At 38.3% G+C, this 144179-nt stretch overlaps 3 protein-coding genes across 8 annotated transcripts in view; 1 reads left to right on the top strand and 2 right to left on the bottom strand.

The window, feature by feature from the left end:
* Positions 1–23782, bottom strand: part of Pkhd1l1 (PKHD1 like 1) — a 158587-nt gene extending 134805 nt beyond the window's left edge. Inside the window, exons 1-10 of the mRNA XM_036207672.1 lie at positions 23710–23782; positions 21846–21935; positions 14138–14282; positions 12121–12229; positions 10233–10290; positions 8712–8805; positions 5848–5901; positions 5287–5360; positions 3766–3808; positions 418–488 (exon numbers count right to left, since the gene is read on the bottom strand). Of these exons, the coding sequence (XP_036063565.1) occupies positions 418–488; positions 3766–3808; positions 5287–5360; positions 5848–5901; positions 8712–8805; positions 10233–10290; positions 12121–12229; positions 14138–14282; positions 21846–21935; positions 23710–23782 (811 nt within the window). The remainder of the gene's footprint in view (positions 1–417; positions 489–3765; positions 3809–5286; positions 5361–5847; positions 5902–8711; positions 8806–10232; positions 10291–12120; positions 12230–14137; positions 14283–21845; positions 21936–23709) is intronic.
* A 23748-nt stretch (positions 23783–47530) lies between these two features.
* Eny2 (ENY2 transcription and export complex 2 subunit) lies at positions 47531–57811 on the bottom strand. Of its 5 annotated transcripts, none has more exons than XM_036207771.1 (6): positions 57653–57811; positions 56200–56276; positions 55048–55137; positions 53347–53417; positions 52022–52096; positions 47531–50238 (listed from the first exon to the last, which is right to left on the bottom strand). In XM_036207771.1, the coding sequence occupies exons 1-6, from the start codon at positions 57656–57658 to the stop codon at positions 50162–50164; spliced, it is 396 nt and encodes a 131-aa protein (XP_036063664.1). In that variant the 5' UTR covers positions 57659–57811; the 3' UTR covers positions 47531–50161. The 5 variants fall into 5 exon arrangements, with proteins under 5 accessions (XP_036063664.1, XP_036063665.1, XP_036063666.1 ...); XM_036207772.1 differs by having other exon boundaries at positions 57725–57810; XM_036207773.1 differs by lacking the exon at positions 55048–55137.
* Nudcd1 (NudC domain containing 1) lies at positions 57588–123369 on the top strand. Of its 2 annotated transcripts, none has more exons than XM_036207769.1 (10): positions 57588–58232; positions 70146–70300; positions 85718–85900; positions 86158–86338; positions 93999–94181; positions 96493–96697; positions 99189–99333; positions 102350–102475; positions 116657–116816; positions 121724–123369. In XM_036207769.1, exons 1-10 carry the CDS (start codon positions 58118–58120, stop codon positions 122014–122016), a joined length of 1746 nt encoding a protein of 581 aa, XP_036063662.1. In that variant the 5' UTR covers positions 57588–58117; the 3' UTR covers positions 122017–123369. The 2 variants fall into 2 exon arrangements, with proteins under 2 accessions (XP_036063662.1, XP_036063661.1); XM_036207768.1 differs by having other exon boundaries at positions 96490–96697.
* Positions 123370–144179: the final 20810 nt, after the last annotated feature.

Below are 144179 nucleotides of genomic sequence, written 5' to 3'. Positions count from 1 at the left end.
TGCTTCTGATACTCTCCTGGGAGTAGTTTAACCTGAAGTTACCTCAAAATAATTAAATAAAATTAAACTGTGCTAAGGGATTTTTGTGGACCATACTGAGAGCACAAACCTGAGAATACTTGGCATGTGGTTGAAACAGAGAGATTATTATCCCTTAACTTAACAACTAAAGTTGATGTGGGCGTGTTTCAGCACTCTCCCTGCTAGTGTGAAGAGTTTATTTTTCAACTTCACACTGAGAATAGCTTTGAGGGGTTCTAGCTCCTTGTCATGCCTTCAGTGACATGCTTCATTGTGGGTATTTCTCATTTACTAACAGTACATAAAATAATACACAACTGATTGGCATTACTATAGTTGATTGGGTAAAGTATACAAACACTTCTCTCACACAAATGTGGGGGAAATGTCACATACCTGCATATGTTTGAAACATTGAAATTTTATTGAGAGATGACACAAAATAAGTCATTTTCTCTGGAAAACTCCTGTTGAAAAAAAAAAGCAAAAGTTCTTTGTTTTAAAAATCACATTTACTAAAGGATTTTGTTACTCAATTTGGTTACTACAATGGTAAAATTACATCATAGTCTGCAAGGTAGCAGAGTGGAACCATTTTGAGGAAGACAATAGAATGTTTCACATCCCCATTTGCTTGTTGGTTATGCATGTACATAGATTTTGGAGAACTTACTAAACTGCACATTCCAGATATCTACTGTTTATTATATCCACATATTTTTAAAATAAAGTTCACTTTAGGAAATTTTTTGCAAAAGGATTAAACCAGAACTCTACGGGAAGACTCTGCTTTATACAGGTGAGCTCTTCTGCTTGCCACCCACAACCATCCCTTTGCATAGCGTCTCCCCGGGATCCAAGAACACTGAGTTAAGAGTGCTCAGTTTATAGTGTCATCAGATCTTCACATGTGAGGGAGATAAACATCAAAGAATTAATTTAGTCAAGGATACAAAGCCAGTAAGAAAAAACAGAACCGGAAACTCAGCCCAGGCCCCTTTTATCCAGAGTCCAGGTCCTAACTAGAGACTGCATAGTACTCCCAGCCAGCCCACTCACTTGTGTGATAGTAAAAACAGTGAGAGCAAGATTTTGCTCACAAGGTTTAAATCATCCTTCACAAACACAGAGCTCTAAGAAATGTATATATTTTTGATATACAGTCATAATTCCATAACTAGAAGATTGAAAAGAATCCTGAAAATTAATGCCATTATGATAATTATTTCAATAAAGTCATGATTATAAAAGATTAAGAAATTCAAACAATAATTTAAGAGCCAAATGCAATGATCATAATCATAATACACTGAACTAGTCTCTAGAATATGCAAGTCTTTTGGCTGAGACCAAAGGTTATCAATCTAACCCAGGTTTTACAATCTGCACTTTCAACACTGAAGTGTCTAGGAAAACACTTTGTTAAATTTGTCACTTAAGGAGACCATCTTAATTTGTCTATTTTCATATTATAAACTTTTCAGTTGATTCCCATGATCTGAAGCCATGCCAGCGTCAATAACACTGTGTCTGGCCAGACACTGCATCTTAAAAATGAATGCTGCTTCTGAAGTTAACAGGAAAATTGTCTCCTGAAATAAAATTTGAATGTAATTTATTGTGGATGACACTGAGGTGATTTCCACTAATTTATTGATAATGACTAGGCATTTCTCAATTAAGACAGCCTCATCTGAACCTTATCAGTTTGGAACAGCTGTTGTTTGAACTTGGGGAAACAGAGCATCAAAGGTTGGGCATTCAAAGAAATACAGAATGGATGTCAATATGGCCTTTAATTGTTTCATTTGATATGCAGGGTGCTCTTAAAACTTGTAACATACTAATTTTATAACTTATAAAATGATTTAACACTTATTAGTAATACCATGTAATTTTAAACTGAAGATTTCTATGTGGCAAATGTCATATTTTAAATGCTACCTTATATTCCTAAGACTATTTTATATAGAAACATTGTTTTCTAAATTATATGTCATTAATGCAAAAATATCAGCCATAGTCTCTCTTTCTTTCTTTCTTTCTTTCTTTCTTTCTTTCTTTCTTTCTTTCTTTCTTTCTTTCTCTTCCTTACTTCCTTCCTTTCCCTCGTTATTTTGAGACAAGGTCATGTACTGTAGCCCTGATTTTCTGGTATTCACCATGTAGCCCAGGGTATCCTTGAACTTATGGTAAATCTCTTGTCTCAGGCTCTCAAGCACTGAGACTGCAGGTGCACACCACCATGCCCAGATGGTCATTAGCTTTAAAAAGAATGAAAATGAAATTAGAAGTCAAGACCCCAAAATTAACAGTTGAATGGAGTGTTCTTGTCAACATTATGTGTGAATTTGCAAGCTTTAAAAAATATTTTTTGAAACAGGGTTTCATTTTGTAACCCAGACCATACTAGAATTCATTATGTAGCCCAGATGGGTCTTAAACTTGTGACGATCCTCCTGCCTCAGCTTCTTGAATGCTGACATTACAGGTATGAACTCTCCTGATCAGCCTTTGGTGGGTTTTTGATGGAGTCTGAGCCTGTTGGTGCAGCAGATTGATTTATGTATATTGCACAATTATATTCTGCCTTGATCACTCAAACCATTTACTTTAGAGTAATTACTTCTCAGAGAGATGCATGATGGATTTGGCAATTAATGCTTTTTATATAGACTCAGAAGCAAGAATTCATTTTATCTCATCTTAGAAAGAATGAGATTGAGAACCTAAAATAACTCTATATGGTTCTAGAAATCATTTAAAACTCAGTAGTGGTTGGTTTTGTCACTGTTTTGTAAACTCTTTGGTAAAATTCTACTGCCTAATTCACAAGTTCTTTGGACACAGGTCTGTTCTTACAGAAAATAGCTATTAAGTCACATTGAACTCTAAGTTATCACGTTGAATAATTTTCAAAGATGTTTTCTAACACATTTTTATATCTTTTACCCTGATTGGTGCTTGAATGATACTTATCTTCATGTTTCTCTTCCAGTCCACACTGATCTATAACACAGTATCAGCGTGGGCATCAATATTCATCTCATTTTCTTCAGTGGGAAACAGGGTGAATGATAGCTTGCTTTATAGGTTCTTTGGAAGATGAAACTAGATAACACAGGTAACATGCCTAACACTATGCCTGCCACTGTTTTATTATTATATATACCAAGAGCTTGCAACACAATGAGATATGTACATTCTTATTTTTCAATCAATATTTGAAAGTATTTTTACTGAAATATGGGAATAGAAATTTGGAAATAAACTCTGGTTTTACTCAAAGACAGAGCTCTATGTTATTAGTAGTGGTTCTAAGACACAGTCTTGAAAACTATATCACATTTTCAACATTCTGAGTATGGATATATTAAAGGAAAATATCATGTAATATCATGACATTTTATTTATTCTTACATTAATTCAAACCAAATTTTATTTTTGTTCTGACAAAAGCTACAATTCAAGCAGAAGAGGAAAAGGACATAAAGTAACACCTTTTCTGTCTCATAGCTACATTGTCCCTTTTCACCATTTTTATAAGCTAGATTGACAATAACAGGAAGCATTTTTGTGAGTCACAAGTTATAAGTGAACAGGAATTACAGACTCTTTAAATGTAAATTTTGGTGAAGAAAATGATTAATCCTTTAATCTCTGCATCAATAGAGCAAAGTAAATATATACTTTATTTACCCATTTGAATAAATTATGAAAATTATTATTTACAAAATGGCCTACCTTCCATAATCACTATCTAAGATGAAGCTGACATTGTGATGACCTGGAATTAATTAAAATACACAATCAATTAAATTCTCAATCAGAAGAGAACAATAACTCTACATTAAAAGGCTGATTAAAATTTAGAGAAATGTATTAAAAAATATACTTGACCTATAAAGCCCGAAGTGAAAATTGAATTATTTTTAAAGTATGCACAACATAAATTTTTATAAGCAGTTGTTTTGAGGCTGTAACTGGAAAATCTGACAAAATACGATTGCAAATGATGAATGATAAAAGATGCATAGGTGTACTGCCCTGAAGTCCATTCAAAAGCTATCAAACTGTTTAGAGCTTTGGCCAGCAATAGCAGGTACAGTGAAAACAGAGTGCATATCCTCCTCCTCCTCCTCCTCCTCCTCCTCCTCCTCCTCCTTCTTCTTCTTCTTCTTCTTCTTTTAAAGATTTATTTATTTACCATGTATATAGTATGCTAGTACCAGAAGAAGGCACCAGATCTTATTATAGATGGTTGTGAGCCACCATATGGGTGCTGGGAAGTGAACTCAGGACCTCTTCAGGACCTCTGGAAGAGCAGCCAGTGCTCCTAACCCCTGAGCCATCTCTCCAGCCGCATGTCCTTCTTCTAACACAACATATTATCTCGGGGAGAGTAGAGCCAGTCAAGAGCAATAACACAGAGAACTATCCTTTGTGATAACGTTATCAAAGCAAAGAAAAGGGAGATTTGAGGATGGAAAACAGGGGTCTGAGAAAGAGTTCCTGGCCAACAATTTTATCTGAAATGTTCAGGCTAGAATGTTTACACAGGGCCTGAGACAGAAGGGAGGAAGCTCGCTCAGAAATTATAAACTGTGCAATGGGAGCTGGAGCAAGGCAGGAGAGGGTAATGGGACAAATATGACAAAGTACATTAAATACATGTATAGGACATCACAGTGAAATTCTCATGTATAACTATAAGTGCTAATAAAACAAAGAATTAAAAGATCTATATGTTTGGAGTATACACCATGAGAAAAAAATTCCCAAGGGAGACCTTACCCCATCTGAATGGAGAGAGGAAAAGTGGATTGGTGGGGGCTCGGGGGAGTAAGAAGGGAGGTGGGGGAAGGGACGAGAGAACAGGAGGGAGGGAAAACTGCGGTCGGTATGTAAAATAAAACAGGAAAAAAGAGAATGAAAAGTGAGAGCATCAGAATACAAAAGTAAAGTATATTTTCTCTTTTTGTACTGTTAAAAAAAAAAGCTATTTTTTCCTGCCTTTCTCTTTCTGATCTCCATTAAAAGAAATAAAGAGGGAGGGGGAAAGGGTGCTAAATTAGAGAATAAATACAACAGTGGAATTAGTCATGAATCCTCTGAGGGAGGAATGCAGTACAGAAGAAGAAATATATATATCATGTGCAGATCTTAGGAAGGAACAAAGTTCTGGATTTGAGGGGAAAATGACCTGGGAAGAGGAGGAACTAAACCCGGGAGGGCCAGGCTGGAGAAGAGGACCGTCACACTCACCAATGTAAGTCCCCGTTGTCTTACAAGTCACAGCCCCCGCGTCTCCACTGGGATGATCGAGTTTTAGACCATACCTAGCAAAGCAGATAAGCTCGAATCGAAATTCATACTGATTATTTGATACCATCACTCCCTAAAACATCTCATGACTTCACAGCACAGGTCCAGACGGCAGCTATTGCTGACACTAAAATTTCAGCAAAATGAATCGCTTCTCAGGCTTTATTGAAGATATTTCAGTCAAATTCATTTATCAGTCAAATAGCTTGTGATTAATTTTGGTATCTTTGCGAATGCTATTTTAAGGAATTTAAAATGCTATCAAGTGAAACGATGATTTCATAAAGTTCTTTCTTAGTACAAAAGAACCTAAACAGTCTACTACATTAATTAAATCTAGATGAGAATAAGGAAGAAGCCAGTTACATAAATGAATACAAATTTACTACACACAAGATAATTATTATAACACATATAGATAACCATTATTGTTTACTATTACCACTTAAAATTATTACATTCATATGTATTTTTATTTTGAAAATTATTTTAATTACTTACAAGTCATCAGAATGTGGTATAAGGAGTTCACAGGGCATTCCTCCAATATAAATTCTGTATAAATATTTTGTATTAGAAAAATCAAGTCATATTTAATAAATTATTTACAATTCTATCTTTTACCAAACTCAGTGGCTACCTTCTTTTTTTCCTCAGTCTCTTATTATTTATCATTCACTCCTTAAACATCTATTCATCATCACTGTGTGTTAGTACTTGCTCTTGGCACTGGGACACATCTGTGAAAGTGAGACTTCTCTATGCTTTTGTGACAGACAATTTTCTGGGAAGGATCACTAAATATGACAATCGTGACACTTTTGGTACAAATTAAGCATGAATTAAAATGGGGACTTAGCCACTTAAAGTTTAATAAAGTCATAGAAAAATATTTTTGTAAGTCTAATATGTATGAATTAAATGTCAGAACACTCAATGTCATCACCAAATGCTTTTGGAAGCTCACAGTTGACAATTATTTTGCAATACCAGAATTTATTATTTGTAGTATCACAACACATTACCCAGCTTCTGTGAGCTGAATTCCAAGCTACATATAGATGTGAACTATAAAATTTGATGACTCCTAGTAGAAGAAAATGCTGATATTTTAAATGTACTTTTTCACACAGTCCTTTTTTTTTCATTTTCTTAAATCAAAATTCAATTACATAAATTTCCTTCATTCTCTTTCCTTCATCAGACCCTTCTCTGTCACTATTCCTCCTGCTTCCTTCCAAATTCATAACCACTTTATTGTTGTTACATATATGTATAAGTGCATGAATATATTTCTTTTAACCATTACAATAGATTTCTTAATAAATAAAAAGAAAAATAAATCATTATTCCCATTATGGAGCTCTGTCAAGTCAAATTCTCCTTTTAATCTTCTGTCTTATTCCAACTAAATAATAAATTCAACAGCTAACATGGATTCTTATTAGATGGATTTAGCCATTGTGATCATGCTATAAGATAATAATTATTACCCTCCTATTTTCTTCCATTTTCAGAAGGAGAAACCGAAATAGAGATGTCAAGTAGCTTGTCCACATCTAGCTAGTGAGGGATACAGTGTTTATTCACATATGCTAACTCCCCTGGATAGAAAAAGTATGTGTCTAAAATGGTATCCTGTTTGACCTTAAACATATATATTTTTTAGTATTTTTCTTGTTGAAACTTCTAGGTCAAAACATAATAGGTACAAGTTCTTCAACTCATTTGAGTGTTTTTTATGATTTGTACCTTGACAGTTTGGGAAATTTGGCTGAAAGGACAAGGCCTGCAAGCAGAAGTTCTCCTGACTTTGTTGCTAGTGCACAGGTCCTTTCCAACTCTGGTAGAATAAGTGTCTTGGGAGTCCCAGGGTCTTGATCAACAAGGTGCAGATGAGATCACTGACTGTTTAAGAATTCTCATCCTCTTAGCTGGTGAAAGGTTCCTACACTTGCCTGTAACCTCTCAGATTTCCAGGCTACAAGGGTCAAGTAGGCTGACCTCTGAGGCCCCTTCTGAATGATTTTGTTATTTCATAAAACAGATTTCATTGATTTCCTGGTATGGCACAGAAATAAATTCTAATGGTAGGGAGAGAAATCTCTTCTTTCAATTTTAGTTTTACTTGTTATTGTGTATATGTGTACAATGAGAATCTATGAGGCCCCACACAGGTTGGGACTCGCATGCTTTGGCTCTGAGGCTCACACTCAGACAGAGGGCTGGGTGGCAAACACTTTGACCTGCTGAGCTACTTTGCTGGATTGGAATCCCATTTTGAAGCTTACAGCTTCCATTCCTAGAATCATTATAGGAAAAGATAAGTGAGACAATTCTATCTAATAGTTGTAATACAGCCATTCATAACACTCAATTATATAAAGCAAACACTCTTTACTTACACTAAATTGTGCACATAAAATATTTCCCTTGTAATTATTTTCATATGTATACATATTCACTATCAAGGATTATACAACATTACATACTACCTTGATTTAATTGTGAGTTCTGGTTCACAACATGCCAGATGAATTATTTTGATTTTATTTAGTACACATCTTTACATTGCTCATTTAGAAAACTATATATGTAAAACTGTTTTTCTATAACCTATTTAGTATTTAACAAATCTTTTAACTGCTGTACAAATTGTAAATTGAGTTTATCCATCATCTATCTAATACCAGTATTCAGTAGGAATGAGGCACCCTGGAAACAATAGTATGGCGTCTACACTTCCTTAGGTAGGAAATGGAGACCTTTCTGTCTTTTAAGAAAGGGCTGACATAACCCCACATATGCTATAGGAAAACACTCCCATGCCAGCAAAGCTCTCCAGCCCAAAATGTGACAGTTGTTTTTTGATTAGCCAGTGTTATTATCATCTGGCCCACAGCTGGTAAATAGAGTAACCCAGACTAAAGCTCTGGCTGCTCATGAGCTGTTGACTGTTCCTACTTTCTATACTCCCCCCCATATCAAAAAGCAGTAGAAGGGTGTAGATCTGTGTTAGCAGCTTTGACATCTACTGCTAACCTCCACTGAGCTATGCATTCCAGGCTTCGGGTATGTTCACACGAGTAAAATGTGCTGGATAAGCAGTAAGGTTCTCTACTAATCGAGTTCTACGGCTTTTCCCAATTATTACTTACATCACCTTCACAGAAAAAGGCGTGATCTCAGCCCAGAAAAGAAGGGATCTGCTATATTCTGGTTTTCTTCCTCTGTAACTGAAACCCTGACCAGTTCTATCCAATTGTAGTTGGCTTTTATATCACTAAGACTCTATTGCTTTTAGGATATCATATTTCATCTATGAGTTATAAGATTATTGTAATATTTCCACAGTAACAGATTACCTCAAAATCCTAACATTTCTTCCATTTGAGCTCAATGCAGTATTACTTCCATAGACATCAGTGAAGAGCCTGCCTTGAATTGTTATTAATGTACCTAAAGGCAAAACAAACCAAAATCTTCAAATTGGTTCTGGTTGAGAGTATCTATGTGAACATTTCATTCCAAAACATTATAGATTTTCCCAATAAAACTAGAATCCAGACACATATATTGATTGCTCAACACTATTTTTCAATGATATTTTGAAATAGCTAAAAATACAGTAAAATATGAATGAACATCACTAAAGAGTCATAGATTAATGTGTTATAAAATGAATAACAGGATGAATTTCTTAATAAATATTATTTGAGTCAGTCTTTAACTTACTTGAAAAGAAAAAAGTCACACTTTATTCCAAATGTTAAAAAGTAACTTAAATAAAAACAATATAAAAATGAAATTAAAAAAAATCTACTGAAACCTAGATGGAAGTTTTACCACATATTTATATAATCAAGATGTTATGGTCTTCCCAAGTATAATCAGGAAGAAAAAAGAGATATTAAAATCTATAGCTTGCTGGGCGTTGGTGGCACACGCCTTTAATCCCAGCACTCGGGAGGCAGAGCCAGGTGGATCTCTGTGAGTTTGAGGCCAGCCTGGTCTACAAAGCGAGATCCAGGGAAGGCGCAAAGCTACACAGAGAAACCCTGTCTCAAAAGAAAAAAAAAATCTATAGCTTGAATGAAGAAAACTACTTCACAGAAAGCTATAAAATTTAAAGCAAATTGTAAATTCAAAATATAATTTCACACATATATGACAAATATGAACATTTAATATCATTGCAACAAAGAATTCCTAGTATGAAAAACGTGACTACCACTAAATTCAGGTGGTTCACACCTAGGGTTGCAGTACTTGGAAGACAGAAACAGAACTGCTGTGATTCAGGCCCAGCCTGCTCTACAAAGTTTCAGGCCAGCCAGGGGTACACAGCCAGATCTTGTCTCAAAATTTTTAAAAAGCCAAATAAATAAACAACATTTAAAAGAAGACAATGAAAAATAAACCCTAGATAAATTTGGTGGCATACATCAAAGAAAGGAAAAAGATTTAAAACCATTTTTTAAATCAACCTTTTTGAAATGAACTGTCACTTTGTATCAGCTAATTTCTACCCTCATCTCCTGAGTTCTGGAGTTACAGGTATGTGCAGACATGTCTACCACAAAATTCTTGACAACAATTAGGATTTACATTAGTCCAGACTGAAGAAAAGGGCATTCTCACATATTTCTTCAGGACTAGAAACTGGTAAGATCATGTCATCATAATAAACACTAGCTACTAGCTAAATCTCTAACAAGGAAAAACCATTATTAGCAATGAAGATTCAACCTTTGTAAATCATTTTAAAATTAGTCATTATTTTTGTAATCAGAAAAATTATATTTATGAATTAAATATACTTCTATACACTAAAAAGAAATTAATTGCCACAAACCCCAAGACACTTCAACTGCCACAGAACAGACCTGGAGTCCCAGATACAGGGGTGATGCTCCTTATTGTTGGGGTTCTAAAACTTCTTGCCTGTGAAAAAATATTTATAATCATGTCAATTAGCATTCCTATCTCTATTTTGATCCTAATTTCACAATTCTGTTTTTTTATTATTTGTATTTCAACATTACCCATAGTCTGACTGACAAAATGGTTTTTTCAGATAAAAAATGAAGTTTAGGGCATTTTCTGTTTTTTTTTTCAAAATCTTCTTTATTCTCTAAAAATTGTCTTGCATTTTACAATATCAGTAGTCTAGAATTTTGAAAGTCAATTGTCCCTTTTTAAGCAGTATAAGCCAAATCACAGCAATAGCCCTCTAGTAAAGACTTTCAGGAATGGATAAAATACATTTTTAAGGCCTATTTTTGATTAACCTTCTGAAGAAAAAGAAATAACAAAGTGTATTTCAAAACATAAAAATGAAAAGTAGAAAAATCTCAGCAAGGCTTAGTCACTATGCACTTGGTATTCTTCTAGAGCAGTAATGGTGCAATTGTTAAGAATTACAGGGAGGTCATCAGTGTGACAGAAACTCCAATACCTGTAACCAAAGCCCCCAAAGACATCTCTGTTCCAGTCTGTGAGGACATGAGGATATGCACAGATGGCTACAAGTGGACTGAGGATTGCTAAGTAGCTGGCCTTGAAATAACATGGGCAGCAAAGTGAGAGTTGGTGTAATGACTGTCAGTGCTGGTTTGGGGGCATGAGAGATGAACAGGAGCTAAGGAATGTGGGCAGCATCCAGCAGCAAGAAAAGTCAAGGAAACATGTTCTCCCTCTAGAGTGTAGGGAAAGAATGCTGCCCTCATAGGCACCTTGCCAACTTAGACTCACATCAGACTTCAGTCTACAGAGCTGTAGGATAGGATACTTGTATAGCAAGCCACTGTGAGGATGATTTGTTACAGCATCAAATTAGAAACAAATACCTACTTCTCAGACATGCTCCAGTACATGCATGAAGAAGGGGACAGAGTCAATGGTTCAACTTGATATTTAAGTTCAACCACCTACTAGTCACATGATTACATGTAAGTAATAAAATTCTTCTGTGCATCTATTTTAGAGATAATAATATGAGCATCCAGAAATGAGATTGTTATATAAGTTGAAAGTTAATAATCACTAAGTTAGTAATACTTAGAACACTGCCAGACATACAGTAAATAATACATTGATTACTAGAAACAATTAATTAAATAAATATGATCATTTCTTTTTGCAGAGCAAAATGAGAGATAGCTAATAAAAATACAAACACTAGAATGTGGAAAAAGGTAGTATTGATTAAATAAAGAACAGAGCTGATGGACAAAATTGGACCTCCTAAGTAGCACTGGGACATCTTGGTATTCAATATTAAACAACTTGAAACCTAAGTGGAATTGTAAAGAATGTATAAGACAATATTTGGAGAAACATATTTTCATAAATACCATTATTTTTAGAATAAGCTAAATTTGAGGGGTGAATATGTTCCTTTAGGCTCATTTTGTTAGCATTATATAGAAGGAAGAATAGTTAACATTACTATTTAAAATGGAGGGTGATTCCCTTCACAGAAAGGAGAAAATCAAACCCAGAGCAGAATTTAGAAGGAAGGGGATGAATGACAAACAGAAAAATGAGTTCAGGAAATGAGCAACTAATTCATTGACAAAACTAATGTAAGGAAGCAGAAACAAAGCCATGGTAAAAGAGGTTCAGTTACTAAAGAAATGGAAAATTACATTTCACTACCTGCTAATATATCATTTAGTGTGGAAATGGATAACTATCTACAAAACTAAAAAAAGTCCAGGTTTGTGAGTAATAAATAAACTCAATTATTGACAATGAAAAGCTCCTACATACACTGAAGCTGCATGCCCGGCTGCTAGTGAGCCCTTTGCAAGTGTTATTTTCTGCAATAGGCACTCCATCTACACTGACTCGAACAGTGTAGTTATCTTCTGGCATTGCTCTGGAAAATAAATGAAGAACACATGAGTGTTGATGGTTGTTTTACTGTTTTGGGGGCCCACCACCCAGCTCCCAAATAAATCACACAGAGAATTAATCAATCTTAATTATAAATGTCCGACCTTATCTTCATTTAGTTTCTAGTCAGCTTTTCTTAACTTATCCCATCTACCTTTTGCCTCTTGGATTTCCCATTCTTTTACTTCTGTAAATCTTACTCTTGCCATGTAGCTGGGCGGCTGGTCCCTGGAGTCCTCCCCCTTCTCTGGCCACTTCTTTTCTTTTCCCTTCTTCTGTATATTCTCTCTGCCTACCAGCCCCGCCTATCCTTTCTCCTGCCTTGCTATTGGCCACTCAGATCTTTATTAGACCATCAGGTGTTTTAGACAGGCACAGTTACACAGAATTAAACAAATACAACATAAACAAAACTAACACACCTTAAAATAATATTCTACAGCACATGAGACACACAGTAACTTCTTTCAGCATATAGTAACAATGAGAACTACTGCTCCAGTCTACATCATTGTTGAAATAAAGCCTCAAATCCAAATTGATCTACTACTTTATGGTCCACTTTCATAATATGAAAAGAACTTCATTCTAAACCACCCTATATTACATATTGTAATACCATTCAACAAATGCTTGTTGTGGGTTCACATATGGGTTTGTATTAAGTAAAGTAAATGGTGCCACATACAGCAATAATAATCAAATAATACAAAGTGTGCAACCCTGGTACATTTAGTTACCCTGGCTACACATTTCAAAAGCTGTTAATAAAGTCTCCCTTGAAAGTTTCTACAGCTCATGAACAGGTAGCAAGCCTAATGCAGATGGAATCCTTCCAACATGTGTTTAAGTCAGTATTAGAAGTTTCACTTTAAAATGGTTTAATATTCTCCTAAATTATTAATAACACAGATCAATTTGAGGTGATAGCAAAGAATTTGAAATGTTACCATACAAAATGATCATCTTTAATTATAGTAAATGTATGAATATTTGAATAAGGTCAATTAAACTGAACAGGAAAGTATGATTTGAATATTCTGAGACACATCATTACTAATTACTAATAGCAGCCATTCAATTCTTACAAGAGTCCAGTAATGTTAAAAATGATAATGCCCGATGGAAGCAGATGCAGTGATCCACAACCAAGCACTAGGCTGAACTCCTAGACTTCAACTGAAGAGAGGGAGGAGGGACCACAGGAGCAAGTGAGGTGGAGGTCATGATGGGGAAAACCACAGAGACAGCTGACCCAAGCTGGTGGGTCATGGACTCTGGCCTGTCAGCTGGGGAACGTTCATGGAACTGAACTAGGCCCTCTGAATGGGGGAGTGACAGTTAAGTGGCTAGATCTGTTTGGGGAGCCCCTGGCAGTAGGACCAGGATTTATTCTGGGTATATGAAATGGCTTTTTGGAACATATTCCCTAGGGTGGGATACCTTGCTCAACCCTGACACAGGGCAGGGAGGGCCTTGGTCCTGCCTCAACTTATTATGCCAGACCTTGTTGACTCCCTGAAGAAGATCTTACCCTCTCTGAGGAGTGGATGGGGGTTGGGATGGGGGGAGGTGAGGAGGGTGGAAGAAAGGTAACTGGGATTAGTATGTAAAATGAAAAAAATTAAAAAAAATAAATAAAATGATAGTGCCAATAACAGCGGAATGTGTGCAGAGTATATATTTATGATGTCATCATGTATAAAGAGCATTATGATTGAACGTAATAATGGTATAAACCAATATCAACATCACAAAATCAAATACAATGACTAGTAACCAGAATTATTACCTGTAATAGGCAGAGTGATCAAACTGTTAAAATACCAATATACATAACTGATTTCTGACATGATGAAATTAATGTTATTAAAGGTGTATTTAAACAGACCTAGTATAGCATGTAATTTGAGTTGAATGACTTGAATCTTTTTCCACATCACAAGTAATTGACTGGAAAGAAGAAACTAATTGCACATGGTTTCCCAGTTCAGTATTGTCAGCTCCATAGTTGAACTGATTTGCTTGAGAAAAACCTGTGAAAGTAATAAAACTGTTATTAATGATATTCCATTCCTTGAACTCTAACAGATATAACCCAGTATTGAACCATTATTCATAACATAATAATGAACAATACTGAAGGAAGAAGTTAAAATTATTACATACTTATCCCTATGTCCATACTTGGAGAGCATATATATTGGCCTTGAATGAACCTATTTGTGACTTTTTGTTAAATACACATAGGGTGGAGAGAGGAGAGAGAGATCACACTTTCATTTATATACTCTACAATCCTACATAATGAATCATGTACTATATAGGTTCCAATGTTCTACTTAATTTCACCAGAGAAGTCATTTGAGGCAACAAAGATATGTGGGAACTTCAAGAAAGAAGACAGGCAGAGATTGAGCCAAAGTACACAAAAATCTCTTTTCGAGAATTATGATTAGAAATAAAAGTAAGAAAGAGCAAGAGTATGTAAAGTTAACTCTTTCTAAAGGACTGAGTATTCCTCGTATTACACAAAACTGCTATACCCTATACTTTCTTTCTTTGTTTTCCTTTTATTTTTTAATGAAGAGTATCATACATCCGGGACTGGCTTTGAACTCCTGGTTCTCATTATAGATGCCTCTCATCCTTATCCAGTGCCACAGCTAACAGGGTAACAGCAACCTTCATCTCTCAGTGGTCAGAAGTCTTAAGTGCCTTCTCTGTAATGAATTATATTGCTACAGTTACCCTTTCTTCGTTATCCTTAGATATGGGAGCCAAGGGATATGTCACCCAAATACCATGAATTCCAGATATACTCCTCCCCATCATCATGAAGCAAAACATCATTACTTCTCTGTGATGAGCAGAATGTACTCAAAATGCTTGATGAAATCAAGCTGGCAAGTATTACTGGTAATTTCCAGTCAGTTAACATCAAAACCCATGTTGTTATCCCTAGGAGAAACATTTCCTACCTAGGAACTTGGACAGCAAGTTCAAGTCCAGCATAAACTAAGGTTTCTCTTCTCCTGGCAGACAAGGCATTCAGCGATAGCTTTGGTGAAAAACAATGCCTATTTTTCACCATATGCAGCCTTCCTCCATCACAGTCCTGTTCTTCACAGACCTATTGCATGAGCCTTGAGCTGGCCAATGAAGGAAGCTAGTGTCTTAAGTCATGAAATCAGCCTGCATGTTCCACTCCTCTGTGAGGACACTCTGCCATAAGAGTTAGCTTGAGACGTAGATTTGCCTACTTTGTTCTTGGTGCCATGAGTCCTTTCACCTGCTCATTTCTAAGAATTTCTTGTTCTGATCTTTCAATGCTTTTCCTTTCAGATCTGCATAATCATTAGCTACTACCTTGGATCCATGCACTGATATCACTTAATCTTGAACCACTCTCTTCTACATGTAAAGACACTGTACGATCTTTAGAGCTCAAGCTACCAGGGACATTGGCAGTGGGAAAGGAGACAAGCATTCACAGTGACTTTGCAGCATCTGTGACTGAAATCAGAGGTGATGGCCTTAAGTGACAGAGACATGGGAGACATATAAAGATGGTCATGGGAACTTTTTCGATGGTGGAAGGCCTAAGACTATCTAAAGAAATGCATTTCAGGTAGAGGGAACAGAATGTACCAAGGCAGTAGATGGACCATATTTGTAGAGCCAAGTAATAGAAGCTATGGTTAGAGAAGTCTAAGTATGAAAATGAAGAGAAGAACAAAAACAAGAGAAATGTAGGGATTTGGATAATTTCTGTGTGTAGAGAAACACTCAAGACTTTGATGCAGATGAGTGATCTTCCTAGGGTCACTGCTATTCTGACCATGAACTTCTCAGCAAATGATGGGAAATATTCGGATTAGTAATTCGCTTAAGAGAACATTGAAGGCAATAAGCACAGAAGAGAAAGCTTGCTAATATTTTTCAGAAATTTTACTATAAAAGGAGTCAGAGAACTTGGATTATAGCTGGAGATATCAGGCGGATAGAGCAAGGAGGCTAGTGATGTTCCTTTAACACTGTTTTTAGGTAGGCAAAATGAAAGTATCATCAAGCTGATGAGATAATGAAACTGAACACAGCAAATGGCTGTACAAAATAGTAGATACTTCGTTTAATCTCATTTATTTAGTTTAATATTAAATGGAAATGAAAAGGTATACATAGGATTAATTAAAGATAGACTAAGTAGTTTATGATGCATAAAATATTTTATATTAAATAATATTAACTGAAATAAACCTAAGAAATGAAACCAATGAATAAGATTCATTAGATAATTGATTAATTAAAATACATCTTTAAATGTTCTTCAAATAATGTTAAAGAGGCACTTACTGTTATTCCAGTATAAAAGTAAATCATATATATTTATGAATTATCTAAAATATAATTGTTTTATAAACTTAATTCCTTACAGTTTTGTCCAGATTGCTTAAAATCCAAAATTATCAAATATTTCCTAAACTGGGCGGTGGTGGCACACACCTTTAATCCCAGCACTGAGAGGCAGAGCCAGGAGGATCTCTGTGAGTTCAAGGCCAGCCTGGTCTACAGAGTGAGATCCAAGACAGGCATCAAAACTACATGAAGAAACCCTGTCTCAAAATGAAAACAAAAACCAAAAAAAGAGAATATTTTCCTAAAGATATCAAAGCACTTAACTTTAAAATACCACTATGGCAACATTCTTGACTTATAGTGAGTTTGAAATTACCAAAATTTTGTTTCATGTCATCAATGCCTATTTATAACCTGTTTACATTCATAACGTAATTATCTTCAAACTATGGCTCCAGAACAATAACATAATATCAACGAATAAGAAAAAAAGGTGAACCCTGAAAGGTCAATAAACTTTAATTCCTTTGTATAATACTATTTATAATAATATAAATGACACTGTGACATTAATATTCTGTTATTATACTTATTAATGTTAGGAAAACATAAGTAAATCCAGAAAGGTCTGGTGTGACTTGCTGTTAAATTACTGGATATTTTCATAGCCTACAAAAGTCCACTCGACCACATGTAGGTAAAACTGCCTAGTTTAACATAGGACCAGAAGCAAGACTTCATTGTGACAGATGCCCATCACACCCCAAGCTCCTGGCCTCCAGCTCAGATAAAGCTACCTGGGATGGTGCCTTTTCATGGAAAGAGTCCAGGTTTCAACTGTCAGCTCCTGGGATGGAGTCGCAGTGCTAGTATTTCCTGCCAAGTTGACTTTAAACAAACCTATAAACTCTCTGCTTCTCCTCATCAGAAAAACCCCCATCATCTCTGCTCTTGGACTGCTAAGTAGTGGTGTGTAGTGCTTAACTTGGTACTAGTTCAATAAGATCTCATCTAGGCAATCTTGAATCAGATGCTGTCATCCTAAAACCTCTAACATATAGATCCAGTGTTAATGTCCTTTAAAAAATAACACAGGCCAGGTGGTGATGGCGCACGCCTTTAATCCCAGCACTCGGGAGGCAGAGGCCGGCGGACCTCTCTGAGTTTGAGGCCAGCCTGTGCTACAGAGTGAGATCCAAGACAGGCACCAAAACTACACAGAGAAACCCTGTCTCAAAACAAAACAAAACAAACAAAAAAAACAAACAAAAACAACAACAACAACAGAAAAACACAGGACCCGGCAAGCACTATTTGTTATTTGTTACCAAATTTAACTTCCACCATCCTCTATTTTTCAATTCTTCTATCCTTTCTTTCATGCATAATGAAAGAAGAAACTCAGCAAAGGATAGAGACCTTTTTCCTCAAAACCAAACCTTAATCAGACAACTTTTGCAGCATAGGTTTACAAAACAATACAACTATAAATCTTGCATGTGAAAGACACTTTCACTTAATTTGAAGTTTTAAGAGTAAAAAGGCAGTTAGTAATAAAACAGAGTTGGGAAAAGATACATAAAAAGCCCAAGGCAAGCACTTGTCAACCCAATTTTTTCCTTTTGCCAACTTCTGCTTATCTTTGGGGTTCACATTGAGTTTATAGTATGCAGGAGAGCTTCTGGAAACCAAAGAATGGAAAGTTTTACTTGTGATCTGCTTCAGGATATGACACACATGTTTATTTTTATATTGGGTACATGCTGCATCAATGATATGCTAACACAGGTCTGCACTTTGGCATTCTGAAGACAAGTACAATATCCAATAACAATACTATCAAATGATGATAGCAATTTTACCTTAGAAGTACCTATAATATCAAGCATGAATGTGTGACATTGCCCAAGTAAAACCAGTGAGAAAATATGAAGAAAACTAGCAAGACCTTTAAACATTTTAATTATACATTCCACCTTAAAAACAAAGAACACTAACTGCTCTTCTAAAGGAACTGCGTTTGGGTTACAGCACACACATGGAAGCTTGCAACCATCTGTATCTCCAGTTCCACAGGATCTGATACCCTCTCTGGCTTCCATGAGTACCAGGCATGCCTGTGATCCACAGACACACATGTTGGCAAGGCAAAAGAAAAATTAAATAAAAACAATAAGTAAATAAATAAATAAAAATAAAAATAAAAAAGAAATGCTGAAAAAATAGAGATATGTCTGATATTAAGTTAACCCAAGGAATAAAAAGAGTGCAAACAGATTATTTGGTAAAATTAATTCTAAGTATAATTCTAAATAAGTCATTGGGTAAAAAGCTGACACCTTGGAAGTTGTCCAAAGCACACGATTACAGGAAGGGATGGGTGTACCCTGGAAACAGAAAGGATGAGACTGGATGAAAATTCCTTACATGTTGATTTTTTTCTTTTCCTTTTTTTTTTTTTTTTTTTAAGAAAAGCTGGAGATAGGCATTGCCAGGTACAAAGGCTGGGTCCCGTGATAGCAGCAACCCAGCAGTTACACCCATGCTGTTATCGTGGGGCAGTGTTGTTTAAACTGGCTGTTGTCATGCAGTGTAGGGTGTTTTGGCTTCTCTAGTTTACAAAGCTGGCATGAAAGTGGGATGTCCTTCAATGCTGTAAAACCATGGGGAGAAAAGATACAGAGAAATAAGTGGAAGAATAAAACCAAGTCTGTGAACGCAGAAGAACAAAATAAAAGCTCAATGGATAGAGCACAGACTATGTGACAGGTACCCAAGTTATGTCACCCTGTTTCACAGTCACATGAGCACGGGAAGCTGGGAAATGATACATATTTTACTGATGAGAAAGCCAGCAATCACAGAATTAACTTGCTGCAATGTAAAGTCCAATTAAAAGCCAGTTGGACTGAACCAAAACCCATGTCTTTTCCAAAATGTATAGGGTCTATGACTGAACGCTTTAAAACAGTGTGTGTGCCAGCTGTTGTCATAGATAAACAGAAAGGTAACCAAAATAGCATATATCTCTGCCCTCTCAAAAACAACCTGGCTGCTCTCCCCCACACACTCCCTTTCTCCTTTCAGTGCTTGGAGTGGAATCCAGGGTCTCAGGTATGTTAGTCAAGCAAACCATCACTGAGCTACACAATGCTCAAACCCTAGCATAGCCTTTTGAACAAAATAACCTTCAGAAAACCTCCTTTGTTTTTAAGAGCCAAGAGTCATTTAGATACTGTGAATGAAGTGTTAGTAGTCAGATTTCTAGTGGGTGGAATCACAGAGAACTCAACTTGCAAATCTATACTTTCTCCCATATCTTGTTTTTGCATAATACATTTTATAAAAATAAAGCCAGGTGATGGTGGTGCACACATTTAATCCCAGCACTTGGGAGGCAGAGGCAGCCAAGGCTACACAGAGAAACCCTGTCTTGAAAAAATATCATTATCATTGCTGTATACATCTATATATATATCACAGACATCCAAAAACTAATTTTAAATTTACTTTTTTGTTTAAAACTATATTACTGAAGCATGATTAAAATACAAAAAGCTATACAGACTTATTATACTATATATAATTTAATCAGTTTAGAGATTTAAAATGTACCTATAAAACATCACTACTAGCAATTCTTCAAACATATTCATCATTTTGAAATGTATCTTCCTAAGTCCTTTCACTTATTTTTTAAAAAATTGTAATAATAGCACTTAGCATGCAATCTTCTCCCTTAGCAAACTTTAAGTATGCGAGTCATACCATCATCAATAAGATACTATGATGTACAACAGACCTCTAGGCCATACTCTTTTCTCATAACTAAAACTTTGTGCAATTTGGCCAATACCCATCATTCCACCTGCTTCCAATCCCTGACACCTACCATGCTAAATTATGCTTCTATAAAGTAGCGAAAACAGTATTTAAACTCAGTTAGGAAAGAAAGATGTGTACCAATACTGTTTTAGTTAGCCACAGAGAGTTATTAAAAGGAAAGAGGGAAAAGATGTAAAAGTGAGGATGCAGGTGTCGCCAATTCAAACGGTATCTCACTCACTCTTCTATAAACTCTGCCAAAAGTATATAGATAGTAGGGATCAGAAGGAAAAGAAAAATTTGCCTTAACACCTTACACTTCATTGCTGAGAAGTCTAAGCATGATTGCTTCAAGGGTCACAAAAGGGCAAAGATGACAGCTGAGGAATGGTGGCTTTGAAAACTCCTGAGTAGACCTGTTCTGACTCTGGGTAGCTTAACTAGCTGTGGTGTCTTTACCAGGAGTTCAAGTTTAGAGACAGAAGGAAAAGTTGGGGTATGTTGATTTGAAGCGCTAAAAGTAATAAAATTCATATTAATATATACAATAGTAACTATTTCCTTATGCCAACTGACTCCAAAGGCTTACTTGTTGTCTTAAAGGCCTTAAAGAAGATTTTGTCAATGTTTCTTTTTTTTTCAAGTACTTCTTTCATATTCTTCAAAATCCCTAGGTGTCTGAGTACTATTGCCATTTTTATTACAAAGGCCTGATGGCTGACAAGCATATATTTATTTCATCCTAGGAGGAAGTACACTTTGAATCTATCTACCATCTATGCTTTCACTCTGAGCCCTGGCAAGGAGAAAGCATCATACATAACTCATGCCTTGATGCAGCATGTGATAGGGATTGGGTGGCAGCAGGAGAGGGCCCATGTTTTGCTTTCTGTTATCTTACATCTTTCATTAACATTCTATTTCTCCATCAACATCCGGCCTCTCCACCCCCAGCATGTTACATTCAAACACTGAATAAGCAAGACCACCACACCTGTGAGGAAAAAGGGAAAGAACTGGAATTCAGTTAAAGTAATTCCTTTCTGTTGACCTTAACCATTAAATCCAGATCTTTCAATGTCCAAGAAGTCATTGTAATTAGAGTCCGGATGATCAAATGGACAATAACGTGGGGTTTTTTTTATTATTTTATTTGTTTATTCATTTATTTATTTTTGCTCTCAAGGAGGAAGATTTCAACTACATTGGCCAAGTGCAGAAACTTTATCAGTGGTGTGGTGTGTGTTTTTTGTGTTGAGGATTACTTTAACCATAAAACTCGAAGAGGGGAAGAGTACCCACCTAGAATGTCTGCAGCTCTGAGTTATGTGGAATAATAAAGTGGAACCCCGGCACCACAAAACTAAAAGAGGAAAACACGGGGTTTGCCCGTGGGCAAGCAAAGGCCACCGTACCTTCTCCTTTGATAGTCAGTCTTGTTGCTCCATTTATACTGCCGTATTTAGGCACAACTTCTGTCACTTTGGGAACTGTCTCAGGGCCATCTAAAAGACACACAAAGATGGTAGCAGTGAATCAATCTTCTACATTTCACATTCATATTGTAAGGTGTGAATCAAAGGCGACTGATGCCCGAACAGGGACGTAAGTATTTAAAATAACTTACTAACACTCACTGGCCTAGTGTAAAGAACTTTCTTGGGTTTACAAAGAGGAAGACAAACAACCATTTTCAACATTCATCTCTACCCTATTATAAGACACTCATAAACCCTTAACCGTATGTCATGCTCTGCTAGATTCAGATCCGGAACTCCACACAGCAGCTGACATAGCACAGGCAACACCTGCATCAGGGAATGGACTGCTGGGGAGCACAGAGTGCAGTGATAAGGCGAGACAAAGGGAGATGCTCATTTGAAGATGAGTGTTTCCTGTCGCTTTAGGAATGACAGAGAGTTCCTGACAGCTTTCCAGCGACTCAGTGATGCTGAGGGCTTAGTGTGAAGACCACTAATCCTCTCCTCAAACTGGGTTAGCTTCCTGCAGATATAAAAGTGAACAGTAGTGCCGGCTCCCCGCAAAGTCTAGCTTAGCACAAACTAATAGAAAGAGCGCAGGGTTCTGGGTGCCTTGGAAAAAGCATTTCACGTGTACTTCTGGGACCACCCCAGTTTCCGGAATGGGATTCCTCTGATGCATCGTGAAGGACAAATACAAACTAGTCAGCCTGGATCTAACATGAAGAAACAGAAGGAGTTGCTGGACCAGCAGAGCAAACCTTAGCTGTTTCTCTGGAGAACTGCTCAAAATTTTTTAACATGAGTCAGAAATACTATGCGCAGTGGCAAGAAGTGTTTTATTTTCTGCTTAGAGGGGCAATTTAACTAGAAGCAAAAACAATTTATCGGAGTAAGTAGAAAATATTAAGACACAAAGAACGGTCACAGAAATTATTGCTTGGAATGGATGTTTGAAAAAAAATGTTAAGGAAATTATGATTGCATTATTCCTTGAAGTCTGAAAACATGCAGCATGGACTTGATTTATGGCTGCCATAGCTCGTCAGTGTAAAGGAGGCACCGGTGCCCAGACCCAAGGCCTGTGAGCTTCAGGTTAGCACAGAGCTCGAGTTTGCCATGTGTTGCAATATGTTCCTACTTCCAGTGCCTGCTTCCAGAGAGCCAAGAGAGGATCGGAGGGGAGCTGGATCCTATCTCCAGACGTTGCCGCCTATCTCAAGTTCATCCTCTGCTTATCTCAGCACTCAACTCCAATTTCTTATCACTTTCTCCCCAGCCCTCTCCTGGGGATTGCTTTGAAGACGCTGGGCAGCTTACCCTGTAATTGACTGACACCCGCCACAACAACCCATGCCTTGCCTCCTGGGACTAGTGTTCTCTTCAGTAGAGAAAGAGACCTAAGAAGACCAAGGGGAGGAAGAACTCAGGTGGTGTCTGCTAACTGTCTCTCACCCATCACGCAACAGTTTTTCTGGTCTCTTTTCAACTGTGCCAGTTTGAAGGGAGGTGAAGAACTTCCTTAGTTCAAACCCCAGGGCTGATAACATTTGTAAGAGCGGTTTTTCTTTTCGAGCTAGCCCTACCGGTGTCTGTCTCTGGATGGTACCTCTGTTTCAGTCTCTTTCAGGACTGTCTCTGTACCATGTCAGAAAGCCCCGCGTCAGGCCTTCCTCCCAGGACCCCAGGTTCCCAGGAGTGCCTCTGCCCAGGGCAGATGGCAGGTGGTCCCGGAGCCTCTCTGTGACCCGCGTAGCCTGATGTCTGGATTGGCTCCCCCACCGTCCTGACTGCTTACCCGTGCTGGAATCTGCTGCATATCGAAACAGCCCCAAGAGAAACCAGGCCCCCGAGAGCCACAGGTGTCCCATCGCAAGCCAGTGCTGCGAAGTCTGCACCAGCCGCTGTCTCGCAGCAGCCTCCTGCGCTGAAACTTGGCTCGGACGCTGCTCCTGCGCACCGGACCCGCCCCAGAAGCCAACGAAAACTTGGCCCACAGAGGCCCGCCCCGGCCCGGCCCGCCCCAAGCTTGCCTGCTGTGCCTGCAGGACTTCATAGACACACACACACACACACACACACACACACACACACACACACACACACACACACACACACACACACTTCTCTTTATTTCCCCCACCTTTATTTTCCTTCTTTTAAATTCTAGAGCTACAGATTTTTATTGGCTTGTCTACCTTGCTCATTTATCGTCCGAGATAACGTTAATTATAAGACCACATAATACACAAACCCCACTCATTTTCCTTCACACAGGATAGTGCTATCCCTTCAGCTGACAATGATAAAAACCTTAAGTGATAGCTCCAAGTTTCCCAGACACCGTGTCTATGGCAGAGCAGACACAACTCACAACTGATAACCTCCTTGCTGGTACTGGCCCCACTGTCATAGTAGACTGAGGCAGAGTGACTTGGAGCAGTTTTGCTCCGGGATATGCACCTCCTGGAGTGAGGGATTAGCGGTGTGCCTGGAGCCAGAGTGCTTATTCTATTCAGAGCCTCAGTAGGTAGCTCTCTGCTGAGAGCTTGGTATGGGGTGACAGGGTGACGGGGTGAGGGGATAACAGCCACTGCTGTCCTGTGCATAAGGGTGCCAGGTAGCAGAAGACTGAGAGCCATCAGGACCCACGTCTGGGCTTTGTGGTTCTCACGACTACTGAATGCTCCCCAAGGCAGTTCCAGAATCTTCACTGTCCTTAATATTCTAACCTCGTGATCCTTCGACTGCCCACCCACTCCATCTACTCCACACCTCCTGGTTTTCAAGGTTCTAACAAGATGCTGAAGGGAGCTGGCTATGGACCGAGAACTGAGATGTGGTGGAAGTGTTTGGATAAGTAGAGTAACAGTATCATTCCATTAGGGAGATGTTCATGTTTTAGAATTGCATGCTGAAGCATTTAGGGTCCCAGCATCATGATGCCTAGAATTAGTCTCATGCATTTGACCAAAGAAAATATGTGAAATGAAATGCAAGTAGTGATTAAATAAAAATCTAGAATTTTTAAATAATTTCAGAATTTGGGTATCCACATTTCCATATGCTTTCCAGTTTCGAAAATTGTAATTTTGAAAATCTTCCTAACTAGATCATTTAAAATTCTCAGTTCACATTTCCACTTTTCACTCTTTTGGAAAGAATTACTTTTCTTCCATGACAGCCCCGGCCCCTTGTGCATTCTCAAAACTCTTTCTCCCCCAACTCATTGCTTCAGTTTACCTCTTTTACCTCATTCTAATGTGTGCCTCTTCCTCTTGCCCACTTTTCCTAGAAATAAGCACAATTTTCATTATGGAAAGACTGAAAACAATGTGTGTGCTGAGGGGAATGTGTGTAATACGTGTGTGTGTGTGTGTGTGTGTGTGTGTGTGTGTGTGTGTGTGTGTTCCTGACAGGGTCTTACTAACAGCTCAGGCTAGCCTCAAACTCTGGATCCTCCTGTCTCAGCCCAAAATGGAAAGAATGACAAGCCTGTACCACCACACCCAGTTAGACCTTTATCTTGTTAAAAAAATATATATGGCAAAATCCCAAACTATTTGGTTTACACTTCTCAAAATTACTTCCTACTTTAATAAACTTCTTGTCCAGGGTCACTTATCACAGTATTCACCTACTCCAAGAGGCAATCCATGTTCCAAGCTCTCTCCCGATTACTTGAAGGATGGGGGAGAGGCAGAATTTGAAGGGACACTTGACAGATAAAGCAGCCATCTACTTAATTTTGCAAAAGATAAATAAATATAATTTGAATTCAAGATAATAGCAACCCTCCCTTATAGTGATATTTTATTTGTATTGAAATGTGATTTTATTTGTATGTCAATAAAGTTGCCTTGAGATCAGAGCAAGCCAGAGCAGAAGCCGAGCAGTAGTGGGGCACGCCCTTAATCCCAGCACTTGGGAGGCAGAGCTAGGCGGATCTCTGTGTGTTCAAGGACACAGCCAGCATAGCAGACACACGCCTTTAATTTCAATACCAACCATAGAAGACCTGGAGGTCTGTACAAACAGGCAGTGACGAGGAGGTCATGTGGCTGGGTTACCTTTAACTAAAGAGGACATTGAAAAATTATGGGCAGAAAGTGAACCTTGGCAAAGAGCTTGCAGTAATTTTTTGGGAGAAATTAACAGCAAATATCCTAAAAGCAATAGAATTGATCTTATAAAGAGAGCTGATTGGATCTTGCCTCGAATTGTACGTGAAAAACCCATATCTGGAGTTCGGACATTTTATACAGATGCCAACAAGCAAGGAAAGGCAGGTTACAAATCAGAAAATTTAAGTAAAGTGGTTCAAAGTCCTTATAATTCAGTTCAAAAATCAGAATTGTATGCTATTCTCTTGGTATTAATGGATTTTTCAGAACCTCTCAATATAGTTACTGACTCTCAGTATGCTGAAAGAGTGGTATTACATATTGAGACTGCAGAATTTATCCCTGATGCTTCAGAATTAACTTCACTATTTATTCAATTACAAGATACAATCAGGGAAAGGAGTCATCCTTTATATATAACTCACATCCGATCCCATACTGGTCTGCCAGGCCCTCTAGCACAAGGTAATGATGAGATTGATAAATTATTGATAGGAAATGTGCTGGAGGCCTCAGAATTTCATAAGAAACATCATGTCAATAGTAAAGGTTTAAAAAAGGATTTTTCCATAACCTGGCAACAAGCCAAGGAAATTGTAAAGAAATGTCCTACTTGTTCCTTCTACAATCAGACACCATTACCAGCAGGATGTAACCCAAAGGGTACTCAGAGGAATGAAATCTGGCAGATGGATGTGTTTCACTTTGCAGAATTTGGAAAATTGAAATATGTACACCATACTATTGATACTTATTCAGGATTTCAATGGGCAACTGCTTTGAGTTCTGAAAAAGCTGATTCTGTAATCACTCATTTGCTAGAAGTTATGGCCATCATGGGTATACCTGCACAAATTAAAACTGACAATGCTCCAGCATATGTCTCTATTAAAATGAAACAGTTTTTTGCTTATTATAATATAAAGCATATTACAGGTATACCACATAATCCTACAGGCCAAGCAGTTATAGAAAGATCCAACAGAACTCTAAAGGACATGATAAATAAACAAAAAGGGGTAACAAAAACCCCCAGAAATAGACTGCACAATGCTCTACTAACTTTGAATTTTCTCAATGCTAATGAGAAAGGAACAACAGCTGCAGAGAGACATTGGTTAATAGAAAAAACAACAGAATTAAATCAGCCTATATACTTCAAGGATGTGCTGACCTCAGAATGGAAACCAGGGCATGTGTTACGTTGGGGACGAGGTTTTGCTTTTGTTTCTGCAGGAGAAGATAAGCTGTGGGTACCATCAAAACTGATAAAGGTTCGATTTGAACAAGAGAGACCTCTTAATTAGAAGAGGTGATAGTTCATCAACCAACATGACCATCCAGTTTAAACTCACTTATACCATTAATACATGCCTTTTCATTTAATCAGATGTAACTTGCCAAAAGGGGACCTCCCCAAAATTAGTCTTGGGGAAGGGTTTTTGTTTTTGTCTTTTAGGAGAATGAAGGCTAAGGAATCTGAAGAACACTGGACAAATGAGACAACTGGAAAAAAAGGACAAATCATCTGTCCCAGGAAAAAGAGTAAAATGGCCTATTGGTATATCATCTACAAAATTTCATAAATCTTTCTAAATGTTTGTTTCTGCTCTTCTCTAAAAAATTAATACTCTTAGTCTTCTTGTAGTCCCAGTTGAATTAAAGCTCCAAGCTGATTTTGGAGTTGGAGAATGGCTCTCTCCTCCTTTAAACTCAAGCATGTTGTTAAAAAGAAAATGAAAACTCCCTGTATCATACCAGAAGAAAGAGCCATCTTCTGACATGGGACAGGAGAAAAACCAAATTAATTAAGGGACTATTCTATTACTAATCTCAATTCTTTGACTCTATTCTGATTCTTTAAACTTTTCTTAAAGTATGAATTTTATATCAGAATTCACAAGATATATATATATATATATATATATATATATATATATATATATATATTTTAAACTTTGTTGAGATAATAATGGTCATATGAGTACTAATTAATTTAGAGAAAAGGCTTCGATTAGCTGCCTATACATGTCTTTGTGTTCGAGTCTCTTTTCAGTTTTCTGCAGGAAATCACGGCCAGGCCTAACATCAAATGAAATCTCCAGGAAGAAGATGGGGCCCCACAACGACAATTCCACGTGGAAAATAATATCACTAAGCTGACAAACATCATCTACAGATCAGCTTTGGACTACAAAGTGCTTAGAGCAATTCTGAGATGGCTAGCTGAGATGATCCAGTTTCAAAGACTGCTTGAACAAGGACTTGAGATAAACCCTGAACTTTGGCATTATGGATAACAAAGAATATAGTTATCTTTCCTAGAATTTGTCAATTAACCCAAAATTTTTCTTTTCAGAATAAAGATAACTTCGCCCATACCCAGCAGGAAGCAATTTTAAGAATTCGACGCCCACATTCCCAAAGGGGTGGTGTAGGGTGGGTGGTTTTTTGGTCTTTTTATGGGTATTGGGTCTGGGATAGTTTTCATTGTTTAGGAGGGTTGGTTACAAGTTGTTGTTAAGGGTTAGGTAAAGGGCTAGGCAAAAGGTGCTTGTTAAAAAAAAAAAAAAAAAAAAAAAGACAATTACTAGTTTTAAATATTTTACATTCAATTGGATTGTTTTATATTGTATACAAATTATTATTATTATTGAGATTGAGATTGTTAGAATATACCATATACGTATTTCTAATCTTGTTCGAGATATTGTATTTATACCATTCATTTAACAATGTAATTGTAATTTGCTAATCCTTGAATGTTAGTATTACCAACTATTAGGATATATAGAAATGAAAATTAGTGGTTAGACATTACAATTGAACTTGTAGTCATATTAGGTGTGTTGTCAAGATCAAACAGATATATTTTAGATAGACAGGTCATCTTCAAACCCTTCAGAGATCTACAGAATATGGCATTTAAAATGTTTTAATAACTTAAGAATTTTTCTTTTTTGCTATGACTATGAGACATGACGGCTCCTGGCAGTACCAATCTACTTCAGAGAAAATATGGGCATTGAAGAAACTGCATATGGAACTAACTTTCATTGTTGCAAAAGTCAGCCACTGGACAACGAAGTATCCTTGAATCAACTGCTGACAAACAGGACAGACAGGACATGAAACCAAGGACTACCAATTCTTGCCAAAACAAGTGTGGTTGTGGCTTTAACAAAAGGCATCTTCTGAGGCCAGGACAATATGGCACCATCCCTGAAGTGAGTGACCTTTACAGTCTGTAAAAGGTACCGTGCCCTTTTCTTCGAAGGCAGCTGAACAGGGAGTGGGCCAATGGCTTCTTATATGCAATGGAACAGCAGATGAAACAGTTATTCTTGAGGAATAACTAAGCTCACCTCTCTCAATAGTAGACTGGCGTTTAATAGAGAGATGTGGAGAAGAACAGGATGCCAAGATGAAGCCACATATACACAGCCAAGAAAAATGGACAGCTGAATTGAAAAGACATCAATAATTTCCAGAATTTAAAATCCTGAACCATGACATGACACTAATGGAATTCAGGTGTTTCTGGTACATGGACTGCTCTCACCAAATGTGAGGTCAAACTGTTGACCTTGTATACATCTTAGTTCACAAAAGAGTCTGTCAGATACGCTAAGCCTGTAGGCTGAAGATGATGCCCCAACACTGTGGAGAAACCTCAGGTGACTGTCCAGGCAGCTGGCTGTTTCTGTAAACTCACATTTTTTTTTTTTTGAAGCTGCTTGCATGCACTTCTTGTTTTTATTTTTTATTAGGTAGTATTATTTCCTTCTTGGGTCTCTGAGGGAGTTGAAGATCAGTTAGTTATAGTTATAATTATCTTTGTTAAGGATTTCAGAAAAACTCACTAAGAGCTGTAAGTGTATAAATTTGAAAGACGTTATAAGACAGTTCCGTTAGCTATATAAGTTAGGATAAAAAGTGGATCAGGTACATTCTGGACTTACCAAAATAGGATAGATAATGGAATTATTTTCTCTGAATTTGTCAATTACAAATGGACTAGACATTGTTTAGGTATTTATTGTTTGTATATATGGTATATATAGTTATTGTACTTTTGTATATAGTTTTTCTTATATTAGTTATAACTTTTTCCTTTTTTTCTTTTTATTAAAATAGAAAAGGGGAAATATAGTGATATTTTATTTGTATTGAAATGTGATTTTATTTGTATGTCAATAAAGTTGCCTTGAGATCAGAGCAAGCCAGAGCAGAAGCCGAGCAGTAGTGGGGCACGCCCTTAATCCCAGCACTTGGGAGGCAGAGCTAGGCGGATCTCTGTGTGTTCAAGGACACAGCCAGCATAGCAGACACACGCCTTTAATTTCAATACCAACCATAGAAGACCTGGAGGTCTGTACAAACAGGCAGTGACGAGGAGGTCATGTGGCTGGGTTACAACCAATAAGGGAGGAGAACAGAAAGTCTTTAAATAGACAGGACGCACAGAAGTAGGTCTCTTGCGGAGAGGAGGAACCGCAGAAGCAGTGAAGGGTAAGGTTTTGTGCTTTGGCTCTGACCTCGTGGTTTTTAACTCTGCAACTGGCTCTGTGTTTCTTATTTAACAAGCAGGATACATCTACATTCAACTGGCTCTGTGTTTCTTATTTAACAAGCAGGATACATCTACACTCCCTTTCTCCTCCTCTACATATGTATATCTGATGAAATGCAATGTTTAGGACATAACCTGTATTAAAAATTTTCATATCATATCTGAACTTCAAATTTAACTCTTGTTTGTCTTATTATTTACCAATGTCAACTCCAAACCTAGTAAGATAAATTCCTTGCTGTTGAGGAGCTGAGGCACTTTTAGTATCAAGCTGAGCTTACCAAAATAACATTCATCATCCAGGTCATTCCAAACATCTCACAGTGCAAACTGACCTTCAGATTACTGCTGCAGTTTGTGTAGGCACACCAAATTCTTGCACACGCGAATTCTGACGCGGGCAGTCCTGTTCCCCAGCAGCCTTACCTTTCTCTTCATATCTCTCTCCCACATTCTTTTTGAAAATCAGCATTGCCGCAGGGCCAGCTCACGCTGCACCCCACTCTTCTAGAGAAGCAGAGAGCAAGCAGGAAACTAACAGTAACCAAAATAAAACTTAATATGGGATTTTTTTCATGGAATTGTTTATTTCGATTTCTCTAGATAATTTAGTATTAAAGTTAACCTGAATTAAACTTTAAGAGGTTTACCTAAAATGGGATTTTTTTCTTTTCTTTTCTTTCTTTTTTTTTTTTTTTTTTTTTACAGATACTTTCATATTACCCTTTGTAGAATTAAGCCCAGGACCCCTTTTAGGTTATGTGAACACTTTACCTATGAAATGCATCACCTCCCCCACTTCAGATGCTTCTGTTTTTTTTATTTTTGTTGTTGTTGTTTTTTGTTTTGTTTTTGTTTTTTGGGGGGATTGGTTTTTTGTGTGTTTGTTTTGTTTTTTCAAGGCAGGATTTCTCTGTAGCTTTGGAGCCTGTCCTGGACTAGCTCTGTAGACCAGGCTGGCCTCGAACTCACAGAGATCCACCTGCCTCTGCCTTCCTAGTGCTGGGATTACAGGCGTGCGCCACCACCGCCTGGCAGATGCTTCTGAATTTATAAAACAAAATGGATTTGAGGATAAGGTTATGTGATACTAAAAGAATATTAAAATGGTTTTGGTATTAAAATTCTGAAAATAATGCTGGAAGAAATTATAAAAGATTAGAAAAGCAGTTGAAAAAGTTGGTCCTTGTACACTGAAGCTCTGACTTCTAATGAGGGATCATTGGGTGAGGCAAGGATGCTAACAGTTTACAGTGAAGAGGAAAACAGTACTGCATTCCAGGCACACCAACAGAGTGATTAGAAATGTATTTTTGCTCAATTTATTTATCCTTAATATTTAATGTTTTGAAGATTCTTTTATTTCTCCCCCAAACCCCTGTTGCAGTGGTTGGGGGTGAGGAAGTCAGAACTGAGAATGAATCCAGGGCTCAGCACATGGTAGGTAAGTGTGCTATACACTTTGAACTGATTTTTGTTTGCTTGCTTGTTTTTAATCTGAGAAAACCTTGCTAAGTTGCCAAGGCTGACCTAGAACTCACTTCGTAGCCTAGATAGGCCTTCAAAACTTGTGATGCTCCTGCTTCAGCCTCCTGAATAGCTAGCGTTACAGGCCTCCACCACTAAGGCCAGCTTTTACAATTCTTCTAAAACTTTTTAGACAACATGTCAGCTGTTGTCTAAAAAGTGGCATACAATAATCACTATTTAACATATAATACTGATTACTTAAATCATATTCTATTTTTTAACATCTTAAAATTTACATTTATTTATTTATTTGCACAAACACTCATGTGTAGGCACTGGTGTCTCTGCCACAGTATTTGACAATCAGAAGGCAACTTGCAGTGGTCAGTTCCTCCTTTCCATCTTGGGAGACCCAGGGGTCAAACTCAGAGCATTAGACTTGGTGATAAGTGCCTGGACTCTCTGAAACATCTTTCTGGACCTATTGTGTCCTATTTTATGTTTCTGCTTAACAAAGACTAATTACCTAGTCCATTACAGTTATCCTCTCTACTGAGCCTCGCCTTCATTAACTCTAGCCTTTTTATTCAAGTTAAATTTGGATGTGTGTATATAATTATGTGTGTATGTATATAAATACATATATTTGCATGTATATTGCTACATATGTGCATGATGCATATGAATATGTGATGGCCCATTATTATGGATTCATTTTGTATTTATATACATTATATGTATATGTATATATAATATACAATAATTGGTATCCCAAATAAAAAATCCTGTTACAAGTAGACATATATTTCTATAGTCATTCTATTTGCCTGGCTTGATAAATTGGTTACTCAACAAATAGATCATTTGGCTAATTGACTTTTAAAAAGTTAACATTTTAAAAAGCAAATTAGCCTGTTTTCTTATAATGCTTGCTTTCTTAAAGAGCCAAGCACTATACTTGGCATATATAAATTTTTAATCAGCTTTTGTTGAATGAATGAGCATCTTTAACTGGTTTTCCCTCTTTAAATGGTACTTATTTACATGATAGACAAACTCCATGAGGTAAGATCACACTAGTGAGAATTTTAATCCTGAATTATTAAAATAATTTGAGTGGGTAATGTGGCAATAAATAATTATAACCTCATGAAAATACATGTAACTAAAGGTTTTCTAGGGTCCCAAAATGTGGCTATGTGGTTGATGACTAAAACAGTAATCATCCTTAAAATCTTCAAGCTTTTGTAATTGACAGCTGTCATGGGGTATGAGGAAGAATGAAAGCAAACCCTGATGTCATGGATTTCTATGATGAAGCCTTGCCTAGAGGCTTGTGTCATGGGCACCTGAGGGTTGCAGTCCCCTGTGTCGTTTAGTGCTCTGCAGTTTCCATCCTGAATCCTTCTTCACACTTTGAGTCAGAGGCTCCTTGTTTTCACTTTGCATGCTGTCTCAAAAACTGAAAGCGGTGCTCTGTCCTTGTTAATTGTGTGTTGAGACACAGAGATATTAAAATCATCCCTTGACTATAAAACAGTCAGAAAGTGAAAGGGGTTGGTAAAAATTTGTGTGGAACCCGAGGGAATGGAGCCTCCAACTTGAGTGTTTGACTTAACTTTGAAAACCAGCTGAATGCTGGAGCCTGATTTTATGACTAGACTTAACTGTGATGATGAACAAACAAAGTATGTATGAAACAATAGCTTGCCTTTAAGAAATATTTAGCATCCAGGACAATAAGAATATAGCTATGCCTTTAAACGTCCCATATTTTAGGGGCTATATGCTTGCAATAGACAATAAGTAAGGAAAATGTGTAGAATATTTAACAGTTGTATTCAATACCTGGAAAGAGTTGAAGTCTTACACAGTGTGTCAAAGTGTTAGATGACTGGAATAAGTCAACTGTCATAACTGTCCAAGAAGCTACATAGGCTAAGCAATGTCAGAATACATCTGACTATTAAGACAATTACTGATGTTAAATTCATTTTTTCTTCCTAAAAATTATGGAAAAATAGAAATATTGTAGTTTGGTAAGTCTGTTTTGTATTATATTTGTGTTTTAATGTTACATATCAGCCATGGGTTACCCTGTCCTCCCTCCTCCCGTCTCCACCTTCCCCCCATTCCCTTCCCTCCATTCCCATCTCCTCCAGGACCAAGACTCCCCTGGGGATTCATTTAAACCTGGTGGATTCAGTACAGGCAGGTCCAGTCCCCTCCTTCCAGGCTGACCAAAGTATCCCTGTGTAAGCCCAAGGTTCTAAACAGCCAGCTCATGCACTAAGGACAGGTCTCAGTCCCACAGCCTGTATGCCTTCCAAACAGTTCAAGCTATTCAATTGTCTCACTTATCCAGAGGGCCTGATCCAGCTGGGGGCTCCACAGCCTTTGGTTCATAATTCATGTGCTTCCATTCCTTTGGATATTTGTGCCTGGGCCTCTCCAATCTTCGTCTCAACAATTCACACTCTTACAGTCCCTCCTCTTACTAGACACTTGGATTCCTGGAGCTCCACCTGGGGCCTGGCTGAGGATCTCTGCATCCGCTTCCAGCTATTCTTTTGTACGTACTTTGTTTTGTTCATCATCACAGTTAAGTCTAGAGTTCCAGCACAACTGTTAGGGTGTTTGGCCATCTGATCACCAGACTAGGTCAGATCAGGCTTTCTCTCAACCATTGCCAGCAGTCTACAGAGGATGTATCATTGTGGATTTCTGGGGACCTCTCCAGCACTCTGCCTATTCTTGTTCTCATGTGGTCTTCATTTATCATGGTCTGCTATTCCTTGTTCTCCCTTTCTGTTCTTGATCCAGCTGGGATCTCCTGATCCCCTAAGCTTTCTTTCCCTCAAACCTTGCCCTTCATTACTCCCACTGTCATCCAGGTTGTTCAAGTAGATCTCATCCATTTCTTTGTCATTGGGCAATCCCTGTGTCTTTCCTAGGGTCCCATTTTCTAGGTAGCCTCCCTGGAGTTGTGTAGCAGTCTAGTCATCTTTGTTTTACATCTAGTGTCCTCCTATGAATGAGTACATACCATGTTTGTCTTTCTGAGTCTAGGTTACCTCATTCAGGATGATTTTTTCTAGATCCATCCATTTGCCTGCAAACCTCATGATGTCATTGTTTTTCTCTGTGGAGTAGTACTCCATTGTGTATATGTACCATATTTTCTTTATTCATTCTTCACTTGAAGGGCATCTAGGATGTTTCCAGGTTCTGGCTATTACAAACAAAGCTGATATGAACATAGCTGAGCAAATGCCCTTGTGGTTTGATTGAGCATTCCTTGGGTATATGCCGTAGAGTGGTATAGCTGGGTCTTGGGGGAGATTGATTCCCAATTTTCTAAGGAAGCACCATATTGATTTCCAAAGTGGCTGTACAAGCTTGCATTCCCACCAGCAATGGAGGAGAGTTCCCCTTGCTCCACATCCTCTCCAGCATAAGCTGTCTTCTGTTTTTGATCTTAGCCATTCTGACAGGTGTAAGGTGGTATCTCAGAGTCATTTTGATTTGCATTTCCCAGATAATTAGGGATGTTGAGCAATTCTTTAAATGTCTTTCAGCCATTTGAACTTCCTCTGTTGAGAATTCTCTGTTTAGTTCTATAGCCCATTTCTTAATTGGACTGTTGGGCATTTTGATGTCTAATTTCTTGAGTTCTTTATATATTCTGGATATCAGCCCTCTGTCAGATGTGGGGTTGGTGAAGACCTTTTTCCATTCTGTAGGCTGTTGCTTTGTCTTGTTGACTGTGTCCTTTGCTCTACAAAAGCTTCTCAGTTTCAACAGGTCCCATTGATAGATTATTTCTCTCAGTGTCTGTGCTACTGGTGTTATATTTAGAAAGTGATCTCTGGTGCCAATTCATTCTCAACTACTTCCTACTTACTCTTCTATCAGGTTCAGAGTAACTGGATTTATGTGGAGGTCTTTGATCCACTTGCACTTAAGTTTTGTGCATGGTGACAGATATGGATCTATTTGCAGCCTTCTACACATTGACATCCAGTTATGCCAGCACCATTTGTTGAAGATGCTTTCTTTTTTCCATTGTACATTTTTGGCTTCTTTGTCAAAAATTATATGTTCATAGGTGTGCAGGTTAATGTCAGGGTCTTCAATTCGATTCCATTGATCCACATGTTGGTTTTTATGCCAGTACCAAGCTGTTTTTATTACAGTAGCTCTATAGTAAAGCTTGAGGTTGGGGATTGTGATGCCTCCAGAGGTTGTTTTATTGTACAGGATTCTTTTGGCTATCCTGGGTTTTTTGTTTTTCCATATGAAGTTGAGTATTATTCTTTCCAGATCTGTGAAGAATTGTGTTGGTAATTTGATGGGGATTGCATTGAATCTATAGATTGCTTTTAGTAAGATCGCCATATTTACTATGTTAATCCTGCCTATCCATGAGCATGGGAGATCTTTCCATTTTCTGACACCTTCTTCAATTTCTTTTTTCAGGGACTTAAAGTTCTTGTCATATAGGTCCTTCACATGCTTAGTTAGAGTAACCCCAAAGTATTTTATATCATTTGTGGTTATTGTAAAAGGTGATGTATCTCTGATTTCCTTCTCAGCCTGTTTGTCTATAGGAGGGCTACTGATTTTTTTGAGTTGATCTTGTATCCTGCTATGTTGCTGAAGGTTTTTATAAGCTGTATCAGTTCCTTGGTTGAATTTTTGGGGTCACTCATGTATACTTTCATGTCATCTGCAAATAGGGAAAGCTTGACTTTTTCCTTTCCAATTTGTATCCCCTTAATCTCCTTGTGTTGTCTTACAGCTCTGGCTAGAACTTCAAGTACTATATTGAATAAGTATGGGGAGAGGGGACAGCCTTGCCTTGTTCCTGATTTTAGTGGTATTGCTTTGCGTTTCTCTCCATTTAATTTGATGTTGGCTGTTGGCTTGCTGTAGATTGCCTTTATTATGTTTAGCTATGTTCCCTGTATTCCTGATAGCTCCATTACCTTTATCTTGAAGGGGTGTTGGATTTTGTCAAATGCCTTTTCTGGGTCTAGTGAGGTGATCATGTGATTTTTTTCTTTGAGTTTGTTTATATGGTGTATTACATTGACGGACTTTCATATGTTGAACCACCTTTGCACCCCTGGGATGAAGCCTACTTGATCATGGTGGATAATTGTTTTGATGTGTTCTTGGAGTCTGTTTGCCAGTATTTTATTGAGTATTTTTGCATCAATGTTCATGAGGGAGATCAGCCTGTAGTTCTCTTTCTTTGTTGCATCTTTGTTTGGTTTAGGAATCAGGGTAATTGTAGCCTCATAGAAGGAGTTTGGTAATATTCCTTCTGCTTCTATTGTGTGGAACAATTTAAAGAGTATTGGTATTAAGTCTTCTTTGAAGATCTGGTAGAATTCTGCAGTGAAACCATCAGGCCCAGGGCTTTTTTTGGTTGGGAGACTTTTAATGGCTGATTCTATTTCCTTAGGGGTTATTGGACTATTTAAATGGTTTATCTGGTCTTGATTTAACTTAAGTATGTGGTACCGATCCAGAAAATTATCCATTTCTTTTAGATTTTCCAGTTTTATGGAGTAGAGGTTTTTGAAGTATGACCTGATGATTCTCTGGATTTCCTCATTGTCTGTTGTTATGTCTCCCTGTTCATTTCTGATTTTGTTAATTTGGATGCTCTCTCTCTGTCTTTTGGTTAGTTTGGATAAGGGCTTGTCTATCTTGTTGATCTCAAAGAACCAACTCTTTGTTTCATTAATCCTTTGTATTGTTCTTTTTATTTCTTTATTGATTTCAGCTCTCAATTTGATAATTTCCTGGCATTGTTCCTCCTGGGAGATTTTGCTTCTTCCTGTTCAAGAGCTTTCAGGTGTGCTGTCAAGTCACTAGCATGAGATTTCTCAAACTTCTTTATGTGGGCATTTAGTGCCATGAATTTCCCTCTTAGCACTGCTTTCATAGTGTCCCATAAGTTTGGGTATGTGGTGTATTCATTTTCATTGTTCTCTAAGAAGTCTTTAATTTCTTTCTTTATTTCTTCCTTTACCCATTGGTAATTCAGTTGAGCATTATTCAGTTTCCATGAGATTGTAGGATTTCTGTAGTTTTTTTTTTTTTTTGTTGTTGTTGTTGTTGTTGAAATCTAACTTTAAACCACGGTGGTCCGATAGAACACAGGAGGTTATTCCAATTGTTTTGTATCTGTTGAGATTTGCTTTGTGGCCAAGTATGTGGTCGATTTTAGAGAAGGTTCCATGGGGTGCTGAGAAGAAGCTATATTCTTTTTTGTTTGGGTGGAATGTTCTGTAGATATCGATTAAGTCCATTTGAGCCATAACATCAGTTAAGACCATTATGTCTCTGTTAAGTTTCAATTTGGCCGATCTGTCCCGAGGTGAAAGTGAGGTGTTGAAGTCTCCCACTATTAATGTGTGGGGTTTTGTATGTGATTTAAGCTTTAATAATGTTTCTTTTACATATGTGGGTGCCCTTGTGTTTGGGGCATAAATGTTCAGAATTGAGACTTCATCTTGGTGAATCTTTCCTGCTATGAGTATGTAATGTCTTTTGATTGATTTTAGTTTGAAGTCTATTTTGCTGGATATTAGGATGGCTATACCAGCTTGCTTCTTAAGACCATTTGATTGGAAATTCTTTTCCCAGCCTTTTATTCTTAGCAGGTGTCTGTCTTTCAATTTGAGGTGTGTTTCTTGTATGCAGCAGAAAGATGGATCCTGTTTTCATATGCATTCTGTTAGTCTGTGTCTTTTTATAGGTGAATTAAGTCCATTGATATTAAGGGATATTAATGACCAGTGATTGTTCGTTCCTGTTATTATTTTTATTTTTTGGTGGTAGTGTGTGTGTACTTCTCTTCTTTGGGGTTTACTGCTGTGGTGTTATCTATTGCCTTTGTTTTCATGGGTGTATCTGACTTCCTTGGGTTGGAATTTTCCTTCTAGTGCTTTCTGTAGGGCTGGGTTTGTGGATAGGTATTGTTTAAATCTGGTTTTGTCTTGGAAAGTCTTGTTCACTCCATCTATGATGATTGAAAGTCTTGCTGGATATATTAGTCTAGGCTGGCATCCATGGTCTCTTAGTGTCTGCATTATATCTGTCCAGGTCCTTCTGGCTTTCAAAGTCTCCATCGAGGAAATTGGGTGTTATTCTGATGGGTTTGCCTTTATAAGTTTTATAAGTCACTTGGCCTTTTTCCTTTGCTGCCCTTAATATTCTTTCTTTATTCTGTACGTTTAGTTGTTTAATTATTATATGGCGAGGGGACTTTTTTTTGGGGGGGTCTAGTCTGTTTGGTGTTCTATAGGCTTCTTGTATCTTCATAGGCATTTCCTTCTTTAAGTTGGGAAAGTTTTCTTCTATGATCTTGTTAAATATATTTTCTGTGCCTTTGAGTTGGTATTCTTCTCCTTCCTCTATGCCTATTATTTGTAGGTTTGGTCTTTTCATGGTGTCCCAAATATCTTGGACATTTTGGGTCATGACTTTGTTGGTTTTAGTGTTTTCTTTGACTGATGAATCTATTTCTTCTAATGTATCTTCAACACCAGAGATCCTCTCTTCCATCTCTTGCATTCTGTTGGTTATACTTGCATCTGAAGTTCCTGTTTGTTTACTCAGATTTTCTATTTCCAGCATTCCTTCTGCTAGTGTCTTCTTCATTTTTTCTATTTCCCTCTTCAGGTCCTGGACTGTTTCCCTCATCTGTTTTGTTGCTTTTTCATGATTTTCTTTCAGGGACTTATTGTTTTCTTCTGCTTTAATTGTCCTTTCCTCTAGTTTTTTATAGTGTTCTTCCCATTTTTTGTTTGTCTGTTCCTCCACTTTATTTTTGATTTCTTCTATATAAGGTTGTAGCCTCTTCATGATGTTACTTATAAGGTTGTTTTCTTCTGTTTCTTCCATTCTGTGATGTTCAGGTCTAGCTGTTGGAGAAGGAAGGGCTAGGTTCTGGTGATGCTTTATTGCTCTTTATTTTGTTGTATGTACTTCTGCCTTGATGTCTGCCCATCTCCTTGTGGATTTGTTCTTGGTCTTATCAGTGTACTTGGTCCAGACAGAGCTGACAGATTTCGGGAGCCTCTCTCTGGTCCAGATGGAAGCTCTGGGCCGTATGGGAGCTCTGGTCCAGATGAGAGTGCTGGCCAGATAGGAGCTGGGGGACTGGACTCTGAGTCTCAGGAAGTCCCTGTGGTCTCCTTATCTTGTCCAAATGGGAGTTCTGGGACAGGATGGAAGCTCTGGTCCAGATGGGAGTTCCAGGGTGGATGGTACCTGGGGCCTCTCTGGTCCAGTTGGGAGTTCCAGGGCAGGATGGAATGCTGGACGCTGGTCTCTAAGTCTCAGGAAGTGGCTGGGGTCTCTCTGGTCCAGATGGAAGTTGTGCAGATGGGAGCTGGGTGCTGGTCTCAGAGTCAGGAAGTGGCTGGGGTCTCGGGCAAATGGGTGTGGGGGCAAGGTGTGGAGACTGCAGGGTCTGCCTGCAGTGTTGGAAAATGGGAGCCTTCCTGCAGGGCCCTCCAAATGGCTGGAAACTGGGACCAAGTTGAGCAGGTCCTCCAGGGATATCTGGGCCTAGGGGTGGGACCCATGGGCGGTTGTCTCTCTGACTATAACCCCATGCACTCACCTCTGGTCCAGATCATAGTTTGCTAATTCTATGAAGGATAAACTTTCTTACATTTACTGATTTATCCCCTTCAAATACTTTTTGAACTTTGTGTACTACAAAAGGCGCATTTGTGATTATTATTCCATAAACACTGTATGTTGTCTTTGTTTGTTTTGTGGTGGTGGATATTCAACTCAGGCCCAAGGGCATGGTAGATAAGTACTCTACTCCTGAGCTACCTCTCAATACTTATAGTTTATGTTTTTTTTTAAAATTAACTGCAAGAAAATGATAGCTACAAACCAAACTCAAGATCACACCAAAAAGATTATCCATCACTATCAAGTTAGCTTTATCCCAGAGAGACAGGAGTAGCTCGGCAAATGTAAATCAATAACTATAACTCATCATAAATTGACTCATAGACAGAAATTACATGATCACCTCAGTAGATTCAGAAAAGTCCTTCAACAAAATCTAACACCTCTTCATGATAAAGACCCTGGAGAGATTAGATTCTCCAGAACTTATCTCAACAAAATAAATACTACATGCAACTGGTCTATAAGCACCGTTATGCTAGGTGGGAAAAATTCAAAACATTTCTATTGAAATCAGGAATAAGACAAGGATCTCTACTTTTTCTACTTCTTTTTAATATAGTGCTTGAAGTCTTAGCTAGAGCAGTAAGATAAGAAAGAGAAATTAAAAGGATACAGAAGAAATCAAGGTATCCTTATTTGCAGATGTAATCCAATTTTCATGGTACAGATGGGAGACTGACTACTTGATGGTGGAAGTAGATATAGTGAGTAAGTTTAATAAATAAAGACAGAAATAATGGATTAGAGGGGAGTCAGGGAAAAAAGAAAAGGGATAAATTAAGGATAACTCAAAGGTTTCTAGCTTAAGAACTATGTCATTGGGCTAGGCTTTGAGATTAAAAGCCTTCATACACTTTGAGATCACTCTTTCTACTTCATGCTTGTATTTGAAGATGTGATCTCTCAGCTTCCTGCTCTAGCTACCATGATTGCTGTTTGAGGCCGTCCTTCCCTGACATGGTGCACTCCTATCCCTCTGGAACCATAAGTCAAATAAACTCTTTCATCTATAAGTTGCCTTTGGTAATGGTGCTTTTTATCATAGCCACCAAAAAGTAACTAATACAGAATGATTAATGCAGAAGTTGGTACCAGAGAATGGTCTGCTACTGTGGAGAACCTGAGCATGCTCTTGTTTGGAAGAATGTGGAAGACTTTGGAATTTTAGACGTGAGAAGCCACTGAAGGTGGTAAGCAGAACTTCCACTGTTCTCGTAGGAGTCCTAAAGACAGCAGTGCTGAAAGTAATGTGAGCTGTAGAGACTTAGCTCAAGAGGTTTCGGAGGAAAATTAAGATTGTAATAGTAACTGGGCTAGAGACCACCTGTGTGATACTTTGGAAAAAAATCTGGGTGCCTTCTCTCTGTATCCTGAGAACTTGCCTGGAGCTAAATTAAAAAGCAAAGGACTAATTTCATTGGCAGAGGAAATTTCAAGAGTGCATGATGTTGGAACTGTGGTATGGTAATTATTGGTAACCTCTATGCAAGTCTACAGTGAAAAAAAGCAAGTGGGCCAAAATGAAATACAAAATGCACAGTTTTGAGGGAAAAGGAGCACAAGGTTATTTAATGTCACAGCCAAGGTGTGCGCTAGAAGAGAGGCTGTGATTATTAAGGAGAACAGCACAGCTAAGGAGAGTCTGCTCTGCACTGGAGTTAAGGAAAGGTTGTTCTCAGAGAAAGACCCCACCCAGCTAAGCTTCCAATTTGTGAAGGAGCATAAGCGTTTCTCTTTTCCCAGAAAGGAACTGGAAAAAATGTTGGTGCTGATGTGATTCATGGGGATCAGGGTCTATCCCAAACTGGAGCCATACTTGGCAGTGTTGTCCACATGGAGCTGGCTTTACAGGCATAAAGGATGAAAGAGTAAAGAGGCCATGGATTATTCCTCTGTAGTTTCAGAGCACTGCTGAGGCCAGACAGTGTGGCAGGGGAGTCCCTGCATGAGAGGGAAAGAGACCCTCAGAGGCCATTGTATGAGGCTGTGAAAGTGAAGCCTGGATTGCATTGAAGATCAAAGATGTTAGAGATGTCAGAGCAATAGGGTATCTGTGAGAGCTGCATACAGGAAATGGAATCAGCCCAGAGAGAGAGGTGTGTTGCAGGGAGAAAAGCTGGAAGGGTGGAGCTATCTAAGCCCTTTGGTGATGGCCACAGAGCTATAGGACTTCATCCTAACTGGGTTCTGGTCTTGCTTTGGTCCAGTATTTCTTTACTATGTCCCCATTCTTACCTATCGGGATGGTAATGCATATTCTATGCTATTATATGTTGGAAGTATGTGATTTGCTTATTTATTTTACAGGAGGTTACAATTAAAAGTTTGCCTGAGTCTCAGAAGAGACTTTGGATCACTAAACAGTGTTGAGACTGTGAAAGACTATGGTGACTTGTAAAGTTAGATCAAACAGATTTTGTATTATGATATGGCCACAAACCTATGGAGACCAAGGAGTAGAGTGTGGTAGTTTGAATGAGAAATGCCCTCTATAGACTTGGGCATTTGAACACTTGGTCCCTAGCTGGTGACACTGATGAGGAGATTTAGGAGGTATGGCCTTGTTTGCAAAAGTCTGTCACTGGGGGTGGGCTTTAATATTAGAAGCCTCACACCACTCTCTTCTTTTTGCTTGGGTTTTGAGAATATGAGTTCTCAGCTTCCTGCTCTGGGTGTCATGCCTTCTGCTTGCTGCCATGCTTCCTCACTATGATGTGCTCTTATCCCTCTGGAACAGTAAGTCAAATAAACTCTTCCTTGTATTTAAATTTAAAAAAAAAGGGTTTCCAGCTTAAGCAACTATACCAATGAGTACCATTTCCCAAAAATGAAGAGTTCAAGAAAAATAAATACAGCATGGTACCAGAACAAAAACAGCTATATATATGTCAATGGTATAAAGTAGAGACCTATTCAATTATAACCATTTAATTTTTGATACAGAACAGAAATACACACTAGAGTAAAGGTATCTTTGTTTAGCAAATGATATTGGGAAAACTGTTTATCCATATATAGAAGGAAAACAGAACTTTCTTTCTTTATTCACAAAAATCAACTGAAAACAGATAGACCTCAACAGAAAACTTGAAACTTTGAGACTACTAGAAGAGGAAAAGAGAATACACTAGAAGATGTAGGCTATGTAGTCTACTAAGGAGATAAGGCTTTAATGATCCTAATGTTTACAATGGGAACCATACAAATTACAACCTTAGCAGGTATTCCTTGGCTCTGGCATCTCCAACATTTTGGGGTCTCCAAGGTAATGCAGGCTTCATCTTTACAGTTTCATACAATGGCCTCTCCAGGCCTCCATTAAGAGACATTCCTGACACATGCCTGACCTTACTTGTGGATGAAGGTTCCATAATGCCTTCCTTCTGTCCTTGAAGCTAGAACCATGTGGCTGAAGCTACCAAGTTCTGCTACTTGCTGGGGCTGGAACACAGCACCCTCATTCAATTACGTCTTCATCAGGTTTCTGTTTTCCTGCCTAAGCTTGGTTGTTTGGCAACTTACTCTATAGACCAGGTTGTCCTGAAACTCAGAGATCTGCTATAGGCTGGGCCCTTTCACATTAATCAGCAGTCAGGAAAAAGTCCCACAGACATTCCCAGATATGCCAATCTGTTGGAGGCCATTCCTCAATTGAGGTTTCTTTTTCTTCCCACATGACTTTATTTTCTGTCAGGCTAACAAAAACTACTGAGCACAATTAAGATTTGTTATGCTTTGAATATAAAATGTCTTCCACAGGTCCATGTACTGAATGCTTTGTTTCTATTTTGGGAGGTGGTGAATTCTGAATGGGGAGCCGAGCTGTAGGAGATAGGTTCCTGTCCCCTTTCTGTCTGTCATGAAGTGATGGGCCTTCTGCAGCACAGGCTTCTGCCTTCAGTGTTCTGCCCAAGTGCACAAGATCAAGCGACCTTGAGCAGAATCCTCTGACACCACAAGAGTGCTACATCAAAACCCATGCCAACTGATATTCAGAATTCAGCTGTTTTTAAAACAAACATAGGACTATGAAATATTCTTCAACGAAGTTCAAAGTGCCCACACAAAATAAGTGTGGGGCAGTCATGTTTAAGTTAATAAATGAGACCGTGTGATTAGAAAAAGGAGAAGCAGGCAAGGGTGTTCTACTGATAAAGCACAGACTCATAGCACAAGTGAAGTACTTGCAGCTCTGTAGTTACTGTAAGAATAAAAGGGACAGTGACTTCACGGAAGTCTGTACTAAGGCACTACAAAGGAGCAGAACTGGAGAATAGAAAATGCAGCGGATAAATGTCTTCATTTTCACTAAATATGCGTATATGTCTGTGTGCAAAACCTGCCTTTATGGGTGTGTAAAATATGAAAGGCAAACCTTCTGCATGGAACCATTTTATGAGGACTAGATGTCAGAATATATGTGCTAGTGTCTTTCCATTACTTTGATTTTACATCACCTTTCCTAAGAAGCACACCCATAATCTCATTCTTCATTACACTATGAATGTCCCTAGCAAAACAGGAGGTTTCATATTGATAGGCACTGTCAGGTGGAACTCGTAACTAACTACAGTCCTTAATCATATTAACGGTAGAAACAACACTCCCATGTTGTTAGTATCTTAGTCACAGTGTCAGTATCTCCACCAAACTGAATATGCCTCAAATCATACCATATACATTATTACTTAAATCACCTGAATAGCAACCAAGTTATAGCTCTATGGACATTTATTAATTATCCTATTTTGTGGTGTGGCTCTTACCTTGTCAAAGCCCGAGTTTGATATAAGTAACTGTCTAGAAGGGATACATTTGGAAGGATATGTCCTCAACAATAAAATTAGGCCAAGTGGAAGTCATTTATTATTACTTACTTCTGGTGATTCAGGAACAATATCAAACCTTGCAATAAATATGGCCCTGGCTCCTATATTTAGAATTATGCTAACGCAACATAGCAACATGAGCGTATACCTTACATGCCTTTATTCCTTGATTTCTTTTTGATTACTACTGTCATTGTAAAACACATCATTGAATGTCCACAGGTTTTGGGTATTACATATGGCCTATATTTTTTTTCTCTTTAAAATAGAACAGATAATGAAAAGAAAAACATGAATATTATTCTTTGGGGAACAATGAAAATATTTGTATTTCATTTGTTAAGACTCTTGGGCTTGAGATGCAGCTCAGCAATACGAATTTACTTAGCATGCACGAGGTCCCATGTTTATCCCCTTCACTGTGATAAATAGAAGGGTTAATTAGTTAAAAATCTATTTCCCTTTCTGGTTATAAATCAGTGAAATCAAACTACTTGGGGAATCCTGCATGCTTTATTTGGGAATTGTATATGCTAAGTCAACTTCCTGAATTCCCAAATTGACTACTGAAGACCCCAGCCTGACATCCATACTGTATGGCAGAGGCATATTATTTGTATCAGGACATTCCGATGTTCTCACATTAAGTTTTAATCCAACACTTTCATCTTGAACAAGCTGGTTGGCTTCTAAATTGGAATTGGGCCTGGTAAAATGTGATACAGTTCAATTAGTGAGTCCCAGAGAGGATCAAAGTATGGGTGCCAGGGGCCCCCTTGTGGCTGACAAGTAGAGTAACCAAACATAATTTGAAATCTGGAATCAATAGGAACATACTGAATTTACTTGCCATAAATTTATTTGTATTTTTCTTGCCGTTGATTCAGGTAAAAGATCATTTTAAGAATTCTGTTAAGTACTAAAGACAGAAATGTAAATGTGATACAGTCCAAGCCACAGAGGAGTTAAGAGGCTAAAAAATGGCTAAATTTCAACCCTTTTTTGCTAAGTGCTAGAGTGACATTGATCTTGGGAACTCACTTTGAATCATTTCAAAGTATGTACTTAAAACTGAACTACTCCCCACCCCAAGGACAACATTTGTGTGTGCATTGCACAGCAGCTATACTATCTAGAAACTCGTGACAAATGTGATTTTTTTTTTCAAACACAAGTGTAGTAAAACATGTAATTACACTATATCTAAATTTCTTGGTAACATAAATCCATGTTTTCATTACCCTATCAGTATTTAAGTCTTTATTAATTTCAGCCAGGACATTATATGATTTACTGTCTAAATAGAGAAACCAAGGCAAGAGTCATTCTTATCTGTTAACACATTATCTCATGAGTTCAGAACCTGAATGATCTGATTGTACTTAAGTTTCCTTGGTAGATTCATTCAACCTGTTCAAAGGTTCCTAGTAGAAAATATATAGGATTTTATGAAGTCAAACACAAGCTAGGCTTCTGCAAGGGTCAGACACATGCAGATGCATGTGTGACACATGGACACGGACACACACACACACACACACACACACACACATATGCAGGATCAATTCCAACACTAGCTACTGAGCAGCTGTCACAGTTCTCTTGTGTTGGGTGGAATTTTCTACCAAGTTATGTAAAGTCTTGTATCCAATTACCACTCCCCAGCATCAACCAGTCCCTGGCTTGGCACTGCTTAACCAAATGATACATTTGTAATGCCCAAAGTGATTGTATAAATAATTAAATTGGATCTTCTTTCACCCTATAGAAGAGGATACAGTGATGCTGATACTAACCCAGTGCAAGCATGGAACAACTCTATTACATTTCCAACACTAAGTGTGGAAAGGTTTCAGTGTTTTCCTACTTTACACAAATCAATGAGAGCCAAAATGTTCACAAAGTTGATTTATTTACAAATACCAGTGATTCTAGATTCAATCTACAAGACATTTATAAGATGCCAAAGAAAAAAGTGGTAGGGGAGCCTTAGCATTATTTTAAATCTAAACTTAGTTACGGGCCCCGAAGGTGGCACACACCTGTAATCCCAGCACTTGGGAGGTAGAGGTAGGAGGATCAGGTATTCAAGGCTTACCTAGGCTACATAGCAAGAACAGGGAAAGCCTGGACTACAAGTGACCCTGTCTCAAAACAAATGGCAAAACCCCAAAGTAACATAAAAAACAAAACAGAAACACCTTCAAAAACCAAATCTATGTTCTTAACTTAAATTTCTACAAAGTATTTTCAATTCAGCTCAAGATATTTCCAAAACTTGATCATTTTTAAATCTTTTGGGATATTAAAACAATATCTTTATAAGCCCTTTCCATTTGTTTCTATGTACAGAATTGTGAAGAACTACCCCTTATTTCTAATATTTTCTGTGTACCATGTAAGACTATTTCTTTTTTGATAATGGTTAACAAAATGAACATCCCTATCAATACTTTAGAACATCATGAAACTGAAACAAAACATCACTTTGGGTAAGATTTTGTGTGTATACATATATCAAGACATAGTTTACATAGTTATGTAAATGACTTGACATTTGAACTCATGACTGTAAGTGTGGACCATGAACCACAAATTGAGAAGCCTTTTCTCAATTATACCCTATTAGGGCTTTATCTCATGTTCCTGTAATACACACTCCATTCATTCCCTTACCCATTTATTTACAAATGAGCATCTTTACAATAAAGACATGCTTCCTCCCCTCCAAATGTATCACCAAGCCAGTAAGCCCTGCTCTCAGGGTTCATGTTCAAAACCAGCCTGGGCTATGAGTTTGAGGCTATCTGCCCTATTAAAGGAACAGCCTATCTCAAAAATCCAAAAAGAAATCAGTGATAAGGAACTGAAATCATAGGACTGTCAGAACATTTAGAAACACAAGTTGCACTCTGAAGGTAAAGTAGTAAGATGACTTAGTGGGCTTTGTTTGGAAAAGTACTAAGGGATAGAACAATTTAATATGTTGTGGATTCTACAGATTGGAGAGGTAAGTACATACTAGATTTAGAAAGGTCTAGCTAGTATGCTGAATTTGGATTCCATCCGGTATTGAAACATTTCATGTAGGGGAATAAAATGATCAGACTTGAGTTTTATAAGGCCACATAGGCAATAACAGTAAGGGAGAGATAATGGAGGCACAAAGAAGTCACTGCAATCACTTGGGTTTACGAGGGCCAAAAAGGATAATCCAAGTTTATAGCGGATATTCTCCCAGCGGTCCTCAATCAATCAGCAGCAGTAACACAAACTTAGAGTGTTTCACAAATAATCCTGTCTCTTATCTCTTACCTTCAGAAATAGCATTAACTATCATCTTGAGTCATCTGTAGCTGAGAGACCCCATGAATAAGGAATAAAACAAAGACGGTTACTAGGGGGAAATGCTACTATTTAAAGTATGGTCATTTTAAAGGTGTTTGTGTAATATCCAAGGAAGTAGACTCACTGATGGTTATTCGGGTATTGAGGCTAGAATTAAGTCTGGCTATGAGGAAGTTTAGCATTTATCAATCTGTTGGTATTTGAAGCCATGGTCAAACCCATTTCCCGGGTTTCAAGCCACGGAAAATACATGGTTAATTAGAGGACTCAGAAGAAAGTCCTACAAAACGTTACTTAAAAGTTACATACAGCAAAAAGTACTTGATGAAAACAAACAAAAAAACCCCCAAAACAAAAACACCAACCAACCAAAAAAGCTCCCAAAGAAACATACAAACAAAAACAACCAGAAAAGGTGTGAGGAGTGGGATGCAAAGTTCCAAGCGGAAGGATGGTCAACATTATCACTCTGTGTCAAAGGTCACATTAACAAACAAGAGTCCATTAGCTCTAACAATCCTGATGGTAGAGGAAAGCTAATGGGTAGAGATTATTTTCCATTAAAGTTCTTTCTTGACCTCAGTATATAGGGATGCAATTTAGAGATTCTGCTTTCAAAGTTCAGATGAGTAGAGAATGTGGTGTGCAGCCAGCTTGCAAATGTTCTGTCTTCCACTAGATGGTAAATTCTTTGACGCATAAGGAAGGCACATACAGATAAGACCCAGTCCTAACCCTCAGAATTCTTACAAATAAGAAATTAGACAACCTATGGAACAAGATGGGGCACAACAGTTATCAAATATGATAATTCAAAAAAAGAACATGCCAAATGTAGACAACCCAGAAAGCCTTCTAAGCTGTTAGCACAGAGAACCACACATATAAATACTGGATTATTAAGTAATTGCTGGCATTTTCTCTCAACATATCTAGTCAATCAGTAATAAACTGAGTCCCGTTTATTCCAAAACCGAAAAAAATTTGAAACTCATTCATGAGATATTTATTAAAATAACACATTTAGGGAAAAAAATCAATACAATGTATACATCATTACTGAAAACTGTATACCATCATACAAAAAAGGACTTTATTTTGGGAAATCAATCTCTAATTTATGGCAAGTTTTACTTTCAGAACTAAACCCACAGAACACCACATTCTAGTTCACCCTTAAAGACTGGCATGCTGAGCAAGGAATGTTCTTATTCTTTGTAGGAGCTCCTTCTTTACACTGTCAGGTACCAGGGCTGAAACATAAAAATCAAACAGCAAAGTCAGAGGATTCCAATGACCAAATGTCAATCTGACTTGATATTTTAGTATTCATTACCAATACGGTGATTTCACAGAACTCTCATGGTTGAATTAAAAGACAAAAAGATGATATCAGGACTTAACATCTAAAACCTAAACATAGCACATCAATAAGAAGCAAGCCTAGGGAAATTCTTTTTTTTTTTTAAAGATTTATTTATTTATTATATGTATACATTGTTCTGTCTTCATATATTCCTGCATGACAGAAGAGGATACCAGATCTCATTATAGATGGTTGAGAGCCACCACGTGGTTGCTGGGAATCGAACTCAGGACTTCTGGAAGAACAGCCAGTGCTCTTACCTCTGAGCCGTCTCTCCAGCCCCCGGGAAAATTCTTTAAACTATATGTGTGTGTGTGTGTGTGTGTGTGTGTATACATACATACATACATACATATATATATATATATATACACATACATATACATACATATATATATGTGTGTGTGTGTGTGTGTGTGTGTGTGTCCCCATTTGAAAATGCAAAGGCACACTGACAAATCTGGCTTTAAAAGACTGACAGCAAGCAAGTCACCTCTGAATAGTCTGACTGTAAAGTCATCAATATAGCTGGAGAGAACTTTTGTCTGAGGAGTGGGGGTGAGGAAACTCTTTATGAGCCTTTTTGAGGTAGTGGCCAAATGAATCTATACATGCGTACAAAATACACGAAATTTTTCTTTAAAACAGAGGCCATAAATTGGAAAAAAAGTGGGGGAGGGGCAAGAAGATTAAGCGGGAGAAAAGGGAAAAGGAAAAATGTTGTAATTATAATTTCAAAAATAGGGGGGCAATTTTACTGGATACCAATAGAAAAGCTGTAAGATATGAACACATCCAAGATGGAAATGTTGAAGGAGAAACAGGATAATTTCTTATTTAAATAAACAATGTGTAAGCAATCTTTTTTTTTTTTTTTTTTCCTTCTTTTTCCGGAGCTGAGGACCAAACCCAGGGCCTCTACCACTGAGCTAAATCCCCTACCCCAATGTAAGCAATCTTAACAGATTAAGAAAAAAAAAAAAAAATAGAAAAAGAAATTAGAGAAAACTAGGTTAAAGTATAAACTCATAAAATGAACAAATATTTTTCCTGAGCCATAGTTGAAAAACAAACAAATAAATGTTTTTAAGTTGTAAATAAACTTTAAGAAAAAGGACCATGGTTTATAGTTCCTTCTCAACAGGAAATTTGTATTCTGTCATAATTTTCAGACATTTATTATAGTCAAGTGGTTTTGACTATGGCTATATGTAAAGACATCCTAATCTAGAGGCTTTCACTTCTAAGTCTTAAATATGTATCACTCTGAATTACCAAATTCTTAATTAGACATTCAAGAAGACAGACTTTCATTTATTTTTAATAAGGAAAGAGTAGAACAATGACTCAGGACTGGAGCAAAACTCTGAATTATTAAATATTTAAATGGAATCAGGCCATATCTAATAAAGTTTATAAATCCAAGCTTCAGGTGGCATTTCCCTTTATAAAATGTCATGTCCAAAACAATCTGCTTTAGCAAACATCAACCTAACACTGCATACAGTGTGTGTGCCAATTTCTATCAATTACTCAAGCCTGCTACAACAGGCAGTGAAGCAACTGTACTCTTAAAACTTTTCCTACAGGAAGAACAACTCCATCATTTAGGCAAGGATGTTTTTTCCTACAGAAAGCCTGTATTTCCTGATACAATTTATGTTTCTTACCTCTGCCTTTTGGAGTGATTTCAGCCACCAAGTCATCAACAGTAACGTGTTCTAGTCCTTTTTCTTTAATTACCTCTTATGCAAAAGCAAAAAACAAATCATATCATTTAAAATCATTATCTGTAAGAAAGATTTTCATAGAGGAAGGGTTAAAATCATGTTTTTAGAGTATAGATTGGTCTTTAAATAAAAAGAGGACACTTCTTTTTTCTTTTTTAACAAAAATTTATAGATTCATAAATATATTAATCTCCAGATTATAGACAGTCAATATAGCCTTCCACTAAATAACTTAAGCAAATAGCTGGAATACTTAATATAAGGTGTATTATATATATATAAATTATAATATATTACAGTATTATATATTATAATCAATTAGAACTATGTAGTGTGAAATCTAACTTTTGTAAAAAGCTGGAAATTTGTAACTGAATAGATTTTACTCTAATTATATTAAGTTGAAATGCATCAAGGAAATCAAATTTACTTTTGGAATCTACTGTATAACTTCATAGGCAAGAATTCGGATGTAGAGTTACTTTGCTCTTTTCTCTTTTCTAGCCTGCACCAAAGGAAATGAAGAAGGAACACAGTCAACAGTTACTGGTACGCTGGGAGCTGGTTTACAGCTTTCAATAGCCACAGTAACTCAGGGCCAAAGGTGAGGCAACTAAAGTGTGAAGACCACTCATTTGTGCACAGCAGAGCACAGGTCAGCTTCCCTCTTCATTAACTTGTTAAAATGCCTTCTTATCGTTAATAAAGACATAGTCTGTGGTTTTTACTTGTAGAAAACGTACTAAGGACAACTCATTAAAAATATCTAGAATTTCACTATACCAAAAGTTGAGCCAGAAAAGGGCTCATTTTAAAAGCACGAATAATATCAAGAATAGCTACCCAAAAAACCCTTTTATTGTACATTTTCGACAGTATGCTTAATCCCCTGTCAACACTGTTACAAAACATGTGACCCTATTACTCACACAATTGCTCTACGTCTATCAACCATCAAGGGCTCATTTTATTAAGAGAAAGTACATCAGGATTACAAACATCACTTAAAAACATAGGCAATCATATTTTGGTCTGAGGATCTTTAGTACTTATGCTTTACTTTTGGAAAATACACGGAAAATTCAGGAATTAAGTCTAAAAATATCAGAGAAGAAAACTCTCACCATAAAACTCAATTTCCTATTTGCTTAAAATGATGTTTGAGGATTTACACTGTAAGACAGGAATTATACTTTCTTGTAATGACTCCCATACCAACCCAGTTCAGATCAGCAGCCACAGCTTATCTAAGTGAAACTGATTACCTTTACAGTGTGCCTTCAACTGATCCTTCCAGCCACACTCAATTAATTTAGCTCTCAGCAACTCTTTGAGGCTGTTTAAAGAGGAAATGTTTTCCATTTAATCGAAGCAAGATACTTTAGATAGAAATGTCTGAAGCAATGTACTAGTACAAACTGTTCAACCAAAAACCCGTAGCTTTCTGTCCCCAGACTTTAACTGGGGTCTAATCCTGAGTCATTACTTAGTTTTCTGATGTTACATAAGCCAATTCTCAGCCTCACTTATCTCAGGTTCCAAATCCATTCACTGACTATAGTATTAACCTGCCCTATGTCTCTCCCCATTTCCATACTTCAGCAATTGGCATGTCTACTGAAATTTAATTAATAGGATTTTCTTTTTCTTAATGCTGAAAATGTTGTACCAATTAGTGACACCAACAAAATATTCTGCTATCCTTTTATCACACCCATTTTTGTAAATTCAAAATCCTTAACTGAAATAATTTTTGTTTAAATGTGTCAGGCTTTAAACTAACCAGATTTTCTTTCACTGCAAAGCACCACTCTTTCAATCATATCCCCAGAGATACACTATGTGATATGTCCATCTTGAGGGCTAAGTAGGTCTTTCCATTCTAAGAGCCAGAAGCCAACTTCTTTTTCCCTCCCACTTCCTCTCCTCAAAACGACAATCTCAGTCTCTGGTTTCTTGGGCTAGAACTTGGGAGTATCCTTCATGTCGCTACACACACAAGGAATGAGTAAATTCTGCAGTTTCAGTTTTAAAATGCTTAACTAGAATTCACATGTTTCTCTGCCAAGAGTACCCTAGCTCCAGCTACCATCTTTTCTTGTCTGGACTTACACCTAACTTCCTACACACCTCCCTGCCTCTTCCCCTGATCATAACATTCCCCTCAAAATCTTCCAGTGCCTTTCCAACTTCCTCAGGATAAAATTCAAAGATTCTACTATGGACCAAACAGGCTCTGCCTACGCTTCAGTCATGCTTCAGGCTCTATTTCTTCCCTTCACCCACTTTATTCCTTAGCTGGCATGTGATGAGTAGACAAGTTTATCTTAGACTGTGGCACTCAGAGCTCCCCCACTCTTTCATACGCGTCTGATCGCTTAGAAGAGATGCTTTACTTTTTCTGTCTAAAACACCTCCCTCCCTGCCTGCATCTCCCTTCTTTCTTCTTCCCCTGGCACTCATTACTGTGTGCCACATTACACAGTTACGATGTGCTTCCTGCCATGAAAATGTTAGTCCCATGAAAGTACACTTTACTACTGTATCCTGGGCACCTAACAGACACCACATGAATAAAAAACTGTAGTTCTCTAAACATATTACTACCAAAACTATCTACACATCCCAGCACAGCATCTGTATCTCTTTCTCTATATGGATGTCTGTTTTTCCTTTTCATTTTGAAAAAGTATACAGGTATGTCCTCCTTTCCAAATTTTTGCTTCTTTTCACCTTCACACCCATTACCTTTCTAACTAATTTTTCTACCATTTAAAACTCTTACTAATTCCCATTATCTAAGGATAAAGAAAGCAACATTATGCTTGGGCAAACTCATTTTTCCGCTCTGTAACAGAAAAACAAGCAAACAACACTACTGTGTCACTCTCCCTATGCAAATCTGGACATGGTTCTTGTAATTTGAAATATGACCTGGGCAAGGCTGATCATAACTTGCCTATTACCTAAGAAAGATGGTAATCAAGTGAGGCTCTTTGCTGAGCTGGTGGAATGTAAATTTTGAACTGCTAATCTCTGCCACCTGTGGGTAGGGCCTGTTTGAGAATAAAGACAACAAAGAGGAAAGGAGAGCTGAGAGAGGAAAAGATAAATCTTGCAACAATTTCTAAGTGCCTGGTCTCAATGATGGAAAACCATCTTCAATCTTTTAATTAGATGGGCTTAAATACTTCATTGGCTAGAACAGTTTTGAAATTCAGTATGATTTCAATGGACAAAATTCTTATATAAAATTCTACACTCTTGTATACGGCTCCAGCTACAAGCTTTCACACTTTCTCTACATCCTGCAGTTCCCTGAGCACTTCTCAGGTACAAAGCTCTGACTATATTTCCTGTTCACCATGCCTAGACCATCTTTTCCCTTTGTGACCTAGACAAATACTGATTCTTCTTCTACCGTAGGTGAAATTCTTTTATTATCAAAATTTTACCCAATCACCTCCTGGTAACATGGAAGAGATTCCTCTGTTTCCGAATATTCACATTCCTTTTGTAAATTTGTTTGCTCTGGGAGCCTTTTTATGTTTCTCAGTCCTTTCTTTGTACTTCCAAATCAATCTGTTCTCTACACATTTGCTCCTTAAATTAGGTTTTAAGCATAACATTATACAGTGGGTACACAAAGGTATTTCTGTCATGGAACCTAGATTACACTGAGGATCATAAACTAATGGAATACGTAGTGGATACAAGAGTTACAATTTGGAGATAAGTAACTGAATATTAAATGAGAGGAAGAAGAAAGTACTGCAGAAAATAGTAACAGCACATGCTGCCCAGAGTTAGGAGCACGAGGTAACTAAAGCTAGTTCTATAGTAGAAGCTGGGTAATATTCTCCAGCTGGAGTTATTTGTGTCCCTTTGTCGCGTTAGCTGTGGCATTTACTGCTTTCCTTTGCATATAACTCTTCCAAATCTTGCAATGCTGATTCAAATCATTATAGATGTTAGGAATAAAAACTCTGGTAATCTTTCCTTTTCTGTAATTCTTTCCAGATAGGTTTTTCTTCCCCCTTGACACTAGAAATTCTTCCAATATAATGTAACTACTATGGATGGTAAAACCTAATTTATTAATACAATTTATTACTCACCGTTCTCTTTCTCCAGTTTCTATTAACTTTTGGTTAATCGCTGCTCTCATCTGCGCATCTTTGTTCATCTTGCTAACCTGGACATCAACATGCATTTTGAGATACATAATATTTAGAAAACTGTTTCCTTCTAAGTCCTCTCTAGACAATCATCCTAACAGCACATTGAACATTCTAGCAAGGAGAGGATGAGAATTTCAAGTATGTTACATGGTATCATTATTCTTAGTATTATTTATTGTATCCCAATTCCTATCTGCTATGCTATTCCCTTCCCGTCTATGCTCTTTATTAATGAATTTGGGGAATAACTACTATTTTAACATCATCAAGCACTTACTACCTAATACCTAATACAAGTTTAACTCCCAAACTTGCTCATTTTACAGATGAGAACACTGAGGCACAGGGACAGAAAATGGTGATGGGAGAATTTGAACTCAGGGACTCAGACACCAGGAGCCCCAAACACCTTATTTAATTGGACATTCATAACTGGCCACTGTTCATTTCTGCACCTTAACTGCATTCACATTTTGGGAAAGCCATACAGTATGCACACCAATAAAAGACACTATTATGAAAAATGAAATTAGACTGTGTGCTTTACTCTTCACTAAAATTTACTGAGAATTACAGCTGCCGCCCTAGCTGTGGGGTTCTGTGCCCACAAAGACAGTTATTATTGGAGGGCAGGATAAGGGAAAACAAATCTCCAACTAGTCCTTAATTGCGAAAATTCTCCATTTTCATTAAAAACAACCACTGCCAAAATTGGTGTGGGGGGGAAAAAAAAAGCAAGCAAGGTCTTAACTTGGGCATTTTTGCCATTTAAAGGTTTAAAATAAAACCAGGGCTAAGCTAATGTTTTTCGAGTTAATGTCACTAACTTGAGACTACTTGGTAGTTGCCCAAAACTCGTCTCCATGAAAACTGACGAAGAATTTTCAGAGTTGGATTGGGCAAGGAGCAGGAGAACAGAGGGTTAATCACTAGGTAATGCCTGACTTCTGGAGCTGGAGCTCAACATTCCCAAAATAACCGAAAAGTTTAGTCAGTACCCTACCGAGAAGAGCGAAAGTTCATCTCGCCTTGGTCCCTAAAAAAAAAAACAAAAAAAAAAACCCAAAAAACCAGGGCTGGTGACCTTGGACAAGTCACTTAATTCCTCAAGGCCTCAGTTTTCTCACTGGTAAAACGGGGGCGCTAGGGAATCCCTCCCGGCTCTGACATTGGGGGAAGAGGAAACACGGCGCAGACAGCTGGAGAGGCGGGAGGGAGGAGCCAGAAAACAAAGCGAGGACTGGCTCCAGGCCAACTCCAGAAGCACGCCCTGCCGGAGAGCCCTACAGGCCCGCGAGCGCGGGTCGGGGAAGCTAACGAAAGACAGCACATCGAAAGGAGCCTGGGCTGGGCCCGGGTCCCGGCCCTGAGGACCACGGGCATAGCTCACCACCATCACCGCGGGCGAGGGCCGTCCCTTCCCAGCGACGAAATGACCCTTGCGCTGGCGACCGTTACCTACCACACTCTTCGGCTGCCCGGACTTAGACCCTCAGTAGCTCGGGCACCTAAGCACACAGAAAGCTAGAACACGCATTTCCGGGGCGGGATCTGGCCACCCTGCCTATAATGGGAGAATTCAACTAGCGCGGGCCGCCTTCTGGTCGCTCAGCCCTCTGGGTAGGGAAGTCCAGAGCCCGCGAAACGGGCGCGAGTTCGGCTATCGGCAAACTACAGTTCCCAGCATGCAACAGAGCCAGCTTGCCCATGGACACTACATTTCCCAGAAGAGGTTGGGCGCCGCAGAGTCCTCTGGGATGGGAACCACGCTGCTTCCCACCCTCAGTTCCAGGAGGGAAGCGCGGACCTTTCAACAAGAGCTTTATTGATTCTCTCGCTGGGCTCCCGGAACGCGATGGAGGCAGCCAATTGCTCCCTGCGGGTGAAGAGACCCTTACTGGATCCCCGCTTCGAGGGCTACAAGCTGTCTCTAGAGCCGCTGCCCTGCTACCAGCTGGAGCTTGATGCAGGTGGGAATCGGCGGCGCCCTCTGGCACTCGGTTCCTTCGCGTGTAGGCTGCCATTGGTGCGACCCTCTGTCACTCTGGCCAGCCAGGCGTGGTGGCCTTCCTCCACGCGTCCTGCGGGGCTGCACCTAGAGTGGCCGTCCCTGGAGATCGGTGCCCACGCGGGGTCTGGGGGCACCCCCTTCCCTCCGCGTCTTAGCCGCGCACGGGACGGTGGGCCCTCCCTGGCGTCTGCAGCCCGAGCTCAGGTTCACCGCCCATGCATCTCTGGCCCCTGCGGTGGTGAAGGTTGCCCTCCCTTCCCGAAGCACCTCTTGTAAACGTGTTCGCTGAGAAGCCACACCTCCTTGGAAAATTCCCCAGCTCCTTTTTCTTCTGACGCAGAGCTATTTCTTTGGAGAAATTTTTCCGCATTCAGTTAGCAGTTTCAAGACACACACACACACACACACACACAAGGACACTAATTTATTGAGGGAAAGTGAGTTAGTGCACTTAAGTACTGCTTACTGCTACTACTTACTTTATTTTCTCATCCTTCTTTTTACAACGTTAAGACCTGCAGTTTTATTAACGAAAGCCCCCAGAGATTTTGTTTTTAAATACATGCCTCTGCAAATTCTGATTTTGATCCACGTTTTCCGAGGGTCGCCCTTTGAGAAATAGCGATCCAAAAGTATTAGCAGATGTTTGAGAATCAAGCAAGTGTTAATATTTATTTGTTTATATACAGAAGGACTCTGTAGCCTTGACCGACTGGACACTTGCTTTGAAAACTAGGCTGGCCCTGAACTCACAGATATCCAGCTGACTCTGCCTCCCGAGTGCTAGGATTAATGGCATACGCCCCCATTCCCTCATGCAGCCCAACAAATGCCTGTTTTTTAATTTGTTTATTCAATTTAGAAGGCATTGTGGGTCTGTTTTGTGTTACACTATGGTGATGACATGATTGGTATGAAACAGTAAGTGCCTAACAAATCATAATGCATTTAGGAAGAAGCATCGAATTACAGTATGGGCAAGCAGTAATAGGGATGTGAACAAAGTGTAATGGTATAACTGAGTATGTTTTCTCAACTTGTCTGGAGATCTGGGAAAGCTTCCTGAGGATTTGATAACTAAGTTGGTGGTGAAGGAGAAGCGGTATAAAAGAAGAGCTTCCTTCCTTTTACTCTCTGCCCTGGGTATTTTGATGGTTTTGTCTCCATATCAATAAATGATACTGGTACGTTCAGTTAGCTAATTAGTTGGGAACAAAACATCTAGAGGAACAAAGCCTATTGGCTCAAATCAGAAGGTACTGTTGCTCTCTAATGTACACGTCAGCAGGTCCTCCTCCTCACAGGGCACATTCCTGTGTCTTTGCTCAGTTATGGGTTGGCAGAAGCAGTTCTGGCCATCTTGGTTCAACTTTTCAAGAGGGTTTGCTGACTATTCGCTTGTTTCAGAATGTGTCAGATGGTCTTGACTTGAGTACTGCATGTGGTCATCTTTCAGCAAGCCAACTCAGGTCTTTTGCAGGAGATAGGTTATTTCAGTGTGCTTTCAACAAGTTTCCATGTGTTCTATTGGCTAATGCAAATTAAATGATTAAAATCAAGAGTCACTGTTGGAAGGTCCCAGCAGAGGATATAGATCCAGAATGATGTTTTTCCTTTATTCATTCATCTATTGATGAACATCTAGATTGATTCTGTTTCTTAGCTACTGTGAACAGAGCAGCAATAAACATGGGTGTGTAAGGATCTCTTAGTGGTAGGATATAGAATTCTTTGGGTATATGCCCAGAAATGGTATAGCTGGATAATATGGTAGTTCATTTTAAGTTTTTGAGGAACCTTCATATTGACCTCTACATGGTTATAACTAGTTTAAATGTCCACCTGTGGTGAATAAGGGCTTATCAGTATTTGTTGTCCTCTCATTTCTTATGGCTAGCTATTCTGACTGGGATGACACTGAATCTCAAAGAAGTTTGAGTTTGCTTTTCCTGATTGCTAAGGATGTGATGTGATGTCTGTGTATGTGTGTTTTAATTTTTGTAGGTTTTTTTTTTTTTTTTGTATAGTTATTAACCTATTGACTGAAATGTAGTTGGTAAAGATTTTGTTTCATTCTATAGCCTGTTGTTTCACTCTGTTGATAGTTTCTTTGCTATGCAGAAACATTTTAAACTTATGTAATCCCTGTAGCTACTTCCTATGCTGAAGTCTTGTTCAAAAGTTTCTGTCTATACCTCTGCCTTGAGGTATAGTCCCTTTGATTTCTTGTAGCCGTTTCAATATTTCAGGTTTTCAACTAAGACCTGTGATGGAGTTTGAAATGATTATTATGCAAGATTTTTTATTAGCTATCCTTTTTTTTTTTTTTTTCTCCCAGCTAGTTTGTAAAACCTTTGTGAAAAATTAAGTAGTCCTAGCGGTGTGGGTTGATCTCTGGGCTTCCACAGGTTCCATTGGTCTACATGTCTGTTTTCGTGCTGGGGTCACACTGTCTTTGTCATTATGTCATAGAAGAAAGTCAGATATTTGATACCTTCAGTAGTGTTGCTGCTTAGAATTGCTTTAATTATTTGTGGTCTTGTGCATTTCCATTCGAATTTGGAGGTTATTTCCTCTACTTCTATGAAGATTGCCATGGAATCTTGAAGGGGGTTGCATTAAATCTATAGAAAAACTTTGGTAATATAGCCATTCTTACAGTATTATTTCATCTAGTCCATGATCATGGAAGGTCTTTCCATATCTAATATCATCTTTGATTTATTTTTTAGTATCTTAAAATTTTCATTGTAGAGATCTTTCACTTTCTCAGTAAGGCTTATTTCTAGGTTGGTTGGTTCTTTTTTTCTTTCCTTCTTTCAAAGAATTCATGAATAGAATATTTTGTTTATTTCTTAGCAAGCTCATTATTAGTATATATGAAAGCTGTTAATTTTTGAATGGTGATTTTTTTATCCTACAACTTTACTGAAAGTCTTTATTTGATCTGAGAGTAAGTATAGAATCATGTCAACCTATGAGTAGAGATAAGTTATTTTGCTTTATTTTCTTATTGCTGTACTTCAGACTTCAAACACCATATTAAATAAGATAGAAAGTGTGGTTACTCTTGTCTCATCTTAGTTTTAGAAGAAATGCTTTTTTTTCTCATTTAGTTTATAATGTTGGTTATAGGATTGTTACTTATTATTTTGAGGTATAATCCATCTATTCCTAATTTCTCTAGGACTTTTGTCATGAAGAAACTATGAACTTAGTCTAGATGGCTTCTTATGTTTATTTATATAGTGTATTACATTTGTTGATTATGTGGATATAGAACATTTTTGTAATCTTATAGTCTTCTTAAATCCTCCCTCCCCACCCCCCAGGATATAGTTCAGTTACTTGGAAACATTAACACCATTAGGCCTTGTTTTTGTGGTTAAGCTAGTTTGGAATAGTGCTCAGGGTAGGACAAACTATTAGTACTGAGGCAAGACTTTCCCATGTATTCTACCCAGCAGACCCTAATTAGGACATTTTTCCATTCTACCTGCTGGTCTTAGTCATTTCCCAGCCTTGTGTGAGTGTCCAGTACTGCGTCTAATCCTTGCTGTGGGTCTTACTTAGACCCATTACTTTCATCAACTCATGCAGGTTCTGATGTGCTGAGTGCTTGAGGGAGACCTTGTGTCCATCTCCAGGGTTGTGTCTTGTGCTCTTCTCCTCTTCTCTGCTACTCTGTGCCAGGAACTATGGCCGCTTAGGTTTTCTCAGAATTTTAGTGTAGTGTCTTCAAGTCAAGCACTTTCTTCTATCTCAGGTACCTTGTCCTGTGGTCTGGAAGCTTTTCAAGATTGTGAGATAGGGCATGGTAGGCTGGCCTTCTGTGTGTCTGGTGTCTCAAGGATCTCTATCCTTAGTTGCTTGTATATAGTTTTGGGAAACTATTGCTTCATATAATTTTGTCTGATTTATCTTACTGGTTGCTTTGATGAAAGAGAAATTGGTTTCTGTTACTGCATCTTGGTTGGAAATAAAAATTGTTCAAGATATATTTTAAGTGAAAAAATGATTTCTGTGGAGCATTTGAACAGGTGTAACACATTAATTGCTAACTGATCTTATAATTAAAAAACAAACAAACAAAAAACCAAAACAAAACAAAAAACCCAGAGCCAGAATATGGGGGTAAATGCCAAAAGATCAGAAGAGACAAAGGAACAAGCCACAGACACCTCTTACCTCTAGGACTCCTCAGTTTGAAAAAGCCTCAGCCCATAGGCCTCTAGCCGAATGAGTTTCCTTAGCCAAAAAAGCTTTGGTTCCTGTCTCCTCACACCTTATATACCTTTCTCCGCCCACCATATCACTTTGTTTCTCAGCCTCTCTAGTGCTGGAATTAAAAGCATGTGATTCCCAAGTACTAGGATTAAAGGTGTGTGCCACCACAGCCTGGCTCTGTTTCTCTCCTAGATTGATGTCTCAAACTTACACATTTTATATCTCTTTAGTGAGTTACTTTTCTGAATTTGTTAACAAGGTAATCTATAACTATCTAATCTTCAACTCCCTCAGAGACCTGAGAAGGAAGTAATATTTACAGAGAAAGCAGGAAGTGCAAACAAGTGACTTCCAAAAAATGTGAGAAATGATAGAAACAGCTGACCGCCTGAATAGTCACCCAGGGTTCGAAAACATCAAAAGATAGTTTTGGGTTGGCAATACAAATTAGGATAGAACATGAATTAGTACAACATTTTGGACTCACAAAAATAAGATAAATAGTGGAGTATTTTCTCTGAATTTGTCAATTGTTAATGGACTGGACATTGTTAATGTAATTCTTGACTGTATATATTGTATATATTTATTGTATATAGTTTTTCTTGTATTAGTTATAGCCTTTTATTATTTTAGAAAAAAAAAGGAGAAATGTGGTGATATATTGTATACTCTAATAAACTTTGCCTGACTATCAAAGGACAGAACAAGCCACTAGAATAAACATAGATGCCAGACAGTGGTGGCACACCTTTAATCCTAGCACTCAGGAGGCAGAGATCTGTCTGGATATCTGTGAGTTCAAAGCCCCCTTGGACTACATGATGAGATTGAGTCAGTCTAGGAGAGAAACAGAGCCAGGCTGTGGTGGCACACACCTTCAATCCTAGTACTTGGGAATCACACGCCTTTAATCCAAGCACTAGCTTGAGAAAGGAAGTGATATGGTGGGCAGAGAGAGGTATATAAGATGTGAGGAGACAGGAACTAAAACTTTTTTGGCTAAGGAAGCTCATTCGGTTAGAGGCCTATCAGCTGAGGCTTTTTCAGGCTGGGGAGTCCTAGAGGTAAGAGGTGTCTGTGGCTTGTTCCATTGTCTCTTTGATCTTTTGCCATTTACTCCAATATTCTGGCTGCAGGTTTTTTATTAAAAAGACATTTAGAAATTCGTGTTACAAACAGGAAACAATTGGAAATGGCTAACAAGAATGTGTAGAATGGAAAAAGATACAGCTTTGTAAAATAATTTGAGAGGTGCAGGGAGACTTAGTTATTCAATTACTGTCACAACTTCAAGGAAAAGAGTTATTTTGCTCATGGTCTCAAAGTCAGCCTTGCAAACAATGTTCTTTGTGTCCTGCTCCCCCCCATTGTAAACTAATGCACTTATATACTTATTAGATTGTTTCATACTTTATTGCCCAAGAGTTAAATACAGGGATTTTCATGAGGTTCTGCCTAATAGTATCTTTCAAGAGGTCAAGAAGTAGCAGTGAGTAGCATTTTTAACACCATTAGCACAGGAGTGAGGTCTGCTTTTCTCATCAATATGTGCCCAAAGCCAAGTACAATCAATGCCTGGCCTGTAGTAGATAGTCAACATACAACCAAAGTTGTTTTTATGGGTTAACTGGGGGCAGGAGTTGTAAAGATTTAGGGGAGATCACTTTCTTGGATTCTTTATATGAAAAGAGTAAAATAATGACATTTTTAGTAATACTTCTTTATAGTGCATAATAACATTAAATAATAAAACATTAACTTTTGGCTTCTATGTAAAAGTGGTCTTCATCAGTTTCAAATATCCCAGAGAGATTAGATCCATCCTGGCTCCTCCTCCCTTTCTTGGGATAGGCAGGCCTTTTGGAAGAGTTCTGGTGCTTAAGCTCTGCCATGGACTGAACACTGCTTTCTTCCTTTGGGGTGTTCTGTATCTTCTCTTTGTATTTAAGATGATGGGCATGATAAGTGCGGTTACAACTATTCATTGCTCATTTTGGGCCAGAGAGATAGCTTTTTTCAATGAACTTTTTAACAGTTTTATAAAATAGTCATCATGTTATATACCTAATGTATTTTAATATTTGTATTTTAATGACATGTGAATTATCTTGTAGAAATCTTTTATCAATCAAACTCAGATCTATATATGTTTGTGTTATAATGAAGCTAAAGGTTAAAAACTTTTGTTTAGGGTTACCCAGGGTTCTTTATCCAAATATAATAAGAACATACTTGGCTTTTTATTATCTAATATCATTACTGCTTTGGGCTATTATGTTCATACATGCTTCCTGCATTATTAAGTTTCATCCACACAGTGGTGCTAGAAAACCAACAGTTGGCTACTGTGTTGCTCTTATTTAGCACAGTATATATTTCTAACGGTTCCTTACAAAATAAATAGTTCATTAGACGAAAGGGGACATTCCCACAGCCCCCATCAACGTTCTCATAAATTTAGGATTTTTGCCTGTGAAGTTTGAAATATTTCCAGGCTTTAGTCACCCCTCTTGGATGTGACATGGATGACCACAGTAGTTTGCTAATGGTTTTGCCCCTTCTCTGCTGCAGGCTGTTTTCCACATCTTATTTTTTAATTACTGTCTCAGCAACTCAAATCTGAACTCTCCTCTCCTGTTTAGAAATGATGAATCCTTACTTACAGAGAGTTTAGAAAAGAAGAAATAAAGATAAAGTCAGATTAGATTATAGAAATCTAGCTTCTGCCCTGTTCTCCAGGTATTTTTGGTGCATAGTTCATGTATTTTACAAAGCCAGTGTGGTGCTAGTTCTAATTGTCACCTTGACACAATCTGGAATCACTGCGGAGGAAATCTCAATAAGGAGTAGATTAGCTTGGCCTGTGGGTGTGATTGTGAGAATTAATTGATGTTAATTAATTAATTGTTCAGTTAATTGAGGTGGGAAGGCATACCTTGAATGTGGTGGCACTGTTTAATGGGTTGGGCTCTGGCTTGAGTGACAGGGAAGGGAGAGATGAGTTTAGCACCGAATGTGCCTTCATCCTCTTTCTGTTCTTGACCGTGGATGTGAATAGCTGCTTCAAGTTTCTGCCATGACATCCCTAGCAGTGATGGATGGTGACCTGGAGTCGTCATGACACACAGAAATCCCTTTTCTTCCCGAAGTTGCTTCTGTATAGGTTTTACCACAGCAATAGGAAAGAAAACTAGGACATCCAGTATGAATACTTGTCTTTTTCTTCCAGTTTCTTCCTGCTTTTGCTTAGAAGGTGTATCATTTAAACATGTATTTCTTCAACTAATTCTTCCTTCTGTATTTTGGCTCAGTCTTGGAAAGCTTCTCTTAATCTGAAGTAGATCAATTATCTTTTATATTTCCTGTGGTATTTGTATTTTTTATATATAATGGTTTAATTCTATAAAATTCATTATACAACACATGATTATTTGACCGGTGCCCCTTAGTTTTGTTTGGGGGTGGGGTCATTTATTTATTTTTGAGGCATGGTCTCACTATGTAGCCCTAGCTGGCTTGGAACTTGCTGGCCCCTAAATTACAGAGATCTGTGTGCCTCTGCCTCCCAAATGCTGGGATTAAAGGTGTGTGCCATCACACCTGGCCCATTATCCCTTGGCTTTACAGATCCTAAGTTAGAAGGTAGAGTATGTTCTCTTTGTGTATCACTGGTGTCATTGGTGCTTGTTAAAAGACTAGATAAATAAATAAGTGAATAAATATGTAAGGAGGACTCGGTGCAGGCATTAAAACAGGAAAAGTGGGGCTGGAGAGATGTAGAGGGTTCAGTGCCCAGGATCTAAATCATGACTCATAAGCATCTGTAACCCCAGTCCAAAGGATTGGATGCCCTTTCTGATCTCCAGGTACCAGGCATGCAAGTGGTACACATACATTCCTGCAGACAAACAAATACACAGATGAAAATGAAAATAACAACGTGGTATGATGTCCTGGATGGTTTTTGTTGTCAACTTGACACAATTAAGAGTTACCCAGAAGTGGGGAATCTCAGTTGAGGTAATACCCAGATCAGATTGGCCTTTGGCCCTAATTGTCTTTAGTTTGATTGATGTGGGAAGACCCAGCCCACTTGGACAGTGCCACCTCTAGGCAGATGATATATAAGATAAGTACATGATCATCTCATTAGATGCTGAAAAAGCCATTGACAAAATCTAACACCCCCTTCATGATAAAGGTCTTGTAGAGACCAAGAATACAAGGACTATACCTAAACATAATAAAGGCAATTTACAGCAAGCTGACAGACAACATAAAATTAAATGGAGAGAAACTCAAAGCAATTCCACCAAAATCAGGAACAAGACAAGGCTGTCTATTCTCTCCATATCTATTCAATATAATACCCGGAGTTCTAGCTAGAGTAATAAGACAACAAAAGGAAATCAAAGGGATACAGATAGGAAAGGAAGAAGTCAAACTTTTGTTATTTGCAGATGATATGATATTATACACAAATGACTCCAAAGATTCTACCAGGAAACTCCTATAGCTGGTAAACACCTTCAGTAATATGGCAGGATACAAGATTAACTCAAAAAAATTGGTAGCTGTCCTATATACAAATGATAAATGGGACAAGAAAGAAATCAGAGAAACATCACCCTTTACAATAGACACAAATAATATAAAATACCTTGGGGTAACTCTAACTAAGCAAGTAAAAGACCTGCATGACAAGAACTTTATGCCTTTGAAAAGAGAAATTGAAGAAGATATCAAAAAATGGAAAGATCTCCCATGCTTGTGGATAGGTAGGATTAACACAGTAAAAATAGCAAACTTACCAAAAGCAATCTACAGATTCAATGCAATCCCCATCAAAATTCCAACACAATTTTTCAGAGACCTGGAAATAACAATACTCAACTTCATATGAAAAAACAAAAAACCCAGGATAGCTAAAAGAATCCTGTACAATAAAGCAACTTCTGGAGGCATCACCATCCCTGACGTCAAGCTCTACTATAGAGCCATAGTAATAAAAACAGCTTGGTATTCGCATGAAAACCGACATGTTGGGAAAAGATCTTGACCAACCTCACATCTGATAGAGGGCTAATCTCCAAAATATATAAAGAATTCAAGAAACTAGACATCAAAGTACCAAACAATCCAATTTTAAAGATGGGATACAGAACTAAACAGAGAATTCTCAGCAGAAGAATCTCAAATGGCCGAAAGACATTTAAGGAATTGCTCAACATCTTTAGTCATCAGGAAATGCAAATCAAAATGACTCTGAGATACCATCTTATACCTGTCAGAATGACTAAGATCAAAAACACTGATGACAGCTTATGTTGGAGAGGATGTGGAGCAAGGGGAACTCTCCTCCACTGTTGGTGGGAGGGCAAACTTGTACAGCCACTTTGGAAATTAGTATGAGGTTTCTCAAAAAACTGGGAATCAGTCTACCTCAATACCCAATGATACCACTTTTGGGCATATACCCAAAGGATGCTCAATCATACCACAAGGACACTTACTTAACTATGTTCATAGCAGCATTATTCATAATAGCCAGAACCTGGAAACAACCTCGATGCCCCTCAACCAAAGAATATCTGGATAAAGAAAATGTGGTACATATACAAAATGGAGTATTACTCAGCAGTAAAAAACAATGATATCATGAAATTTGCAGGCAAATTGATGGAACTAGAAAATACCATTCTGAATGAGGTAACCCAGACTCAGAAGGACAAACATGGTATGTACTCACTCATAAGTGAATACTAGATGTAAAGCAAAAGATAACCAGACTACAACCCATAGCTCCAGAGAAGCTATCTAACAAGGAGGACCCTAAGAGGGATTCATGGATCACCTTGGGAAGGGGAAATAGAGAGTTCTCTATGAGTAAACTGGGGATGAGGGGGCAATAGAGTATAGGGGATGGGGGGTGAGAACATAAGGGAACAGGATGGTCGAGCTGGAACAGGGATGGAGTGGGAGAGCAATGAAAGAGATACTATGGTAGCGGGAGACATGGGGATAGGAAGAAACTGGGTGCTAGGGAATGTCCCAGGAATCCACAAGGATGACCCCAACTTAGACTACTAGCAGTGGTGGAGAGGGTCCTGAACTGGCTGACCTTAGTAATCATCAGAGAGCCTTCATCTAGTAACTGATGGAAGCAGATGCAGAGATTTACAGCCAAGCGCCAGGCCTGATCTCCAGGAGTCCAGTCTAAGAGAGAGAAGAGGGATTCGATGAGCAAGGGCCATCAAGATCATGATGGGGAAACCTACAGAGACAACCAAACCAAGCTAGTGGGAACTCAGGAAGTTTAGACCAACAGCTGTGGAGCCTCCTTGGGACTGCACCAGGCCCTCTGTATGAGCGAGACAGTTGTGTAGCTTGATCTCCTTTAGGGGCCTCCTGGCAGTGGTATCAGCATCCATCCCTGGTGCATGTGCTGGCCTTTTGGAGCCCACTATCCATGTTGGGACACCTTGCACTGCCTTGATGCAGGGGCTGGGGCTTGGACCTGCCTCTACTGAATGTACCAGGCTCTGCTGACTCCCCATGGGAGGCTTTATCTTGTAGCTGGAGGGAATGGGGGATGGCGGGGAGTGCTGGGGGGCGGGAGGAGGAAAGAGAGGGGATCTGTGGTTGGTATGTGAAATAAATTAAAAAATTTCTTCATTTAAAAAAAAAGAAAGCTGCTGATCACAAATCAGAGGAAGCAAGCCAGTAAACAACAACAGTACTCCATGGTTTCTACTTCAGTTCCTGCTTGAGTCCCTGTCCTGAATTCCCTCAGTGATGAACTGTGACCTGGATGCCAAAGCTGGAATTAACCCCTTCTTCTCTGAGGTTGTTTTGGTTATGAGGTTTACTACAGCGACAGAAGGGAAATTAAAACCATGGGTAAAGAAGAAAATAATTGCAATGAGAATAGAGTTAAAGTGAGTTTTATATAAAGGTAACATGTAGGTTCAGTGCAGTTTACTTCATATTTCTTGTTACAATGGAAATTAGTTGTAGGGCATGAGTAGTCCTGAGCTGCAAGAGTTCTTAACTGCACAGAAAGACAGGAGTGTGAGGGAGAGACTATATTTGGCTGATGCAGAATGATGTGTTAGTTCAGAGAGCCCTGTTCTATACATAGAAAAACCTATGTATGTCCTGACTATGATATTGTTTTATTCTATATAATTAGGAATGATAGACTATGATGATGAGGTGATTTTTTTGTGTTTACAGGTTGTTTTCTAACTGTGTAATCATATAATAAAGACATTTTTTCTTTATGTATGATAAAGATGAATAATACACTGGAGTAAGATTGTTTTATGAAGCATAAAATGCTTTTATAAACTGGGCTTGTTTGCCCATAGGTTAGAAGTCCTTTGTTTTTAGAATTTCTATTCTTGTAATTCAAAATTGTAGAGGTACATAAAAGAAAAAGATTGTACTATGAAAGTCCTGTGTGTTGTAGCCTCTGTAGCTGGAATTGCCTGATTTCTGTGCCCTGTAGGCACTGTAATGATCTAAGGTGCAAGTTTTGATGATGGTGTGATTTGATGATTTGATGATTTTTATGAACTGTAGATATCAGTTTATGTTAAATATATGTGTGTATATTTATATACATATATTTGTCTTTCAGCTGTAGCAGAAGTAAAACTTCGGGATGACCAGTATACGTTGGAGCACATGCATGCTTTTGGAATGTATAATTATCTGCATTGTGATGCCTGGTATCAAGACAGTGTCTACTACATTGATAACCTTGGGAGAATTATGAACTTAACAGTGATGCTGGTAAGAAAAACATATAGAGTATAAAGACAGCTCATCCTGTTCTGTTTGTTCTTTAATCTCTATGAATCTGATATCCAGTCAGTCAAGGTGAGCATACCTTTGGAATGTGGAAACCTATCATCAAGCTATAAGGCTCCCTTTCTGCTTATGTCAATTGGAGCTTTTACTCTTGTTCTTGTATATTATAATCCTTTGTCCCCAGCCATTTCCACCTGTGTGTGCACCAGGGATGGATCCTGATCCTACTGCAAGGTTAAAGTTAAAGTATATCTCTTATAAACAGTTAGTACTTCATTTGGATAAGAGTTTGTCAATTTTACTGATTTTTCTCAAAAACTCAGTGAATGCTGTGTTTCAGTAACTCTTTTTATTTTGTTTTGGTTGCTATTTTATTTGTTTCTGTTTTACTGATTTCAGCCCTGAGTTTGATTATTTCCTGCTGTCTGCTCCTTTTGGGTATGATTTTTTATTGTCATAGAGTTTTCAGGTGTGCTGTTAAGTTACTAGTATGAGATTTCTCTAATTTTTTTTTAAATGTAGCCACTTAGTGTTATGAATTTGCCTCTTAGAACTGCCTTCATTGTGTCCCATAAGTTTGGATATGTTGTATATTCATTTATCCATATTAACAAAATTAGAAATGAAAAGAGGAATATAGCAACAGGTACCTAGGGACTCCTTATGATTATAAGGACATAGTTTAAAAACCTGTACTCAACCAAATTGGAAAAATCTAAAAAAAATGGATAATACTCTCAATACATACCACTTGCCAAAGGTAAATCAATACCAGATGAGCAATTTAAACAGACCTATAACCCCTAGTGAAATAGAAGCAGTTATTAAAAACTCCCAACCAAAAACAGCCCCAGACCAGATGGTTTTAGCACAGGATTTTTAAGAATTAATGCCAGTACTCTTCACATTATTCCATAACATAGAAATAGAAGGAACATTGTCCATTTCATTTTAGGAGGCCACAGTTATCCTGATACCCAAACTGCAAAAAAAACCCAATGAAGAAAGACAATTACAGACCAGTTTTCCTTGTGAACATAGATACAAAAATACTCAATAAAATACTAGCATACTGAATCCAAGAGCATCAAAAAGATCATTCACCATGATCAAGTATGTTTTATCCCAGAGATACAGGGATGGTTCAACATACATAAATTGATAAACGTACTCCACCAAATAAAGAAACTGAGAAATAAAAACCATATAATCATCTCACTAGATGCAAAAAATACCTTTGACAAAATCCAGCACCCCTAGAAGTCCTGGAGAAATTATGGATACTTGGAGTATACCTCAACATAAGAAAGGCAGTTTACAGCATGCCCACAGTGAACATAAATTTGAATGGAGAGAAACTAAGATGCAATTCCACTAAAATCAGGAACAAGACGATGTTGTCTACACTCTATACATATTCAGTATGTACTTGAAGTGTTTAGGTAAAGCAATTTGACAACTGAGGAGATCAAGAGGATACAAATAGGAAGGCAAAAGGCAAAATATCTTTATTTGTAGATAATATTATACTATACATAAGTGATCCTAAAAATTTCACTGGGAAACCCCTACAGCTGATAAACATTTTCTGCAAAGTAGCTAGATAGAATATTACCTTAAAAAAAAAAATCAGTAGTCCTCCTATATTCAGATGACAAACAGACTGAGAAAGAAATCAACACCTTTCACAATAGCATCAAATAATGTAAACTATCTTGGGGATAACTCTAATGAAGCAAGTCAAAGACTTGTATGATAACAATTTCAAGTCTTTAAAGAAAGAAATTGGATATCGGAAGATGGGAAGATCTCCCATGCTCATGGATCAATAGGATTAATGTAGTAAAAATGGCCATCCTATCAAAAACAATCTCAAGATTTGATACAATCCACATCAAAATTCCAACACAATTCTTCACAGATCTCGAAGTGACAATTTTCAGCTTTATATGGGAATAAAAAAACAAAAACAAAACAAAAAAAACCCAGGATAGCTAAAACAGTCCTGAATAACAAAAGACATGCATGAGGTATCACACCCCCAATTTCAAGTTGTACTACAGAGCTATAGTAATAAAAACAGCATGGTACTGGCACAAAACAGATACAATCAATGGAATTGAATTGAAGATCCAGACATAAATTCACACACATATGGACACCTGATTTTTTTTTTTTTTTTGGTTTTTCGAGACAGGGTTTCTCTGTGTAGCTTTGCACCTTTCCTGGAACTGACTTGGTAGCCCAGAGTGGCCTCGAACTCACAGAGATATGCCTGGCTCTGCCTCATGAGTGCTGGGATTAAAGGCGTGTGCTAGCACCGTCCGACAGGACACCTGATTTTTGATACAGAAGTCAGAAATACACACTAGGAAAAAGGCAGCATCTTCAACAAATGGTGATGATCAAACTGAATGGCTGCATGTAGAAGAATCCAAATGGATCCATGTTTATCATCCTGCACAAAACTCAAGTCTCAGTGGATCAAAGACCTCTACATAAAACCAAATACACTGAATCTCATAGAGGAGAAAGTGAGGAATAACCTTGAACTCACTGGGACAGAAAAAGACTTTCTGAATAGAACACCATTAGCACAGGCACTTATAGCTGAAGTTTTTTTGGTCCTGCCTGGCTCCCATGGCCCCGTGGTCCCAAGTAAACACACAGAGGCATATATTAATTAAAACTGTTCAGCTATTAGCTCAGGCCTGCCATTGACTAGCTCCTACACTTAAACTCAGCCCATTTCTGTTAATCTATAAATTGCCATGTTTTCCGTGTCTTTACCTGTATGTCATTACATGCTGCTCCCTGGAGGATGGGCTGGTGTCTGTTGACTCAGCCTTCCCCTTCCCAGAATTCTCCTTGTCTGCTTATCCTGCCTATACTTCCTTCCTGGCTACTGGCCAATCAGCTTTTTATTTATCAGCCAGTCAGAGCAACACATTCACAGCATACAGACCATCCCATAGCAGGCACTAAGATCAACAATTAATATATGGGACCTCATAAACTGAAAAGCTTCTGCACTGTGAAGGACACTATCCTTTGGAACAAAGTGGCAGCATAAAGAATGGGAAAGGATTTTTACCAACTATTGATAGAGGGCTATGTTGGGTAGTTTTATGTCAACTTAACACAGCTAAAGTCATCAGGGACCCTCAATTAAGAAAATGCCTCCATAGGATCGAGCTATAGGCAAGCATGTAGGGCATTTTCTTAATTAGTGATTGATGGGGATGGCCCTGCCCATTGTGTGTGGTACCATCCCTGGGCTGGTGGACGTGGGTTCTATAAGAAATCAGACTGAGCAAGCCAGTAAGCAACACTTCTTTTAGGCCTCTGCATCAGCTCCTGCCTCCAGGTTCCTGCCCTGCTTGAGTTCCTGTCCTGATTTCCTTTGATGATAAGCTGTGATATGGAAGCATAAGCCAAATGAACCCTTTCCTCCCCCAGTTATGGTGTTTCATCACAGCAATAGTAATTCTAACTAGGGCTAATATTTGAAATATATAAAGAACTCAAAAAACTAGGTATCAAGAAAACAGATAACCCAATTGTAAATAGGATACACAGCTAAATAGAATTCTCAAAAGTGGAAACTCAAATGGCTGAAAAACACTTAAAAAAATGTTCAACATCTTTCATCAGCAGGGAAATGCAAATCAAAACTACTTTGAGATTTTATCTTATACCCATCAGAATGGCCAAGACAGTTCATGCTAGTGAGGACATGGAATAAAAAACATTCATTCATTGCTGGTTAGAGTACAAACTTGTACAGCCACTATGTAAATCAGTGTGTCAGTTCCTCCGAAAGATGGCAATCTATGCACCTCAAGATCCAGCTACACCACTCTTGGTACTCAAAGGATGCTTCATCCTCCCTCACACTTGTTCAACCATGTTCATGCTACTCTGTTCATAATAGCCAAACTGGAAACAACCTAGATGTCCTTCAACAGAATGGATAAAGAAAATAGTACATTTATAAAATGGTGCATTATTCAGCTATTTTTTTTTTAAAGAAATCATTAGTTTTGCAGGTAAATGGATGGAACTAGAAAAAATTCATCCCGAGTGAGGTATGCCACACTGAGAAAGACAAATATGGTATGTATTTGCTTATGTCTAATAGTAGCTGTGAAGACAGTGATAAAACCAAGCTACAATCCATAGAACCACAGAAGTTAGCTACAGAATAATGGACTAAGAGGGACAGATAGATTTCCTTAGGATGGGAACCAGATCAGATAGTTATGTATGGATGGTGGAGGATGGAATGGGAAGATCAAGTGGGGAGGGAAAGGGGCATGAGAGCGGGAATATGGGGAGAGACCATTAAAATTGAGGGACATTTAAAGGGTAGCACAGAAACCTATACAGAAGATGCTTCTTAAAATAGATACCTATATGGAGGTGTTCTAACTAAAATCACCAAATAATGGGGGAGACAAAGCTCCAACTAGCTCTATCTTTTCACCAAATAAAACTTTTAGTACTGGAATTGGGTTACATCTAATTGAGATATTGGCCAAAGGGGCTCTTTGGGAATTCCCAAACAACCCAGACTGTTGTCAAGACTATAGGTTGCTCTCTACAAATTGACAGAAAGTCCCCATTGCTGAAGACAATACCTACACGACTCTTTGAACATGGAGAAGTCGAGCTGGTACCTAATTATCATCTTCACCCCGTGTGCTAACGTTTTTTGTATAGGAAGATACTCTGCACTCTGCCAAAAGAGAAACATAAATATCAGTTCTAGCCACAAATGTTGACCTACAACGATGTTCTGCCTATTACGCTAGTGCAGTGATGACACAAAGCTTGTGGAAGTAGCCACCTAATACCTAATTTGACTTAAAGCCCACTTCATAAAGTTGAACCCATACCTGATACTGCTTGGGTGACCAAGAACCTGAGACTGGTTAGCCATAGCCCAGGGACTTTGGGTAAAACCAAATACTACTGTCCTTAAGAAAATAAATATGTAGCCATAAAATGACTCCTAATGACATTCTCCTATCCTCATAGATCAGTGCCTTGCTTAGCCATCATCAGAGAAGCTTCCTCTTATAGCAGATAGGAATAAACACAGAGATCCACAGCTAGACATTATGCATAGAGACCTGGGAATATAGAGCCCTAAAAGGGATGTCTCCATCAAATCCTCCCCCTCAGTGCTCAGGGAACCCTGTGGAAGAGGAGGCTGAAAGAGTGTAGGAGGTATAGGGCATGGAGGACACAGCCCTAAATCAGCATGATCTCACAGAAAACAAGGCCCACTAAATCACCATAATCAAAGCTCATGATCTCACAGAGACTGAGGCACAGGCCTGTACAGGTCTGCATCGGGTCCTTTTCATATATTTATGGCTTCCTGTTTTATGTTTTTATGGATTCTTGAGTGTGCAAATAAGAGGTCTCTGTTTCTTGTGCTTTCTCTTGGGCTCTTCTGTTTGTCTTTGTTCAATTCTGATGTGTTAGTTTTTGTTTTATATCTCATTTATTTTATTATTATCCCTTAGAAGCCTGTTTGCTTCTGTCTCTCTAATAAGAGACTGAAAGGGAGTAGATCTGGATGGGAGGGGAGGTAGGGAGGAGCTAGAAGAGGAAGCGGAAACTAATCAGGAGATACTTTCTACGAAAAAAATCCATTTTCAATAAAAGGAAAAGTAAATGAATATTTAAATAAATAACTAATAAATAGCTAGCTGTTAGTCTTTTACCCAGTATAACAATCTTAATTAGAAGGTTAGTATATTCACGGTTAATACCTTGAGTTGTATGTTGGCCTCCCTCTAGTTTGTACTCTGACTCCTTGTTCTTCCTGCCTCTAGGAGGAAAGCAAGCCTGAGAAGCTCAGTCCATGTTTTTCAGTGACTAGTTTTAAAAACTTTATATGGGCACATATGTATGAGGGTGTGCTCCTCTCCGCAGACACATGTTCAAACTGGAGTTGGATGTTCGCTTGGTGCTCCTCCACCAGGTTTGGTGGCACACACCTTTAACCTCGGAACTTAGAAGGCAGAGGCTGGCGGATCTGTGAGTTTGAGGATAGCTTGGTGGATACAGTGAGTTCCAGGACAGCCAGGGCTATGCAGAGAGACGCTGATCCAGAAAAGGAAAATGGTGTTGCTCCATCACTTTCCTACCTTTTGAGACAAGACCTCTTGCTAAACCTGAAGCTCCATGTTTTGTCCACACTGAATGGCCAGGAAACACCTACATCTGCTTGTTTCTGTTTCCCAGTCCTGCGATTGGAGGCGCCTCTGTGCCAGGATTTGAGCCTAACTGAGCACAGCTGCTCAGACCCTACCTTTTCCTGCAGTTTTATTTGAAGTTATCTTGTCTTATTTCCAAACATGGTGGCACTATGATTTTATTCTTCAGTGTAGAGATCATGGTACATAGCCTTCATGAATGCTTCTATTTATGTTATAAAAACCACATACAACCACTTTTACTTGTCTCATCTTTTGAGCTATTTGTGTTATATATTTTATTTCATCATATAAACGACTCATGGTAACATATTAAACGGCCACTAAGTAGTATGTTAACTGATCCCTAACTGTTCACTGCTCCTTTTGTCTTCCTCTACATTGCCCCTACTGTTTAATTGGCTGTCTCATTTAAATTCATTTAATAGTTATTTCATGTTAGGGCACAGTGTTTGGTATGTAACTAGAAGAAGCAGTGTTTATGTGATTTTAAAAACACTGAAAACAGCAAAAGTACTTAGTGACGTCTTAACCACATTGTTGCTCTGTCCTCTCCAGGACTTATTTCTTGTGAGATTTCTTCACTTATCTAAAGCAAGGTGTGCATGCACATGTAAGTTCTTAAAAATGCAATTTTGATCATGGAATAGGCTCCCACCCCATCTTGTCTTCCACCTCATCCATGATACTCCATCAGTACTAAACTAGTGCAGTCCTGAAAACCAGCTGTTAGCATCCAGGCTTTTCTCATATGGTCACATCCATTTGGCTCATACTCTTAGTCCTCTGTCCAGCTGCTTCCAGGTTTTCATGTAAGTCTTGGTAAATCATTTCTTCATTTGAGAAGCTCTTTATCTTTTCCTCTGCTGCCCAGGAATAGCCACGCCACCAATGATCAGATGTACATGGACCACGACCTCCTTTATCAGAGGCTAGCAGATTTTCTGTGCAGGGCTAGATATACCAATCTTAATAGGCTCGTCTTCTGTTACAACTGCTTGCTTTTTGCTTTCCTTGGGAAAATAAGAATAATTGGGTAAAAAATACAAGTATGACTGCCTTCCAATAAAACTTTATGTATAAACACAGAGAGTGAGCCAGAAATGGCTGTTGTTAGCATAATTTTGGTTGATTTTCCTTGCTTCTTTACTCCCCTTTTTTCCTCTGTCCCCCTTTTCCTGCTGTAACCTTTCACCCCTGGTATTGCTCCATCCATTTTGTTGTATTGTTTTTCCTACTTTCCACTCCCTTAGAGCCTCTTTTTCTCTAGTCACTTGGACCTCTTCTACTTTTCTGTCTTTACCCATATTTACTCCCATCTGAAAACACATATTTAACACTTGGAGTCTAGGCTCTGTTTATTTACATCTGGGTTATCTTGTTACACAGTATTTTCCAGTTCTATCCATGATTTCATATATGCTATTGTATATGTATTTCACATTTTCATTGTCCATTTGCATTGATGGGCATCTCGCCTGACTCCATTGACTAGAACAGTGTTAACAGTGGCTATGCAAACATCTGGGTTTTGTGTAGATGTCCAGACGTGGTGTAGCTGGCTCACATGTTAGTCCTATGGCTAGTGTTTTGAGAAGACCTTGCACTGGTTTCCATAGTAGCCACACTGCCACCAACAGTGGCTCCAGGGTGGCCCTGTGTTTTCATGTGCTCCATATGATTTTTGGTTTTGGTTTTGCTGTTGTTGTTGTTGGTAGAAGTTCCTGTCCAAATCAGGCATATAGAATAGCAATCAACTATGATGGTATATGAAACTAATCTAGAACATGATTTTATTTTTACATAAAACTTAGTGGATCATCCCACAGAATGCACTGTTTGAATTCCAGGTATAATGGTCATTCCCTTAATTCTAGACTTTGGATTTGCTGGCAGGAAAACTTACCCGGTAAAAGTCACAAGCCTGCATGATCTACAGGTGACATTATATTTCTGAAATAACTACCATATTCTATATACAGTTTTAACTCTTGTCAAATAATTCTTAAAGTTTTTATGTCATAGTCTTTAGAGTACATGATTATCAACTTGAATTGGTGAGTATGGTAAGAAGAGTGAGCCTCTTTAATATAAAGGAAGAAGAGTGGGCAGTTAATGTAGGCGCTATGATTCCTTTGTCTTTCTTACATCCTTTTTCTCTGTAAAAAGATGATTCAGACTACTTAATTCAAACTGCCTCTTTTAGTCTTGGTCCTCTGAATAGTGTCTCCAAGCAACTTGTATTATGTGCTTAGGATCAGCTTGGCCTACTTTTGACATATGTATATGCTTCAAATCTTTCCACTGTTATTCATCAGTGACATCATACTTCTTTGTTCCTTCTTCTCTCAGAATTTTCCTAGTAAAGTAGAGGTAGATTGCTCTTAGGGGAATGTTTTCAATAAAACCTAGTGGTTCTCTTTGAAGGGGAACATTCCATTAGCACACGGTAAAAGGCTCATTTCTAACGCTTTTTATTCTGTTTTACTCATTTTTCACCATTCAATGTTTTTTTAAAACCCACATGAATACATATTCTTAGTTATCTTTAGTTTTTGATATAAATTAATCTCCCAAGTAAAGAAATACTTTTCTTCAAAGATTGATTGAATACTTCTATATAGTTAGTCAAAAATAAGTTGATAGCATGCAGAAGTGAGGAAATGACAGGTGGTTGGATGCAGTGTTCACGTTTCCTGAGTTGATGTCACCTCAACAGAGTTTGGAAGGATGAATTTGAATCTGCCTCATAGGAGCTGGATGTGATGGTGCACACCTGTATTCATGTCACTCAGGACATGGAAACAGAATTATAAGTCAGAGGCAAACTGAGTTATATAACAAAACTATCTCTAAACAAAGGAAAGAAAGAAAAGAATTTGCCTTTTAGATTGAGGTGATGAGTATTCTGGCAACATAGAAACACATTGGGCAAACGAAGTTAAGGCATAATGGCTCCTTATAGGCAGTATGTTGAACTGGGAGGGGTGTATGGACAGGGTCACAGAGCCAAAAGCTTGGTTGTTATCAGTTGTCTTGCTGATGACCAGGATTTGGAGTACCATGTCCAACTTCAATCACAAACACTTGATTAGAAGTCTGAGGTAAAATTTAATTTCACTGAAAATCTACGTAAACATTGTAGCTTGGCTCAAGTATTTTCCTGTGTTGGAAACTTCCACAGGAAACGTAATCAAAAGTTTTCCTGGGTTCTTCTGCAGCTGCTCTCAAATAATCACTCAGAGGCATAATATGAATTATAAGTGCGCCACCATTAGCTCAGACTTATTATTAGATAACTCTTATATTTAAATTAACCCATATTTCTATTTATGCTTTGCCACGTGGCAATACCTTTATTAGCGTGGCCTGTTTATCTCCTGCTCCCTCTGAATCTGGCTGGTGACTCCTGACTCCACCCTTCTTCCCATCATCCTTTGTTTGGTCCCCCGGCCTATACTTCTTGCCCAGCTACTGGCTAATCAGTATTTTATTAAACCAATTCAAGTGACAAATCTTTACAGTTTACACGAGGATTATTCCACAGCACAAACAAGTTACTTATAATTATACCCAAACAGATTATTTGACATGTAATTGGAGCAAATACCAATACTTTTGAAATTCATTTTTTTCTGACCTAATTTGTCTTATCTATGGGCAACTTAGAGAAAGTGGTTATACTTTTTTTAGTTTAGTTAGTGCCTTTTCTCTTTTCTGCAATATTCCTCTTTTTACTCAATCGAGTTTTAAAAAGAGACTATTATTATAATAGTATATATTATAAAAAGCCATGTTTTAGGGGTTTTGTTGCTTTGGTTTTTTGCTCCATTAATTCAGCTTCTTTTTTTGATTTTTCAACTCCATTTCACCTCAGAATCATGTAGAGTAAATGGCTAACATGAGAACTAATTTCAGGATTCCATTTCCAAAGACTCTGAATCAGTGTGTTATGACTGACGGTGGTCAGGAAATTTAAAATTTTATCCAGCACTGTAGGTAATTTTCCTGGGGGCCCCCCTAGTAGTGACTAAATCTTGAAGCCCAATGGAGTACCATACTTACTATTTTTTTCTCATCAGCAATAAAATAAATCAACGAATTCTTTGAACTACTAGGTTGACAGCATGTGACGAATGCAGAGCATTAGACACCAGCTTTTCCCTGTGGCTGGAAGGCTCCTTCCTTCCCTAACTGTTAGGAGCCAGCAGATGGCAGCAACTCAATACAGCTACAGCAGAGGCCTCCCACGCCAACAGGTCTAACTGTAGGCCTGCACTGTTTAAGCTTTGAGGAATGTCAGTGAGGAGAAACAGTGCTTGGGGCATAGAAAAGGCCTGGAGGGAGAAACATTTTATTTGCTGCTACTGTGCAATTTAAGGAAACTTGTTGTTTCTCTGTCTTTAGAATTTCCCGTCATAATAGACTTCGGTTTACTTGACAAGCTGTCTTATGTTCTCCAGTAACAAGTATGGCTTTTCTGTGGTGTCTTCAAATGTAAGCAGTAGTTCTTGGATTTCATTTGTAAACATCTATTTTGTGGCCATGCCATAGAGAAACAAATTAGAACTACTTTTCAGCCCAGATCCTTTGGTGCCAGCAGGCTACTTCTAGGCCTGAAACTTGGCTTATTTCAAACAGTTCAGTTAGGTAATGGGACCTAGTTACTTAAGGCAAAAGAAGAAGATAAAAGAGAGGGGTGAATTTTGAAAATAAAAATGTTTAGTACAGTATTAAATGCTTCATTTTACTTAGACATTAATCAAGCTAAATTGATTATAAACATCTACTCTGAAAGCTTTATAAGAATAGAAATGGAGAAAGCTTAAGAAATGAAGTTAGTTCTTAACAGTGGTGGGTGCTTTTTTTGCTTCCTTTTTAAGGAACAAAATTTTAAAGCCATTCTAATAGCACTGGTGGGTGGCAGTCCTTCTAAGTTCTGCTTTAACCTTGAGTTTCCCTCTAGAGTGTAAGTATTAAAAAACTAAAAACAAAACTTCATTCATTGAAAGCTCTATTTCCAGCTGCCACTACAAGGGTCCCAAAATCTAATTTAGATAAATATATGCTATTTAAGTGCTTATTGACTATTCCTGTATAATGTCATCCATCTGTAATATATGAACATTATGACTTATATTACACCTTATTGGTGTAGGAGTCAGTATAGCCAAAACTATCATATTTGGTTAAAGAAAAACTTAATGTGGTAATTGCAGTGAGAGTGAATGTTTTAGGGGTGGTATTTGGAATTGCATTGAGATTTGAAGTACTTGTTTAGAAAAATGGTTTCTTTTCTAGAAGATAATGATATGGGGTAGAAATACTACCCGTCCACAGGACTGAGCAGGATTGGAATCTTGGCCTGTGGCAGTGGAGTTTCTGTCAGATTTACCATGTGAACCTCTTCTTAAACTGGAGTTAATGATTCATTGCTTTGCTGATGTTTAAATGAGACAGGCAAAATTGGAACTGCTTCATGGTGGAGTCCCTCACTGAGTAGTAACTTTGCCAACACAATTCCAGTCCTGCAAATCAACAGAGAATTATTGCCTCAGAATAATTTTCTAATATCCTTGAATATGGTTGCCTTACTTTTTGTGAGGAAAGGGAAATGGGTGGAACCTGGAACTGGAGATGTCACTTTCATAAGGCATTATTATGAGGATGCTTTTAAACTGAACTGAGTTCTAAGTCGGCAACATTTGGGTTGTTTTGGTTTTATCATTTAATTCAAGTGAGACACTGTGTTTTAAATTAGTTAATTTTGGTTTCACATTTATATACTCGAGCGTCCTAATTAGTCTATTAGATATTGTACCAATTTATCTGATAATTATACTGTTATTAACTTCAGTCATGTGTAGCCATGTATTTAAAAGAAAATGGCCTGAAACACTTACTTGTATATGATTGAACAGTGATTGCCTAGTTTAGCCCTCCTTAACGATGGTTCACTAAAGTAAGTCTGATGGGCCATGGAGTAAACACCTGCTTTGTGAAAGTCTATTTTACTCTGTATTATTGATATTTTAAAATTATCTGTGCTACATACATTATTTGGAATAGGATAAGAATAAACATAGTTGAAGCAAAGGAGGAAAATTTGCCTCCCCCTTATTTCCTTGCCCCCAGTCATGCTCCAATCTTATTTCCCTTCCTGATACTCAGCACTGTTGTGTGTATGTCTGTAACTTACTGTGAGCTGATGCCTCACATTTGTTTCAGCATGTATGAATTCACAGTGAATGTTAAACACATTGTATCATTTTGTCTTTTTCTTTGTTAGTATCTCATTGAATTTATTATTATTTTTTGTCAGCAATACAAATCTATCTTAGGAGATTTAACTGGTATTTGGGATTCCCTAGTGTGGATATTCTATTTCCTTGCTAGCACTTTCTAGGCAAACAGCAGTCACACTGTCGAACAAATTGGATGTATTACTTCTTACAGGAAGGGAGAACATAAGTGAAGGAGAGCATAGAGTATCTGGGAGGATTTAGCATTGGTGATAGTGAGGGATCTGACTCACATTAGGTGATTTGGATGGGCAGGGTTTAAGGGAGTGGGGGATGGGTATGTCAGGTCTCACCTAGGAAAGAAGACTGGAATGGAACTCTGGCTGTCGCTAGTCAGGAAGATGTAGTGTAGTGGCTCACACTCGTGTGCTGTAGGATCAGATTTGTAGTGTTGATGTGTTCCTTTATGCATAGGAATTCTCATAGAGTCATGCTTTGTCTTGTTCCATTGTAGTTGTGATGTTTGTCTGATAGGTGTATTCGGTAGAAGAATGCTGTAAGTATTGGACTATTGTAGGCAAACCAAGACCCATGTGAGGCTCCTAAGCCAGCTCCATGTGTCGGGGCTGCTTTTGCACTCCACCCTAGTTTTTACTGGCTTAAGTGTCTTTTTCTTTATACTTGAGCTTTATATTAATAGAAATACTATATAAATTCCTATAAGCTGAATTATATCAACGAGTATGTAAGACATCAATAAATTTGATTTCTTTTCATTTTTAATAAGCCTGTACTTATTTTGTCTACCAACAGGGCACCTCAGCCAAGGATAGACATTGCAAGTCTAATATTTTTCTCTCTGCTAATGGTAGAGTATTATTTTACCTTTTAAAACATTTTTAACAGACTTTGAGGACTCTTGGGGTTTTAAAAACAAGCTGATTTTTATACAGACATTAGTCCTGTGTTTGTTGTCTTTGTTTCCTATATCTTGCATTTTTGTATGGGCACTCATTGACTACCCGAAAGTTATTAAAACAGTCCTCTATCAGTTATTTAACCTCTCCTCTAAAGCATTCAGATTAATAGCCCATCTGGAATATTGGATATTTTTGTGTATGTGTCAGGTTTGAATTTTTCCCCCAGAAGTGTTCTAGCATGCCAGTGTCATTTGCTGACCAGTCTGCTTGTTTACTGTTAGTGGAAATACCATGTTGTGTTCTAAGTGTAGATAGACATGGACATCAGCCTATGGCAAAATTGCTGTTCACTGACCTCCATCTAACTGATTGGATTATCTGATGTTGTTTGTTTCCTCTAAGACGTCAGGACTGGAGACTAGACTAAGCCAAGTGTTTACTGATGGTGGCTGTACTGCACTGTCATTGAGGCATTTCAGTACGGTCATGATATAACCCTGTTTCACATGGCTAATACTCAGATTTGATGTTTCTACAACAGTTGTTGGTAGCTGTGCTTGCTATTTTATATTTCTTATTTAATTCAACATTACCAAATTTATAAAACATGAGTAAAAAATTAAAGATGACTTCACAGGTAACTAAATTGGTTTGCTTTTTTTCAAAACCTTGTAATTAAAAGAGTATAGATTAGAAGAGTTGTAGAATCAAACAAATACAATGCATAAATTAAGGATTACTTACTTTCCTTCTGTAGGGAACTCTGGCAGTTAAAATTTTTTTAAATGAATATAGTCTGGTGGCTTATGAGCATTTGTTTCCTAAATGGTAACTTTTGAATGTATTTTCTCATAAAACATTTTGGTGATTCTTTATATCATAGCTCTATATTGTAAAGACAGACATAACTGAAAATTTGTTAACAAAAATCTGAGTTGGTAGTATCTAAATGTAACGCTCTTCCCACCACTCCCCAGACAGGGTTTCTTTTTGTAGCCCTAGCTGTCCTGGAACTCACTCTGTAGACCAGGCTGGCCTCAAACTCAGAGATCCTCCAGCCTCTGCCTCCTGAGTTCTGAGTTAAAGGTATGTTGGTTTGTTTTTTGTTTTTTTGTTTTTGTTTTTGTTTTTGTTTTTGTTTTTGTTTTTGCTATAGAACAGTGGTTCCCAACCTGTGGGTCACAACCCTTTTGGGAGTCAAACAATCCTTTCATAGGGGTCGCCTAAGACCATTAAAAAAACAACAACAAAAACAAAACCCACAGGTATTTACATTGCAATTAATAACAGTAGCAAAATTATAGTTATGAAGCAGCAATGAAAATAATTTGGTGGTTGGGGTCACCACAACCTGAGGAACTGTAGTAACAGGTCACAGCATTAGGAAGGTTGAAAAACACTGCTATAGAATAGTATCTACATAGGCATTTGAAAATAGAACATGGTATTTCCAGTTAGTAAATTAACACTACTGATCATTAACCCTACAACTAAGGAAGAAATTAGATTACTGTATTGTACTAGCTTCTCTTGACAGAGCAGTTACAGAACTCAGTCTCTTGAAACAGTTGGCAATGACCATCTCACTCTCTGTGGTCAGGAATTCACAAAGTGGTGTAAGTGACTGTCTCCCTAATGGTTTCTCATGGGAAACCTGACAACCACTAAGGAATGCAATTTCAGCATGGTGCTGTTATTGTTGGGAGCCTCTCAATGAGGGTCTTTCCATTACTCACTATGTGATCTTCACCACAGCTTGACAGCTAGCTGCCTTACAGTGTGTAACCTAAGAAAGAGCAAAGAGGGTGATGTAAAATGTCTGTGATCTCATCCTAGAGGCTGCGTGCCACATGTCCTAGCTACTGTATTTCATTTGTTAAAATCACTACAGTCATACTCAAAGGAAGAGAAATTGACACAGCTTTTGAATACAGAAGAATCAGCAGTACTGGTATGTATGGATCAGGAATAGGAAGGATTTATTTATAGTCCTTGGTTTCATTTTAGGACACTGCCTTAGGAAAACCTCGAGAGGTGTTCCGACTCCCTACAGATTTGACAACCTATGACAATCGTCTTTGTGCTTCTATCCATTTCACATCCCCTACCTGGGTTACCTTGTCAGATGGAACTGGAAGATTATATGTCATTGGAACAGGCAACCGTGGAAATAGTCCTGAAAAATGGGAGGTGAGTTGTTTTTTGTTCCTTGTAAGACTTGTGCAGAGTCCAGAAGGCATGTGTAAATTAGATGGAGGAGCCACGTACATGACTGTGCTGAGTGCTTTGTGAAGCATCCCCCGTTTCCATTTATGGTTCTAGGTGAATGCTTTATTTCTCTACCTCCTGTCCATTCTGTTCGAATGTCCTGTTATTTCTTTGGTGATGATCATATTTCTCGTTTATAAACCATGCATTTAAAATATGTGTGATTTTTCCCCCTATAGATTATGTTTAATGAAGAATTTGGGAGTCCATTTATTATAATTCATAGTATCTCATTGCTGGAAGGTGAAGAACACTCAGTAACTATGCTGCTTCTTCGAATAGAGAAGGAGGAATTGGACATGAAAGGAAGTGGCTTCTATGTTTCTTTAGAGTGGGTCACTGTCAGTAAGAAAAAAGAAGGTAAAGTAAACAAGATTCCGAACCTCTCTAGCTTGCCTTAGCTGGTTGGGGCTTGAAATGGAATATTTACTGCTTGTTTCTTGAGCATTATGATAAATTATGCTTCTAAAAAGACTATGATATGCTTCTACAACCAATTATGCAGTCTGTTTAAAAGAATTACATGAATTTTGGATATATATATATATATATATAATTTAAAACAGTCAAAAGTTTATACCCAAAAATTCATGTATATGAACTTGGATATAAATAGCTGTTGTGAGACATGAATAAACTTCATCCACACTAGGTACAGCACTGACAGCGACCAAAGTCACTACAGTGTATAGCTTAGTGAGCCCTAGCGTTTACGGGGGGCTACATACAGGAGCCCCAGTAGATGTGTTATTTGCAGGACCTGGGTGGTGTACAGGCAGCTACAGCACTGAAGAGCTCACCGGCATTGGTAACAAACTCGCAGAACTGCCTCCCTGTCCCCCAACTCTCAGCGTGCTCCATTACAGCTTAGATAACCTTGGGAGGGCCTTTGAATTTTGTAACTTCGGGGAGTTTCCTGAAAATTGTTTCTTTCACCTGAGTCTTAGGAACCTCTCTTTCTAAATGAGGATGTGTCTCAAATTACAGGAAATAGCCACCTAATAGCAGTAGTAAGTTTTAATCTAACTTAAATACATTGAAATATAAATACAAAAAGGGAAATGGAGTGAATGCCTTTATTTTGTTCAACCTAGTCTTTTGCTTCTATCTTCCATAAAACTTTCTTATCACTTGTATGTCAGACTTCAAGCATGACATTGAAAATTAGTTTTTTGTGTGTTACTGAGGTTCGTAATGGTGAGAGCCTACTCTTTGCCATTGCTTAGTTCTTAGTATTTAACATCTTCCTTTCAGTCACTCTCCACTTTCCTCTAATTGCTAGCTAAGAAGAGAGTTTGCTTGTTCTTCTTTGTGTTTGTTTGTTTGTTTTGTTTTTTTCCATGTTGACATTGTCCCACTGTTCTTCTTATTCACTACAAAAAAACTTACTGCCAATTTACATTTCAGATACAGGCTTTCTGTATCTGAATACTTGCTTTCTAAAAGGAATGACTCTGTTAAGAAATATCTATATTGACATGAAATTGCTTATGCTTAAGCTGAATAAATCTCCTATGTTTGTTTTTCCCAGCATTTATCTCCATCTCTATAGGAAAGCAGTAACTATATTTTAGGAGTTGGAAGAAAAAAAACAAAACAAAACTATAAAGGACCAGTCCGTGTCTCAGCTATTCACCTGTTTTGTTACAGCAAGAAAACAGCAGTGGATAGTTAAGAAGGAATGAGTAAACTGGGTTCTAAAATATTTAGGGACATTGAAACTTGAGTAACAAGAATTGTTATAGGTATTTAAATATTCTTTTGATTGATTCTCTACCATTTGAAAAAAAAAGTAATGCTGCTGCCCGGTGGTGGCACACACCTTTAATCCCAGCACTCGGGAGGCAGAGCCAGGCGGATCTCTGTGAGTTCAAGGCCAGCCTGGGCTACCAAGTGAGTCCCAGGAAAGGCGCAAAGCTACACAGAGAAACCGTGACTCAAAAAACAAACAAACAAACGAACAAAAGGTAATGCTTAACCCTCAAACTGTACAAATACAGGAATAGATTGAGCTTTGGCTCCTGGGCAGTAGTTTGAAGACTGATACTTAAGGAAACAGTAGAAGTGGTTTTCTATTTGTTTGTCCTTTTTTTTTTTTTTTTTTTTTGTATATGATTTAGCTTCTTAGAAGAGAAATCATCATGCATTTTCTTTCTCCCTGTTCAAGAAACTTGGTTCTGTAGTTGCAGGTCAGTCCATGATGTTGTTACTTACCTGATGCCTGTAGATTTCCCAGCAGCTCTGCATCACAGCCCTATTTCTTCATCTCTTGCCTCATTTGAACAGGCACATTTAGAATTACTTTTCTGTTTTCTCCTAGGATTGGTATTTGTGGAACTCAGCAATTCTCTTATTCTTTTTCTGCTCTGTAGTTGGAGTTTTCCTGCCTGGCCCAGTCAGGAGAAATCTCTCTTACCCGCCAGTCCCACAGTTGCTCAGACCCAACCAAGAAAGCACACAGAAACTTACATTGTTTAGAAACTGTATGGCTGTGGCAGGCTTCTTGTTATCTACTTCTTCTATCTTAAATTAACCCATTTCTGTTAGTCTATACTTTGCCACATGGCTTGTGGCTTACCAGTGTCTTTACATGTTGCTTCTCATGGCGGCGGCTGGTGGTGTCTCTCTCCAGTCTTCTACTTTCCAGAATTCTCTTTTCTCTTGTCCCGCCTATACTTTTTGCCTGGCCACTGGCCAATCAGAACTTTATTTACATAGAGCGATATCCACAGCACTTCCCCTTTTCTTTTTTTTTTTTTTTTAGGAAGGTTTTAACTTTTACATAGTACAATTACATATAACAAAACAATTATCAAGCAAGAATTACAGTTACAATATTAAAGAAGATATCCTATCTATCTTATATTTGTGAGTCTAAGGTTTTATATCTAACTTATCTTTTATCATAATTGAGGAAATTATAACTATCTAGTCTTCAACCACATCAAAGACCTCAGAAGGATATAATATTACCTGAGAAACAGGAGAAGGATGCAAGCAACTTTCGGGAGTCTTGCAGGGTAGACAGAGACAGCTGGCAGCCTGAACAGTCACCTAATGTTCCTTTGTAATGTTGGGGCATTTTTCTTCAGCCCACAGGGCTAGAGTCTCTTGGTCACTTCTCTCAGTGTCCTGTAGAATGTCTGGCAGTTTCCTCTGTGAAGCAGGAACCTGAAGGACCATTTTGTCAAGCAAAGTTCAGTGGTCACCTTTCTATGGGTCCTGCATGTCCAGGTGATCGAACAGTCCAGGCAAGAACAGTTTCTTGCCCAAATGGCTATTTTTGCCAAGGTGAAGATAAATTCCATATGAAGTGTCTTCAATGCCCATCCTCCTCTCTGAAGTAAATCGGTGCTGCCAGGAGCAGACATGTCTCACTGTCCAGAAAGTCTAAATTTTAAAAATATTTTAAATGCCATATTCTGAAGGTCTTTGAAGTATTTGAAGATTACCTATCTATCTGAAATATGTCTATGTATATCTAGAAGACTTAACTAACATAGCTACGAGAATGATTATCATAGATGACTAATTATCAATCTATTTTTAATTATCCATTACAATTTTAAATGAGCTATATAAACATAATACCTTAAACAAGAGTAGAAATATACACACAGTATAACAAAATTAACTTAAAGTTTGTATCAATAGACTAAAGTCTATACCAATGTAAAACATTTTAAACAAGTTGTTGCTCTTTAGAAGTAAGTTCCTTAAACTACCCTTTTATCCTATTATATCTATATCATATCCCCTTTTCTTCTTTAGAAAGAGATCGTGTTTATAATCAATCTACTTTAAAGAAAAATATTGGTTTTTTTCTGTCCCATACCAGAGGGCTCTTTTGATTTGGGACAGAAGAATCTCTTAACCTTTTAGCAATATGTCTGGGTTTAGAGAAGGAGTGAGCCAATTCCATCTCCAAAGCCAGCTTGATAATTTTGGGAATGTGGGCGTAGTTTCTCTTACTACTTCATGCTGGAGGGGGGCGCTGTATCTTATGGGGACATAAAGAAAATTTTAAGATTATGGAGTAGTCCATTAGGGTGAACCTCTGAGCCAGTTGCCTTGAAACCATTTTGGATGTTGGAGCATCTGGGCCATGGTGTCATTGGAGACCTTTCAGGTGGTCTTGGCTGATCAAACCTGATGTATCTTAATATGGAACAAATCCATAGCCTCTGGCTTTCTGTGGAAACAAAAGCAGAGACTCCTTTCCAAAGCAACATATCCTTATATCCAAATTTTAAAGTCAAGGTACCTTTAAAATTTACATATTTGTTTAACTCAGCTTTTACGATCAAATCTTTTTTTGTAGTTAAAAATCCCAAAGACAAGACAAACCAGATTCTCTGTGTAATATCTATCTTTGTAAGATTGAAACGCTGTTGTGACTGTTGGCTCCGCCCACCTCAGCTTTCCAACATGGCTGTGGTACAGTTTACCACCAGCTCTGGGTCTGGAGCCATGTGTACCATCAACTATCAGAAGCAGTTCTATCAAAGCAGTGTATAGCCTAGAAATCTTTTTTTTTAACTGGCAAAGGCTAAATCCATCATGCAGCAGAGCAAAGTGTTGCTTGTAGATTTTTCATTCTCGCCACATTGTAGGTCAGACGCAAACGCAAGGAACCCGCCATAGTAGCTCAAACCGGCAGGCTGCCGCTACCTTGAGAAAGACAACTAGGAAGCTGTTTTTAGCTTTAGTTTAGAATCTTTTTTTTCAGGTTTTAGGTGGAAATTCTTGCCCCACGTTGGGCGCCATTTGTAGTTGGAGTTTTCCTGCCTGGCCCAGTCAGGAGAAATCTCTCTTACCCGCCAGTCCCACAGTTGCTCAGACCCAACCAAGAAAGCACACAGAAACTTACATTGTTTAGAAACTGTATGGCTGTGGCAGGCTTCTTGTTATCTACTTCTTCTATCTTAAATTAACCCATTTCTGTTAGTCTATACTTTGCCACATGGCTTGTGGCTTACCAGTGTCTTTACATGTTGCTTCTCATGGCGGCGGCTGGTGGTGTCTCTCTCCAGTCTTCTACTTTCCAGAATTCTCTTTTCTCTTGTCCCGCCTATACCTTTTGCCTGGCCACTGGCCAATCAGAACTTTATTTACATAGAGCGATATCCACAACACTGCTCTTTTTAATATCTTGCCTTCCCCAATTATTACTAATAGAATCGTGTTTTTTTTTTTTTTAATATTTTAACCCCTCTTCCTGTGTGTGTGTGTGTGTGTGTGTGTGTGTGCGCGCGCGTATTCAGGTGCATGTAGAGACCAGATGCAGTCTATCTTGTGTTTTGAGATGGTGTTTCTCACTAGTCTGGAACTCACCAAGTAGGCTAGACTGGTTGGCAGTGAACACAACCTGTTCTGCTTCTCTAGTACTGGGAATACAAGTACATGCCACTGTGCATGGCTTTTTAAACGTGATTCTGGGGACCAAAGTCAAGTTCTCATGTTTGCAGAGTAAACATTTAATGGGCTGAGCTGGGTTTTCAGTCCTTTTGATGCTCAAATCTAACACAACAGAGAAGTATTTTTCTAAACCATGTTGAAGGCAACATAGAATTAATTATATTTTGTTGTCAGTTAAGTTGGAAAATGAAAATGTTTAACATCCCCAAAACACACTAAGAATGTTGCAGTTTCTAAGTTTTATTTATCAAAGTAGAAAATTCAGGCATGGAATCTACTGCTTAACACTTACCATTATTGACTTTCTCACACATATTAGGAAAAAAAATCATCCTTGGTATTTTTAGTTCATTCATGAAATGACAAGCTGGTTCTTAAATAGTTAAGAACTGAATGTGCGGCTATAGGTGAGGATATAGAGTAAAAATAATTACATGTTTTAGAGAAGATTGTATTGTTATATTTAATTCATAACAGTGAGTTGTTTTTTTAACTACCTAGTGTTAAACTTATAAAAATATTAGTAGGATAAAGGTTATTCACCTGAAATGATTTTTTGTTTGCTTGCGTGTGTGCATTTTTCCTTATTATTTTTAAAATTTTTTGTGTAATATATTTTGATCCTGTTTTTTCCCCTCCCCAAGCCTTCCCAGATCCTTCCTACCCAACTTCATGTTCTTTCACTCTCTCTCATAAAACCAAAAGAACCCTAAAACAAAAAACAAGAAAACACAACTAAACAAAAAAGACAAAAAGCACACAAAAAACACCATACTTGGTGTTTTAAATGTAGATTCTGGGAACCAAATTGTTGGTCAACTACTCCTAAGCATGAAATCTGCACTGAGGTGTGCTTGTATACCCAGTGATACTGCATTGGAGAAAACTGATTTTCATTTTACCAGGAGGTATCAAATGCAAATTACTTCCTCGTTAGTAGTGGGACTTGTTGTACACTTTCACTTGTACTTCTTTGTGGTAGAATTTTATCTGGCATGAACTTGTACAATTCTTGTATGTGCTGTCACAGTCTCTGTGAGTTCATAGGTGTATTAGCCCTGTTTGGTCTAGATAACTCTACTTCCTTGAAGTCATCCTCTACCTCTGGCCTTTGCAATCTTTCCACCTCATTTTCTGCATAGATCCTTGTGGTTGTTTGAATGTAATTGGCCCCCATAGCTCATAGGGAATGGCATTATTAGGAGGTGTGGCCTTGTTGGAGGAAATGTGTCACTGTAGGGTCGGATTTGAGGTCCTAAATATACTAAAGCCTCGACCAGTGTCTAAGTTCACTTCCTATTGCATTCTGATCAAGATGGAGGACTCTGAGCTCCTTCTCCAGCACCATGTCTGCCTGTATGCCGCCATGTCCTGCCATGATGATAATGGATGGACTAAAGCTCTGAACTATAAGCCAGCCCCAAAGAAATGTTTTCTTTTATAAGAATTATCATGGTCGCGGGGCAGTGGTGGCACATGTCTTTAATCCCAGTACTCAGGAGGCAGAGCCAGGAGAGAAATCGAAGACAGGCACCAAAACTACACAGAAAAACCTGTCTTGAAAAAAAGCAACAACAAAAAAGAATTACCATGGTCATGGTGTCCCTTTGCAACAATAGAAACCTTAACTAAGACAATCCTTGAGCCATGAAAGGAGAAGTTTGATAAACATCCCATTTAGGGCTAAGTACTCCAACATCACTCACTGTCTGCACACTGTCCAGTTGTGGGTCTCTGTGATAATTCTCTCAATAAGGGTTGAGCAATGAATGGAGTGATCTGGGTCCCAGCCAACTGTGGGGGCTGTGGGGTTCTGGGTAGAGAGTGGTTCTTTTGTGTTTTGAGTACATAGAAAACAATCTGTCTTCATGAAAAAATAAGTTTATTAAAACTTTAAAATTCAGTTAAATTGGTATTTATTGTAAAGGTTAAATTCTGTTATTTCATTATTGATTATAATTAATCATGTAGTTCTATCTTGGTATATAAAAATCAATTGCTCTGAAAATATTTCATTTTTAGAAACCCTCTTTATCAGTAGCTAAAACAAGAGAAAAATAGTTCATTCCACATTTTCCCCTCGATCTCAGCTAGTGTCTCTTTTCAAAAGGTGCCTGTCACATGCCTGCTGGGAAAGTAGTCAGTCCCTTTGAAGGTGTAGACTTTGTTCTTCAGAGGAAACATGTGCAGGCTAGACATGCTTTGTGTGTGTGCCATTCGCTGCAATTAGCCACATGGCTGTTGAGCACTTGGAATGTGACTAAGTAACTGAGGTAGTGAGTTTCAAAATGGACTTAAGTTTAACAGCTGTGTGCAGCAAATGGCTGCTGCACTAGACAAGTTAAAGTGAATTTCATCAGAACCAGTATTTCACAGTAGGGACTTGAGGTGGGTACAACTGTCAGGTGTGTGTGTGTGTGTGTGTGTGTGTGTGTGTGTGTGTGTGTGTGTGAGAGAGAGAGAGAGACAGAGAGACAGAGAGACAGAGTGAGTGTGAGTTGTTATCAGGCTTGGTGGCAGGAGTCCTTACCTTGGTGGCCGTAAGTTGTCGGTTTTTTATTTTTTTAAAATGTAGCTTTTCATAATGCTTATTATCCTGCAGATAATAAAAGGTATGAAATTACCAAGCGTCATGTTCTTCATGGAAAGTCAGTGCCGCATTATGCTGCTATTGAGCCTAATGGAAACGGTGTAATGATTGTATCCTACAAGTCCTTCAAGTTTATTTCAGTTGATCAGGATCTTGAAGAAAGTATGGATGAAGACAGGTCAGAGAAAATCAAAGGTAATTTAACCCGTTGGGGAGCTCATGTGTACTTATGGACATGGATGTCTGCTTTGTCCTCCCAGATGCTGTGGGTCCCACATGAGCACAATAGATGCTTTCTCTTAATTTTATTTCATACCCCCCACCCCATCTTTTTGGAAGATTCTCCCTGAATGATGTGGACTAGTTTACCTTTATAATTTTGTAATTACCTGGTGTTTTAGAAATTGAAGTTGCTTACATGATTCCTTGTTTAATACTTAATAAATAATGTTCATATTAACAATGGATAAGGCAGTACGATAATGTTCTTCTAAAATAAGGTGTAATATCCATATTCTTACTTTCATACTTAGCTGACAGTTCCTGAGGGCAGGATCATTGCATTTCTCAATGTTGAGTGAGTGAATAAAGGTCATGAGGTCATGCCTTGGAATGAAGAAGTCAACAAGGTCTTCTGGAAGAAGCTTATAGTTATAAATAAAGGATATTGTTGTTCCTATCAAAGAATAGCATATTGAACAAAATTATAAAGCATTTGATAGTTGCATATTATTCTTTGCATCTACTTTTTATTTTGAAATGATTAAATTATTTGAAATAAAATTAAGGACTGCAGTGATAACTCAGACATTAAGAGCACTTGCTGATCTTGCTGACCTGGGTGTGGTACCCAGCACCCATATAATGGCTCACAACCATCCTTATCTGCAGTTTCAGGATCTGACATCTTCTGGCCTCTGAGGGCACCAGGCACACATTTACACATGCATACGTACATACAGACAGACATACAAACATGTTTGCAAACACATGTACATATTAAATAGCAATAAATAAAGCTTTAACATACGAGTGTCCTCAGTGTGTTTGTGTACTTTAAAAAAAAATGAATCCTTCAAACCATATTTAAAGATACTGGTATAATCAATATTTAAAACAATATTTAAAAATATTTCCCTAGATTTACAAATGTATGAACCTCTAGATAGAAAAAGAGTTGTGTCTTTAGGCCTTCTCTTCTTTCCCCACTTTGTTTACACACACACACACACACACACACACACACACACACACACACACACACCACACGTGTTGTTAGACTGGGATTTCTCCCAGTAAACTCCCTAACCTTCTTTCATTAGTAAATGTGCTAAAGCCCTTACCAAGTCCATGCTCACATATCAAGTCTGCACACCCTTAGAACTCATTCACCGAGCAGTTGGAAGGAAGGAAGGAAGGAAGGAAGGAAGGAAGGAAGGAAGGAACGAACCAGAGCCTTGATCACTGATATGTCTCTATCCATGTTGGAACCAGCACCCATGACAGTCCCAGCAGAGTACTGTGTGTGTTTATGTCACCGTAGTTCAACTGCTGGTTTTCTTGCTGATGCTTCATGTTACATCTTGAATTCTTTTGCAATTTACTAATTATTATTTGTGATTTTGTTCAGAATAATAAAGGAAAAGAGGCATATTTCAAATTATATATGCTTGATTGGTTAGCATTTTTAACACTTCTGAGAATAGAAACTGGTTTCATTTTCTGTGAACCTCATGAAAAATGGTGTCTGGACTATTTGGTATCATCATAATAAGACAAATAATTATATTTTCTTGTAAAAATGTAAACATAATCTCTAATGGTACAGGATGGCACCTCAAGTTACCCACAGTCAAAAAGGTCTAAAACAGCCTACTGGAGGAGGGCTTTCATAGCATGTGCAAAGCTCCAGGTTTGACCTTCACCATAAGAAAACAGGGGAAAACGTAAATGTTAATATATTCCCTATGATGAGATTAAGAAATTCTGGATTTTCTTCAGTCTATTTTCACTAAAAACACATGTAATTTTACAGGTTCCTCTTATCCTCATTGTCTGTCAGAAGTTATCCTTTATGTGATTATATTGAGTTAACTGATTGATAGTTTCACAATTCAGGGAGATTGGTGAGTGTATGTGTGTGAGTGAGTGAGGGTGTGTGTGTGTGTGTGTGTTGTAAATAAGAGGGAGAAGAAAGGGAGCGGTAAAGAAAGGCAGATAGTGAAGTAACGAAGTAAGGGATTGCTGTCAGTAGTATTTATTTATGAGTGCCCATCCCTGAATGTATTGGGTGAGCCAAATAAAGGAGCCAAATATCATGTGTATTTGTTACAAATCTTTGTGTCAAATTCCTTGAAGTCTTGTGTGTTTATAATTGGTGTATGTGTGAGAGGGATTCTCACTAGGAAATATACTGATTGACTTGGATAGGTGTTTTCTTAGAAGTCTAAGTTTGTTACATTGTATCTCATTTTTATTACATAATGCATTTTCTTATTTCCAGTAGAACCTTTGTATTACTGGCAACAAACTGAGGATGATTTGACAGTAACAGTAAGGCTTCCAGAAAACTGTACTAAGGAAGATATTCAGATACAGTTTTTGCCTGATAACATCAACATTATGCTGAAGGAAATCCAGGTTTTGGAAGGAAAACTCTATTCATCTATTGATCATGAAAGCAGTACATGGACAATTAAGGAGAATGATAGGTATTTTTGTAGTTTTACATTTGAAATTTTTTTTTATTATTTTACTTTTTATTTTTTTCTCTCTATAGTAGTTATATTGAAGATGAATATAATAGTCCACCCATAGTGATGATTTTTTTAGGTAGATTAAAGATGCTGAAACTACATCCAACAGTAATTGTAGTTAAGAGTAATGGCACCACGCACTGACCTGCTTCTCATTACTGCCTGGCGATACAGTGATGGCAAAGCTGGGACCATTTGCCTGTTTTCACTAGTGCTGTCAAGGTTTCGTCTAGAAGCAATTCCACATTTACTTTACTTATGAAATAATATAACCCCGTTCTTCAAAATCTATTTAAAGTGTAAGAAGTCATAGGGTGAGAAGTTTACCTCCAACCAGTCCCCCAGTCATCAGTGCATCCTCCCCTCTGGCTGCTGTTACTAGTTTCCTTCTAGAGGCATTTTCTGTTTATTCTACTAAATGCTTCATTTTGTTTTTAAGGAAAAAAATTCTCTGCTATATTTTATTTATATATATATATGTGTGTGTGTATATATATATATATATATATATATATATATATATATATATATATATATATATCTTGTTTTTCGCATTTGCAAACAGTGAGATTTAGATATTTTTCCATTAAGGATACATGATTATTTTCAGTACTTTCTTATGTCTGTAAAGTTCAGTCTGTTAGGTAGATCATCATTTAAAACACTTAATTTTCTATTGTTGAACATCTAGAATGTTTCCATTCTTTTGCTGTAGTGAATAATCATCTGTTATTTTGCATGTGTAAAATATATATGAAAGATAAATTTGTACCTTTGAAGAATTAATTTTGAGAAACAGATTTTACTTCAGTATAAATTGATCACTTACATTTCTTTTATGTGTTCTGTGTTTGGTACACAAAAAAAGTTAAACCATATAAGAAATGCATGGTAATTGGACTTGGTCTAAAATGTTCCTGCTCTTCAGAACTGAAAAGTTAAGCCCAGTGTGGCGGTGTGTATGACTTGTATCCCAGTACTTGCAAAGCTGAGCATCAGGAATTCAAGGTCAACCTCAGCTATACTTTTAGTCTGAGGTCAGTCTGGGTTACATGAAACCCTATCTCCAGAAGCCAAAATCAACTTTTAAAAATTGAAATTTTATGCTTATCTAAAAATGTTTTACTTTTAAAGTAAGACATAAACAGTTACAAAAATATTTATATAAAAACATATTTTCAATGCATGAAAGTCCTACAAACTCCTAAGATAACCAAGGGACTTAGACTAGTTTTTTACTGTTTTTTGTTTTATTTATTTATTTATTTATTTATTTATTTATTTATTTATTTGAGACAGGGTTTCCTCTGTGTAGCTTTGCGCCTTTGCTGGAACTCACTTTGGAGACCAGGCTGGCCTTGAACTCACAAAGATCCTCCTGCCTCTGCCTCCCGAGTGCTGGGATTAAAGGCATGCGCCACCACCACCCGGCAAGAAACCTACCCCAGTGTGTCCAGACAGAGCTGAAATCAAGATTTTTTTTTTTTTTTTTTTTGAGCTAAGGATTGAACCTAGGGCCTTGCGCTTGCTAGGCAAGTGCTCTACCACTGAGCTAAATCCCCAACCCGCAGAAAATTTTAATGCTTTTATTATTTTATGAATTCATGATAATAACAACCTTGGGAAAGAATAGTTGATAAGTTTCCATGTTCTATTTGATAATTGCAATAATGGGTTATTATAGTACTTGTGGATTTGTTTGCTTGAAGTTGTGTTCCAGGACATGGGTTAGTGTGGTGCACATTTATCAGAGCTGGCTTGTGGAAGAGATTCCTTCCTGTGGAAGCAACACAAGGCCTGCCACTTGACTTGCCTGTCCTGTCCAGAGAAACTTGGGACAACTGCCTCCTCCTCCGTCCCCGTCTGCTCTTACTCCTCAGTTCTTCATTGTCCTGTAGCCTAAGTTCTTGATCTGCGGGTCTCTGGCCGGCCCTGCCTGGTGCATTTGGAGTTGTTCTTTAACAGCTTACATGTATAGAATTAGATAGCAAACAAGTTCTATAGACTATACTAACATTTCTCCTGTATTACAAAGTTTTTTTTTTTTTTAATTCCTACATTTGTTTTCAGTGGTTTAAAAATCCATGTTTTAAAAATTAACATTGGCACTAATTTACCTTGCCCTGCCTTTGATTAAAATTACATGTTAAGGCTCCATTGGATTATAGATTTTTCCATCAAATGTAAAGCCAAAGTGAGTGAAATTTTCGGTAGAATATTCTGTAGATATTTACCCTCCTCCCTCTTACTTTCTCGGCTTCCTTTTCCCTCCTCCTCTCTCTCTGATTTTGATGCGTGCTCTGACTGCATGGCCTCAAGTGGCTGTGAACTCTTGATTCTTTCCTGTTTGAGCCTATTGAGAGCTGAGATACTGGAATGAAATACCACATCTGGTTTCAATGTATCATATTTAATGTAGCATCAGGTTTCTGATTTAACCTTTCAGCTTGGAGATTTCCTTGATTAAGAAGAATGAAAGTGTGACATGGCCAGAGCTGGTGGTTGGAGATAAACAAGGGGAACTTATAAGAGACCCAGCCCAATGTGCTGCAATAGCAGAACGCTTGATGCACCTGACCTCCGACGAGCTGGTAAGTGATTACAGTAGTCAGGCACTGTCCAAGAATCCAGAAGTATCTTAAATGATGGTTATGCATGTCAAGCATTAGTGTGCCTTTCCTAATCTACATGACACAGATAAGTGATTATCAACCTAATTAATCTTCTACTATGGATGGAAGTTCTAATATATCTGTTTTACTCTGAATATATGTAGAAATGTGAAGGCATATTTTACATGGTGTACAATATGTAGAAATATACCTTGACATTCTTTAGAAGAATCAACCAATGTTGACAGAAGCAGAAATTACAATTATGCCAAATTTATGATAAAAACCTAGACTGATTCTATAACTTACTATTGTAAATAATGCTATAATAAATGTGAGTGTCCAGGTGTCTCTGCATTACATACCTAACCAGTATAGAAATCACTATAGAGTTTCTTCACAAAACTAAAAGTAAAACTACCAAGGGTCTGAGCTGTACCATATACCACTCCCAGGTAAGTGTATAAATCCCTCTTTCCCCATGTCATCATGAGCTCACAATCATGACTAGAACAGTCAAAGCATAACCAATATAAAACCTAATTAGTTATTGACTATGTGAGAGTAAGTTAAAAAAAGGATAAGGCGAGGTAAAAATAAAATAAGAGCCACAGTGACCGCGACTCTTACAGTGTTAGTGAATGTCCTGCATTCCCTTCGTTGTCTCGTGGATTTAAAGCTTTGCCCCTTTATAAGTCTGCATTCAGTGTTCTTATCTTTATCTGTTTCATGTCTGTATTTATTGCTGTCCGTGGCCACTGCGTGCCTCCTCCATTTTTCTCAAGTCCAGTCTTGAGTTAAGATTTGTGGAGATGTGGAAGATTACTGTTTGTTCCTACTTCACCATCTTCTAGTACAGGAATTGTTTTAATAGATGAAATATTTCCTTGTAATTACAATGATCTAACAATACTTATTCAGCAGTGGGGTAGAAAATATTACCATTTTAATGACTTGCAATAACCTGTTGAAAATTTGAAAACATTCAGCAATACTTTAGAACATTGGTAATATAATAATTTACCAAAAGTGCCATCAGCATGTGTAATTGTGTGACTTATTGCCATGTTGAATTAAAGTGATAAGGAAGATTCTGAAAAATTATTGACCCTGAAGGGTTAGGTGTATCCTAGGCTAGAAAAGAGAGATTAAAATATTAAAAGTATTAAATGTCTTTATTAAAGAGAAGTATGGCCCAAATAGAGAACACAAGTTTCATCTTTGTCAAGAGTCATTAACAATTTCAAGAATTATTGGAATTCATAGCCAGGATACGAAGTGTGATTTCATAGCTCTTTTTACAATAGCTTCATTCCTTAGGCTCGTTCACATGGCAGATTTTATTATTGCCAGCATTGTTGTGAATATAATAGTTGTGACACTAGAAGAGATTGTAGATAATTAAGCTGAGTGTTTTTGAACTTGATGGTTTCAAAGAAGCATTGATATTTATGAGAAAAGTTATACCCCAAGCAGTGCTTTATGATTTGAACAATAGAGAGATACAATATTGTCATCTATATCTAACATCAATGAACTAGGGAAATGGTAAACAGTAAATTACTATGACAGATAAAAGCTAGGTAATGCTTATATTATAAAATGATTAGGAAAATCATCCTCCATCATGGGAGAGATTATACAATATCACTGTTATGTTTTAGCCATCTGACTGAGTTCCCTTCTTTGGAGGTTTTTAACTATTCAATTTAATACATGAAGTATTAGTTTAAATATCAGTTTCTATTGACTTTCAGTTTTTTACTTTCTAAATTGCTAAATTTATCTTGCCCCTTTGCTTACCTTGTATTTAGTTTGTTCTTTTTCTGCCTTTGAAGGTAGCTTTCACAATTAATTTTAAAATAATTCATATGTACACTTATTTTTGTTGGGGTGAATATTTGTGTATATAAGTTAAATGACTATCTCTAATATCATTTCTCTTTTTATAAGTATTGTTTCATTTACAACTTAAGGATTATGTAATGTGTCCATTCCTGCACCGTTTGTATTGTTGGCATGTATTTTGTTTCTGTCTCCTGTCCCTAACAATGCAGTGTTTTTAGCCTTAGTCAGTTTCTTGAAGAAGAGCAGAAGTGGAAGAAAAGTCTTTCACTTCTGTGCCTGTCTTCATCTCCTCTGGTTTCCTTGGGTCAGTCAGACATCACTGACGTTTTCCCTGCTTGAGGAATTCCCCAGTGTTTCTTTCCGTAGTGTATGTGCTGGGGATTAACTCTCTCAGCTTTGTTGGTAAAAGTATCTTTCTTGTTTAACCTTCCTCAGTTACTTTAGTTAGCAGTATCATCCAGTGGTAGCAGCAGTTTCTATTTTTGTTTTAGACACACTGTATTTTATCTGGCTTAAATAGCTTCTTGAGAAGTCAGTTATTTGTATCTGTGTTCAGTCATGGGAAATATTTGCTCCTGACTGTTTTAGCATTTTCTCTTTATTACAACTTTTCAGCGTCTTATTATCGTGACTTGCTGTAGTCTCTGACTTTTATAACGTAGTGATTTCTGGTGTTTTATAGTGTTCTATTGTTATACTTCGTGCACTGGCTAATTACATAGCTCATGTTTCGTTTTCTATTTTTCATATCCAGAAGCTCATTTGGGTTATTTTTTTTTTCTGTCTTTCATATCTCATCATGTTCAGTTTTCATTTCATCTTTGAGTATATAGAATATATTTATGGTAGCTAAGGTTTTTTGTTGTTGCTAGCAGGTTGACTAATTGGTTAGTCGATTGGTTTTAGTTTCTTGATACTGGACTCCAGTCCAGACTGAACGCAGCCTCTCTGTGTATTCCAGACTGGCTTTGAAGTCATCATGGTCCTTCTGTCTCAAACATTTGAGTCCTGGGTTCATAGGCTTGAGACACTGTGTCCAGCTGACCGAATCTGTCATTTTGACACCATTTTTTTTTAAGGATGGATAAATTACTTCCTATTTAATGTATTATTTGTTATTTATTTATTTGTTTGTTTTTGGCTTAAGAATCCAAATCCAGATAAAGGAAAACCTCCTTGTAATGCTCAGGAATTAGAAGAATGTGATATTTTCTTTGAAGAGAGCTCCAGTTTATGCAGATTTGATGGCAGTACATTAAAAACAACTCATGTGGTAAGTTCTTGATATTGGGAATTCTAAAATGCTGTGGATAATAAGTAGTAATTTGGCAGATAAAATTGAACGAAATATGTTTTGCAAAAATTATTTTATTGATATTTATTGGGTGAAATAAATCTCATCATGCCACAAAGTAGCCTCATTTCCATACTGCCAAATCCAGTAAAATGCTGGCCTGTTGTTTGAATACTATTGTGCATTGATATTTTCCAGGCTTTGTCCTCTGCCTACTTTTTATATACAGTTGTGACTCTGTTTTATATATATATATCTAAAATATATATTAGCTTCCTTCATGTCTGTTTTCTGACACAAACATGAAAAAATAAGCATTTTCTCTTGATATTAGTAACTTAAAACAGTGGCGTGTGTGTGTGTGTGTGTGTGTGTGTGTGTGTGTGTGTGTGCGTGCGTGCGTGTGCGCACACGTACGCGCGCAGGAATGTTTGGAGAGAGGCCAGTAGAGGGGTCAGTCCCCTGAAAGTTGAAGTTACAGCTATTTGCAGAATGCCCAGCTTTTTATGTGGTGCTGCAATGCAAACTCCACGGTTATTCAGCAAGTGCTGTCACTCGAGTGTCCAGCCATCCCTCTAGCATCCTTTAATAATTAACAACAGCAAGTCTTTAGTTAGGTCAAGTATTTTAATATTCAGAATTCTTTAAGGAAGAGTTAGAGAAGTCAAATTAGTCACAGACTAATGCTCTTGGAGACTGGCTTGTACGTCATTCACGTAGCTGTGTTGTCCATCACTGCCCACGTCACTGTGCTTTACCCGCACCTTCTGGGCGGCTGCCAGACATCCGCTTCTTAATCATTGCACTCTGTCAGTTGTTCCCAGTCACACACCATTGCATGCAAAGATGGCGTTTCAGTGACTGTGGCTCAGGTGAGAAAGCGTGGTTGTCATTTATTCATACCATCCAGCTTTTTTAATGTACTGGGGAAAGATCTTGTGAATAGTCCCTTTTAAAAACCTTTGATGCTTGCAGAACCTGTGGTAAGTCTCTTTTATATGTCATATTATGTTTCTTGGTCAGTCTGGCCAGAAATTGATCATCTTAATTTAATAAAATAGCCCAATTTTATTATTATTTTTTGTTTTTGCCAATTTTAATCACGTTGCTCTTTACTTTTTCTGTTTTATTTATCTAATTTAAATTGTCTTTTTAATCTTAGGAGATTAAATAACTGAATTTTAATTCTTGTTGTCACTGATCGATCACTCTAGACTTTCCTGATCTCCAGGTTCTTACGCTCTCCACTGAGAGAATTCAAACAAGACACAGAATGTAGTGTGATGATAGGTAATGTACTGCAAATGAGAGCAGTGTTTTCAAGGCCAGGAGTGGCTGGGCAGGGAGGGACCAAGAGTCCATTACTAAGCAGCGTAGCTTCAAGGAATGAGAGTAGACAGTTGCCAAAGAGACCCTGTGTAGATTCACATTTTAGGAAGGCTTTCTATTAACCCATAGAACCGACAGCTTTTCCTGGGGTAGTTTTTTCCCTGGGGTGGGATAGGGGGGCAGGGGTTATATTTTTGTTGCTTTTCCAGGTAATTGACAGGCCTATTTGGATGGGCGTTTACTGTAAGGGATGGTAATATATGCTTGTTCTTTGTGGTGATATTGTGTTCCCCAATATATTGTGAACACTAATAAACTTATCTGGGGTCAGAGAACATAACAGCCACTAGATACAGAGGCCAGAAAATGGTGGCACACACACTTTTAATCCTAGCATTCCGAAGACAGAGATCCGTCTGAAGCTCTGTGAGTTCAAAGCCACACTGGAAACAGCTAGGTATGGTGTCATACGCCTTTAATCCCAAGAAGTTATAACAGGAAGCAGAACAGTATATAAGGCATAAGGACCAGGAACTAGAGCCTGGTTACTCTTTTAGGCTTTTAGAAGTAGTTAAGCCAAGATTCATTCCAGATGAGGACTGAGAGGCTCCCCGTTTGAGGAAACATCAATCAGCTGAGGAATTAGCAAGGGGAGGTAGCTGTGGCTTGTTCTGCTTCTCTGATCTTCCAGCATTCACCCCAATGCCTGGCTCCAGGCTTGTTTTTATTAATAAGACCTTTTAAGATCCGTTCTCTTTATGAGAACCCCTCTCATACAACTGTAGACTTAGATCGTTGACCCATTTAATGGCCTTCTGGGCAGTTCAGAGTTTCCTGTCTATCTAGTGCCAGAGGTAGGACGTGGATCAGTTTCTTGACCCATAATCAGAGTAGCATTATTGGTTTGGATTTTACAAACTACTGATTATGAAGGAGGGTCATCTTTAATGATTTCCATACATGTCGATTTCTAACTAGCTATCTAACGTTGTTGAAACTTAAATGTCCCTCCAAAACCCACGCTAAAATTTAGTTACTATTGTAAAAGTATGAAGAAGAGGTGGGGGCTGGAGAGATGGCTCAGAGGTTAAGAGCACTGACTGTTCTTCCAGAGGTCGTGAGTTCAATTTCCAGCAACCACATGGTGGCTCACAACTGTCTGTAATGAGATCTGGTGCTCTCTTCCGGTCTGCAGGTGTATATGCAGACAGAACACTGTATACATAATAAATAAATAAATCTTTTTAAAAAAAGAAGAAGAGGAGGTGGGGCAGTTGTCATAGTCCCAGGCCTAAGGTCTGCTGCTAGGGACCAAACAGACCATGCCTGGCCACTTGCCTTAATTCCCAACAGGAGGGAGTTCTGAGCAGTGGTGAAGCTGGAAAGAGGTTTGAATTTGCTTTCTGAATGACAAAATGAAATCAAGGGAGGAGGCCATGACTACTCCTGAAGCCTGGAGAAGATTTTTATTGTAAATATAAAGGGGAAAGAAGGCAGAGGAAGAGTCCAAACTCAACATGGCTGGCAGACTAAAGGAGATCATGAGAGGAGAAGGGAGGAGGGAGAGCAAGAGAGGCGGCCTGAACCAAAAGATCAAGAGACCGGAGTAGCTAAAATGGCTGAGTTCTATAGGAATCAGGCTGAAGCCCTGCCCCCGGGAGGGAGAGGCTTAGGGTAGGGGTGGGGTGAGGAGTGCTGGGAAGAACCCCAGGTACTCAGTGAGACTTGTCCTGGGTTTGAGACCTAGCACTGTCACAGTGGAGAACACGGAGAAGAATTTCAGTGCAGCTGCATCTAAACCGCAGCTGTCTTCCAGGTGTTGACAGTAGTCTGGGATCATAGGGTGTGGGCCAAGGCAGCAGGGCAGAGGTCTGCATGGTTAGCAGTCTTCCTGGCTGGTTATTTTGTCAGGTCTATTCCTAAAAGGCCGTGCTTATAGCAGGGGAGAAGTGAGGGGCAGCTTCAGGGGAATTGCTCACAGGGCTTGTTCTTAGAATTCACCATCAGCTAAAAGAAACTAAATGAAACAGTCAAGTAAAGGAGGGAGCTGAGAGGCAGGAGGGACAAGGTCACCACAGTGTCCCAGAAAGACTTACAGAAGCTGTGGGGGCAGGCAGCTCCTAGGGGGAGGCAAGGAAACTCAACAACATATCAGCCCAGGAGGGCACAAGGAGAGAGAGAGCAGGTAGCTAGGGTGGGCAGACGGCAAGGGACAGGTCACAGACCAAGGAGTGTGTAGGAAGCTTCCTGGCACACTGATGTGGCTTCTGTAGCAAAAATAGACCAAAGCAGGGGGCTCTGTATTGACACTTACTCAGTAAGGGGAGAGACTAGTAGATAGAGCAGGTAGAGGAGAAAACAGCTGAAGAGGTGTGCTAGGAGAGGCTTTTGGCAAAGGGAGGGTTCTAATAGGGAGAGGCGCAAGTGTCTTAGTAAGTAAAATTGCCTGTGTGGTGGGGTCCCAAAGAGCATAGCAGGGACGTGCCCAGAGAAAAGGAAGAGAAAGAAGTTGCCAGGAGACATTGGTTAGCAGTATAGCATCAGGAGTAAACACTAAAGTTGAAGAGGTAGAACAGTGTGTGTGTGTGTGTGTGTGTGTGTGTGTGTGTGTGTGTGTGTGTGTGTGTGAGAGAGAGAGAGAGACAGAGACAGACAGACAGACAGACAGACAGACAGACACACACACACACACACACTTCAGGTCAGCAGCAATGAGTTCTCAAGTCATATGATTTGTACCAAGCACAATGGATTGGCCTTTGTTGAGTGCAAAGCCAGTAAGCACAACCAGGAGACAGAAATAAAGAAAAGCTTATCATTGACAAGTAGTCTACTGCAAAACAAAGAGAGAGACAAGGGGCTTTTTTTTTAAGTGGGAGAAACTTAACACCCATTGTTATCTGTAGAATCAGGTACAAAGCATGCCTGAGCATGCTCATTTTGTGATCATATATCACATGAAAAATGGAAAAGAGAGGGTAGAAATGTCATCTGAACTGAAAGTTCCCTCCAAGTCATCTAAAGAGAGTGAATCAAGGTAGTATAGAGATGGCTTATTCTCTAGAAGGTTCTCTGGAAGATCTTACATGAATGAACCCTAAAAACTCAACTTTAAAGAAATGTTGACAGTCATGTAAAGGGCCCCAGCTTCCCTCTCTCCAACTCACGACTGCCAAACAGCTAACACATGATTAGGAAAAGAGACTGACGACAGAGAACCTTTGCTTTGGTTACTCCTATAGAGAATTCTCACGTATCTGAAAGCCATGTGTGGCAGGCAGCAGGAAACTGCTGGAGTTAGCAAAGTGGCAGCAAGCTTAAACCTTTCCAGTACTCCATAGAATCTGATCCTTTAAATTAGTCTGCAAAAGTAAGTGTACATTTGCATCTCTACCCAGGTAAATTTTTAAAGGTATGCCTTCATGAATAACTCCCCTGCTGATAGTAGTAACAACAGTACACTGTGTGTTTATTCCTTATAGTTAAGTCTAAGATGTTTCCTTCTTAGATTATTGTCACCTTACAGAGTGAATGAAGAAAACAGTGATTTTCATGGTCGGTTTTATACTTAATAGCTAACATTTCCTTCATTTTACATTTTGACTTTTAATTTTGAAAGTAATTTAAACTTTGGGGGAAGTTTTCAATAACAAAATGAATTTGCAAAATTCAGAGTTAGTTTTCTAGAGCTGCCATAACAAAGTGCCAAGAGACTGGATGGCTTAAGTGACAGAAACTTCTCTGCTCATCGTTGAGGTTGAAATCATGGTGTGGATAACTCTGGCTTCATCTAAAGTCTGGCTTTGTAAATGGCCAACTTGGCTTTTGTCTTTACCTGGTGTCTTCTTTTAAGGGACAGTCATTCTGGATTAGAAACTACTCTTTTAAAGGCATTCTCCAACCCCAGGCACATTCTGCAATGCCAGGGTTTGGTAGCCACATCATGTATGGGGGGGTGCAATTCAGTCTGTAACTCAGATCTTAGCAGCTGCAGAGGTTTTACCACATTTATTTTTTTTCTCTGTTCTCCCTTCTTTTTGCTGGCATGTTAAGGAATGTGCTGCAAACATTGTTCCTTTGCCTATGTGATATAGACACTAAAGATCAAGGTATCTTTTACTGTAATCATGAGACAGTTAAGGAAATTTAATATTGATAGAATAGTTTTACTTACTGTAAAACTCATATTCAAATTTTACTAGTTGGTCAGGTATGTACTTTATAGCAGTTTTGATCCTGACTCACAAACTAATCGCCTGCACACACTACATTAGGTTTAGTGTCCTTTAATCTCCTTTACTGTAGAACATCCAGTTATAAAACATCTTTGACACTGGATTTATTTTGTGTAATTCATTCAGTACATTAATATTTTTCTATTAGAATTCTTTGGTGGAATTTAATGACAGTTATGATTTATCACTAAACATCAAATTCAAAACATCAGTTTTGAAAATGGAAAAATTGTCAGTCTTTTTCTTATAAGTAGAAATTATTCTCTTAGAGATTTTTGTGAATATTGAAAGTTTATTTCCATCATTTGCATTTTATATCACTTAGCTAATTATATCATCCTAGCTTCTACTCATGGAAAAAAATACATAGCTAATTTAATAAATGAATGATCAAACAAAATGAAACAGGATTTTATAAAACTTCCATTTTCAATTTAAGATATAAAGGCATGAGCAGTTTCCTGTACAACCTAACGAACAGAAATAGAACAGAAACGTAATACAGTGTGTAGATTACCATATCTGAAATAGTACAACACAGAGAAACTAGGATAGTTGCTTCGTAGTTACTATAAACCGAATTGTTGAGATAATACAGTTTGATCATGGAGAACACAAGTTTAGAAGCACATCAGAATTTAAATTATAGCCACTCTTTGTTTACTTCCTTAAATATCTCTGCTCCTTAGAATTGAATTTCTTCCTTTATGAAGTGGGATCGTATTTTTGCTTCTTTGATACTGAAGATTAAATAAGGTAGAAAATAGAGATCTTCTGAGTATTCCAGAGATTTAATCTGTGTACCAGTTATAAACTGGAAATCCAAATCTTGATCTGGTATCCCAACAAAGACTTTGTTCCTGAATAGATAAATAGCATCTTTTTCTCAGTAGTATTTTTCCAGTTTCATTTGCTAGTAACAGTAACAGGATTCTTTGAATTTCTTCATCCTGCCATTGAATTCAAGCCTGTTTGCTGGGTAAGAAGGATTTCAGCTGAGTACTTGATGAAACGCTCTTCCTGCTTTCAGGAGAATAGTTTACTCTGACTAGTCTTCACTGGATTCAACATTAAATACAGCCATAGTGACAGTGAATACAAAAATAGAGATAATGTGAAATTTTGGACAAAAGATTTATTAAATTTAGGCAATAAGATGTATATATGTTTGGTACAAACAAGGAATGAGCCTCTATAAAGTAAATTGTCTAGATTAATTTTTCACATTTAAATATAAAGCATATATTTAAAGCCCTGCCAATGGTCTCTTCACATCTTTTCTTTTCCCTTTGTTGTTATGTAGAGTCTCCTGGAGAGAGAAAGTCCCCTGTAAACCTCAGTTGCCATACTGTCTATTCCTATATTTGTCTGTAGAGGCATTTGAAGTCATTAGCATTTATTGCCCCTTCAGTCGCTCCTATAGTGTTCTTTTCTGATTGCAGTTGGTTTACCATCATTGTCTTTGTACTTCTAATAAACCATTGATTATTACCTATTGTTGGTGGTATGTCTGCCCACAGCAATCATGTTTTTTTGTCATGCTCCCAGTTTACTTTGTCTACAGTTATAAATTCCATGAGATTTTTCTTTATAACCGAGATACAGAGTTTTCTGTTGAAAATTGTGATTTATGCTTCCTGTTCCTGACTAAGTGTTGGAAAATATCTGGGGATTGAACCTAGAGCTTTGTAGACAAGGGTTGTACCACTAAAGCACACTTAGTAGCCCTTGTAATAGTGTTGGCTACTCTGGTAAATATTTTGTTGTTGGTTTTTTCCAGGTAATTGCCCATGCTAGATAATGGTTAATGTCTGACTTTTGTTTTGTCTTCTTCAACTTGATGTGCTTTTTGCTTGAAAGTGCCCCTCTCCGTTATTGCTGTTTCAGCCTCGTTAGGATCATACAAAAATACAAATTACAGGTTTTAGTTATCTCACTCCACTTCCTTCACTTATCAAGGTAGTTATTTTAATCAGCTTAGTCTGCTGTACAGTTAATCTTGACTTTCATCTTGAATGGATTGAAAAGCATGTAGATTAGAAGAGTTCATTTCTGGGTGTTGTGTGAAGGCATTTGCAGAGAGGAGTGACTAGGGAGGAAGCCCCGCCCTGAGTGTGAAAGGTGCCATTTGAGGGGCTAAGGTCCCAGACTGATAAATACGGGAAAAGAGAAAGCCAGTTGGCTCAAGCATATGCCCTACTTCATGCCCATCCCCGCTCTACTCCTGCCGCCATGATGTAAGCTGTTCTTTTCCTGGGCCCCCACCTCCCACTGTGGTGACTGAAACAGGGAGCCCAAGTCTTTGTCCTGGATGCTGTTTATGTTCCGCACATTGTCATGGAAGCAGCAAAAGAAACTCGCCACAAAAGTAAAAACATCCAGTAGTTAAGAAACAAGGCTCAGAGGTGACTGCTGGTTTGGAATAATCACAGTATTATGGTAAAGGCAAAGTAGAAAAGATAAAGACATGCTACACATTAGAGATAAAAATTGAAAAAGAATAAAATTAAGAATTAAAAAAGCAATGCAAAAAGAATTGCACTAACAGACTCGTGTACTCAGTGCACCACAAAACCAACAAAATGAATAACCTTGAGAGAGGCGTGCTAAAAATTTCCAGTACTGAAACTTTCCACATCCCATCAAAGTGTCTATTTGCAGCGCGCTGTCTAGCAGGAGAGTGTTCAGTGTTTGCTGTTGCTTTCCTTGAACATATGCAAGGGCTCTGTATATAACACCAAGTAGAGAGTCTGAAAAGAGCCAAGGAATGCTCATCAAAATAGAACATAGTCAAGACCAAACAAAAACAAGTTCTAAGAGAATAGATAGAAAATGCTGTCTGGCTAGCAGGTTCAGGCCATAAGTTAGTGATGCAAAAATATGTGGAAATTCGGGGATACATTTCTCAGTAACTCACAAGTCAAGAGGGATTTTGTATTGAGTACAGATGACCCAGCATAGACAAGAGGCTAGGTGCTTCAGAGGGAAATTCACATCACCCCATGTTGAATTACTTAAGTTTCCACATGAAAAAAAAAAGAGCAAACTATAGCCAAAGCAGAAAGTGACTTATAGAGGTGAGTTGTCTTCATCAATTAAAATAACATTTGGAATGTTGTGGTGCTGAAAGGACAGAGAAAACTGATGAGATGGAGCTGGGCTGTTGGAGTCATGTCCTCTAAAGAGCTTAATGGGGTGTATTAGAAGGAAATGCATGGACGTTGTCACAAACACTGAAAGCCAGGGCAGTGGGTGGGAAGGTGGGGACGGCAGGATGCTAGCCAGAATTTGAGAGATCAAAACAGAAAGCACAGAAACCCATCTGTACCAGTGAGCCTGTTACCCACCAGGAATATTCTTTAAGAATCTGGTCGTCAGATATTTCACTTAAAAGTCTTTTAGTTTTTCTAACTGTAAAATAGACTATAGTATTCTCATATCTGATTACAGAGCCTTGGTGAAAATAGTTTTAAAATAATTATGCAATAAAGACATAGAATATGGAAACAACACAAACTTTTAGTTCTCAAGATATTTACTAACATGGCCACTATCTTGGGTTACTCTTACTGTGACAAATTGCATGAATTAGTGACTACAAAATGGTAATTTGTTCCAATTTAGTTCTGAATGTCAGAAGTCCTGAAATGGTTGTAAAGTCTGTCTGTATTGCTTTGAGGAGTTCTAAGGGAGACTTCATTCCTTGCCTTTCTCACTTTCAGAGGCTGCTTACATGCTTGGCTTTTGGCACATCCCTTAGTCCCATAATCAACTAGTATCTTGCAGTTACTCCTTCTCTCTGTATCTGTTCTCCTGTGTCATCTGTGTTTGTTACCTTCTCTCCCTTTTACAAGGAAGCTCAGATAATCCAGGGTAACCTTGCCATTTGAAAATCCTAAACATACCTCATCATTATCTAAAGAAGTATTCAGAAGTTCAGAGGACTAAGGTGTGGGTGTACTAGGGTGATGATATTTGGCCTACCATAGATGGTCTGCATACTTAACTATAATCTAGTGTAGCAGTACATTTTGTTAGAAATAATAGACATGTAATGAGCTTTTAGAATTGAGCATCTCCTAGGTTCATGGTAAGTATTCCAGGAAAAGGTGGTGATTGGACTGTGTCTTGTGCGGATAAGTAGAATGTGAAGGGGCAAGAGCAGTCAGTAAATGCAGACTGTAGCACTTTGACACACTGTGTAGCACAAGTCTATCAAGGACTATGGGGTCAGCCCCTCGATAGTTCCTCCCAGGGTCCAGGAAGAATCTACAACTAGCTGACAATGAATCTTTGATTAATGAAATGAAATGAATCCATGTACATGAAATGCCTTAGTCCATAGACTTTATTATTCTGTGTCGGTTCTCTCTCTACAAGCTCTATTCTGCTCTCATTTTTAGCTCCTTTCTTGCCTAATTTCTCTCTACGTTTATCTGCTGTCCCCTCTAGGTTCTGTCTTCATTTCTTCATCTAGTCCTGCCCCTTCTAGGTTCTCATCCATCTAGTTTTTTCCCATATCAGCTCCTCTCCCATCTCCTTCTCTCTCATCTTGTTCTTCCTCGTCTTATTCTTCCCCATCTGGCTCTTCCTCATCTTCCATCTTGTACCTTTGGGATTCTCTTCTAGCCCTTCAATCTAGTTCTTCCGATCTAGTTCTTCCGTTCTCTTGTCTCTTCGTTTCATCTTTCTTTCTTCAAAAATCCTCCTCTCTCCCCTTCTACCTCTCTGTTCTCTGTCTTCTCTCAACTCTCTCTAAGTCTCTCAGGAATCCAGTTATAAACCCAAGCAATAGCAATCCTCTGCCCGAGCAAGGTCACCAGGTTAGAATTCTTACGGGGTCAAAAAGACATGTAAGCATTTTCCTCAGGCAGTGACCAACAGGCTTTCTTTTACAATCCAAAATGGGAGTGGTATAAGAAGAGGTTAACTGAGTGCTAATGACTGGTTAGATCCCAAAAGGGGGTCTTTGTGCTCAGTCTACATTCCGAGAAGTGGTTAGGCAAGAAGGTAAGAGTCTATAAAGTTAGTAAGGCTGTAAGAAAGGAGGGTCCAAGCTAAATTGTATAAAGCTATTACTTAAGGACCACCTGACCTATGCGGTGTCTCCTTGTGGAATTTACCCTAAATCAGGAGACTAGTGTGTGGTGGTCTGAAGTGCTGAAAGGGGAAAACAGATGGGCTGGGGGGAAGGAAGCCTTTCCTGAGGCTGTTCTTCAAATACCATGAAGGTGTATGTCCAAAGAGTGATCAGCCCACACTGTTAGCAATTCTTAGGGAAAAATCAATTAGGAAAGCTATGAAGGCACACATGATTTCCATAACAGAAGACGGCTGATATATAACAAGCCAAATAACACCAAAGGCTCCTTGGAATTTGGCTTCCTCTGAAGAAATTCCTTGATCCCTTCAGGTAGTGGCTTTGCCATAACAAGCTGAGTTCTTATAATATTTTTTCTGCGGCCCTTAGCACAAGTATGGGTAAGTAAGTGGGAGAAAGATCTAGTCAGAATAAGGGGCTGACGATGAGGGACCTGATCCTCACCCTCTTATTTGCATGATTGATCTCTCTCTTGGTTAAGCTTGATTTGTTCTCTTGGTTGATGCTTGATTTGTTCCTTTCTCTCTGCTGTCCAGTCATGCATTCATAGGAGGCTCGGGGATGAGTTAGCTATTTCATCAGTAATGGTAATACTCACTTCACTTAGGAAAGTTCTCTTGTAGCCCACTTGTACCTCAGTTAGGTTTGTCCTCCTGGAAAAGCCTGTTAACTCAGAGAAAAACAGTGGAGGTGAGGAAAGAGCCGAAGCAGTGCTGGCTCCTCTGAGGCTTTCTTAACAGGCCCGTTCAATAGTCTCTTATTGGCTTAGCCCCTGACAGTCCAGAGCAAAGGGAAGTAGAGCTAAACCGTGGGGAGAGCATACCAGCCCATTTCCTTACTGCAGAGAGTGAGCTCTGGGGCTCCCTAAAAGCTCTGTTCCTGGAGGTTATTCTCATGAGGTAGGCAGCTTTTCTGTTGGATTCTAAGAGCCTGGGTTGCCCTGGTAAGCCAGTAAATCCTTGTGCTACAGCCTTTCACAGTGTTCCTTACAAAGTGCAAGTCAGGTCTCAGCTTCTTACCCAACGTTTTGTTCTTCGTTGTACTGTAAAATTTATAGACTCAAGTCAGCATTTAGCATAAACTCAGCATCTCCACCCTAACCCTAACCTTAGCATCTACATTTGATATTATTTCTGCCAGTATTGAATTCTTTAATAGTAGAATGGCTGATGAAGAACATGGCTACAACCTAGCTCTATTAAAGAAGTTCCTCTATGTGTGGGATCCAACTGTGAGTCTGAAATGATGATTTTTGTAATGAAATGAGTTTCTCAAGCATCAATATTACAGTAATAGCTGCTAATAATATTGATATTAATACTGTAATTCAGGAGCACAGTGAAGCAATTGGTAAGTGAATCTGAGGCTTTATTTAATACTGTGATTTTTCCTTGTAGCGTAGAAGCAGTTACTCAAAATCTCAGGGTATCGCTTTCAACTATTGCATGAAAATTACAGCAGCCTCTTGAACTATGGAAATTAGTACTTAGACCATGTCTGGCATATAGAATATACACATAAGTTGTAGTAGCTGTTAATTAGTGTTGGTAATATTGACAAGTTAACATTAATAAGTTTAATCTTTGTATTCTGTGATTTAAACCTATTCTTTTGATTCAGTTGGTACTTCATGTCATATGTTAAACTAACTACTGACATTGAGGGGTAGACAGGGAAAGGACACCCCAAGACCAAGTTCTCAGCACAAAGATTTATTTGCCCCAGAGGGACAGAGGGTAGGGAATTAAGAGAGAAAGATAGAAGATAGAGGATGAGGGAGAAGGAGAAAGGAATAAGGGGAAGGGGGCAGGGATATTTGTTTGGGAGAGCCAGAGAACTGCCTCTAGATAGAGAGGAGACAGACAAGGCCCATAAGGAAAATGGTATTTTGTAATGGTCAAGAAGGGAAGCCCATGTTAGGATGAGGGGTTTAATTTTAATTGAGCATGCTAATTTGTAGTTGGAGACCTTCTCTCCAGCCCTCGCCAAGCCCTGTTAGTCCAACAACCCATTTATAAAATAAACACACAGACATTTATATTGTTTAAACTGCTTGGCCATTAGCTCAGGCCTACCATTGTCTAGCTCTTACTCTTATATTTAGCCCATTTCTATTAATCTATACTTTGCCATGTGGCTTGTGGCTTACCAGTACCTTACATCTTTCTTGTCATGGCAGCGGCTCGCAGTGTCTCTCCCCCAGCCTTTACTTCCCAGAATTCTTCTCCTCCTTGTCCCGCCTACCCTATCCTTGCTGCTTGGCTACTGGCCAATCAGGACTTTATTTTACCCAATCAGAGCAACACATTTGACATACAGAACATCCTACAGCACTTCCCTCTTTCTTTTTTTTAAAAAGCAAGGTTTTAACTTTTATATAGTAGAATTACAGACAACAAAACAATTATCAAGTAAGAATTACAGTTACAATATTAAAGAAGATATCCTATCTTTTTTATATTTGTGAGTCTAAGGTTTTATATCTAACTTATCTTTTATCATAACTGAGGAAATTTATACCTATCTAGTCTTTAACTACATCAAAGACCTCAGAAGGATATATTATTACCTGAGAAATGGGAGAAGGATGCAAGCAACTTTGGGGAGTCTTGCCGGGTAGACAGAGACAGCTGGCCGCCTGGACAGTCACCTAATGTTCCTTTGTCAAGTTGGGGCATTTGTCTTCAGCCCACAGGGGTAGAGTCTCTTGGTCACTTCTCTCAGTGTCCTGTAGAATGTCTAGCAGTTTCCTCTGCAAAGCAGGAACCTGAAGGCCCATTTTGTCAAGTAAAGTTTAGTGGTCACCTTTCTATGGGTCCTGCATGCCCAGGCATGGGATCAAGCAGTCCAGGCAAGAACAGTTTCTTGCCCAAAAGCCAAAGGGGGCTTTTGATTGTTGGACTTTAATACTTTCATAGCCAGACATTGGTGGTTACCCTCAGGAGGAGGAAGTGGTCAAATAAGGGAATAGACCTTGGGGGCTAGCTTTAGGAATGCAAAATAATGGTTTTTAGCAAGGCAGAGGAAATTGGGAGAAGGTCAAGGCCTGCCAGAGCCACACCTTTGAGTGGGCTAGTGTGTCCCTTCAGATAGCATAATGGTTAAGAACAGAGACTCTGGGTCCAAATTTCATGTCCGTAACTTAAAAACCATCCTGACCTTGGACAAGTCATTGTCCCTGTGCATCATTGCTTCACTCAGCTTTAAAATGAATGTAATGGAAGCACATTCCTTTCATGAATTCTATGAAGAATCAATCCAGTTAGGGCCTCAAAGTTTAGAGCAAACAAGGTATGGTGGCTGGTACGTGTGTGGAATCCTAGGTTGAGACAGGAGAATTGCCAAGTAAAGGCCAGCCTGAGCTACATACTAAGACCTGGTCTTAGAAAGTATGGAGGAAGGAAAGTTGGTTTTACAACAGTTGCTGATGATGTTGTATGTCAGCTTTCATCACTCTTACCAACTTTTTGAATAAACTTCTTCTTATCACTTTAGGTGAATCTTGGCAGCAACCAGTACCTGTTCTCAGTCATTGTGGATCCTAAAGAAATGCCCTGCTTCTGTCTACGCCATGATGTCGACGCTCTTCTCTGGCAACCACACTGCAGCAAGCAGGATGACATGTGGGAGCACATTGCGACCTTCAATGCGCTAGGTAGAAAGCATTCTCTTCAGTAGCATTTCCAGTCCACTCAATTAGTCATCTCAAAGGAAAACTATTCTTTTTCATTTGATCCCTGCTAGTTAATTGTTCGTGCTACAATTTAGGTGTCTATGTTCTATTCACTAGGGTTAAACTGTTAGACTAGACTAGAATGATGAACCTGTTCTTGCAGTTGCACAGATGATAACACAGAATGAACATGGAAGTGGCAATATAACCATTTGAATCTTTCTAATGGGTTGAATTATATACTGAATTAAAATACAGTTTGAGTAGGGGCTTTGGCATTGTGATTCTGTAGCCCAAAGTTTCTCGGGTGCCACTCGGACCCAAGTAAACACATAGAGGCTTATATTATTATTTTTTAAAAAGATTTATCTATCTATCTATCTATCTATTTATTTATTATACAGCATATATGACTTCAGGCCAGAAGAGGGCACCAGATCTCATTACAAATGGTTGTGAGCCACTGTGTGGTTGCTGGGAATTGAACATAGGACCTCTAGAAGAGCAGTCAGTGCTCTTAACCTCTAAGCCATCTCTCCAGCCCAGCTTATATTATTTACAAACTATATGACCTATGGTTTTAGTCGCTTGCCAGCTAGCTCTTTCGTCTAAAATTAACCCATTTCTCTTTCATCTAAATCAACCCATTTCTATTCATCTATGTTTTGCCACATGTTCCGTGGCTTTTCCCATCTCCTGGTATGTTGTTCCTTGAGCAGCAGGCTGGTATCTCTTCCACCTCTGCCTTTCTTCTTTCCTGTCTCTCCTTGGATTTCCTGCCCGCCTCTAAAACTGCCTTGCCATAACCAATGGAAAACATATATTTACATCATACAGAAAGACATCCCCCAGTGTAGTACGTGCAACTTGTATTTAAGTCTCTTCATGGTAATCTCTTCTAAAACATATAGTTGTTGTACAAGGATGCACATTTTTAGTGAGAAGACATACTTCATTGAACTTAAGTGAAAAAGAAGCCAGGCCTGGTGGTACATACCTGCATTCCCACCACCTGGATGGATGAGGCAGGAGTATGAGGCCAGCCAGAGTTATATACAAAGAGTTTGATTCAAAATCCAAACCACAATGAAAACAAGAAGCCATGGCAATGAGAGGAATTGTGAAAAGGATAAGTATAAATTGAATTTATTGTTAAAAATATTTGTTTTAAAACAACACCTTGAAAAAAATTTTAAGTATGTAACAATAGACTGTGCAGTCATTGGTTTTAAGCCAAAATAGATCCGTATTGTGTGGGAATTCTGTTATATTATTTAGTTACAGTTATTGCTTTATTGTAAGCTTATTTTAAATTGGCAGCAAAAATGTAAAATTGTGAGTTTTATTGCCTATCTATGTGCAACTCTAATTGATGAGGAAGTTTGTCACTTTTTCGCATTTATGACTAAACTGCTTCATCAGACTCTAAGTGGATTTGTATGACTTGAAATGCCGAGGGGTTTGATGGATTAATTAATCACACAATTCCGGGCCTTTACTGTAATTCCTCTTTTGTAATTATCTTCCTTCAGGAAGTTCAAGTTCATCCAGTTCACCTTTAAATGCTCAGAGTCTTCAGTTCATGTCAAAATCCTCTTGCAAATGACTTCTGCTGTGCTTGATCCTAAGTTCAATCAATTTTACATTAGATAGTACTTGAGTTACTCTGTACATTACTATCAAAGTTGCCTGAACAGTTTATGTTCATCTACTCAAGAGTCCTACATCTTCACTTTTCCATCTTCACATCTTACCTAATATTTTAAAAGCAGTATTGCCCTGCTTGTGCCTCCTGGCTTTACTCACTTATGCATATATATAAACATATATGTAAAAATATATAAGTATACATGTTTTCATTTAAATCTAGAATTTGCATATGAGAAAAACTGATATTCTGTTTCCTCCCTTATCCTTCCTTCTTTACTTCCACTCACTGTAGAACCCTTTCTCTCCCTACATTTGTCATCTGTCTGACCTTTCTGTCTTTCTTTGTATTAACGTGTGTGTGTGTGTGTGTGTGTGTGTGTGTGTGTGTGTGTGTGATGTATGTGTTTAAATCCAGACTTGGTATGTGAAAGAAACATGCAGTATTTGTCTTTCTGAATCTGACTGATTTCATTTAGCTGGGATTAAAGGCGTGCGCCACCACTGTCTGGCAAGAATTATTTATTTATTTTATGTATATATGAGTGCTCCATCTGCATGTATGACCTTGTGCCAGAAGAGGGCATCAGATCCCACTATAAATGGTTGTGAGCCATCATGTGGTTGATGGGAATTGAACTCAGGAACTCTGGAAGAGCAGCCAGTTCTCTTAACCTCTGAGCCATCTCTCCAACCTATATTTTGTTCTTTACAGGTGATTAAAACACCATATTTTTATAAGTGTGTGTATCACATTTTCTGTATGCATTCATCTGTTCAATATCTAATATTCTATATTTTCACTTCTTTGAATAGTGTTGTAATAAACATAGGTGTGTAAGCATCCCTGGTTTGCTAACTTTGGTTTCTTCCATTATATGACCAGCTATAACTGGATCATATTGTAGTTCTATTTTTCAGGTTGTGCTGATTTCCATAGTGTCTACACCAGTGTACACACCCATCAGAAGTGAAGTGAGGGTTCTTCTTTCTCCACATTCTTTTAACATTTATCGTCCTTCATTCTCTTAATACCAGCTATCCTGAGAATACTCAGGTAGAATCTCAATGGAGATCTAATTTGAATTTCCACATTAAAGATGTTGAACATTTTTTATGTCCACTGGAAATTTGTGCTTTCACTTTTGAGAACTACCTGTTCATTTCATCACTCATTTATACACTGGAGTTGTTTGGGTTTGGGGTAGTTATGACTTCTTTATGTATTCTGGATACAAATCATCTCTCCAATATATTGATAGCAAAGATATCTGTACTATGTCTTCTCACAACTATTTCCTTGCTGTTCATTGCCTTTTTAATTCCATATTATCCAATGGCATTTTTGGTTTTATTTCTTAAGCTATTGTAGTCTTTCCCAGAAAGTCCTTCCTTTGCTTATCAGTTGTTATTTACATGTTTTTCTGTACTAGTTTCCGAATTTCAGGTCTTAAAGTTTTTGATCCACTTGGAATTGTTTCTTCATTCTTCTCCATGCTGCTACCCTGTTTCCCAGGATCACTTGTTCTAGAGGCTGTAGGATTTCTAATGTTTGTGAGTGATACAATTTCTAATGTTTGTTGTCAGTTATGTTGCTTTGGCTGTGCTTTTTTATTTATGGGCCCTCTATACCATTCCACTTGTCTGCACATCTGGTTTTGTGTCTGTGTTGTGCTGTTCTTGTTCTTGTGCTCTGTAGTATGGCTTGCGATCAATAAGTACTGTAATAACCCCTAGCCATTTCTTTCTGCTTAGAATTTCTTTGGCTATTTAGGATCCTTTGTGCTTTCATAGGAATTCCAGTGTTGTTTTATCTGTTTCTGTAAAGAATGTCATTAGAATTTGATAAGGATCTTTTATAAACTATAAAACACTTTCACTAAGAGAGCCATTTCATAGTACTAATTCTGCCAATCCGTGGGCATGGGAGGCCTTTCCATCATCTAGTATCGTCTTCATTTATTTAAAAAAAAACATTTAACATATCATTTTAAGTTTTTTTGTTTTTAAGCGAGGCATTTAAGTTTTTGTATATTTGGTATTTGAAACTTAAGATTTTATTATTTTATCTCACAGAAATGAAATAGAACTGTATTATGTTTTTGTTGAAGAGAAGTCCTGTTTTGTTCCTTAGTAACTAAATTAAACTTGTATTTTTGCACTTATTAGAAGGAATTGTGGCTTAGTGTTAATGGTACTGAATTCATCCATTGTTGACTATGGATGGTGTGTTTTACTTAGTGTTAATGGTACTGGATTCATCCATTGTTGACTATGAATGGTATGTTTTACTAGGTGTTAATAGTACTGAATTCATCCATTGTTGACTATGGATGGTATATGTTTTACTTAGTGTTAATGGTACTGAATTCATCCATTGTTGACTATGGATGGTATATGTTTTACTTAGTGTTAATGGTACTGGATCCATCCATTGTTGACTATGGATGGTATATGTTTTACTTAGTATTAATGGTACTGAATTCATCCATTGTTGACTATGGATGGTATGTTTTACTTAGTGTTAATGGTACTGGATTCATCCATTGTTGACTATGAATGGTATATGTTTTACTTAGTGTTAATGGTACTGGATCCATCCATTGTTGACTATGGATGGTATGTTTTACTTAGTGTTAATGGTACTAGATTCATCCATTGTTGACTATGAATGGTATTTTTTACTTAGTGTTAATGGTACTGGATCCATCCATTGTTGACTATGGATGGTATATGTTTTACTTAGTGTTAATGGTACTGAATTCATCCATTGTTGACTATGGATGGTATATGTTTTACTTAGTGTTAATGGTACTGAACTCATCCATTGTTGACTATGGATGGTATGTTTTACTTAGTGTTAATGGTACTGGATTCATCCATTGTTGACTATGAATGGTATTTTTTACTTAGTGTTAATGGTACTGAATTCATCCATTGTTGACTATGGATGGTATATGTTTTACTTAGTGTTAATGGTACTGGATCCATCCATTGTTGACTATGAATGGTATGTTTTACTTAGTGTTAATAGTACTGAATTCATCCATTGTTGACTATGGATGGTATATGTTTTACTTAGTGTTAATGGTACTGAACTCATCCATTGTTGACTATGGATGGTATGTTTTACTTAGTATTTAAATTTGTGATGGATACTGTGAAGTAGTAAGTGTTCAATCGTGACTTTTCTCTCATCAGTTTAACATACAGTTCTTTTTTTCCCCTTATATTCTTGTCAGGTTACGTCCAAGCATCAAAGAGAGACAAGAAATTTTTTGCCTGTTCTCCAGATTACTCCTATGCAGCCCTTTGTGAGTGCCTTCGCCGAGTATTCATCTATCGGCAGCCTACTCCCATGTCCACTGTGCTTTACAACAGAAAGGAGGGCCGGCATGTGGGGCAGGTTGCTAAGCAGCAAGTAGCAAGCCTAGAAACCAATGATCCTATTTTAGGCTTTCAGGCAACAAATGAGAGGTTATTTGTTCTCACTACCAGAAACCTGTTTTTAATAAAAGTAAATACGGAGAATTAATCCTCCAACATTTGGCTGAAAAGTTTCCTGGAGAGCTGACCGGTTGTACTGTAATCTGTTAAGTTTTAATGTGTTAAATGAAAATATCTTTCATGAAGTGTTATTTTTAAAGGATATTGGAAATGTATTCAAGAAATTATGAATCTGTAAAAGCTATAGGATAGATGAAGCTACAGATTTAGAGAACATTGACTTCTGTAAAACATATGAAGGTTTTGGCAAGTGTAGTTATTTTTTAAAATTTGGTGATTATATCTCATCTTTTATATGAAAAAAATACAATTCATTGTTTTAAAATAAAAATATTTATCATGTACTTAGCTCATTGTTTAGATTGCTACAGTCACTATATAGAATGTTTAGGGTAGCAGTAAAATACTGAGCATTACAAGGTATTTTAATGGACTGAAGTCTGTGTAAAGAATTGTGAGTCCAGAGTTACAAGAGTACAGCAATTTTGATAATGTTGCTTATAAACCTTAATTGTTTTCATAGTAAGCATAGATTTGTTTATATATTTGTTCTACTACATTGTAGAAAGTTAGTTATTTTCCAGTATTGCATAAACAAGTACCACAATGCTCAGGTATTTAAGAGTTTATTCCAGTATCTGGGAGGCTAAGGTTGAAGAGTTACCAGTTCAAGGCCATTCTGGACACATAACAAGACCTTGTCTCAAAATAAAAACAATTCAAGATTTATGGTTTTTCTTGGTTCTGTGAACTGGCTTTTCATGCTCTGGGTGGTCTCTTGTCTTCTTGTAGGCTAAGCTATGCTTCCTGCCATAAAAGAGAATAGTCTAAGAGCAAACCAGGGTGCAAGAGTTTGCCAAGCTTGAACTTCCATGTTTGCTAAAAAAAAAAAGAACAATGTGATTCACATGGCCAAGTCTAGACAGACAGCAGAGCTATAACACATTAGGGCCATTGATGTGACAATCTCATAGGACAGATTATACTATAGTTGTCTCATTAAAACCTTACTTTTCTGACAGTTTATTTTATTTACACATTAAATTTTTTCTCCACAAATATTTATGGTTCAGACTTACTCCCCAAAGTTCTTTCAATTTGTATTTATTGTGGGTTTGTTTTGTTTTTATTTTCACATTATTTTTAGAGTTCTTGTTTTATTAAAGTCCTTAAGAATTTAATTGAAGAGGAAGAAAATAAAGGATTATAAGATGGAAAATATTTGTATGAATGTATGTTTTGCCTATCTGGAACAAATCCTTAACTGAATTAAATGTAAACAAGTATTCGGTTTAGTTCAGCAGCTCTGTCAGTAAAATGATTGCAGCAGAAGCATAAAGACCTGAGTTTAGATTCCTGTAACCCACATAAAAAAGAAAAGAAAAGAAAAACAAGCAGACATGGCTGTGTACAACTGTAATCTCAGCATTTGGGAGGCAGAGATGGGAGGATTCTTGCTGGCCACACAGTCCAGTCAAATCAGCTGAGCTCCAGGTTCTGTGAGACCTTGTCTCATCAAATAAGGTGGAAAGTGAACAAAGTACCTGGTGTCAATATTTGTCCTCCACATGCATGAATACATGTATGCACATAGACTCATAAACATCGAGAGAGAGAGAGAGAGAGAGAGAGAGAGAGAGAGAGAGAGAGAGAGAGAGATTACACATTGGAATTCTACATAGCTCGGGGTGGAGCTCTAGGAGTAATAGGATTAAAGATCATTGAGCTTGGATCCTTTATAATCATCGTGTAAAACGAGGAACACAAACTGTGGAACTCTGATTAGTAGCCAAAAGACTGGGATTTGAGATCTTGGTGGAACTGTTGAAAAGATCCCAAGATTACTCTCTGGTGAGAGTTTCTAATAAAAAACAAAAGGTGCCCTGACCTCCTCCCTTAACAGTTAAGTCCAGATGAGCCTGTCAGTCAACTGGGAAAGAAAAGGCCCAGGAAGCCTCAGTTCTAAGGACTCAAAGAAATAATACAGAGCATACCTAAAAATTTAGGTGAGTACTGTAGTCTCTCTGTCCACTGTCCACTTTCACCTTGAGGTTCCCCTATGCCCACCCCACCCCACCCCACTCCCCAGTGGCCACTTTGGCCATTGCCCTCCTCATCCTCAAAAACGGCTCTTTTACGTTGTAATAAACTCTGCCTGTCTTTTACAGTGCATTTTGTGTGTCTTGTCTGAATTCTTTCAACAGAGATCCTAAAGACTGGGGAGACCAGAGTGAAATATGGTAGTACTATATTGAAAGCCCTGTGTTTGATGCCCAGTACTATAAAGTAAGTAGGCAACTCAGCTCTTTGTCAGAATGTAGTTTTCCAGAGAGAATTTAAATGGCCTCAGGTTATTGCAGAACAATCCCTCCCCATTTACAATAAAAATGTATAGTTTGGTATAGTGATATTTGTATTGAAATGTGATTTTATTTGTATGCTAATAAAGCTGCCTTGAAGTCAGAGCAAGCCAGAACAGAAGCTAGGTGGTAGTGGTGCATGCCTTTAATCCCAGCACTTGGGAGGCAGAGCTAGGTAGATCTCTGTGTGTTCAAGGACACAGCCAGCATGGCAGACACATGCCTTTAATCTCGATACCAACCATAGAAGACCTGGAGGTCTGTACAAACAGGCAGTGACGAGGAGTTCATGTGGCTGGGTTTACAACCAATGAGAAAACAGAACAGAAAATCTTTAAAAAAGATTGGACACACAGAGGTAGCTCTCTTGCGGAGAGGAAGAACAGCAGAAGCAGTGAAGGGTAAGGTTTTCCCGCTCTTGCTCTGACCTCGTGGTTTTTAACTCTGCAGTTGGTTCTTATTTAACAAGCTGGTTACATCTACAGTTTGGATATAGGAATTTGTAAACATTTTCAGAATTGGAAGATTCTGCATCTTTTATCTTTCCCTCTTGGTATCAAAGAAGGTCCTTTCATTTATTTTTTATATAAGTATGTATCTTTGAGGAGTCACTAAACTGTTTAAGAATGAAAAAAATCTTATCCATAAACTCAGATGGAAATAGAATAAGGTATGGAGAATATAGTTACACAAACACAGCTCAACATGAAGTCAGGCCTCTTCTGACTACAAATAGGAAAACCTGATCTAAACTAACTTGGCCAAAGAGAAGCCATAGTGATTCACATTACCAGGAAGTCCAAAAGTAGAGCTGAACATTGGTAGGTGGTACTAGATGATATCATCAAGGCTCATTTTCTCTTACAAGCACTAAGCTTCCTCACTCAATTGGTTATATAGTTTGAAAATTTTTTACCTTAATGCAGTGACAAATACAACTCTTTAAATCTCATCACTATTACATCCAGTAAATGTTTGTTGTAAAAATCATAGCAAATGCCTGTTGTGAACCATTGTTTCTAAATGGGTCAAGTGCCCACTAGAGCAAACCTCGGTCATTGGAGACTTCACATTTGCAGGGTACCCACTGGCTCATCCCTTGTGATATTCTCCATACTGGTGCCAAGACTGGATCCAGTAACATACATATACATGGAATTAGAAATGATAGTGTCGCTTCCAATGTGAAGGAGAATAAACTTTGAATCTTAAAATACAAGAAATGTGTAGCAAGAAGCCATTCCTCTATAAGAAAAGTTAATACAAGTGGAAATGTAGCAAAATCAAATTATATGGAGAATTTTGATAAATTTCAATACCTAATTTAACACTTAACAGTGTCACTAAAGGATTGACTGAAATTTAAAAAGAAATGTAATGCAAGAAAAAAAGTTTTTCAGAGTGGAAGCTATTAAGCAGCACTTACGCACAGTCCCACCTGCTACCTAGAATATGGCCACCTCCACTCTAACCACAGGCATGGGAATCCTGGACTGTACTGTGCCCAGAGGGTCCAAATGTCCTCAAGGTTGATGTATGGACATTACCACTCTGTTCATATATCCTTTTTCTGTCGTGTTCTGTGTCCCTCGATCTTTCTCAGCTTTCAGTGTCCCATTAAGCTCCCACTTTTTATACCTTGCTTGGAGGAACATTGATTGACAGCTGCCTAAATCCCTGATGTTTTCTCAATAGCAATTCCTAAAATCTCTGCTCTTCCCCAAAGATAGTATTTTTGTTTTTTGTTTTTTTAACCTTTCTGGTATTATTTGAACTGATTAACATACAATAAGCTGCACAATTAAGATATGAAATATGTGTTGATCTAATATTCCTTTTCCTGACATATAATTCCTAAAGCTATAAATGTATTTTTGCCGTGTTCATCTCCTAGAAAGCTCACCAAACACTGCATGTTGAGGGCTCCTTGGAATCTACAGAGATAAAATGTATTTTTATAATCCACTTTGGTGGATGGCTAGCCACCTGTAGGTAACTTCTGAACGTATTTCCAGCTTTAACGAGGCTCAAGCTCCCTTTCTGGACAAAGTGCACGTGGCTGTCAATGATTTTCTCCAGGATCACACTGCTCTCCTTGTCAGAATAGCACCTTTTCCACATAAGCTCTGCTTCCCTCTCTCAGATTGAATCCACTTCCACTCTTTCCCACTGCAAATCCATAGTGAAGTAAGCAATAACCATGCCACTGCCTGCATGTTACATTGTCTTGAAATTTCTTCTGCCAAACACCTTAGTCCATGACATTTGAATTTAGCCTCATTCAGTTTTGCAGTACACAGGTGAAACAATCGGTGTCTTTAAAAATGGTTGGTTTTAATGTCAATTTGCCACAGTAGTGAGCCCCACCTGAAGACCTGGCTTGATATGGGAAGGCTGGTCTCCTTTGGGTAGCAAACCAGATAACAGAGGATGTTTCAGAAGGCAGTTTCTCTTGCCTGTTGCTTACTCACTTGACCTTCCCTCTTGCTGGCCAAGTTCATTTGCCCTGTTGCTGCTCTGCCCCCTTTCCCATCACAACCAGTAGCAGAGTCAGCACTTCCAAGCTTTCATCCTGGACGAGGGCTCAGGAACTTTCCAGGCTTCCAGTACAAACTGGGACTACCGAGGCACCTTGCTTTGTGGATTGAGTAACTACTGGTCACCATTCCCGAGTGAGAGAGAGCTATTCTGGGACTATTCTGACTGTTGAGGCACCCAGCCTCAAAGGACCCAATGTCACGTTCTTAGCATCTGAAATGTGATTTGACTTGCATTACTATTTAAAAAGCTCATGTAATAAATTCTGAGGGGTGTGTGTGTGTGTGTGTGTGTGTGTGTGTGTGTGTGTGTATTTGTCTTGATTCTGTTCCTGTAGAGAACCTGACTGACGAACCTCTATCAAAATGTGCCCTCTTCTGAAACCATTACTCCCTCTATTTCATTTGGCATTGCAGTCTTCTGAACTCCCAGGGAATGGCCCATAATCTCTACTTCCCCATCTTTACAACACTCTAGGACCTCCCTAGCCCACAGCTCCAAACTCTTCAACATGAACCACAAATCAACGAACCATGTCTGCCCCAGCAGCATCTCCTCTTTCCAGTAACAATTTTGTATAGAGTCACTTTTCTCCTCACTGGGACAAGAAGCAACTGAAGGAGGACAGGTTTTCACCCCGTCGGTCAGGGGATGCAGGCTGTTAGTGCAGAGACCTGGAGCTGCAGGAGCAGCTCACGTCTGTGGGAGCGGAAAGGTGCTCACTTTGACTTGGAACAGGAAACAGGCAGGAATCCTGGTGCTCAAATGGCTTTCTCCTTTTCACTTTTTTCAGTCTGAGCCCCCTCATGGGATGCTGCTGCACATTGAAATGTGAACCTTCTCTCTTCAGTCTTCTTTGGAAACCCCCAAATGCATGCAAAGGCGTGTCTCTTAAGTAATTCTGAATCTTGTCTTTGACAATGAAGATGGCCAAATGTGTGTTGGGAACAAAAGTGTTCATGATGGGCTACTGTGATAGAACACTGAGCTTATAAGAGGTATTATTGTAAGAGTAACATTAAGTAATAGTCAAATTGGATAGGGCCTTAAATATTAGGTTTCAAAGACAGGGAACTGGAGGAATTTGGGAGTTAAGAAGCACAGGAAATAAATTAACACTTGAAAACATTCATCTCTAGTCAGTGTCACTCAGCAGCACAGTGTTTGCTTAACAGGTTCAAGGGCCAGAGTTTGTTCTCCATTACTGTTTAAAAACTATGTGTGTGTGTGTGTGTGTGTGTATATATATATATATATATATATATATATATATATATATATATATATATATGCTTTCATGATTCTGATGGTGATGACTTAAATCATCACTGTCCCATGTCTCTAGTTTAATAGATGGATAGAGCATGGGCACATACATATCTCAATATAATCTTTTATTTATATATTTATTATATTTATATATTATTATTATATATATTATATATTATATATATTATATAATATATATATATATATATATATATATATATATATAGAGAGAGAGAGAGAGAGAGAGAGAGAGAGAATGGACAACAGAGAAACTGGAGGCATGAGCTCTTTGGAAGAGCTCCTCAGTAATGGCAGAGGCAGTCAAAGCAGAGGGACATAGAAAATATTACCAAAACAATAGCAGAGTAATGGGGCAGGCAGTCAAAGCAGAGGGCAAATAGACAATATTAGACAAGAGTGGCAAAGAAAACCACAAAATGAAATAGAATACAAATTTCTCTTTAATCATGCCTTTAGGATTAGAGAAAAGTCATAGAAGAAATACAATTATACTTATTAAACCATGCTCTTTTGAAAACTTCAGTCTTAAATTCCTTTGAAGGACCTTCCCACATTAAAGACAGAATTCTTCTTTCAGAAACAACAGCAAAATCTCTTGAAACAAGATGAATGAACACACCTGCAACTTACACATTCAGTGGCAGATTGAAATATGTGCCTTGAAAGGCTGCTGAAGCTAATACATCTAGAGCACTACTTTGAACCAGCCAGTGTCAGCACACTTTATACATTAATCCTCTTTTTATACCAACCTTAACGAGAAATTAAGTAGCTGTCTCAGTGACACAGCCAGTAAGTGGTGAGGCCTTGATTTGAACCAAGATAATCAGGTCTACTTTGGACAAACAGCAGCAGCTTATCAATGTTTTCCTCTAGTGCTGAGAACCAAAGGTCCTTGGTATGCTAAGCCAGCAGTGTAGCACTGAGCTGTCTTTAGTTTATGCCTGAGTTTTCATGATTCTGAAGGTGATGACTTAAATCATCCTGCCCCACATCTCTAGTTTAATAGGCAGATAGAGCATGGGCACACACACGTGTCTCAACAACTGCTTCTATTTTGATGTTTGTGACTTTCCTTGCAGTTGTCAAAATTATCTTCGAGGACAGGGGCTTTGGAAAAGTGGGTAAAAGTTTTCACACCAATGGGAAACTTGATTTCTGATTTTAGAAGCTCATGATTTTATCTTATATGTGGTGGGTAGGTTACTTTTCACTGTGATTTTGATGAATGCTGTTTTTGGAATTGCTTTTAAATGAATTCCTTTTTAAGATTTCCCCTGTGCTCTGAAGGAGCCACTGACTCCAGCTGTGGGATAGCTCCTAAACAGGTTTTAAATGGTTAGTAGAGCCTGTTACCATGAGAAAGAAAGCTGCTGGTCAGTTACTCCTGAATAGCTTGCTTTCAGGCAATGGCTTATTTGCAGGCTTATGTCTGTTTGTTTTTAAAATTTTAAGCATTTATTTTCGGCAAAAAGGGAGCACATGGCAGTGGTCTTGTGTAGGTCAGCAGACAAATTGGAGGCAGTTCTCTCCTAGTGAGTTGCAGGATCAGACTCAGGTCCTGAGTTTGGTATCAGTGCCTTTATCTGCTCAGCTCTCTTACCAGCTAGCTCCTCTTTGGTCAGAGTCATTTGATTCTGTCCTCCAACTCTTGGCTCCATTATATTTTTAATTGACAATTAAGGCATGATGTGACTTGATCAAATCTACTCACCTTTCCCTCCCTTCCAGTTCCTCCTACATCTGCCCAGCACCACCACCATTTTTCCATCTCACCTTCATGTGGTCTTTTCTTCCTTTTTAAAAAACCTACTGAGCCCATTTAGTGCTGTATGCATGTGCACGAGTATAGGAGCATCTACTGGAGCATGTGTAGATGTTTGGGGACCACACCACTGAATGATACTGACTCTCCCCTTCCCAAAGCTGTAGGCAATAGCTCCTCAGTAGGGATGGCACTTCATGGGCCCCTCCCTCATCCTGTTGTTTTAAATAAATTCTCTGGATGTATTTTCTTAAAGTACTATTTCAATGTTTGTTTAATCTTGGCCTAAACGAACTTGTTTACCTGCTTGTACACCTTGTTTTACAAAGATAACAGTCATCTAAACTCTCTGATAAGCCCAGTGTTCATGAGTCATTTACAAAGCAGGAAAGCCTGGGGTCCTGTTTGCCAAGTCAGCCTCCTGTGAAGACAGGTGCAATAACAGACTTTTGTAGATGAGTGAAGTTCTCTGATAGACGTGTGGCTAGTCGCTCCCATTGCCTTCCTGATAGGACCTGGAAAGCATGACTCCTAAGACTTGGCTCATTGAAGAGAGGTAGGAGTGGAACCATCATCTTTCCCTTAAATGTGTTCACTTGGCATTAACAAGCATTGATCTCTAACAACAACCTGAAATCACAACACAGACTGATGTAGACTTAGAAACTCTAGGTGATTCATGATAAAGCACCAAAAATAATGGTGCTTTTTGAGTCAAAAATTCTGATTTTATTCAACAGAGAAATTCAACTTTGCCATTATATTTATGACTGGTTAGGTGAAAATTTTGTGAATTACATTTCCTAATTTTCTCCAAGAATTGTATTTAAAGGCACATTTAAAAGAGGTTGCTATATGTTTTTATCATTAATGTTTTTACCAATAGGGAAATAATGTGTTGAGAGAGAACATTCTTAAAATTATGTTACTTAGCTTATTTTGCCCATTCTAGGTGTCCAAAAGTAATCATGGTAAGAATCCTAGAGTTTGGGATATTCATTGTTGTCCTAGTGTTCTAATAAAATAAATATCTAAAGTAACAAAAATAAAACAGACTGGAGAGGGAATCAAGCTTATTAATATGCTAACTTTATAAGAAATAAAAATATTGCTGGGGGAGCATTCCCATATAATAGAAAGGACACCAAGGTGGAGGTGTGGGAGTATTGTATAGCATGGAAAAACTCAACCATTGCTGGCTTCTGGGTGGAAGAGACTCTGAGCCACAGAGTGCATGAAGCCTGTGGAAGCTGCAAAGGCAAAGAAAAGGAGGACTCCTTATCGCTTCCCCAACATCTGCTGCCTTGCCAATAGCCTGACTTCAGTACTGTCAGCCTGGCTTTGAATTTCTGACCTCCAGAACTCTATATCAATCAGTTTGTATTTGTTTTCTTGGTGCTGTGACCAGATATCTGATGCAAAGTCTTAAGAATGTCTTCAATTTGGTTTCTGAATTTTTGTTTTGTTTCTCAAGACAGGGTTTCTCTGTGCAGTTTTGGTGCCTGTCTTGGATCTTGCTCTGTAGACCAGGCTGGCCTCGAACTCACAGAGATCTGCTTGGCTCTGCCTCCTGAGTGCTGAGATTAAAGGTGTGTGCCACCACCGCCACCGCCCAGCTTGGTTTCTGGTTTTAAGAAAAGGTGGTACCTTAGGGCAGGGAAGGCATGATGGATGATGGCAGAGCGTGAAGCAGCTGTTCTTGTGTCAGCAGTCAGGAGTCGGAGTAGAGAGAGGAGGCCAGTGTTCAAACTCATAAGCCTATCTGCACTTGTCTTTTCAAACCACAGAAGCACAATTTGAACTTTTGTGCACCAAAACCTATGGAGGACATTTACAGTCAAAGCACAATGTAGACTGTACTGCTTAAAGTGACTGCATTTGTAATAATTTGATATTTTTGTGATTTGTTGTATTAAAAAGTATAAAACAACATGCTAAATTAAATGAATCTAAGATTTATATTGTGATTGATATTAAATTATGTACATGTGTATGTCTCTATCTATCTACAGATAGATTGAAAACTCTCTACTTCAACTCCTTTATTTATGGCAATAAAACAATATATTTATTTATTGAAATAAAACAATATACAAGGACATATGAGTAGAAATGTTTGCTAAGACAAAAAATTTATAAGTGAAGTGATCATAGAAATGGATAGTAAAAATTTAAAAATGACCTTCCAATAGGCAAATGGGAAGATATCAGATTCAGCACCTTTCAAAGTAATTTCTGGAAAGCAAAAATTTGAAGTGGGCTAATTATGAAATGAGGAGAGGAATATACACTTTGAGAAGGCTACTGAGGAAACAGGAACCAGCTCACCAAGCTGGAACTCTGGTAATCCTGGACTCAGATTCAAACACCAGGCAGCATGAGGGAGCCTCAATCAGATACAATCAGAAGTACTATTTAAACAACTCTATTGTTTCTATATGACCAACTGTGCCTGTGGCTTCCTTTTTTTATGCCCTTCCCTGTTCACAGATCATAAGGAGATAGCATTCTTCAGGGCAGAAGAGCATCTGTGGCTTTTTCTGCTCAAGTGAAAGACTAGAACTGATTCTCTGAACCCACTCAGGGTTCTTGGTAAAGATGTTAACATTTCTGAGAAAAGTCCTTCTCATTTGAGAATTTAGGCAAATCTGTAGCTTCACAGACAGTTCTCAGCTGGCTCACAACAGGGTGCCTTGTACTAATGAATCCATGCTGAATTCCTCACTATATTTCCTAGTTTAAAGAGGACCCTGTTTTTTGTTTTTTGTCTCCCCCCACCCCTAAAATGACTTAATCAGAAAAGAAATCAAGATTCCCAATATTAGAGAATATGATCAGTGGTAATATGACATGACATTTATTTTTAAAAAATTAGATGATGATCAGTAATGACAATTGTGTGGACATTAGGGAAAGAAGAGTCTTTAGGCTAAAAGGATTGAATTTTTACAGGCAGACCCATATCTGAACAGTGCCATGAACTTTGCCAGTAACACCACAAAATCATAGTCCCACATACTTCAAAGGAAAAAAAAAAACAAAAAAAAAAACAGTTCACCTAATTTTCCCCCAGTTCTACTGACAAATAAAAATAATGGCACAGTAAATTAAAAGTTCTGTCATAACTTATTTCCAATCCAGAAATTTTTATCCTAAAAATCATCATCTTAAGTTCTGATTAGATATATTCCCTGGTGTGATCTCAGGCTTTGAAGTTTAAATTTTATCCTTTGTTTTTTCCTTAGTGTGACATGAGGTCACACTGTTGTACTTGTAGAGGTGGAAATGTAGTTCAAACAATCAAATAACATATCTATAACTATATATATGAGAGAGGAAGGGATGAGGAGAAGAGAGAATGTGGTACTTACAGTAGAAGGCTGTAAAGGGGAGTGGTGAGGTGACTCAGTTGGTAAAGCTGCTGGTAACTAAACCTGATGACCTGAGTTTCATCCTTGGGACCCCCAAGATGGAAGGAGAAAACAAACTCCTACAAGTTGTTCAATGACCCCCACAGGTATGCCTTAACACACTCATGTGTGGGTCCACACCCAGGCATGTGAATGTGTACACACAAACACAAGTGCAAATAATGTAGAAAACAAAATATCATGGGATATGCCATGTGGCTATTCCTCAGGTACCTCTAAATCTTCACAGTCTGTTGAACTCACATACATGAATGAGTGAATTTTGTGAGGAGGGTCACACAAGAAGCTGTGGTGGTGTTCCTCAACTCACGATTGGTACAGGTCATTTACACACAAGAAGCTGAGTCAACTTACTCAAAGTGATAGGAAGAACATAAAGTCCCCAGGAATTAGCTACTTAATGTCTTTGAAAGTAGGAGAAAGGCCTGATGGGGGGGGGGGAGGGGGAAGGAAGTTTCATGGGTAAAGAGGTCGTTTTAAAGAGGTCTCAGGTATTTGAATCACCACTGTTATGCCTATAGCAGCTATGTTAAGCAAGGATTTGAGTTCTAACAGAAGCACTCATGCGACAGATATGGTCTTCATGACCCAGGAACTGCATGGGACTTCAGAAAGTGAACTCCAACTCCAACCCTATTGACACACATCCCCTCTAGGTTCTTTTCCTTAGCATGTCACCTTCACACCATCATGTTGCTCCTAGGGTTTCTCCATTTGCTGGCAATTCAACTTGTCACAGTTTACAGTATTCCATACCCATGATTTATGATCTGCTAGTTAAGAAAAGAAACCCACATGTTGGCCTTCAGATGGTCTTGGTTGTATCCACAGACAATAAGCAAGCAACAAAAACCCCCAAGCTAACACACACACACACACACACACACACACACACACTCATAAATCAAATATTGTATAAACTTTCACTTTACTACAAGGAAAATAACTGTAATCATCAAGTAGATGAGGCTTTATTATGGATATCAGAATATGTGAACACCTGGTTTTCAAGCACTCAAGAAGGAGAATTTTGTGCATTACTCAACCATGCATATATTTGTACAAGTTAGTGATTGGTTGGCAGGTTTCTAACAACAAATCCAGAAGAATTCCCCCAGCAATCCACTGTTCTCAAGGTGGCCTTTACTTCACAGCCCAGCTCATCTACACTTAGCATCTTGTGTAATGTATACCTCTTCTGAGCCCTTCTACTTAATGTCAGGTTCTGCATTTTGCTTGCAGCAACTTATCAAATAAATTCATCTTTTCTAATGTGTTACATCACCCAGGTAACAGAGCTCATGGTTGATTATCTAGGATAAATTCTCCCTGTATCCAAACTATCTCTCTCTGGGCCAAATTAATTTCCTCTAAAATGCCAGTATATTTTTCATTAAAATGTTTGCAAATCCTTCAGGTTATTGAGTTTACAGCAGCCCCATTAAGTAGAACAATAATGATTTATGTAAAAAGTTAGAACAACATTCTTGTTTTGTTTAACAGAAAGGTTCATGGTCTGCAGCCAGGCTCTTAGTATAACTCTACATTGTACCCTCATCTTTTTTGGGGGACGACGACAGGGTTTTACTGTGTAGCTCTGCGCCTTTCCTGGAACTCGCTTTGTAGCCCAGGCTGGCCTCGAACTCACAGAGATCCACCTGGCTTTGCCTCCCAAGTGCTGGGATTAAAGGCGTGCACCAATACTGCCCAGCATCTTTGTGACTTGGGATGTTTGCCTATTTATCTCTCAGAAGGATGTTAGTCATCCTTAAAATTCTTCTTTGGGGTTTAAAAGCTGAAAGGCCAGTTATGATATTATGAAGCTTTTTGGGAAAAGCTGCAGAGACTTTGGATTAAGATAGACCTGGATAAAGCTATCTGATACCAAATCTGTTTTAAATGCTCTAGTGATTTTGTTTTTTGGCCAGTCCCTGAATGATACAACCACTTAGCAGAGTAACAGTACCTAGCATGCATAGTAGGACAGGCCCATGAGTCAAGGAAATTGGCTCAGACCAGTTGCCAAGGCATACACATAACATACTCCTTATGAGCCAACCTTATGGAGTCTGCCTGAGGGCCTAGCAATGGGAACTGTCAGAATTCCTGGTCATTGTTAAAGTTCCTGGTCAGAGGTCCTGGTGGCTGTCAGAGTTCCTGATCATGCTGATTCTGCCTGAAGGCCTAGCAAGAGTTGCTGTCAGAGTTCCTGATCGTGCCCAGCCAAAGAGGGACAAACATACAGACCGGGTGCTGGGAGGAGAGTATAGAAGGCCTTCCCTGTTACTGAATAAATGAGTTCGTTTTTGCCTTCAATGGACTCCTGGTGTCTGTGCCATTGATGCCATGCCTTCTCACTCCCTCCTCCAAGGGAGCCATTAGAATCCAAGCAACAAGCATGGATACATTTAGATTTGTTCCAAGACTGTTAAAACTCATACTTAGGGTGATATCTTACAACATCTAGAGCAGATACTTAAGAGGATATATTAACTCTGGTCAGGGAAACACATAGGGTAACACCAGACCTTCACCTCTGCCTCCATCCCTCCAAGTCCAATCACCCAGTATTAACCCCAGCTCTGGAACAGAGCACCTTTTGGCAGCCTCATCTTACTTCTTTTCTAGTGGATTCCACTGGACTTCTCCTCCTAACCTACCTCACCCCACTCATCATTTTATCCTAGCCCCCAACTCCAGCAGGCCCATTCTGGGAACCCATAGACCATGCTGGCAGGGAAGCAGGTAGACTAGCTGAAGATCTTCACTTCTTCTGATCCTCCAAACCAAATCCCTTAGTCACATCCCCAGCTCTGCAGCAGACTACCTGCTGCAACCTCCCATCCCCTCATTGCCCCCTTCTCCAGTGAATTCTACAGAACTCCTCTCTTAACTTCCCCCATCACTTCATCCCAGCCTCCAACCCCAGCAGGTACTCCCTGGGAACCCACAGGCCATTCTGGTCAGGGAAACAGGTAGGCTAACACCAGATATTCACCCCTTCCTCCATTCTTCGAAGCCCAATCCCCCAGTCCTGTCCTTAAGTCTTCAGCAGACCACCTTCCAAGCACTCCCCCACCTCCAGTGTATCACATAGATCTTATCCTTCTAACCTCCAACTTCAGCAGGTGCTCCCTGCTAACACACAGGCCATTCCAGTCAGAAAGGAAGGTATGCCAGCTGCAGACCTTCACTTTTCCTTCTGCCTCTCCAAATCCTGGTCTCACCCCCAGCTCTGCAGCAGAACACCTGCTGCAGACTCCCTTCCCCTTCAGCATCCATCTCCAGTGGACCACACAGATCTTCCCATCCAAACCTCCTTCCCAGCACTTAATGCTTTATCCCAGCCTCCAACTATAGGATGCAGCTCCCTGGGAACCCACAGGCCACTCTGACCAGGGAAGCAAGTAGGATTAACTGCAGAAGTTTCATCTTGTCCTCCCTCCCTCCAAGTCCACCCCCACAGTCTCATCCCCAGCTCTGTACGAGACCTTCTGCTGTGGCCTCTCCTCACTCACTAACCCCACTCCTGCAGACAAACTAAACAGATCCTGATGGAACACCCTGCTTTCCTCCCTCTTCCAAAGCCCGCTCTCCATGCCCCAAGCCCATCTACACTCCTAAATCTCAGATCCCCACACCCAGAAACACAGTTTACCTGGAACCCCCAGTGCTCACACCTGTGAGGACACCAGAAGATTTCCTACAGGCAACAACAACACAGCCACCATCCTCCTAAGAACCAGAGAGGAAACGACCGAAGGAACAAAACACACCTCCCACCACAAAGACAAGATCAGATATCAGCACCTAGAACTACAATCTTCCCAATAGTTGGTCATACTAAGAACTGCCCACATTCCAGGACCAGGTGCCTCAGAGCTCCACCCCCCCACCACAACCCTACCTTCAATGATCAGCACCAATGGCCCCTGCCATCAGAAATGGCCAATTTGACTCATTTCTAATATCACTGTATTTTCCTAATGCACAATCTCCATAACTCCTATAGAGCCTGCCATCATGGCCTGGCATGTGGCTATCTCCATCCTCACTTAGAGGCAGTTACTTTTTTTTTTTTTTTTTTTTGCCCTCCCCTTCCCCTAAATATATCTCTTGAGTGAGGTATTGAATGGTGTGATTTTTGTAGTATTCCCTGGCCCTTGGCCACTGAGATATTCTTTTGCCACATAAACCTTTCACCAATCCTAGATGTCTAGATGCCAGCATATAACCACAATAACAGCTAGGATGATGTGTCTCTATCCACTAGAGCCCAGCAACCCTGCCACAGCAATCCCAGAATATTCTAACATAGTTGAAGCAAAAATAAAAGAACTTAAAACAACTTTTATGCATATGGTAGACGTTAAAGAGGAAATGAATAAAATCCAATAAAGAAATCTATGGAAACACAGTGGAAGGAAATAAATAAAACCATTCAAGGCCTGAAAGTAAAAATAAAACCAATAAAGAAATGCAAACTGAGGGAAATCTGGAAATGAAAACTTTATGGATTTGAACAGGAATCCCAGAGACAAATTCACCAACAGAATATAAAATATGGAAGAGAGAAAATATCAAGCATTAAAAACTTGATAGAGAAGTGAATACATCTTGTCAAAGAAAATGTTAAATCTGAAAAACTGGCACAAAATATACTATCAATCTGAGACACTATGAAAAAACAAAATCTAAAAATAAGAGGAATAGAAGTAGAAGAAACACAGGTCATAGGAACAGAAAGTATTTTCAACAAAATCATAATAGAAAACGTCCTTAACCTAAAGAGGGAGAGGCCTATCAAAGTACAAGAAAAATATAGAACACGAAGTATACTGGACCAGAAAAGAAAGTATTAGTTTTATGCAGTGTTAGTTTTATTCATTAAGCAATGATTCATTAAGTGGTGCTGTTTATCATATGAGAAAAGCCACAAGTTACAACAAAGCCCTCTATAAGAGTTTATTAAGGAAAGATATGCTTAGGCCTATGGAGATTGTGCAGGGAGAGAGAGGAAGAAGAAGGGTGAGGAGTCTGTGACCTGCTTTTTATGGATTCCACCCCCATGCACATATGGGCTTACATAGTTACACCACACATGCACATAGATTACATGATCACACTGTGTGAAAATTATGTGACCACAAAGCTCAAGGATTACATAGGACATAAGGCCCCGCAATGACTAAGCCTCTTGCTTGACTACTGGACAGCACATGTGCAGTCATTGTAGCTGGGGAGTGGCCTGTGGCCAGGAATTCCAACAGAAAGTCGCCTCAGCATATAGTAATCAGAACCCTAAATAGACAGATCAAAGAAAGAATATCAAAAATTTCAAGGGAAAAAGACCAAGTAACAGATACAAGCAGACCTATTAGAATTATACCTGACTTTGTAATAGAGACCCTAAAATCCAGAAGGGCCTGGACAGATGTGCTACAGACTCTAGGAGACCACAAATGTTATACCCAACAAAAATTTTAAATGTTATAGAGGGAGAAAATAAGGTATTCCATGATAAAACCAAATTTAAGCAATATGTATCTACAAATCCAGCCCTACAAAAGATGCTAAAAGGTAAACTCCAATCTAAAGGGGTTAAATACATCAATAAATCACTGGGAATAAATAATCTTAGACCAGCAAAGTCAAAAGAAGGGCACACAACAATAACTACCACAACAACAAAATGGCAGGTATCAATAATCATTGGTAATTGGCATCTCTCAATGTCAATGGTCTCAATTCCCCAATTAAAAAACAGACTAACAGAATGGATGTGAAAACAGTATACATCCTTCTGCATCCAAGAAAACATACTTTAACAACAAGGATAGACATAACCTTAGGGTAAAGTGTTGGAAAAGGATAGTCCAAGAAAATGATATTCCAAAGTAAGAAGCAAGATGTGTAGCCATTTTAATATCTGACAAAATAGATTTCAACTTAAAACTAATCAGAAGAAATAGCAAAGGATACTGTCCCGGCCAGCAGGGTCTTCAACAGGGACCTAAAGGGAGGGCTGGCAAATGAGAGGGACAAGAGACACAAAGAAGGAGAGCAAGACAGGATGTCTGATCAAGCTCCAAAATTTTATTTTTCTCTCAAGACATATATAGGTAGGCAAAGGGGGTTGCGAGCAGGAAGGGACTTAATTATGGGGGTTGCAAGCAGCAAGGGACTTAATTATGGGGTTACAAGCAGGAAGGGACTTAATTATGAGCTGTTTGGCCAGCAGGAGATGTTGCTCTGAGGGTTATCTATCTACTCTTGTCTAACTGCCTAATTGCTTAACTGCAGCTCATTCATCTGAAAAGAGGTTCTGGTACCTGTGAGAAGAGGTTCTGGTGCTATGGAGACTTAAGCAAGGCCTAGATTTAAGAAAAGAAGAGAGAAGCCTAAATATGGCAGCATATGTGTCAAGGGTCGCTTAGGCTTATGGCTCCCGTCAGGATACTACATACTCATCAAAGGAAAAAACACACCAAGAGGACATTGCAATTCTTAACATCTATGCTCCAAACACAAGGGCACCCACATTTGTAAGATAAACCTTAATACAGCTTAAGTCACACATTGACCCTCACACACTGATAGTTGGAGACTTCAATACCCCAGTCTCACTAATGAACAGGACAAAAACTAAACAGAGAAATGCTGGAGTTCAATGAAATGACAAACCAAATAGGCTTAACAGATATTTACAGATTAGTTTACCCAAACAAAAAGAATACACCTTCTTGCCAGCACCTCATGGAACGTTCTCCAAAACTGACCACATACTCAACACAAAGCATATCTAAACAGATACAAAAAAAAATTGAAATAACTCCCTGCGTCCTATCAGACCACTATGGATTAAAGCTGGACACTGGACATTGTCAACAACAGAAACAACAGGAAGCCTACAAACTCATGGAAACTGAATAACTCTCTCATGAATGAAAAAAATGGGTCAAGAAAGAGGTAAAGAAAGAACTTAAAAATTTTCTATAATTCAATGAAAATAAATACATACCATACCCAAACTTATGGGACACAATGAAATTGGTGCTAAGAGTAATATTCATACCACTAAGTATCTACATTTAAAAAACCAAAACAAAATCTGGAGACATATCATACTACCAACTGGTTAACACACCTGAAATCTTTAGAAGAAAAAGAAGCACACCCAAGGAGAGTAAATGGCAATAAATAATCAAACTGAGAGCTGAAATCAGTAAAATAGAAACAAAGAGAACAATACAGAGAATCAATGAAACAACGAGTTGGTTCTTTGAGAAAATAAATAAGATTGACAAACCATTATTCAAATTACCTAAAATGGGGAGAGAGACTATCCCCATCAAAATCAGAAATGTAAAAGGGTACGTAACAACAGACACTGAGGAAATCCAGAGAATCATAATGGCATACTTTAAAACCTGCACTTCCCCAAATTGGAAAATCTAAAAGAAATGGATAATTTTCTCAATAAGTATTATTTACCAAAGTCAAATAAAGATCAAATAAACCATTTAAATAGACCTATAATCCTTAGTGAATTATAAATGGCCATTAAAACTCTCCCAATCCCTCCTCCTCACCCAAAAAGAATTCCCAGGGTTTTATAGCAGAATTCTACCAGATTTTCAAATAAGTGTTGACTCCAATACTACTCAAATTACTCCATAAAATAGAAACAGAAGGAATGTTGCTCAATTTATTTTATGAGGCCATGGTTACCCTGACAGTCAAACCACTTAAAGACTCAACAAAGAAAGAAAATTACAGACCAACTTTCTTATGAACACAGATGCAAAAATATTCAATAAAATATTTGCAAACAGAATCCAAGAATACATTCAAAAGATCATCCACCATGATCAAGTAAGCTTCATTGCAGAGATGCAGGGATGGTTTAACATACAAAAATCTGTCAAAGTAATCCACTATATAAGCAAACTGAAAGAAAAAAAAAGTGATCAGCTCATTAGATGCAGAAAAAGCCTTTGACAAAAGTCAACACCCTTCATGAAAAAGTCCTGAAGAGATGAGGGATATATGGGACTTGCCTCAATATAATAAAGGGAATTTCCAGGAACGAGATAGCCAACATCAACTTAAATGGAGAGAAATTCATAGTAATTCCACTAAAATCAGGAACAAGACAAGGTTGTCTATATTCCATACAAATTTAGTATAATACTTGAAGTCTTAGATAGAGCAATAAGACAACTGAAGGAGATCAAGGGGATAAAAATAGGAAAAGGGAAATGCAAAATATCTTAATTTGCAGGTGATATAGTATACATAAGTGATCCTAAAAATTCCACCAGGAAATCCTCCAGCTGATAAATAATTTAAGCAAAGTAGCTGCATATGTAATTAAGTCACACAAATCACTAGCCTTCCTATATACAAATGACAGACTGAGAAAGAAATCAGAGAAGCAACACCTTTCACAATAGCCTCAAATAATATTAAATACTTTGAGATAATTATAACCATGCAAGTGAAAAACTTGTATGATAAATCTCCAAGTCTTTGAAGAAAGAAATTTAAGATAATATCAGAAGATGAAAAGATCTTCCATGCTCACGGATCCATTGAATTAATATAGTAAAAATGTCCATCCTACCAAAAGAATCTACAGATGCAATCTCCACCCATCAAAATCCCAAGACAACTATTCACAGATCTTGAAAGAACAATTTTCAGCTTCATATGAAACACAAACAACCCAGGATAGCTAAAAACAATCTTTATTAATAAAAAAAATTGCTGGAAATGTCACCATCCCCAATTTCAAGTTATACTACAATTCTATGGTAATAAAAACAATACAAAAACAGACACATTGACGAATGGAATGGAATTGAAGACTTAGACATAAATCTGCACATATATGGATACTTGATTTTTGATAAAGAACCTAGAAATACACACTGGAAAAAAGACATATTCAGCAAATGGTGTTGGTCAAACTGGATGACTGAATGTAGAAGAATCCAAATATATTCATATTTATCACCCTGCAAAACTCAACTCCAAATGGATCAAAGACTTCAACCTGAAACCAGGTACACTGAACTGATAAAAAGGAAAATGGAGAACAACTTTAAAGTCACAAGGACAGGAATAGACTTTCTGAACAGAGCACTGTTAATGAAGGTACTATAGTCAACAATTAATAAATGGGACCTCATTAAATTAAGAAGCTTCTGCACAGCAAAAGACACTGTCATTTGTCACAAAGTGGCAGCTTAAATAATGGGAAATTTTTTTCACCAACACAACAGCTGATAGAGGACTAATATCAGAAATGTATAAAGAACTCAAGAAATTAGATATCAATAAAATAAATAACGAAATTAAAAAATAGCATACAGATCTAAACTGAGAGTTCTCAATAGAGAAAACTCAAATGGCCAAGAAATATTTAAAGGAAATTTCAACATCCTTAGCCATCAGGAAAATGCAAATCAAAATGACTTTGAGATTTCATCTTACATCTCTCAGAATGGCTAAGAGCAATACAACAAGTGATAGCTCATGTGGTTGATGATGTGGTGTTAGAGGACCATTCTCCCACTGCTGGTAGGAGTGCAAACTCATACACCCAGTATGAAAATCTGTTTGGCAGTTCCTCAGGAAGATTGAAATCAATCTATCTCAAGATCCAGATATACCACTTGGGGGCGTACACGCAAAGGATACTTCATCCTACCACAGATTCACATTGGAAACAACTTGGATGTCCCTCAACACTAGAATGAATAAAAAAATATGGTACAGTTACACAATAGAATATTACTCAGGCATTAAAAAATGATGTAATGAAATTTGCAGGCAAATGGATAGAACTACAAGAACATCATCCTGAGTGAGATATCTCTGATCCAGGAAGGCAAATATATTATATATTTGCTTATGTGTGAATACTACCTGTGAAGTCAGTAATAACCTAGCTAAAATTCCAGAAAGGGTATGTATAGAGTAGCTGACTAGATGGAACAGGAATATCCTGTTAGAAAAATGAGATAGAGACAAAATAGTTATGGAGAGCTCCCATCCGGACCAGAGGTGAGAGACTGGGTTCACACCCAGGGAGGCCTGGCCCTAGGTCCCATCCCTGGGTCCCAGCCATTCCCAGGGAAGACCCGCACAACTTGGCCCCAGTTGCTGGCCAGCAGGCAGTGTTCCCGCAGGAAGGTTCCCCTTCTCTAAAACCCCACAGTGGACCTTGCAATCTACATGACCTGCTCCCACACCCATCTCCCTGAGACCCCCACCACCACTTCCTGAGACTTAGAGACCAGCCCCAAACTTCCATCCAGACCAGACAAAGAGAGCTCTCATTGGACAAAGAGCCGTCATTGGACCAAGAGTAAACTGAGGAGACAGGGAATCTGGCAGCCCTGAATTAGACCAAGAATGGCTTTCTGAGAAGTAGAATCTGCCACCTCTCATTGGACCAAGAGAGGCTTCCTGAAATGCTGAATCTGTTAGCTTTAACTGGACCAAGAGCCCTGATAAGACCAAGAATGGATCCATGAGTCACAGAATCAACTACCTTGGGTTGACCCAAGAGCAGCTCACTGAGACACAGAAGCTGCCTTCTCTAATCAGACCAAGAGCTAAGATTAGACCCAGAGGGCCTCCTGAGACACAGACATAACAAACACAGAGTGGACCAATAGCACCTGGCTCAGACACAGGCACTTCTTGTACCTATTAGACGAGGAGATGGGTAGACGTCAAGGCAGAAGTACATACAACAACATAAAAAGCAATACAGCATCACCAGAACCTAGCCCTC

Source organism: Onychomys torridus, chromosome 16 (assembly GCF_903995425.1).
Source record: "Onychomys torridus chromosome 16, mOncTor1.1, whole genome shotgun sequence".
Taxonomy (NCBI): Eukaryota; Metazoa; Chordata; class Mammalia; order Rodentia; family Cricetidae; genus Onychomys; species Onychomys torridus.
This window is presented reverse-complemented; position numbering and strand designations above follow the sequence as displayed.

Excerpts from the sequence above, each read along its gene's own strand:
- Nudcd1 (XM_036207768.1), top strand. The coding sequence starts at position 58,118 with ATGGAGGCAGCCAATTGCTCCCTGCGGGTGAAGAGACCCTTACTGGAT. Across the intron at positions 70,301-85,717 it reads TGAACTTAACAGTGATGCTG|GACACTGCCTTAGGAAAACC; the intron begins GTAAGAAAAACA and ends GTTTCATTTTAG. Across the intron at positions 96,698-99,188 it reads ACAATTAAGGAGAATGATAG|CTTGGAGATTTCCTTGATTA; the intron begins GTATTTTTGTAG and ends TTAACCTTTCAG.
- Eny2 (XM_036207771.1), bottom strand. Across the intron at positions 55,138-56,199 it reads GAAACTGGAGAAAGAGAACG|GCCCTACCCACAGGTGGCAG; the intron begins GTGAGTAATAAA and ends ATTCTCAAACAG. Across the intron at positions 52,097-53,346 it reads GTTGAAGGCACACTGTAAAG|AGGTAATTAAAGAAAAAGGA; the intron begins GTAATCAGTTTC and ends CTTTTGCATAAG.